This window comes from Lemur catta, chromosome 23 (assembly GCF_020740605.2).
Source record: "Lemur catta isolate mLemCat1 chromosome 23, mLemCat1.pri, whole genome shotgun sequence".
Taxonomy (NCBI): Eukaryota; Metazoa; Chordata; class Mammalia; order Primates; family Lemuridae; genus Lemur; species Lemur catta.
The window spans coordinates 4,208,693-4,350,160 of record NC_059150.1 but is presented as its reverse complement, the minus strand read 5'-3'; the positions used below and the strand labels follow the sequence as shown (position 1 = coordinate 4,350,160).

The 141,468-nt window shown below is 46.3% G+C and overlaps 3 protein-coding genes and 1 non-coding gene across 7 annotated transcripts; 2 read left to right on the top strand and 2 right to left on the bottom strand.

The window, feature by feature from the left end:
- Positions 1-3,928: 3,928 nt before the first annotated feature.
- On the top strand, positions 3,929-9,874 carry LOC123626964 (tubulin alpha-8 chain-like). The gene is made up of 4 exons (XM_045536262.1): positions 3,929-4,148; positions 5,024-5,172; positions 6,315-6,995; positions 9,540-9,874. The coding sequence occupies exons 1-4, from the start codon at positions 3,968-3,970 to the stop codon at positions 9,831-9,833; spliced, it is 1,305 nt and encodes a 434-aa protein (XP_045392218.1). The 5' UTR covers positions 3,929-3,967; the 3' UTR covers positions 9,834-9,874.
- Positions 9,875-24,136: 14,262 nt separating this feature from the next.
- On the bottom strand, positions 24,137-24,753 carry LOC123627102 (alpha-1,3-mannosyl-glycoprotein 4-beta-N-acetylglucosaminyltransferase-like protein MGAT4E). The gene is given in 2 exon segments (XM_045536514.1): positions 24,137-24,186; positions 24,189-24,753. Coding segments are annotated over 2 exon segments (615 nt in total).
- Positions 24,754-37,716: 12,963 nt separating this feature from the next.
- On the top strand, positions 37,717-102,236 carry KDM5B (lysine demethylase 5B). Of its 4 annotated transcripts, none has more exons than XM_045536258.1 (27): positions 37,717-38,230; positions 56,994-57,071; positions 58,298-58,420; positions 59,121-59,291; positions 64,784-64,918; positions 66,660-66,756; positions 68,073-68,182; positions 69,566-69,724; positions 71,676-71,795; positions 73,731-73,889; positions 74,644-74,825; positions 77,299-77,461; positions 79,853-79,972; positions 80,868-81,062; positions 84,833-85,014; positions 85,173-85,297; positions 86,259-86,409; positions 86,566-86,680; positions 87,106-87,461; positions 88,760-88,898; positions 91,436-91,615; positions 92,236-92,394; positions 94,730-95,215; positions 96,660-96,771; positions 97,586-97,740; positions 99,604-99,924; positions 100,528-102,236. In XM_045536258.1, the coding sequence occupies exons 1-27, from the start codon at positions 38,027-38,029 to the stop codon at positions 100,570-100,572; spliced, it is 4,542 nt and encodes a 1,513-aa protein (XP_045392214.1). In that variant the 5' UTR covers positions 37,717-38,026; the 3' UTR covers positions 100,573-102,236. The 4 variants fall into 4 exon arrangements, with proteins under 4 accessions (XP_045392214.1, XP_045392213.1, XP_045392215.1 ...); XM_045536257.1 differs by having other exon boundaries at positions 100,458-102,236; XM_045536259.1 differs by lacking the exon at positions 71,676-71,795 and having other exon boundaries at positions 100,458-102,236.
- Positions 102,237-125,108: 22,872 nt separating this feature from the next.
- LOC123627157 lies at positions 125,109-125,215 on the bottom strand. The gene has a single exon (XR_006731161.1). It is a non-coding gene; the product is annotated as a U6 spliceosomal RNA (small nuclear RNA).
- Between the last annotated feature and the right edge of the window lie 16,253 nt (positions 125,216-141,468).

Here is a 141,468-nt window from a genome sequence, read left to right as displayed (position 1 = left end):
CACTGTTTCAAATGTATCTATAATCCCTGGGGTGGAGTTGACTCTATTCAGTAGAGGAATAGAAGGACATTTTAAACTGGCAGGCTCTACCAGCAGGTGAAATGAATGCTTAATGAGGTAGAACATGGAACAGATGATGGTGTTGAGGTCATGATTTTTTTCTTTTTGTTTTTCTTTCTTTCTTTTTTTTTTTTTTTTTTGAGACAGGGTCTTGTTCTGTTGCCTGGGCTAGAGTGCAATGGTGTCATCGTAGCTCACTACAACCTCAAACTCCTGAGCTCAAGTGATCCTCCTACCTCAGCCTCCTGGGTAGCTGGGACTATAGGAACATACCACCAGGCCTTATTAATTTTTTCTATTTTTTGTAGAGACAGGGTCTCACTGTATTGCTCAGGCTGGTTTAGAATTCCTGGCCTCAAGCAGTCCTCCCGCCTTGGCTTCCCAAAGTGCTGGGATTACAGGTGTGAGCCACCTCGCCCAGCTGAGTTCATGATTTTTGAGTTTGTGAGTAGGTAGCTTCATTTGAATCACTGACATGCCCACCTTCAGTAGGATGCCACATTTGAGTTGTTTTGCTGGGGCAGTGACAGGCAATAAATAACCATGTCTTAGCTGTGCATATATACACAGGTTTTCAAAGCACTCACTTGAATGTTCACCCTCATGCTCTCACCTTATCCCCTGACCAGAGGCATCCACTTCAGAGCTGACAGCCTCATTTAAAAAAAAAAAAAAACAGTTCCAAGGGTTGAGACCAAAAAACACTTTTTAGAGTCTGAAGTTAACCTCTGTACCCTAGACTTAAACCTCCCTGAGTAACCTGAACAAGCATTCATTTTCAAAACATTTCAGGACAGTTTTGAATGACATGGCTAGAGTCCTGTGAACTGGCCAGTGACCATGAGGTTTTCAGAGTTCTATCAGCAGAAGGTCATTACAGCTGCAGATTTTCCTCAGGCAATGCACGTCTCCCAGCCTGACTCTGCAAAAACTGGGTGCAGTCACCTTTCCACTGGAAGTGAGGATGAATAGGATATGGCGACGCTTAGCGTTCCTCTGGAACGCGCTGCACAAATACCAAGAGTATTCACTGTGGGGTGAGGTGTCCAATCATTTGATAAAACCAAACACCAACTAACCCCCCTAAAAGGAAAAAGGCTAATTTGTTATACTTAGGTATTTCTTTCTTTTTTTCTTTACTTTTCCTTTTACCACTGCCCTTAGGTTTTTTTTTTTTTTTTTTTCTTTTGAGACAGAGTCTCACTCTGTTGCTCAGCTAGAGTGCCGTGGCGTCAGCCCAGCTCACAGCAACCTCAAACTCCCGGGCTCAAGCGATCCTCCTGCCTCAGCCTCCAGAGTAGCTGGGACTACAGGCATGCGCCACCATGCCCGGCTAATTTTTACTATACGTATTTTTAGCTGTCCATATAATTTCTTTCTATTTTTAGTAGAAACGGGTCTCACTCTTGCTCAGGCTGGTCTCAAACTCCTGACCTCGAGCGATCCTCCCGCCTCGGCCTCCCAGAGTGCTAGGATTACAGGCGTGAGCCACCCCGCCCGGCCCCCTCAGGTATTTCTTAATAAAAGTAAAACTTCATCCCAGATAGCTAATGAACAGCTTGTGGAGAGGGAAAATATGTGTACACCCTTTAGCGGGGAACAACATGAAACCAGCCCTGGAAACAACAATGCACCAGTAACATCTGTGTACTGCCCAAGATACTGTTTTGATCACATCACTCCTGTGCTCAGCAGCCCTCGGTGGTGGCCCGCAGGCCGGGCGGCTGGGTGCACACTCGTCGGCCGACCCTTCGACGCTTCCGCCTTCACCCCGCAAGTCCCCTTGCATCTGCTGCGGCCAGCCGGTGCCTCCTGCTCTCTCGGGAATCTTGAGTTACCTGAACCAGAGCAGTCGCCTCAGTCCAGGGGGAGGTAGATTTCAACTGCTGGCACCTGTCGTGCCCCTTCCCACACCTGCCTGCCCACCCAGCCGCCCTCCCTAGGAACCCCCAGCACTTGGCTCTCATCACCGCAACTTTCCTTCCCCGGTGGTTGCCGAGCGGGTCTGCACCCGCACCAGGCTCCCAGGTTTATGCACTTTTCGAACTCGGTGGCGGGGATTTCGTCGGCTGCCGGCCAGTAGCGGAGCGCGGGGCGGCCCCGGCCGGGCCCAGGCCCAGTGACAGGCGCGCGGGGGCGGCCTCTGTCCAGCCGCTGCCCAATGAGGCCCCGCCGGGGGGCCTGGCCCGCGGCTCGGGGCGGGTATATATGGCCCCGCCGGCCGGCACGTGGTGTTGCTGGAGACTCGTAGCCCGTCTGCAGTCAACGATCCCCCGCGCACTTCGCCCAGAGGGGCAGCCATGGTGAGGGGGGCCCTGGGGGCGGAGCGGCGCCGGGAGGGTCTGCGGTCCGCGCCGGCTGCGCGGGAAGGAGGGGCGCCCGGGCGGTCCGGGTGTGCGTGGGCTGCGCGGGGGTTCGCGGTGCGCCCTGCGGGAAGCCCGGGGACGCCCGAGGAGTTCAAGCGCTGCTTTTCTACGCTCCTTCCCTGCGGGGGCGAAGCGAGCTGGGAAAGTTCCGAGCGCCCCGGCGGCGATGCGGCACGGACCGGCGGGGCCGGCGCGGCGGGAACGTGGCGGGGTCGCCTGTGCGCTGCGCAAGCCCGGGAGCGCGCTCCGGAGTCTGGAGGCGACCTGGGACCCGCCCCACAGTTGCCCCGCTGCGGTCCTGGACAAAGAGGTGCCCGCCCCCTAGCTGCAGTCCCCGCCCCCCTCGAGGTGACAGTCCCGCGCAGGAGGCAGAATTTGGGATGATTAGGAAACTCCAACAGGTTTCTCCAGTTCAGAGCCTTTGTCTTGGCGCTGGCCCTGGTCAGAGGTCCACGCCCTTTGGCCCCCATACTTGATCAGGGCGTTCCGTAAGCTCTTGGTGCCTGGAAAAGAATATCCTTTACTCCACTTCTCCGCTCTTTTGGTGCCCAGAGACTTGGGGATCCCTCAGTTAAAACTGAGAACTTGGGGTGTGTACACAGAGGTCCCTGTGTCCCCCAGGAATATTTTAATTCCCACCTCTGTTCTGAGTCCCTTAAAGGCTCCGAGGCTGTCTTGGAGGATGGTTCCTAAGACTGCTAAACCGTTGCATATTGTTCTAGAAGATGCCTTCTACGTCCAGGAGGTGGTCAGCCCTTTCACACTGATCCTCCGTGGGTTGGGGGTGAAGGACCAGAAGGTGGGAGGGAGGGTCCATCCGCCACAGAAGTTACCTGAGTGAGAGGCAAGGTGAAGTGGGTCTCTGGTCTCCACTGTGTCCCTTGAGTGGTACTTGGATTAACTTTTCTGTGCTGCCGTTGTCAGGGACAGGTGTTTAGGGTAGGTGCATGTCCCCTCAAAAGCGGGGGTCGCGGGTGAACTTTCAAGAGGCTGGCTCTACCTCCAGGGCTGCTTCCTCAGTTAACCCACAGGCCTGAACTTAGTCCCCTGTCCCTTCACAGTGTGGGGGAGACAGAACCGCTGCTGTGGGAGGCCTCTCCTACGCTCCAGCGCGGGAACCTAGAAGCTCCTAGAGGGCCTGTCTTGGGATGCAGGACTCTGATCTTACCTGAGCCACCCCACCGGGGCACTAGGTGGTGAGATTTGGCTGCCTGGTTTTGGCTTTCTCTAGTTGCTGCCGCAGAAGCTAGGCCTAACCGCCGCCTTCTAGAGCCCTGAGGAATAAAGGAAAATGAGGGTCTGGAGGTGGTTTGGCTTCAAGTATGGGAAGGAAATCCTGGAACGAGAACCCAGGCTTCTGGGTTTCAGACTAGGTAATGCCAGGTTTCAGCCTTCAGGGAGGAAAGATAAGGGGTGCTCCCAGGGAAGGCTTTTCAAGCCCCCACTTCCCTCCCCACACTGCTCATGGCACGGCTCTCTGCTGTTTCCACCACTGCCAGCGAGAGTGCGTCTCCATCCACGTGGGCCAGGCGGGGGCGCAGATGGGCAATGCCTGCTGGGAGCTCTACTGCCTGGAGCACGGCATCCAGCCCAATGGCACCATGCCCAGCGACAAGGCCCTGGCGAGTGGCGATGACTCCTTCAACACCTTCTTCAGTGAGACGGGGGCTGGCAGGCGCGTGCCCCGGGCTGTCTTTGTGGACCTGGAGCCTTCTGTCATAGGTGAGTGGGCGGGGGTGTCCCCTTCCCCTAGCCCATATTTTTTGCCAGCCCGAAGTCGGTGGGTTGCTCTGCTCAGGGAGGAAACACGGAATGCAGGCCATCCCCTGCCAGGAATAACACTCAAGTCTGAAGTCTGTGGCTTTTGTCTAGACTCTGTCTTCAGGAGGGGTCCTGGGGGCTTCCTGTGCTGGGACGGAGATCAGTCGCACAGCTCTGCCCAGAAACTGCCAGATATTTGAGTCAAGGATCAGGCCGAGCATGAAGACTGCAGAGAGGAGTGGATATAAAAGCAGACATCTTAAGCTTCCTTTTCCCCCACACTCAGACTCTTGGGAGTAGCATTGCCTGGGAGTAGCAAGGACCTGGGAGCTGAGGTCCCTGCTCGGCCTGAACCGAACAGGCCCCCGAATAGGATGTGAGCCTGTGTGAACCTGGCTGTTGCTGGCCCCACGGGGGCTTTTCTGCTTCCTCCCTGCTGCATCCAGAGCTCCTCCGTTCCCTATTCACGAAAACTCTGCCCTTCCCTCATCTTCCTAAAGATATTTTTTAGATGTTAAACTGTGGCTGGGTTTTCTGCATTCGCCTATACTCTTACCCCGATCAAAAGTGAAGTGAGATTCCCCTGAACTCCCCTCGGATTCCTCACCAGGCGAAAGGAAGTGGCTGTGATCGGAAGGCAGGGACTGTAAAAGGTGCCCCCTGACCTTCCGCTCACGGGCCCGGGTGGGACCCGGTGTTAGCAGTGGGCCCGTGGAGTGCCGCGTGTGGGTCGCTGCTGTGCGGTCACACCGGGAAGCATAGCAGAGGGTCTGGTGCCTGTGTCGCCTTGGGGAATGAGAATAGTCTCTCTGAACTTTGCCCTCTTTCTTCTCAAGATTGGATAAGAACTGGCATTTACAGGCGGCTCTTCCACCCCGAGCAGCTGATCTCTGGCAAGGAGGACGCTGCCAACAACTATGCCCGTGGCCACTACAGTGTGGGGAAGGAGCTCATCGACCTGGTGCTGGAGCGAGTCCGCAAGCTGGTGAGCGGGCACCAGCGGGAGGTCCCTGTGTCCCTGGCCTGGGAGGCTGAGAATGGGTGGGAAGAAAGGAAAACTGCAGCCTGCCAGCTGCTGCCTAACACCGTTTCTCTGGCCCGTCTGTCCACTGGGCTTCCCCTAGGGGGGCCTGGGTGCTGTGTCCTGGGTGTGGATCTAGGGCTGGAAGCCTGAAATACCTGCTCTGCCCTGAGTCTGAGGACTCGGGCTTCTGTCCTGCTGCTTCCTCGCTTTGCCAGGTCCTGACTGATTGTCTGATCCCAGCCTGCTTTGATCCTTCCCTATAGCAGCTCGGCTTGCTGTTCTTAGACTCCTGTGCAGAACTTTCCCGCTGGGAGAGGCTCCTGCTTAGCCCTGGCTGCTTCTCAGTTTGCCCTTCCCCTGTCTGAGGCGCTGAGAACTGGGAGCCAGCACCCCGGCACGTTGCTCTGGGGGGGTTGTCCAGACGTACTCTCTGCGGCTCAGTAGAGACTGGCGGCCGGAGTGACCTGAGGGGGTAGGATTCTGTGCTCTCCTCACGAATGAAAAAAACGTGCCCCCTAAGGTCAGACCTTTCTTATACCCGTGTGTCTGGTATAGGTTGACGTTTTTCTGGTCCAAGGAACAGCTAGATCAGAATCACTCAGGGTGCTTTTTCAATGTGCGGGTTCCTGGGATTCAGTCTGAGGTGGGGCCTGGAAATCTAGATTTTCGACAAGATGCCACCCCCACCCCACTGTCCTGCAACCGGGTGGGAGAGCAGCAAGGCTGGGAGGGCCCGGCTCTGAGGCTGATCCGATGCCCGGGCTTAGCGTGGCACTCCACACACGCAGCATGGCCTTTCTGGTCCTCCGTCGCCCAAGAGCTCCAAGGTGTAGAGGTGAAGCAAAAGGATGTGCGGGGACTTTGAGGGTGATGGAAGTTTCTATGTCTTAACTGGTTTGGTTATGTACTTGCCAAATCATTCATTGTGCATAGAATATGCACACTTAAATATAAATTATACTTCAAAGTCTCTTAAAATACAGAAGTGAGTGCAATTATAGTTAGGTAAGAGTAGCTTTCTAGACAGGAGAGTTCTGTCAGAAGAGGGTTGGGGGCAGGTGACATGCCATCTGTATCCTTAACAGTGCTGTTTCCTACTCTAGACAGACCAGTGCACCGGGCTTCAGGGATTTCTGATCTTCCATAGCTTTGGAGGTGGCACGGGCTCAGGCTTTACCTCCCTGCTGATGGAGCGGCTCTCTGTTGACTATGGCAAGAAGTCCAAGTTGGAGTTCGCTATCTATCCAGCCCCCCGAGTGTCCACGGCGGTCGTAGAGCCCTATAACTCCATCCTGACCACCCACACCACCCTGGAACACTCAGATTGTGCCTTCATGGTAGACAATGAGGCCATCTATGATATCTGCCACCGCAACCTGGACATCGAGCGCCCTACCTACACCAGCCTCAACCGGCTCATCGGCCAGATTGTGTCCTCCATCACGGCCTCACTGCGTTTTGATGGTGCCCTCAACGTGGACCTCACGGAGTTCCAGACAAATCTTGTGCCCTACCCCCGTATCCACTTTCCGCTGGTGACCTACTCTCCCATCATCTCGGCCGAGAAGGCCTACCATGAGCAGCTCTCCGTGGCAGAGATCACCAATGCCTGCTTTGAACCTTCCAATCAGATGGTCAAGTGTGACCCTCGCCATGGCAAGTACATGGCCTGCTGCATGCTCTACCGTGGAGACGTGGTGCCCAAGGATGTGAATGCCGCCATCGCTACTATCAAGAGCAAGCGCAACATCCAGTTTGTGGACTGGTGTCCCACAGGTTTCAAGGCAAGTTGGGGGCAAAGGGAGGGATTAGCATGTGACTTATGTACCTGCTGAGAAGCGAGTTCCTGAAGGGCTGTAGCCACGAAGAACAAATGTACTAGGGATGGGGAGAGTAGAGCAAGTAACAGCTTTAGAGGCTGTCCTTATTTTTTTTATTAATGTTTAAGACAGGGTCTTGCTCTGGCTGGAGTGCAGTGGTGGTGATCATAATGCACTATAGTCTCAGATTCCTGGGCTCCAGTGATCCTCCCACCTCAGCCTCCTGAGTAGCTAGGGCTTATAGGCACACACCGGCACACCAAGCTAATTTTTTAACTTTTTGTACAGACAGGGTCTCACTATGTTGCCCAGGCTGGTCTCAAACTCCTAGTCTCAAGTGATCCTCTCAAAGTGCTGGGATTACATGCATGAGCCACTATGCCCAGCCTCAAGACTGTCTTTAACCTTGATGGATCTCAACTCGTCTAGAAGCCGAGCCTTTGGACTATAAGCCAGGGTGGATTCTACTTGAAAGATTGCCTTTATGAGAGGAAAAATATCAGTTTCGCGTTGCTTAGCCTGGCAACAGGCATTTCCTGGGCTTGCCAGTCAAGTTGGGGGGGAATGGCCTTCTTGCCCATGTGTGCTAGGGACGTAGGAGGGAGGGACTGCTTTTAGTAGCACAGAAAGGCGCATCAGATTATAGGCAGTGTGGGTCAGGAGGCGTGTGCTCTGCATCTGTGGATGCAGCCTCTTCCTCTCGCAGTAAAGAGGAAAGACTCGTTTATGCCCCACCCTGTTCTCTATCAGTTCACATTCCCAGGGTGTTGTACACATGGCCTAGTTTAAGTTTTATGGGGTTTGTTCCAGGGTAAGACTCTAGAAAGATTAAAAGCAGCAGCTGCGGCATTAGAAAATGTATACAGACTGGGTGCAGTGGCTCATGCCTGTAAATCTCAGCACTTCGGGAAGCCAAGGCAGGAGAATTGCTTGAGGCCAGGAGTTCGATTCCAGCCTGAGCAATAGCGAGATCCCTGTCTCTACAAAAATTTAAAAATTATCTGGGCATGGTGGGGCATGCCTGTAGTCCCATCTACTCAGGAGGCTAAGGCGGAAGGATCAATTGAGCCCAGGAGTTTATAGTGAGCTGTGAGTGTGCCACTGCACTCCAGCGTGGGTGACAGAATGAGAACCTTTCTCTTAAAAAAAAAAAAGAAAAAACACTACATAGCTTTCCTGCCCTATGACACTGCTGTGGATGTGACCACAGTGGAAGGGGAGGGGGAGGCAAGGCAGGGACCCCTGGTCATAAAGATAGTACCTGCTTGCTAGTGTTGAAGAGTTGTCCTGTAGCTCGGCTAGAGATGCGGGGTGGGATATCTGCGAGGCCGACTGTTTCTGCCTCCGTATTAGGAAAAGTTTTAGCTACTCAAAGGTAGAACAGGCCTTTAGGAAGCAGTCATCTTACCGTCCCTAGAGGCATTAATGGGAAGTTGCCTTTTTTTTTTTTTTTTTTTTTTTTTTTAGTGGAGGGAGAGAATACTGAATAGGAAATGTATTTATATATTCTGGAAAGATCAATGTTTAAAGTAGGTTACGTTTAGCTCTAATTGGAGATCTTTGTAAAGTTTAATATTTTTTAAACTATTTTCTAAACTAAAAAGTAAGGAAACTAGTACATTTAACACCCATATACCTACCCACTACCTGAATTTATTTATTTATTTATTTATTTATTTTATTTTATTTTTTTTTTGAGACAGAGTCTCGCTCTGTTGCCCGGGCTAGAGTGAGTGCTGTGGCGTCAGCCTAGCTCACAGCAACCTCAAACTCCTGGGCTTAAGCGATCCTCCTGCCTCAGCCTCCCGAGTAGCTGGGACTACAGGCATGCGCCACCATGCCCGGCTAATTTTTTCCATATATATTTTTAGTTGGCCAGATAATTTCTTTCTATTTTTAGTAGAGACGGGGTCTCACTCTTGCTGAGGCTGGTCTCGAACTCCTGACCTCGAGCGATCCACCCCCCTTGGCCTCCCAGAGTGCTAGGATTACAGGCGGGAGCCACCGCGCCCGGCCCTGAATTTAAAGTATAAATGTGTTTCCTTTATTTTTGCTTTGCTGACCCATTTCAACTCCCTTATATAGCTATGTAACACACAAATCCGTTTGCATACCTAACAATTAATGGTACTTCCCCCAAATAAGAATGCTTATTAGTATTCAATCTTTACCAGTTGCCACAAATGTTGTTTATAGTCAGTTTTTCAAAGTTGAGATCTAATCAAGGACAAAGTGTTAGTTAGCTTATTTGTCTCAAGTCTATTTGTATAGAACAGTCCACCATTCTTCCTGAAAGTGACTTTGAAGAGACTGGTCTCGTAGAAGTTCCCACGTTCTGGGTCTGTGTTTCCTGGCGGTGGTGACCTTCCTTTAGCTCCGTGTTTCTTACACGTTGGCAAATTCCAGACACCAGGTGACTGCCTCTTCCCCAGTTAGAGGGGTCCTTGTACAGACCCCTTCCAGGAAATGCAGAACCAGGTATTTATGCTACCTCCTGTTTCTTCCTAGGTTGGCATCAACTACCAGCCCCCCACAGTGGTGCCCGGGGGCGACCTGGCCAACGTGCAGCGGGCAGTCTGCATGCTGAGCAACACCACGGCCATCGCCGAGGCCTGGGCCCGCCTCAACCACAAGTTCGACCTGATGTACGCCAAGCGGGCGTTCGTGCACTGGTACGTGGGCGAGGGCATGGAGGAAGGGGAGTTCTCTGAGGCTCGAGAGGACCTGGCCGCCCTGGAGAGGGATTACGAAGAAGTAGGCGCGGAGTCTGTGGACGGAGAGGATGACAGTGAGGAGTTCTAGCGGGTCCTGGTACCTGCAGCGCCTGGCTCTGGCGCCCCAGTTCTGTCACTCGCCCCGCTGTTCCCCCCACGCCTACAAATACAGTCCACGTCTCAAGCAGTGTGGAACTCTGTGGTGTGGGGTTCTTCCCAGGCAGTGGGCCTTCTCGAACCTTCCTGGCATGCTTTGCTGCCTTCCAGGTTAAGAGGCAGGATGGCCTCTGCCCCTGGGGACTCCAGCCAGGGAAGTTCTAGCGGAGGCCTGGCGCTGCCATCCTTCTGTGTGAGCAGACTGGCTCAGCACCTGGGCTGGCATGCTTCGACTTCATGTGGGTCCCTCTGTGTACCCCTTGTCCCCAGCCTACCCCAAGGCAGGTAAAGCCTTCTAGCGGTCCCAGTGAAAGCCACTGAAAGTTTCTCTGCCCCTCGCATTGAGACAGACTGCTCAGTTTCCCTGCCTGCGGGGAATCGAGCATCCTCACCTGTCCTCCACCTGTGGCCGACAGAGGGCAGTAGAGGTTGAAGTCCCCGGCCAATCTGCGACGGCCATCTTAGATTTAGGGCTCTACCCTGACACCTTACAGAGGCACAGGGTCCAAGAAGCAGGATTCCAAAAAGCAGATCTTTAGTCTGGAGCTAAACTAGTTATTGTTGTTAATCTAGAAACCAGTTTCCTGCGTCTGTGAACCTTGCCTGATGGATCCCTGGGGGGAGTTTGCTGAGAGGGTGGCATCCCAGAGCCCGTGGCATTGTGCCCAGGCCCACGGACTGTGACCCTACCGTGGAGCTGCGTGGGTCTAATAAGAGCTGAGGACCTACGTGGTTGTCGGTCCCCAGGCTCTGGGTCTCGTTCTCTGTTTTCCCATCTTGCTCTGGCTTTGCGATTCTGAGTATAAAGGTCTGACGGTCTCTGCCTTGGCTTTTGCCCCCTTTCTCTCAGTCCTTCTTCCCCGAGAAGACAAGGCCCTCGGCCCATTTTATTCATTTGTCTTAAATCCCTTTCTCCCATTTTAAGCAACACAAGTCTCCCTTGCAGTAGCTGTTGACTTTCTACTTCCGAATCTTTCTCCAAAGCTGTTCCTGGTAGACTCCTAACCTCCCGTTCCTCTAGTACTCGAAGGGCTGCGGATAGGGGAAGAAGTAAGGTGTAGAAGGAAAGGAAGGAGGTTAGAAACACCTGCCTTATTAAAATGCCTGGTGATGGATCTGGATCTGTTTGTGTTCGGCGAGCGCCCCTACCCTGCTCCGCCAGTATCTTCACCCAGAAACCAGCGAGCTGACGTCTTCTTTTCTTTCCTCCTTTTCCCTGCTTTTTCCCTCACTGGACACATGAATTTGTACATATTAGCAATTCTCCCTGTGTTTGTGCAAACCAGTATGTGGAGAGACTACCCTTATCCCCACCGGTGCCCCAGGTGACGGGAAGGAGAATGTCTAATGAGGGCTGGACGCCTCACCCTGAGCACTCTCCTGAGATGAGATACTAGATAGAGTGAGTCACTTACAGGTGGGAGGAGCAAGCCAGATAATTTATTTGGATAACCCAGCAGCTGCCATACCTCCCCGTCCCCAGGTTGAATAGAATGTAAGTCATGTTCTCTTCTCCAACCTCCCATCGCTTTTTGCGTTTTTGAAATAAACAGGAAGGATTTTTGTTAAATCTGTCCCTTGCCTTAGCTCCCACCCACTTCCAAGTCCCAGATAGGGACACATTCCTGGGAGAGCCTTGCCGGGGTTCCTTTCAAACTATGGAGCCACTGGCAATGTGAGGATGGAGAAGAGAAATTCTTGCCTTAGAAGCTGAGATCTGAAACTAGAGACACTTGGAGTCTTAACAAGTACATACAGTTGTCCCTTGAACAAAACAGAGATTCATATCCCCAACCAACCACTCATGCAGTTGAAAATCCACGTATGACTTTTGGCCAGGTGAGGTGGCTCATGCCTGTAATCCTAGCACTTCAGGGGAAGCCCAGGAGGGAGGATTGTTTGAGGCCAAGAGTTTGAGACCAGCTTGAGCAACACAGACCCGCATCTCTACAAAAAATTAAAAAATTAGCCTGGCATGGTGGGGTGTAGCTGTAGTCCCAGCTACTAGGGAGGCTGAGGTGGGATGATCACTTGAGCCCAGGAGTCTGAGGTTGCAGTGAGCTATGATGATGCCACTGCACTCTAGCCTGGGCAACAGAGTAAGACCCTGTCTTGGAAAATAATAATAATAATAATCCACATATAACTTTTGACTCCCCTCAGATTTAACTACTAATAGCCTGTTGTTGACCAGAAACCTTAACCAACAACATAAAAAGTCGATTGACACATATTTCGTATATGTATTATATACCATATTCTTACAATAAGCTAGAGAAAAAATGTTAAAATCTTGAAGAGAAAATATATTCATAAGTAGAAGTGGATCATTATAAAGGTCTTCATCTTTGTCACCTTGTTGAGTAGGCTGAAGAAGGGTGGTTGGTCTTGCTGTCTCGGGCGGCAGAGGCAGGAGAGATGGAAGAGGAGGCAGGCACACGTGGTGTAACTTTATGGACAAAAATCCATGTATAAGTGGCCCCATGTAGTTCAAGCCTGTGTTGGTCAAGGTCAACTGTATTCTATTTGAAATATGAGCATAAAGTAAGCATTGCCCTTCCTGAGCTGGGATTTTCCTCACAGATATTACTAGAGTCAGCAGCAGATGAGACTCTAGCCCTGGCCATAGTCAGAGTCTAAATCTTAGACAACTTCCTGCAGGTACCATCATCTTTTTCTCTGTGGTGCAGACTTTCACTAGTTTTGCCTGATTTTCAGTTTGGTTCCTGGCCTATACCCTGAGCTGTGCCTTAGGTAACTGAGACCAGAGTCTCTCAGATTTGACTCCTCCAGGGCGTACATGTGTTTTCTGTTGGATACATTAGAGTTGTCTGCTTGAATAAGGTGAAAGACAGGATCTAGGGGGCTGCTTGTTCCTTTATGGAGATTTTTAACCAGTCTTCCTGTTCTCAGCTCTATCCTACATCCCCACCTTCATAACTTCCCAGAGCTTCCAGCTCCTCAGCCCTTTGGAGACTGTGATGTGACTCATCTGCTTGTAGGCATTCAGCGTCCTGCACTTGGCCACCCACCTGCAGTGAGAAACCTATCTGCTGTCTCTCCCTTGTCTTCCGTCTTCCTTAAAGCTCGGTGGAATTGGGGTGAGATCTATGCACGGTACCTGGAGGGCACAGGAAGCCCCAGGCCAGCCTGGGGGAGACTCTCAGGAAGATTGGCACTGGAACCAGATACTGAAGATGGGTTGAGGTACAGAGCAGGGTTCCAGGCAGAGACTGGATAGAAAAAATGGAAAATATGAGCATGTTGTATTTGGGTGAGCTTGAATAGTTTGCACCTGAAACTTGGGATGGAGGAAAGAGAAGCTAGAGAGAAAGGTACAGAGCTGAATGACCTTGGTTTTAGAACTTCTTTTCCCAAATACTTATTGAGCACCTACTATGAGCCATATGTTCTAGATGCTAAGGGAACAAACGGGAAAGTTGGAACTTTCTCCTATATAAAATCCTCGGTGGCTTTCAAGTGCCTGCATTCAGAGAAAACACGTGTTTAAGGCAGTGATTCCCCACCTGGGGTAATTTTGCCCTCCGGGGAACATGTGGCATTATTTAGACATTTTTGGTTGCTGCAACTGGGGATAGGGGTGTTCTGGCAGGTAGTGTGTAGACACCCTACAAAGCACAAGGCAGCCCCCCACAACAGAAGAATTACTCCACACAGAAATGTCAGTAGGGCTGATACAGAGAAACCTTGCCTTAAAGAATTTCTTGGCAGTTGGTAGATCTCCAGTAGAGGTGCCATAGAGGAGTAGAAGCTATTATAGTAATCAAGGTGAAAAACGATGCTTGGACCAGAGCAGTGAGATGGGGAAGAGTCAAAGGGTTGGATCACAGACCTTAGTGACCAGTTGACATGGCACATAGATGACTCTTTCTGGCTTGGATAGCATGAGTTGTTCTCCTTCCTGTATTTCCCATTTGGATTTGGAGAATTCAGATTTAGACAGTGTGTTAGTCTGCTCGGGCTGCCATAACAAATGCCACCGATTAGGTGGCTTAAACAACAGAAATGTACTTTCTCACAATTCTGGAGGCGGGAAGTCCAAAATCAAAGTATCAGCAGGGTTGCTTTCCTCTGTGGCCTCTCTCCTTGGCCTGCAGATGGCTGTCTTCTGCCAGGGTCTTCAGGTGGTCTTCTTTCTGTCCTTATCTCTTCTCATAAGAACATCAGTCACATTGGATTAGGACCTACCCTTATGACCTCATTTTACTTTAATTAACTCTTGAAAGGCCCTATCTCCAAATACTGGCACATTCTGAAGTACTAGGTGTTAGGACTTCAACATGAATTTGGGGTGGGGGATGGGAGGGACCCAATTCACAATTCAGCCCGTAAATAGGCATTTTAAGCTTAAGGTGCCTAAGGGCTCACCAGGCACATCAGGTACCTGGAGATGCTGCTCTGGAACCCAGGAAGCCAGGACCTGGATTTGAATCCAGCTCTGCTACTTAATAACTGTGTAGCCTCGGTCATGTCACTGGGCCTTGTTTCCTGATCTACGCCGTGAGACCAGAGCAAGTCCTACCTCGGGGTGGTTGTGAGGGTTGAACGTACAGTGCTTAGAACAGCACCTGCGACAGGGGGGTCACTAGTGTTCACTGGTGTCAATGCGACTGTTGCGACCACAGCCCACCACGGGGGAGGAAAGGCGGCCTTATGTGTTTAAGTGCTTTCCCTTCCATCGCTCTTCCCCATACAATAATCCTCTGTTCCTGTCCTGAGTAATCACTTCTTTGTGTTTCTCTGTAGCTCTTCATATCCCCAAAATTAAGCTCTTTTGAAGACGCTCATTCTCAATGGTTAATTATTCCAATTTCCCCTTAGCCAAGGCCTCTCACTGCTTGTATCCCTCCTCTTACCCCCTGGGGTCCCAGTGTCCTGCAGCCCACACAATCGGCTCTGTGCGCCGAGCCCTGGCCGGGAGCCCACCCGCACAAAACCCCCCTCGGTACCTCTCGGCCCTGTCCTTGCGCCAGGGCCCCAGCTTCTTGCCCGCACTGTCAGAAGCTTTTAGGTAGGTCAGAGGGTGCCATTCATTGAATACAAGCACAACTTGTCCTCATTCCCAGCCACTCAGCCAGCAATGAGACCCAAATATTTTATCTGACTGATAGGCAGGCGCTGGGCTCCGATGGAGGGTTTCCAACAGGAGGAATCAAGCGTCAATCATGAAGGCCCCGTGGTGTTCGAGGTTTGCTGCAGTTATCTCTTGCGATGTAACAAACTACCCCACAACTTAGTGGCTTAAAACAACTGCTATGTGTACACTCACGATTCTGTAACTTGGGGAGGGTTGGGTGGTGGCGGCTCACCCTCTCTATGCGGGCGTGGGGGCGACCCAAGCACCCGAGATAGCCACACTGGCACCTCTGATGCCTTAGCTGGGATGGCTGAGGGTGGCCTGGGCCCCCCTCCCTTCCTTTCTTTCTAGTCTTCTCTTCTCCAGGGCTTGAACTTCACTTGGCAGCCAGTTCCCAGAGAGTGAAAACAAGTGTGAGGCCTCTTACGACCTAGGCCTTAAAGCCCAAATTCACTGAGAGGCATTATGGGTTGAACTGTGTCCCCCTAAAATTATATGTTGGCCAGGCTTGGTGGCTCACACCTGTAATCCTAGCGCTCTGGGAGGCCGAGGCGGGAGGATTGTTTGAGCTCAGGAGTTAGAGGCCAGCCTGAGCAAGAGAGAGGCTGGTCTCTACTAAAAAAATAGAAAGAAATTAGCTGGACAACTAAAAATATATAGAAAAAATTAGCCGGGCATAGTGGCGCATGCCTGTAGTCCCAACTACTCGGGAGGCTGAGGCAGGAGGATCACTTGAGCCCAGGAGTTTGAGGTTGCTGTGAGCTAGGCTGACGCCACGGCACTCTAGCCCGGGCAAAAGAGTGAGACTCTGTCTCAGAAAAAAAAAATTATACGTTGAAGTCCCAACCCCCAGTACCTCAGAACGTGACCTTAATTGGAAATAAGGTCATTGCCGATGTTAAGATGAGGTCCTAATGGACAGAGTGGGCCCCTCCTACAATATGGCTGGCGTCCTTAGGGAGAATGCCACGTGGAGGTCGGCGGCATGCTGCCACAGCTACCAGAGCTAGCAAAGGGGCCTGGGATGGATTTTTCCCTACAGCCTTCAGAGGAAACTAGCCCTGCTGACACCTTGATCTTAGACTTCTGGCCTCAGAACAGCGAGACAAATAAATTTCTGTTGTTTTAAGCTGCCCGGCTTGTGGTACCTTTTTATAGCAGCTTTTGTAAGCTAATGCACAGGGAAAAATCAAGTCCAGCTCTTGATGGGAAGGGTGACAGGCGTGTACAGGGAGGGGGGAGGGATTGTAGCTGTCTTTGCGGGTCGTTCCCACATGGCTGCCCCAGAGTGGACAGGATGACAGGGGAGGTCTAGACGTGGGAAGGCAAAGCCCTAAATCAGTTGCTAAGCCTGACTCTGCCAAAAACATGAAAAGCTGTTTAACTGTCCCTCCTCTTCCAGAGTACTAAAGAACAGACTTAGATACGATGTCCTTTTTGATCGGTTTCCACTTTAAAAGTCAGTGCCTCTATAAGTGTTCCTTAGCCCGGCACCAGAATCCCCAGGAGGGCTTGTAAACACAGAGTACGTCCCTGCCCCTGAGTTTCTGATTCAGTGGGTCTGGAGCAAGGCCTGAGAATTTCCATTTCTAACCAGTTCCCAGGTGATGAGACCACACCGGTAATCTCTGTGAGTTGAAGGTGCATTTTAATATATTTAACCTACCAAACGTAGCTTAGCCTAGCCTACCTTAAAAGTGCTCAGACTTACATTAGCCCACAGTTGGGCAAAGTCATCTAACACAAAGCCTATTTTATAATAAAGTGTAGAATAGCTCACTTCACCATGTAATGTGTTGCATACAGTACTGAAAGTGAAAAACACTATGGCGGTATGGGTACTGGAAATATGATTTCTACAGAATGCCTATTACTTTTGCACCCTCAGAAAGTCGAAAAATTGGGTGAGGCATGGTGGCTCATGCCTGTAATCCCAGCACTCGGGGAGGCCAAGGCCGGAGGATTGCTTGAGGCTATGAGTTAGAGATAAGGCTGGGCAAGAAACCTGTCTCTAAAAAAAAAAAAAAAATTAGCTGGGCGTGGCTGTGTGCACCTGTAATCCCAGCTACTCAGGAGGCTGAGGCAGGAGGACCACTGGGGCTCCAGAACTTGAAGTTGTAGTGAGCTACAGTGACACCACTGCTCTCCAGCTGGGGCGACAGAGCAAGAATCTCAAAAAGAAAAAAAAAAAAGTTGAAAAATTTCAAGTCGAACCATTGTAAGTTGGGGATTGTACTGATGCCTGGGCTCTGCCCTGCAGCTGCTTTAGTTTGTCTGGGATAGAGTCCGAGCTGTTTTTTCAAACCTTCCTAAGCAAAGCAGATACGCAGCCGCTGTCCTAGGGGCCCCAGACATTTGGGGGTGCCAAGAGTGCAGTGAAACCGTGTTGGTGCACACTTGGAAAAAAGTTCTTCCTCAGTCTGACACTCATGGCCCAGACAAAATAAAGCTTCAAAAAAAATGAAAATTGTTCCCTAACTTCCTGAGGTTAAGGAATGTGAAATAGTTTTCCTGTACTCAACTTCCTGTCACCTCTTTTGAACACTTTGTAGTTGCTTCTTGTCCCATCATCCCTGCTACTGCTAACATAGTCACACTGGCCAGGAACGAGGTGGGAGTGCATTTCTCAAGAGGAGGGAGAAGGAAAATCCCTTAAGTTTCTTCATCCCTGTTTCAAACATTAGCAAATGGCTGCACAAGCTCTGAGTGAGCTTTGGGAGACAATCTCCCCAGCTCCCTTGCTGAATTTGAATCGTAATAACCTCAGTCTACTGAGCACCTATTCTGCCCTGACTTTAAGGGGAAAGAGCAAGCGTAGCAGTTAAGGAAAAGCATGAGCTTGAGCCCAAGCGTTTGAGGTTGCAGTGAGCTATGATGAGGGCTTTGCACTCTAGCCGGGTGACGGAGTGAGACTTAGGGGGGAAAAAAGAGCATGGGGCTCTGGAGGGAGCTTGTCTGTGCTCAAACAACTTAATGGTGTGAGCAAGCCGTGCGCCTGGCCCTCCATGCTTCCGTCACCCCGATGCCAGCCGGAGCAACTAGACCCTGCACACTGCGCTGCGCAGGTGAAGGCATGTAGAGTGCTTAGCACAGTGTCTGACACAGGTAGCAATTTGTGGACCTTATGATTTCAACCTTCTTGTGAAGTGGGATCCCTGTGTTACAGGTGAAGCAACTGGTGTAGACGTTGCTCTGTCCAAGCTCTAACAGCCAGGACAGTGCACTCAAGCCTGTGGGTCCACAGGGAGGGAGGGGACGGTCAGTCTACAGAGCAGCCCCAGACCTGAGACTAAGGTGACCTGGTGAAAACGTTGAGTTCTTTTGAGGCCATGAAAGGGAGTTGAGAGGGGAGAGGCAAGCGACTAGAGTTTTGAGCTTTGACAGGGGAGGAGTGAGGGAGAGAGACAGCTCTCCCGATTCTTCTGGAAGAGCGAGAGCAGGTGCTGAGCTGAGTGTCTGGGGTGGGGCTAGGGGAGAGTGGATGAAGAGCTTGGGGGTGGAGCTGCTTCTCATTCAGTTGCCTCTTCTTTCAACAAATGCTCACTGTGTGCCAAATACGCTGCAAGGCCTTGGGGACAGAGTGATGAACAAAATTGACATGCACGGTTCCTGTCCTCTGGAAGGCCCCATTCAGGGGGCACAGGGGGCGGGTGGTCACACAACTCTTTAGAGGTGTGCAAAGGAGAAGACAAACGTTCAAAGAGAGCAAGTCACAGGAGGCCCTGGCCTTGTGTGAGTGAGTGGTCAGGGCTCCCTGAGGAAGTTTCCCTGAAGCTGAGGAGGAGTGGAGTTAGCCAGACAGATGGCAGAGGTCGGGGAACAATGCACACGAGAGACCCAGGGCAGGCATGAGCTCAGCGCTGAAGAAAAAGTGTCAAGAACAGCATGGGTCAGGTGGTGCAGGATGAGGTTAGTGAGGTGACCGTAGGCTGGCGTTAAAAATGTTTTTACCCCAGGAGCTGTGGAGAAGCCATTGAAGGACTTTAAACTGGGTAGTGTCATAGGATGTATTTCTGCATTACAGTTCTGAGCCCTCACACACATTAATCTCATTCAATGGCTGCAGCAACCCTGCAAAGACATTATCTCACAGATAAGAATGTTTGGGAATCCCAGAGATCAGAGTTCAGGTATCTAGACCACGCCTCTGCCCCACCTTTTGCTCCTTCCTCAACCGGGTAGATGCCACCCGTGCCTGAGTGGGCAGGAGTTGGTGATGATGCCTGTGGGAGACCCAGGGAGCCTAGGTTTTCTCTCTGCCCTGCCTCTTAGCCCTCCTAGTGACAGTACTGCTCCCCGGATGCATAGGGCTCCTAAAGCAGCCCAACCAGAAAGGGGAGAATCATGCCCCGAGGCCTTTCGGTGGGAAAAATCTGTCCTCCCCACCCACCTGGGGCAGGGCTGGCAACAGGGAGAATGTCCTACCTGCCTGGGCCTGCTTAAGAAAGAAGGAAGGAACTCAGACCCAGGGTTTCTGGGCCAGCCCAGAGCCCAGAGCTGAGGGTGCAGCTATCGGGGATGTGGAGGGAGCAGCAGAGGCCCTTGGAGTAGACTGAAGCCTGCGCTTCTCCATGGGAGGGGGTGCTGGGGGCAAGGAGGGTGCCATGCTTGGCAGGCACCGAGTGCGAGGCACCTCTGTCTCCGGGAGAGAAGGGAGAGTTGAGCTGATGCCCCTGTCTACCATCTGCCTATGTGGAGAGTTTCCTCTAACCTGCCTGCCAACCCTGGGTGGCAGGTGGAATCTCTTTTTCACAGGTGGGGAAACTGGCTCAGAGAGATTAGATAACATTGTGAGATCTCTCAGCTAGTAAACGGAGCTGGGGTAAAACCCAGGGTTGAGTGACTCCAGAGCCTATGCACATACCATTGAACCTCAGGAAGCAGAGCTTGCTTATTCCCAGGGAGAGCCTCAAAGGCTTGTGTAGGAGGTGGTATTTATACCCGAGCCCCTCTTCTCAGGTGCTTAGCACCCGGTAGGAACTCAGTCGGATGAATGAAAAACCTGGAAGAAAATGGGTTGCTAGTGGGCCCTGCGGTGGGGGTGGGGGAAGGGTCCTGGGGTCTCAGCTGTGGCTCCCGTCAGCAGCGTGAGCTTCTCACCCTCCTTGCCAGTCTCCTGGGCAGCCAGAGCCCAGCCTGTCCCACCTTTCTCAGCGGGAACCAGCTACCAAGAGACACAAATGCCATTCCCCTAAAAGGCAACTCAGGAACACAAAGCAGCTGCTTCTGATAAAGGAAGGATGTGGCCGGCATAGAGGGAGGAAAAGAAGTCAGCAGGGAGGACAGCTGCGGGGCAGACCTGCGGGAGCCCAGAGGCCGTGGAGGGGCCCTGCAGAGGAGACGGCGGGGCTTGCACTCCCACTTCACTTCCCCCTCGCCCCACCGGGGCCCCGCTATTCAAACTGGCCAAGGCCAAATTGCTGGTCACTAAGAAAGGAAGACACCCCTGTCCCCCACATCAGCCTGAGACCACAGCAGCCTTTCCCCTGGGTGAGGGAAAGCCGCATCCCCAGAGGAGCCAGTCTGGGAACAGGCTGGGTGAGAGGGTCGAGTGTTTGGATGTCTTGGATTCATTGGGATCAGAGGGCCAGGGGAAGGGCTGGGCCCTTGGTAGCCTCCCCCTGGGAGCTTGGTGGTGACCGGTGAGGTTTCTCAGAAGCCACCTCCCTGGGCTGGTAGCTCCCCCAGATGCCCACCTTTGGCTGCACAAGGTAACCCAGGAGCTGAGCCTCAGGCAGGATCTAGGTTGCAGCAACCCTCGACCCTCACAGACTCCAGGTAACCTGTGTCTCTCATTTATATTCTTTTAGTCCGTAAAACAGGGATCTCCCCTGCAGTGTGCTTCTGAAGATTAAATCAGATAATGTATTCCTACGAACTTTATGAACTGGAGTGACATACAAAAGCAAGGGATTATTCACTAATTCAACAAACATCCACTGAGCCTCAGCCATGGATTTGGAGGTAACACAGGAACTCACTGTCCAGACAAATCCAACTCAAGGTGCCCTGGGTGCTCAGGGGAGGGGCCAGACCTTGCAGAAGGAGCAGGGATTAGCAATGCAGGAAAGGAGTGAGGAGGCTCCCGGCAGGGTGGGGAGGAGGTGGGTGTCAGGGAGCCACAGCACACTGGATGGGAATGACATCATCTCTTCTCCTTTTTTCTTTCGGTGATACTAGCGATGGCTAACATGTTTCAGGACTGGGTACCACAGCGTTCTAAGTGCTCACTGTCCTTCCCACCTCTTAATTCTCACAGCGATCCTGTGTTATTATCCTCATTTTGCCTGATGAGAAAATTGGGGTCCAGAGGTTAAAGTACCTTCTGAAAGTTGCTCAGCTGATAAATGACAGCAGAACTTTGAGCCCTATCAGTCTGACCCTGAACCCTGTCAGCCATGGTTTTAACCTCGTTTTTAAAAAGCCCCCTTGTATTTAACCTGCCAAAAACCCTCTTGAAGCAATATTTCCTTTCCTTGAGAACATTACCCCTCATCTTTCTCTAAAGCAAGCTCCCAGTTTCTTTAGCTTTTTGTAAGAGGGTGTCTGGCTTGTGAGAGGCCAGAATAAGGTCAGCAGAGCCTGGAAAGGTTTGGAAAGGACGAGGGCCTAGGGTGAACCAGAAAGGCCCCTTACCTCAGCATCTCACTGACCCCAAAAAGTCCAGGAAAGAGTTGGAGAAGGGCAAGAACAGAATCATTGCTCAGAGAAGCATCTTGCTTTCTGGTAGCCAAGGCTGATCTCCTTTGACAGTTCACTCCCCCACGGAATGTTAAGGCATGTTTTGTCACACTGCCTGTCTTGTCTCCCCTGCCCTAACCCTCACCTGGAAGAGAGACAGGGCATCCACATTAGGGGTCAAAGGATGTCCCAGAGAAGGCAGTTGTGGGAAGCCAAGTGTGCCCCCATCCTGCCCCTTGCCTGGGGGTCATCTTTAAGGAAAGGAGGTCTGAGGAAGGGTGGCATTCTCGGTAGTCATCACCAGCGTCCCTGGAACTATTCTTCGGTGACTTGGGTCACTTTTTTTCCTAACTGTGTTTCTTCTGCCAACCCCATAACCACTTACCTCGTTGTCTACCTTCACCATTCGGCATCTTCAAGATGAGACACCCTGATCCAGCACGTGGGAAGGAGGCCTCTTTTGGGGACACGGCACGGCCACTTGGTTGTGTGTCACTCCCATGGCCCTCCTCAGCGAGGCGTGCAGAGTCACAGGCAGCACCTGGCCTGAGTGCCGCTCTAAACTGTAGCAAACTCTTCCAGGCCACTCAACCTTTGGTGCCACAGCCCAGTCCACAGTGATAGGACTGTCCTTTGAATTACAACGTTCATTGTCAATCCTTTGATGGCTCATCCCAAACAAAGAATGGTAAGCCCCAAATAGGGTGGGTGGGTCACTACCAGGAAAATGCCAGTCTCTGAAAGAGGAGCTAATAGAATCACAACAGATCGATGCAGCCATCCGCAGAGTAATCCATGCTCAGAGGTGGCTGGTGTCACTGCTAGAGATGAAGGTATGTCTCAGAAATCCTGTCGGGCTGACCGGTGCTTCTGAAGCTAAAAACGATTGCGGAGCGTATCCGAGGGGGTTGTAACCTGAGATAAAGCTATTAACCTGGGGAAGCCTCCCCAGAGCAGAGGGGTAGTATGGTGTCTCAAAACCTTGTTTTGAGAGCATTTTGAATTAGTTGCCAGCATTGGAGAAACTGGGAGGTCTAACATAAAAATTGGGATCTCCGGCTTCTCCTGGAAGATGGGCAGATGTGGCGGTGCCGGGCCCCTGCCCATGTGCGTCTGTCTGGCAAAGCTGAGCAGCAGCTCCGCGCTCCAGGCACGGCGTCCAGACCCACGTCCGCCACAGGCCCCCCGCTCTCCCCGCGTCCCAGACGCAGAGGCTGAGGATCAGTTGCCAGTTATGATGACACTTCTGCCACTGGGTTCTTATGCCAGGCCTGCTTTGCCCATCTGTGTCATCTCACAGCCCCTGTAGACACGTGAACAAGGCCTCAGCCACTGTCTAAGGCAGAGGGTGCCCTGATATGATCTCAGTCCCCGAGGAAAAGGGAAGTGGGAAGTTTATTGTCTATTATATGCCAGGTACTGAGATAGAACCTTGTATGTATTATTTAATTCTTTTTTTTATTTTTATTTTTATTTTTTATTTTGTTTGAGACAGAGTCTCACTCTGTTGCCCAGGCCAGAGTGCCGTGGCATCAGCCTAGCTCACAGCAACCTCAAACTCCTGGGCTCCAGTGATCTTTCTGCCTCAGCCTCCCGAGTAGCTGGGACTACGGGCACACGCCACCATGCCCGGCTAATTTTTTCTGCATATTTTTAGTTGTCCAGCTAATTTCTTTCTATTTTTAGTAGAGACGGGGTCTCTCTCTTGCTCAGGCTGGTCTCGAACTCCTGACCTCAAGCAATCCTCCCTCCTCGGCCTCCCAGAGTGCTAGGATTACATGCATGAGCCACTGCACCTGGCCAGAGAGTTTGACTTCTACAAGAGTCCCTTTCTTGTCTTCTTCTTATGTCAACTCCAGGGATCCCCATGATTTTCCCACTTGCCCTCCTTATACCTCACCCCCACCTTTAACTCCATGTGAACATATAAGTATACGTACACACACACACAAACACCTTGTATTTAGGCTGATTCCAGCACCCAAGGAATCTAAAATTCTGGGAGTGACCAAGGCCTTTCCCTCAATTAGGCTAAGATATGTCTCCCCCAGCAAAAGATACCCCACGAGAGTTGCTTGTTCGGGTACAAAAAGGAAGGAACAAGTCTCCTAACATCATGGTGGCACTAAAAGAATGGTAGAGTCTTCTCTCTCTGCCCCTCCTTCCCTTGAATCTCCCATGTCATTCATATAGGCTAGAATGAAATGGCTTTAAGATTTTAATTTTTCATACCCCTACTGATTTATCATCAACTTTGATCACCTTCCTCCCACTTGGCATTTTCCTCCCAGAGGTAGATATGCCTGATCATGAGACCACCAGCCTGCCTAGCTTTCACCACCAGCCTCACACAGCTCACGTCATACCCCATGTGCTTCAGAGTTATCTTCTGGTCCATCTGTCCTTCCACGAGCCGGCCCAGCAAGACGAAGCTGGTGCAGGACTGAGGCACCTCCTCAGGGTAGTAGCCCAGCTCCACTTGCCCCTTCTGCAGGGCGTACCTTCCGTCCACGATGGAACCTGTCAGCACTTGCACTCTGCTCAGGTTTGCTGGCTGGTTCAGAATCACCGTCAGGTGTTTCCCTTCACTAACATTGTGTGTCCAAAAGAACGACTCGTCCAGAGTGTAGGCCTCCCAGGGGTAATGAACATCGAAAACCTCCATATCTGTGAAAACAGCTCCAGGTGGGTTGTCGGGACCAGAGGGTTTCTTGTTCTGAAATGCCGCAGCCTTCTGCTTGTCATCGGTGGCGCCATAGGGGAACCTGTGGTAGAAGAGGAAGGGTCTGCAGATGATTGGCTTTTCCTGGACCAGGAGAGTACGGAAATGAGAGATCAGCCTGTCGAGGGGTTTCTCCTTGTGGAAGAGGAGAAGCAAATGGGCCAGGAGTGGGAGATCCTTGCTGTGGAAGAGTTTGCCAAGGAAGCCCCTGTTGGAGAACTCCAGTAGCACCCAGGGGTTGGACTTCATGGTGGTCACCTTCGAACGAATGTGGGTGACAAAGTTGGGGGCAAAAAAGATATTGTCCTCTAGTAACAAGAAGTAATCAGAGAGCTTTGTGGCAAAGCTCATGAGGAAGGCGTGATCTACGTTCTGCTTGGAGTAGAATTCCGTGTGGTAGGCCTTATCCCTGATGCCATCCGCAGTGGGGTAGGCATCAGATGGAGCATGGATGAGCAGCAACTGCCCTGCCAAGATCTGTGGGCTAAAGAGGCTTGAAATATGGGCAACAGTATTTCTGAGCCAGGTGAGATCAGAATCTGCCAGGTGGACCAGGACGGTGAGACGTTTCCGCTCAGCCTTAGAAGAAACACGGAACAGGGAGACCAATGTGGTCAAGAGTCTGCTTCCATTTCCTCGTGACTCTGAGGAGATCCCCACTGTCAGCCATGCTAAAGAGAGGCAAAACAGGGACAACTGTCGGTGTGCAGTAGTGGTGAGGGCTGTCAAAAGGGTTAGGGGTTGGGATGCTATTTGGGACCTCCTTTTCCTTTCTTCCCTCTTTTGTCTCCTTGCTACCCAAAGTGTGGTCCTGAGTCCAGGAATGTCAGCCTCCATTGCGAGCTTATTAGAAACACAGAATCTCAACCCCTACCTCAGATCTAGTTAATCAGAATCTGCATTTTGACAACATCACTGGGTAACTCATATGTACGTTAAAGTATGAAAAGGACTGAGTCAGGTGATGTCGAGTCCCTGTGGGTCCCTCTGAGTCTTCCTTGAGCCTAGAACTTTGTAGCACATGGTTTAAGTGCTCAATAAATATTAGCTATTATTATAGTTATTATAATTCTTTTTGTTTTTACTCATCTTCCCAAAGCTCTCCTTTGCAGAAAGCATATTTGAAAAAGGACTTCCTCTAGAAGTCAGGAGCCCAAGGTTCTTGTCCGAGTTCTGCCACAGACTGTGTGCTCTGGAGCAAGTCCCTTTAGCCCTGAGTTTTTAGTTCCTAATCCACATAACCAAGGGAGTTGGACTATGTGATCCTAAAACCTCTTCTAATCCAAATGTTCTCTAATCCAATGACTCCACCTTCTTTACTTCTTTCTTTGAGATAGAGTCTCACTCTGTCGCCCTAGGCTAGAGTGCAGTGACATCATCCTAGCTCACAGCAACCTCAAACTCCTGGGCTCAAGCAATCCTCCTGCCTCAGCCTCCCAAGTAGCTGAGACTATAGGTGTGTGCCACCACCATGCCTGGCTAATTTTTTCTATTTTTAGTAGAGACGGGGTCTCACTCTTACTCAAGTTGATCTTGAACTCCTGAGCTCAGTCTTCCTGCCTCGGCCTCCCAGAGTGCTGGGATTATAGGTGTGAGCCACTCCACCCAGCTGATTCCACCTTCTTATAACTAACTTTATCTTTTCCCTTCTTCTTCCTCGTATCCCTGATATAGAAATGTCGTGGAGAAGGGAAAGAGAATTGTCCGCCAGATTCAAATATTCCTGGGCACAGTTTTGCCTTTTCTCCTCCCCCTTTCTTCTTTCCTTCCTAGCCACCTCTCTTGCTGTCCCCACTTTCTCCTGGGACACTCAAACCCTCCCTCTCCTTGGCGCTCACTCTTTCTTTGCCTCTGGATTTTTTCCATATATTTGAAGGTGATATTCTGCCAGTCTTCTAGTTGTCTCAGGCCCTTCCTGCTGCCATACTTGGCCTGCTGGGACATTGACAAAGGTAAAACATTTACATCCTTTTAGAAAAAGAACAGGGTTCATCCCCCACTGGCTTCCCATAAGCTTTTCTAGGAAAAGAGGTAGAGTGGACCGTTCTTCCTAGAGTGAGCCCAGCACATTCTCAGGATGCCTGGCCATTGGCAGAAATATCCAGGGCTCAAGGAGTATTTGCTGTCTTCTTTATCTTAACACATATGAAAAATAATTGCAGCTTCTTTAGGGACTAATGGGTCCAGGTTCATACCCCAATTCCCTGTGGAGCTTCCTGCTCCAGTTAAAAGGTACAGGAAGCAGGAAAGCCCAGGTGCTTTTGAGAATCTGCCTGTGCACACCATTTCCACCCTAGGTCCCCAATCCCCAAGCTTAGCAAGAGCTGCTACTTGGCCTTTGATAGTCATCACATTTTGGTCTTCTTCAGTTTCCTTGGGGACTTGCAAGGTGATGAAGAGCCACAGGAGTATGACGCTCACTGAGGTTATCAAGCATCTCCTGATGGAACACCGCATAATGTCTGCCTCAGGATATGGTTCCTACAGCAAGAAGTCAACGTGTGTGTACAACTGGAAGACTCTCCCTCCCATCCATGCTTAGAACTTCCCTTCTGTCCCCATTTCTATCCTTCCTCATCATCATTAACTTATTTCCAAGTGCACCCTTTTATCTGACCTAGGAACCTGGTGCAATGGAGCCTTATTCCCTGCCTAAAGAAGGAAGGTCACATGTCCTGTGATGACAGTTGCTAAGTTTGTCTGGAGATTCAACTTTCCCAAAGTCTCCCCTTCTCAAAATGATGAGGGTTGGCTGGGGCTTTAGTGTTATGGCCAGTTTATCTGAGAAAACAGGGGGTCCTTGTACCTCCACTTTTTTTTTTTTAGAGATGGGGTCTTGTTATGTTGCCCAGCCTGGTCTCCAACTCCTGGCATCAAGCAATCCTCTCATGTTGCTGAGATTACAGATCCAGCTGCTTTTTTTTTTTTTTTTTTTTTTTTTGAGACAGAGTCTCTCTGTGTTGCCCAGGCTAGACTACAGTGGTGTCATCATCGCTCACTACAACGTACAGCCTCAAACTCCTGAGCACAAGCAATCCTCCTGCCTCAGCCTCCAAAGTAGCTGGGGCTACAGGCAAGCACCACCATGCCCAGCTAATGTGTCTTATTTTTGGTTGAGATGGGGTCTTGCTAAATTGCTCAGGCTGGTCTTGACTTCCTGGCCTCAAGCAGTCATCTCACCTTGGCCTCCCAGAGTGCTAGGACTACAGGTGTCAGCCAGCACGCCTGGGCCTGGCTGCTTTTTAAAACAAAAATGAAACTATTACAGTGACTGAACTGGAGGCCAGGAGCAGTGGCTTACACTTGTAATTCTATCACTCTGGGAGGCCGAGGTGGTAGGATCACTTGAGGTCAGGAGTTCAAGACCATCCTGACTAAGAGTGAGACCCTGTCTCTACTAAAATCGAAAAAATTAGCCAGGTGAGGTGGTACCTGTAGTCCCTGTTACTCGGGAGGCTGAGGCAGGAGGATCTCTTGAGCCCAGGAGTTTGAGGTTGCAGTGAGCTCTGATGATGCCACTGCAGTCTAGCCCAGATCATACAGTGAGACTCTGTCTCAAAAAAGAAAAATAAATAAATAAAATAACTGAACTTGAAATGTTGCTAAGTGTTACATCATGTTGACATGTCTTTTTTTTTTATAAAGGATATTCTTAATTTATTCTAATCTTTAATCTTATCCATAGACCTTGATTAGAATATGATTCTGTTAACAAAGTTAAAGAAAATCCTTTCATGAGTGTTGGGTTATCGGAATTCAGCTGGCTCAGCCTCAAAAGTGCTTGTACGCTGCTTTCTTCCTCTGTTAGTGTCTTTTCTCTAGTGAGAACGTGTCTCTGATTGCTTCTAGATTATCAGAGAAAGAGCTTTAATATACCTTGTTACCTGCTCTTGATTCTTTCCTTGCATGCTCAGTACACAAAAGAAAAGACATTGTAATCAATAATTTCTGTGCTCCCGAGGCCATATTAGTCTCCCCCATTTTCAGGGATGCCTTCCAGTTTAGTATTTTAGTAGAGGTTAACATGTTTCTCTCCCTTAGCCAATAACAGTTATCAAAATAATACTTATATATGGTAGTGAGGCTTTACAGATTAAACTTTTCTTTACCTGGTTTCTTTAAGCAAAGACTTTTCGTTGCCTAGGTGATTCAAATAGAAACCTCTTTATGTAAAAGAAGTAGACTTCTCTTTTCTAGACCATAAACACGTGGATATACACTGAATGAAAAGGCTTTAGGACTGCGGTTAAAGGATGTCACACTGCAGGCACAGCTTTTCCCCTCTGTACCTCCTGTGTAGTTCACCAGTCACCTGGCGAGGACTGCTCCCATTCAGCCTGCTGAGTTCGACAAGCTTCTGGAAGAGGCAGAAGAGAAAATAAGAGGAGCTGGGGGGTTTATGAGGCTTAGTCACTCTAGGAACAATGAACAGAGGGTGAGGCCAGGCACAGCAAGCTGAAGTCTCCCCAGTTTTCTACCCTTGAGCTAAGCTCCCTCTGTGATGTTACTCCTGTGTCCTACCCACCTGCTCCCCCATCATCAGCGGTGCGCATGCACAGGACTTGCATGTGATATGTGCGTGACTCATAATTGACAGCTGGTAATTAGCATGCATCCTAAAGACCAGCACCAGTATCTTTTAACAGAGATACCAAATACCAAGAACTATCACCCCCTGTCTCTGCCACATCCTCCACTTCCTTGCATCTCTGCTACATTCTCTCCACTCCGGTTGGTTCCACTGACTCCTACTTCTCACCTTCTCAAGTTCGTTCTTCACCCCTGTGATTATCCTCTTTATTACCTCCCAGTGGAAACAAAGGCAGAAAGCAAAATGCTTGCCTGAATTCATGTTCTGTGCCATTTCTCTCCAGCTCTATACTGTAAAACTCCTTGAAAGTGGTGTCTTTATTAATTAGCCCACTTCATTTCACATTTTTTCTCCTCATCTTACTCAACCTTTCTGTAATTTTGACCTGGTTGACCACTGCCGCCGCCTCCAAACACTCTCTGCTCTGACATCACTCTTGTCACATGGAACATTGATTCTCAGTTTCCTTTCCTGGCTCTTCCCAACCTGTAAATGCAGGAGTGTCATAAGGCTCTGTCCTTGGCCTCTTCCCTTCCTATACACTTCCCCCGGGTGATTTTACCCCAGTAGCAGGACAATGAATTAATCAATAAATAAATAACTTATGTATGTATATGTGTGTGTATGAAATTGTGGGTATCAGATAACTCCCACATCTCCAGCCCTGACTTCTATCTTGGCATCTATCCTGAGCTCAAGATTATGTGACTATTCAACATCTCCATTTGGATGAATAAGAGGTGTGTCAACTTTAACCAAGCCAAAATATCAATAGAACTATAGGTTCTTCCTACCTCCCGAATCATTTCCTCCCCAAGTTTTCCCCATCTCAGTAAATAGCACCACCATTCACCCAGTTACACAGAGAAAAGAAATCAGGAGTTATCCTTGATGCCTCTCTCTCCTTAACACTCCACATTCAACTTACTTAGTTCTGTTACATTTTCCTCCAGAATTTACCCAGAATGTGACCACTTTTCAACATCATCTACTGCAATCAGCTTCTCATTGGTCTCTCACCTCCACCCTTGTTCTCCTGCAGCCTATTTGCCACATGGCAGTCAGAGAGACCTTTTAAAATTGTAAATCAAATGGTATCCCTTCCCTGCCTACAGTTTTCCAACGGCTTCCCACTGCAAGTAAGATGAAATCCAAACTCCCAGCCGGTCTGCAGGGTCCCACCTGATCTCTGCCTGCCTCTTTCACTGCATCTCCCTCTCCACTCCCTCTCCAGCTTCAGGGGCTTTGCTTTTCTTTGGTAAGGTGCGAGGGAGGTTCCCTTGGACATGTTAAACTGTTTCTTGACCCAGTGTCTTTGCATATGCTATTTCTCTTCTTGGAACTCTCTGCTATAGCTTTTCCAATAGCTGCCTCCTTCCCAACAACCACGTCTGAGCTCAGATGTTGTCTTTGCTGCCTAAGATCACTGTGGCTAATGTAGCCCCTCCCCACCTCTGTCATTCCACCCTCCCAGTACTCTAGCATGTATTCTATTTTCTTTTTCTCGGCATTTATTGCTACCATAAACTACCTTCCTCTTTGTGTGTTTGTTGTCTATCTCTGTCCACTAGACTAGAGCATAAGCCCGTGAAGGGCAGGGGCTTTATTTTATTCAATGCTGTATCTATAGCACTTCGCATGGTACCTGGCTGGGAGAACATGCTCAACAAGTATTTATTAACTCACTAATTATCAGGGCCTGTGTGATGGTGGTGAGTGGTCACCTACTTCTTCAACAAACACTATGTTAGGTGCTGGGGGCACAGCAGTGCTGGGAGGACTGGGCAGTCTGTGGGTGATGGTCAAGAGCTCAGATTCTGAATGCAGATGGCTGGGGCTGGAATCATGAAACACTTGTCCACATGACCTTGGCCAAATGATTCAGCCTCTCTGTAACCCAGTTCCTTATCTATAAAATGGAAATAAAAATGATGGCTATTCTCAAGAGTTCTTACGATTAAAAGAGACCATCCACACAAAAATACCTGGCATATAGCAAGCATTCAATAAATGTTAGCTCTTTTACAGAAGGAATAACTGTTAATACCATTTTCAACCACAGAAACAAGCACTGCCTTCCTTTCCCTCATATTTGGGAGGTCCATCTCCCCTCCTTCCTAAATCCTCACCCAGGTTTTTACTTTTGGATTCTCACACAGGTGCACAGCACTCTGAGAACCTTTCTGGATCTGCCATTCTTCTTTCCCACTTTAGCGGTGGCAAAAAATAGAGGGAGGGAGGAGAATAAATATCACAAAGCCCTGACACCTTCCCCGCCAGGTTCCTCATCAATATTGCACCTGTTGCCACTGTGTGTTCTGGGTGTGGGCTCTGGACTTTGCTGGAAGTCAAAGTTCTCCCTTCAGCCTAAGGAAATGATGAGACCCACAGAACAGGGATGGGGCAGGAGCTCATCTCCATGCCAGCATTTCTCCCTGAGCGCCTCAGCTCATGCTCCCTTGGTAACCATTGTGCTTTCTGAAGTGCAGCAAGCTCATCACCCACTAGCCTTTCCTGGCAGGTGGAGAAGGAAGATGGCCATGGAATGTTTTATTGGCCCACACACTGCTTTTTAAAAATTTAAAGATTGAACATTTAAAAATTGGGATAACTTACATGAAAGCCTAAAACATTGGCTTCTCTTGAAAAATTGGAACTTGCCGCAACCCTGGTCTGAGTAGTGACAGCCCCCAGGAGCTGGATGTGCCTCCTCACTTCTCTATAAACTTCATCTCGCTGACTTCACTCATTTACTTGTCTTGACCCTGTAGGCATTTGAGTTTTTAACCCCTGCTCTAAGTCAGGTCTTGGGAGACTGCAAGACTCTGTGCTAGCTCCTGATCTTATGCTTAGCACTGGTTTGGCATGAGGTGCTACAAAGATTGGGCACAAACTGATCCCTGGGGCTGAAGGGCTGTGGGCAGAAGTAGGAGGAAAATGACTAGAATAATGCAGACAAATGAAAAATAAACCGAATAGATAAGATATAATTATTGAGTTTGTATATGACGTAGGCAATGTTCTGGGGGAATTATTACAGAGGACATGGAAATAGGGGCAGTGGCTGAAATTCAAGATGAGATGGGTATGGGTGTGGAGGACTCATCATTAGATTGCATGAATCAGGGTCCTACAGAGAAACAGAACCAATAGGATGTGTATGTGTATATACACATATGGTGAGAGATCGAATGATTGACTTTAAGGAATTGGCTTTACCAACAGAAATTTATTTTCTCACAATTCTGGAGGCTAGAAGTTCAAGATCAAGTTGGCAGGATTGTTTTTTTCTGAGGGCCTCTCTCCTTGGCTTGCAGATGGCCATCTTCTTTTAATGTCTTCACATGGTCTTCCCTCCGTGTCATCGGTCTGTGTATATCTTCTTGAAAGCTGCCCAAACAGCAGGAAAAACTAACCACGAAGCAGTACTTTTTTCAAACTGAGGGTCACAGTTCATTATCGGTTACAAAATCAACTTAGTAGTGTTTCAACCAGCATATGTAAGTACATCACTGTGTAGAGGTAAATATTGTTTTGTGAAACTTTCGTTGCTGTTGCTATGTAAACAAAAACACTGGAAATTACAGTCATAATTTGAAGACACTGTAACCTAGAGTGGAGAGAATGTGTCAATGTTGACAGATTAAGGATTAAGGGTCCATGGGGCTAGGTGGCTCACACCTGTAATCCTAGCACTCTGGGAGGCCAAGGTGGGAGGATCGCTCGAGGTCAGGAGTTCAAGATCAGCCTGAGCAAGAGTGAGACCCCATCTCTACTAAATATAGAAAGAAATTAGCTGGACAACTAAATATATATAGAAAATTTAGCCAGGCATGGTGGCGCATGCCTGTAGTCCCAGCTACTCAGGAGGCTGAGGCAGAAGGATCGCTTGAGCCCTGGAGTTTGAAGTTGCTGTGAGCTAGGCTGACACCAGGGCACTCTAGCCCAGGCAACAGAGCAAGACTCTGTCTCCAAAAAAAAAAAAAAAAAAAAGGATTAAGGGGCAGCTGGTGAGAACTGAGATGAGGGTTCTGTGTCCTCTTTCCTCAGCTTTAGAGAGTCAGTTCAGTGTTTTCGGAAGATCAAAGGCAGGCACTAGGATGACCATTCTAGTCCTGGCACTGCTATTACTATATCTATGGTTTTGGCTAATTAATCTTTCTGAGTCTCAGTTTCTCCATCTGAAAAATGGTAACAATAATACCACCAACTTCACAGGGTTGATGTGTCGAATAGACTGTGAATTATTAATACTTCCAGCCTGTGGCCCTATCTTATTCATACTAGTACAGTATTTCTAGTTTTTCACATATCGTGCCTTCCTTCCAGGGAAGAGAAAAAAGGAAATTAGTATGCAGCATTTAGTGTGTCAGACCCTGTGCTGGACACTCAGCATAATTTGGTTGAACACGGAATTTCAAACGGACATGGTAAATGCGGGGGTGCTCTATAAAGTTCCGACGTCGCGTTGCGGCACAGCCCTTTTCATCCAGTTGGAAGACTTTCATCCCAGACACAGGGAATTCCAAACATTCCAGCTATCCAAGGCCACAGAGCATGCCGTGAGGGGCCCCTCAGCCCCAGACCTGCGTAGGGGTGCTGGAGGTGCAGCTGCGGGATGAACGGGCAACATGGGTTTCCCTCTCAGCTTCTCAGCAGCGCACGGGATTGCTCCGTGGGAGTGTAGGGCTTCGAAAGCGGCCGAACCGGAATGGGAAGATACACACCCTGAAGCCCTGGTGGGGGTAACTCTGCCCCTCCCAGCGCCTATGGGCAGGGTTGGCAGCACCGTGGGAACATCCCATTTGCCAGTGCCTGACCCAGACAAGGGTCTAGCCCTTTGAGCCTCACACCCAGGTAAACCAAAGCCCAGGACTGAGGGTGCAGTAACCCTAGATCTCAGTTGGGCTGAGTCAGCAGAGAAGAGATGCCAGGACCGGAGAGGAAGAGGAGATGGGAGGAGGAGAAGAGTTACCAGGTGCCTCCCTAGGACCCCGAACGAGCTTCCCAAGGACAGAAACCCAAAGATGAGCCCCTTGTCATGGTGTGAGCTGATCTCCAAGGGCTCCCCCACAGCTAGGGGCCGGGCAGAGCAGGGACCACGGAAGTCCCACGTAGGAGACCAGTCCAGCAGAAGATGATAGCATATAGGAGGAGGGACTGCTGGTGCCGGGGAATTAAGCCAAGGCAGGGAATGGAGGAGGACAGGGTTATCTCAGTTGTGACGCCCACCCATCGTGGGGGCTCCACCAGCACCCCACCCCCGATCTGCTGTGAGATTCCTTCCTGCTTCATGTGGGCAACCAGACTCTTCTTGTCCAGCCCAAAGCTCCATCCTCAGCCAATCGGAGCCAAAGAAACTCAAGGCCATTTCCCCTCCCCTGCCCTTCAACAAATACTTGCAAAGTGTCCACCACGCGCCTGATGCCAGGCATAGGGAGGCATGACTTCTTCCCCTTAGGGGCTTACAGTCCGGGGGGAGAGGCTCGTGTAGGGGTAGCGCAGGGAGCACGCCAGCGGGAAAAACCAGATACTGAGCTGTAAGTGCAGCGATAGCAGGCAGTAACGAGGCGCTGTGGAAACACACCAAGCACATAAAACAGGGCGGCTAAATCCCAAGGGGTTGCGGGTTTCCACAGGGGACATCTCCCCCAAACATTCCAGGATAAGAGAGGTGGTTAGAGAGACGATGGCATTGAACTGGAGCGACGAGGCGCTGAGAGGGACTGTGAAGAGGCCGAGGGAAAGCCCGTGCACCTGGGGGCTGGAGGAACGAAGAGGGGGATCAGCAGGGCTGGGGAGGGAAGGGTGGTACCAGAAAGCACGCCGCGCGAGGCGGGCGCAGAGAGCCGAGGTCGGGACGGAGGGAGGCGCGGGCGACAGCGGGAGCCCTGGAAAGTCGTCAGAGGCGGCGCGGAGGGGGCGGGGAGCGGACCTACACGTGCGCTACGTGCTGCGCCGGCCACCGCCCCCTCCCCGGCAGCTGGGTAGCCGGGCCTGCCTCCGTCGTCCCGGGGCCCGTCCCAGGGCAGCTGCACGGGGGACGAGGGGCGGTGAGGGAGGGAGAAAGTCGCGCCTCCCCACCCCCACTTTGGAACCCAGGAGCGCAGTCTTCCCTTGGCAGCGACCGGAAGGAGCGCGAGGAGCGCCTCATCACCAGGCGGGTGGATCTGGGGGCGCAGGCTGCAGATCTGGGGGCGCAGGCTGGCGGGTGGGATCTGGGGGCCGAACGGGCCCGGTTGAGGATGGAGACACCTAGGAATGTGTCCAGCGGCTCTAGGGCTGCACAAACGGAGGTGGCTTGGGGGACTGAGGCCCGGGCGGGGGCGGAGTGTGGTCCAAGAGTAAGGTGGGGGTTCCTGGAGACGTGGCACCGAGAGCGGGGCTTGGTTCCGCTCCGGCCGCCGGGCTGCAGCCCCGCTTTCCCCCGGGAACCTGAACCTGACCCCGCCCAGGCTTCGCTCCCAGCCCTCCAGGAGCTCCGGCCCCGGCCCCTGCAGGCCGGGCTTGCCCAGGTCCGGCCTCTGGGGCGTCCAGCCGGCCCCAGACGAGACAATGCGGCCCGGGCCCCGCCCCCGGAGGCTGACGCGGCCCGGGCGGCGGCCAATCCCCGCCTGTGGCTAGGCTCTTTAAAAAAAGAAGAGCCGGCCGCGGTGTGGCTGTCAGCTGGAGAGGGATCCCTCCGCCCATGTAAACACACATCATAAAGGGCAAGGGGAAGCGTCTCCTGCGAGGCGGGGGAGCTGGTGCCTTCCCGGAGAGTCCTCTCTGTCCCCAGGTCCCCCTCACTAGCCTGGCAACCACCCCCTCCCTGAACGGCACGTCGGGCCCACCGGCAGCCAAACAGCTGCTGCCTGCTCTGGGAGCAGTAGAATCCCATCACTTAGGGTCACCACCGGAAATGGAGGAAGGGAGACCTTGAGAGTTGAGAGCGAGAGGGAGTCCTAGGACACGGCTGAGAACTGGGAAATATTTTCTTAGGCTACTTATTGTGCACCTCAGTGAGATATTAGTCACGATTCATATGTGTCTAGAATTTTTTCTCAAAGTTATACTCACCTGGTTTATAAGATGCCAACGTTAATGGTGAAAATAGTCTTAACGCTCTCCCAAGAGAGACCACATCACAAAAATCATCTCCAGCAAGACGCTCAAAAGCACGAAATGCCCACTGCAAAGAGCGACAGTGATGATTTTTCCTCTCCATTTTATTATGAATTTTCAAATAGTCAGCAAAGTTAAAGGAATTTTGCAGCAAATCCATCTATTTAGATTCTACCATTAGCATTGTATTATGACTTGCATTATCACATATCTATCTTGCACTGATGACTTCTCAAATGGGATGCTAGCTTGGCTTGATTTTCCATTGCGGTGGGGAGAAGGACAAGGCCGATCCATGTCCCAAAATCCTACAGAGCTAAGAAATTGACTATCTTCTCCAAGGACCACTGTGAACTCTTGGGGCCAGGTACCCCTGGAAAGAGTTTATTGAAGAGGTGGCCGTTTTTCTTTCCTTTTTTTTTTTAAATTGAAGACTCCTTAAGGATAAGAGACTTCCTTCCACTAGGTGAATCTGAAAGCAGGGCTAAGGTTCCATTGACCCCTCCCTAAGGAGGTCCTGGCTAGCAGTCCTTGCATGAATTTGACTGCTTTCTAGATGAAAGAGGTCACTTCAGTGTTGAAGTTCTACTTTTTTGAGCTTCCTCTCTTCCCTTTTCTGAGACTGGACATATCTCCCCACCCCCCCCAAAAAGAAAAAAGTGCCTCAAAAGTGTTCATATCTCTTTAAATTACTTAACCTCTCAGTGCCTCCATTGCCTGCTTTGCAAAATGGAGGTAACAGCAGGATCTTTCCAATAGGATTGTTGTGATGACTCAGTGAGCTAATATATGCAAAGCATTTAGAACAGTGCTTTACAAACAGTAGCATTAGATAAATAATGGCTATCACCCATATGTAAATAACTCCGAGATTTATATCTCCAATGCAGATCTCCCCCCTTCAGATTTATACCCTTGTGTTGGATATCTCTAGCTGTATGTACCAGAGAATCTTAATACCTCATTGTTGCTTCCCAAACTATTACTATGTCCTAATTTTATTTCCTACCTTTTTACCCCTTCCTCCTAATGAATAGCACCACTGCCTTAACTTAGGCCCCATCATTTCTTGTCTGGATTATTTGGGAAGTCTTGATTCTCGAAAATTCCACCTTGTCATATTGTTTCTGCCTGAATCTTCCCCACAATATCCCCACTTCCCAACAAATAGTCTCCGTCACTTACTAGCCAGGTGAATTTGGGCAAATTGCTTAGTCTACCTATGCCTCACTTTCCTTATTAGTAAGATGAAAATAAGAGTACCTACCTTATACGGTTGCTGTGTAAATGATTAATCACCAAAGAACAGTGCCTAGGATATGCACGTGTTCAAAAGCATTATATTATTATCATTCTTACTACCTTCTCCTGAACATGCTGTTCTTACATTCAATCTTTTCTCTCTACCTGGAAAATCCTTCTCGATTTCCAATACTTTCTGCCCCTTCCGGGTTTTACTAAGTGTATACTTCTGTCATGGCACCAACCACAGTGTACTGACATGATTGAATGAGTGGCTTAGGGATCTGATCCTCTCCAACAGACTATGAACTTCTTGAGGGCAGAAACTCTGCTACATAGCAAATGTCAATAAACGTTGGCCCAACTGAACCTTAAGGATAAACTCCAACCCCGAGCGGAAGGCCCCGGCCCCGCCCGATTCGGGGCGGGGCAGGGAGCTAGGAACGAGGGGTGGGTGGGGGTGGGGGTGGGACTCTTTTTCCTCGCCGTGGCGGCGGAGGCGCACGGCGTGAGTTAGCGGCAAGACGTCGTCGGAGGAAGACTGAAAAAGCCGTAGGTGCTGCCGTTGCTTGTACAAGTCGGTCTCGCTGTCGCCGGAGCCGCGTCTGCGCTGGTCTGGGACCGAGCGGAGCTCGCACCGGCGGTCCCGGAGCCCACCGTGTCCTCGCCCCTGCCCGGCCTGCGGTGATGGAGCCGGCCACCGCGCTGCCCCCGGGTCCGCGCCAGGCGCTGCCCCTCGGGGGTCCGGGCCCGCTGGGCGAGTTCCTGCCTCCTCCCGAGTGCCCGGTCTTCGAGCCCAGCTGGGAAGAGTTCGCGGACCCCTTCGCTTTCATCCACAAGATCCGGCCCATAGCCGAGCAGACCGGGATCTGTAAGGTGCGGCCGCCGCCGGTGAGTCACGCCAGCACCCCGGAGCCCGCTCGCGGCTGGGGGAGGGAGCGGGGACCCGCGGGGCCGGGAGGCCCGAGGCGCGGGGCCGGGAACAGGTCGCCCTGCGGGCGCCTTCAAGTTTGGGGCTGCCCGGAGGGTGGGAGTTGAGGCAGCGGGAGGAGGACCGGAGCTGCTCCGGGGGGAGACCAGGAGCGTGGGAGAGCGGGGAGCTCCGGCGGTGCCCCAGGGGGGCCGGGTTGCCGCGGGGCTCGGACGGACGGTGCGCGGCCCCGCCGGGGGTTCGGGTTCGGTGCCGGGTGGTGGTGGCAGGAGCCGGGGGTGGTCGCGGGCAGTTTCCTCCTGGAGCCCAGCGGAGGCGCGGGCGTGGAGGGAGGGCTCTGGGCTCGGCGAGGCTCCGCAGGCTGGTCCTCGCCTCCTCTCCCGGGGTGCGGGGGTGTGTGACGGGGTGGGGGTGGGGGACTTGCGAGTTGTCGTGCGAGGAGGAAAGTTTTCAATATGGCGGCGGGAGCCCCTGGTCCTTTGTGTGGTGGCGGCGTCGGCCCGGAGCGGCCCTCACCTGGGCGCCCCACGCTCCAGACCAGGGCACCCCACCCTCCCCTGGCCCCCCGGCCTCCAGGTGTGCCCCGGGCCGGGGTCACGGAGGGGGCGGCCGGCGCCGCCGGGGGGCGAGGAGCAGTCGCGGGTCCGGCCCCGGAGCGGATGTGCTGTGGGGGGCGTAAGTGTCTGGGGGGCACTTTGGGGGCGCTGGGGGGCAGGAGCGGCGGCGGTGGGCGCCGATGCCCGCCCGCGCTCCCGAGCGCGCACACGCACCCGGCTCCGGCCGCGCCACTCCGCTCTCCCGCGAGGCCTGGGCTGTGTTGGTGGGGATGGGGTGGGGGCGAGGCCGTGTTTGCAGGGGGAGATGTCAGGCAAGGGGACCTCGGAGGTTTCCAGCTCGTTCCTCCGGCTCCCAGCCTCCGGAAGCTGAGATGCAGTCGCCCTCCGCAGCCCTCTAAGCCCTGTCTAAAGCGCCTCGGGCCTGGGGCCTGGGAGTGGGGTGGGGTGATCTGAACCGTCCCTAACGGCTCCAACGGCCGCTGAGGGAGCCCCTTGCACACCCCCGCCCCCCACAGCCGGAACTGAGTGCGCTCCTGCACCCCCATTCTTTGGCCCACCTTTCGGGATGGTCTGAGTCCGAGTTGGCCTAAAGGACGGTTGGATGGGCTGGGACGGTTGGGAAGGTGGTTTAACTGCCTTTCCTACTGTTTAAGAATGTTGTCCCTACTCTCCTCCTCTGCCCGCCTCCCCTAATTGGAGGAAGACCCCCCCACCCCTACCCCTTTCTCCCTTAAGCTTGTTCTTTGTAATGACATTCTGAGTTTCGGGGATTCTGTGTGTTATCATTCTGTTTTGGAAAGCCGTTTTGAGGGAGACCCCTGAGTAAGTCGTCTTCATCCCAGCCTCCTCCTCCACCCCAAATTAAAACAGGGGTATCATACGTAGTTTCTCTTAAACAAGTTTGAACATGGAGATGAAACATATGCCTCAGAAAATAACTGGCCGGCTAATAGGGGAGAAACGTTTGAAAATAGATCCATTTCTCTCAGTGTAGTGGACAAGGTTGATTCTTGTTGCTTAAGGGAAGTACATTTCTTTTAGAGTGTAAGGCCTGCAGAAGTTATAATGGGGCTGGTGAGAGCCAAGGTTTTAATTCTTGAATAATAGGTCATGTTTCAAGCATTTAGCAGTTTAGCTTTATGTCACATACTAGGAAGGGTGAGTATGAATATTGTACATTTGCATTAATGGGGTTTTATTCAGAAATTAGGTAACTTGAATAAGTTCTTGGTAACCAAAATGTGAGGAGTCAGGTTCCTGGGAGTTGTCCTCCATGTTGGTATTGTGGTATACTAGGGCTGGGGTAAATCCTTTATCTTGCTTTCTTATTCTTTGCCTTTTAGAGTACCCTTTTCCCAAAAGGAGAGTGTTGCTATGGTAAGGTTTGGCTACCCATTTCTTCATCTTGGCTAATAAATTAATGGCAATCTTGCAAAATTTGTGATCGTATTGCCTTTTCCCACTGAGAATGTCAGAGAGACATGATGGCCACCATTTTGTATTGAGAGTACTACATGCTACAGCCTGAGGAAGAGGGTTAAGGAGGCACAAATAATCTACAAACATAACCAGTGCTCTATTTTGGAGACCTCCTTTGTGTGAAGGGGGCTTGCATCCTCCTTTGTTTAACAAACTCCTATGACAAATGGAAAGAGTTTGGGAGTATTTGTTGTTGATATAATCACAAAAAGAGAAATCTTTCCAGAAGTTGTAGCTCTTGAATAGGGGTCTTGTTGAGACAAAGGCTTCTTAAGAGATGTAAACAGTCTTTGTTTTAGAAACTGTTTTGTTTTAGGAAAGCTAACTGTGAACAAGTGGTTTCATATAGTTGAAATATAGCAACAAAAAAAGATATGAAATATTTTCCATGGGAATAGCTATGTAATGCCTGTGTTTCCAGATGATTTTTGTTGACTTGAGTTTTTAGAACACAAATGGCTATATATATTAAAAGGGAAATTGGGGCTGTTGATAATTTTACTTGTTAGGAGGTAAGGGGGAGAATTATAAAGCATTTCTATTTCCTTTTGTTCTTACCTTTATATCTTTAATTAATGGTACTTATGTAGCTTCAGTTTATAGCCTACTTAGAGGCTCCTAAGCTGCTTGGCTTTTGCAAACTTAGGTGTTTACATTATTTTGTCTATGGCACCTAGAGGTTGTCAGAAATTTGTGAAAATATAGTAAGATAAATGTGATAAAAGTTAATTAAGAAGACTACTCAAATCTTGATTTTAAAGTTTAAAGAGATAAACAAACCTTTGTTTGAAATTATATGAAGTATAGGGGATAACCAGGTTTGTTTTCTGGGCTGAGACCTTTTCAAATTACAATTAATCTGGTTTTGTAACCTTAAAAATGCCAATTTTAATTTCTTTCTTTATATTGTACTTAGATATCTGTTTAAGGATGAATGATATTTTTCATATCACTTTGTGGTATTTGGAGATAATTTTAGGGCATAATAACTATTAGGCAAAAAATAGTTGACTGCACAGTCATTACTTTTCTGAATCTCCCAAGTTTGATAGGACTATATTTGATGGTTTTCATAACTTATTTTCTTGCCTTCGAACATCTGACATTTGGCCACAGATAGGCAGATTCCACACATTTCTTCTTTAGCAGTGTCCAAAAATCAGAGATTTAAATCAAACCCCAGATGGCACAGTGGACACATTTTTTTCCCCCGGCTTTAACTTATGTGGTCACTAGTTTGATTTCTTCATCCTTTTAGCCAGCATACAAATTTGCCAGTTTTTTTTTTTTTTTTTTTTTTTTTTGAGACAGAGCCTCCCTCTGTTGCCCAGACTAGAGTGCTGTGGCCTCAGTCTAGCTCATAGCAACCTCAAACTCCTGGGCTCAAGCAATCCTCCTGCCTCAGCCTCCCGAGTATCTGGGACCACACCCAGCTAATTTTTTCTATATATTTTTAGTTGTCCAGCTAATTTCTTTCTCTTTTTAGTAGAGACGAGGTCTCGCTCTTGCTCAGGCTGGTCTCAAACTCCTGCCCTCAAGGGATCCTCCCGCCTTGACCTCCCAGAGTGCTAGGGTTACAGGTGTGAGCCACCAGGCCCCACCCAAATTTGCCCTTAAGCGTTTTGAAGTAGCATCTTTGAGTGAGCCTATTGATCCTACTCTAAGAGAACAGGGAGGAACTTAAATATACATTTCTTTGTATGGTGGAAGTGTTAATGATATGGAGCTTATTTACTCTCATTCCAGCCTATCATTCTCCCTAATTTTGGATTTGATTGATTTTGGCCCTCTCTCTGTTTTCCCAATTTCTCTGGTGTCATGGAATCTTTCCCTAGTTGTAGAAATTCTTTGGCTGCTTTAAATCTTTAACATTTGAAGAAAAGACTTATCAGTAGAAACATCCTTGAGGAAGAATTTATAACCACTTTTCAAAAATAATTACTTTTGGCCCTTTGTGGTGGCTCACACCTGTAATCCCAGCACTTGGGTGAGGTGGGAGGATCACTTTGCTTGAGGGCTGGGAGTTTAAGACCAGCCTGAACAACAGTGAGACCCTGTCTCTACAAAAAAATAGAAAAATAAGCTTGGTATGGTGGTGCCTGTAGTCCCAGCTACTCAAGAGGGCTGAGGCAGGAGGATCCCTTAAGCCCAGGAGTTTGAGGTTGCAGTGGCTATGATGATGCCACTGCATTCTAGCCCAGGCAACAAAGTGAGACCCTGTCTCAAAAAAAAAAAAAAAAAAAAAAAAAACCCAAACAAAAAGTTTGCTTTATTGAGATATAATTCATATACCATACACTTCTTCACTTTATAGTCTGCCATTCAGTGGTTTTTAGTAGTTTCACAGAGTTGTACATCTGTCACCACAATCAACTTTAGAATATTTTCATCTCTCCCAAAAGAAACCCTATACTCACTTGTAACTACTTTTTAATACAAATTTAGGACTATACTGCCCAGGAGAAAAACTTGGTAGGAGGTTGGATTAAGCCCTACAGTTCTAGGTCACAGGTGTCTGCCTTAAACAAAGCAAAAACAAACTTCATTTGTTGTAGTCTTTAAATGGATGTTTAGCTAAATTTGACTTTGCCAGTGGCAAATTGGCACACTAGGAGCCACAAACACCCGTCTAGTTGTAACTGTTAGCTAATCAACAAAATTAATAGACTTTTAAAGTGGAATGTGAGTGACACTGCAAATATATGTCAGCTAAAGATTTGAGTTCCTACCCCCACTGGAAAAACTTCTTATCCTTCCTATGATCATAAGATATGGTTTTAAACATGCAGTGTAAACTTTCTTAAAGAGCAGAATGAATAGAGAATTGTTTTTGAAAAGCGTTAATAAATATTCTCTATTAAAGCCAGAGTTTGAATTCTTTTATTAAGACAGTGATAAGAGAAATTAAAGGAAATTAGTAACTCTTAATTTTATTCTTTGTCTCTAATATACTTAATTTTCTTTATGATCTGTTGGCCTAGATTTAAGAGTATTTCTGGTTGATAGATTAGTGATAAACTTGTTTATTTGTTTAATTGGAGGGGATGGGAACAAAGTTTAGAATGTTTGGATACTTGAATATAGGCAATTAGAAATCTGCCAGTGAGGGAATTTTCTCTTAGAAAGGTAAAAAAATATCATGGTAAACTATTCGATTAAAAAAAAATTGAACTCAGTGTAAGTACTGTAATGGGGTCTTTTTGTAGACTTTTGTAACCTCATTGTTGCCTTAATTGGACGCCATTAAGGTTGGCTTATAGAAAAGGATTAGGGAAAACCCATGTCCCAAAATGAAAATGCTAATTAGGTACCTAGTTAGTTTTCGTGAAGCCTACTCATGTGCTTCTTTCCAAATGCCATCTGGGTTTGCAAAACTAACCTAGGAGGACCTTGCTTTCATTCTTGCATGGTCCTTTCAGCTTGGTTTGTGTTGAAGTGGTTGTATGTCTTTTCTTTTTCTAAGAATTAGGTGATTCTCTTAGAAAATCTGGAGATTATGCTGATATACTTGGTATAAGTGTAGAAGATCATTGCCAACCTCAAAAAAAAAATTAAAATTAGGTGGGATAAATGTTGGAAACTGGAGGGCTACACATTCTGAAATTTTTTAAGTTTGGGTACCTTGAAAAGGAATCACCAGAAGTGTACTGATGCTTTGGGGTGAGTAGGTGGGTGGGGCAACACCTTGGGAAAGTCATGTTCCTGGGCTACCACCGTTAACTTTTGATTATTTAAAGTTTGACAAACTCAGGCTGGGCATGGTGGCTTAGGCCTGTAATCCTAGCACTCTGGGAGGCTGAGGTGGGGAGGATTGCTTGAGCCTCAGGAGTCTGAGGTTGCTATGAGCTAGGCTGACGCCAGGGCACTCAAGTCTATCCCCGGCAACAAAGTGAAACTCAGTCTCAAAAAAAATAAAATAAAATAAAGTTTGACAAACTAATAAAGTTTGGGTTTTTAAAATCTAAGTTGTGAGAAACTTGTTTTAGCATGACAATTATAGGCAATTCCCCTAACAGGGTTTTCTTAAGTATTACATGCTTGCTGTGTCCTAGCATGGGATTAAAGAGAAAAATTAAATGAGATGACCTTTGTCCTCCTCAAAAAATTCTTCCAAAAATGTTCCTTTTTCTGTCATTAACTATTAGATGTATTCTGTGGTGAATTTGCTTTTTACGACCAAGTTTATGAACCAGACTAATGAAGAAAAGCTGTCTCTAGGACAGTGAGGCATTTTAGTTCTATAATTGGAGGATATTTGTAACAAAGATGTAGAATTTGACCAAATGCATTCTTTTAAGTCCTTTTTTTCCCCCTCCACCATGACTTAAACATTCAAATCTTTAATTGTAGACCATTCTCCTTAAAATACAGTTTCCATATACCTTTATATACGACCTTAGAGTCATCCCATCTGGTGTTTTTTTTTTTTTTCCCCATTTTTTCATTTAAGCGTTCTTTCTGGATATGAAGACTAATTACTTTGTTCTGCCAAACTTATCACTTCCAGGGTGTAAATTAAAATTTCTTTATTATGAAAAATGTCAAGCATGTAAAAAAGTATAAAGAATAGTCCCTTTAGCTGTTTCCTTGAACATAAGAGCAGAAAGCGGAGTAGCAGCATTGGGGTTGAGAGAAAACTAGTGACCTTCAGTTGTAGTGAACAGCTTGGCTTAGCCTTTGTCCTATTCAGGTTATGAGTGACATTTGGGCAGTTAGGAATGAGCACCTTTAGTGAGTGATAGTCACTTTGCCCAATTAGGTTGGGGATTATATTTCCTCGTTTTAGTCTGTGGTTTTATTGCTTTATTACACATTTGTTGGAACCTGTGAAGTAACTTGACCATCTTCAGGCCAGTTCTTGGCACATAGAGATGTGGGGGTGGGTGGTGGGTGGGGACATTCTCTGCCAACATCATTCCATTCTCTGCTATCCATTTTGTATTGGCCAGAATTTATTTCAACTTTCCTCTCTTAGGAAGGGGACTTGTGGTCAGAGTGGGTATTTAGCCTGACAAAACAAAGCTGGAAGTCAGGAGTAACCAAGAAATAGAATGAAGTCTCTTTCTGGAAAAGGAGTTTTAGGGAAATGAAAATTAGATGAGTCTAATGAGTTGGTTAGATTGTTAGGTTCACTTTTCTCTGAAGAATCATACTTTAATTTTCAGCATTGATGTTACAGTTTCTGTTTGAGCAGAATTTCTGCATTAACATATGGTATCAAATATTTTCTTCAAAATGGGCGATTTAAAAATTAGGTCATTGAAAAATGTTTTCTATTAATCTCTTAAAATCTAAGGATTTTCCCCTCCCTTTCTGAAATAATCACTTTCCTTATCAGATGGGAGATGCTAGTAGGCAGATCACATTATGAACTTAGAATTTGTTGATTCCATCTCACTTGGTAGTTTCTTGTAAAATTCTATGAAATTTAACAAATATTTTGCAGGGATAAAAATGAGGTTTATCAAGGGAGTGTGTGTATGTATATTTTTATTTATTGCTTTTTAAAAGCCAGGCCCTCTATTATGTAAAAGAGGGACAGCAGGAGGTGTTATTTCTAGATTTTAAAAAATGGTTAGGTAGAATCTTGAATCTAATTCCATCATGACCTTGGGCAAAGTCATGTTACCCCAACGTATGCCTTTTCTTCTGCTATAAGGGGATCTGACACTGACCTAGGGCTGTTGTCCAGATTAATTAATTGATGGGTTGCAAGGAGCTTAAATCCCAAAGCTTTATTTGCTCATTGCTAAGAAGAGTCTGGGGGCAGATTCAGTGACACAAGGGTTAGTGCCAAATACATATCCCTCATTTCCCTTACAGTGAAGAGATTTTTTTTTTTTTTTTTTTTTTTTTAGTGAAGAGATTTTTAAAAAGTGAAACTTGGAAAGGCAAGAGCCCCCACATCGAAACTAGAGTATATAGAATATAATCCTTCTATTGGTTTAGATGAAGCTTTTCTGTACTTGAATCTTTTTAAAAAATTAGATTAAAAATTGTTACACACTATTTCAGAAAATTTGCTGATGCATATGTGTGTCTTGTGGGGTGTATTATAAACACAGGAATTTGTATTTGGTAAGATTTGTCTAAGAAGGATTTACAGTTATTTTAATTTTCCCCAGTATGGGATGACTGAATTTGTGAAAGTCATGTACATGAAAGGACATTATACTTATCTAACATAATAATTTAAATAATCCCAACTCTTGTCTGACAGGAGGGTCAGGATATGGAGTCTAATATTTTTGCAGTTATCCTACTTGTAAAGTGGGGAGAAAAAAGTAGAAGAGGTGGCAGGAAAAATGTTTACTTGACTTTTTTTTTTTTTTTTTTTGAGACACAGTCTCACTCTGTTGCCCGGACTAGAGTCTGGGCCGTTAGCCTCGCTCACAGCAACCTCAAACTCCTGGGCTCAAGTGATCCTTCTGCCTCAGCCTCCCGAGTAGCTGGGACTACAGGCATGTGCCACCGTGCTTGGCTAATTTTTTCTATATATTTTTAGTTGGCCTGCTAATTTCTTTCTATTTTTAGTAGAGATGGGGTCTCGATCTTGCTCAGGCTGGTACCGAACTCCTGACCTCGAGTGATACACCCGCCTCGGCCTCCCAGAGTGCTAGGATTACAGGCGTGAGCCACCACGCCCGGCCTTGACATCTTTTTTAAAAAGAAAAAATAAAAAAACCACTTAAGGACAAGAGCCAGATTTTTTTTTTTTTTTTGGAGGCAGGATCTTTGTGTTGCCCAGGCTGGAGTGCAGTGGCCCAGTCATAGCTCACTGTAATCTCCAACTACCGGCCCTGCCTTAGCCTCCCAAGTAGCTGGAACTAAGAGGCACATGCCACTATGCCTGGCTGATTTTTTTTGTTTTGTTTTGTTTTGTGGGAACAGGGTCTTGGCTATGTTGCCCAGGCCGATCTTCAACTCTTGGCCTCAAATGATCTTCCTGCCTCGGCCTCCCAAAGTGCTGGGATTACAGGCTTGAGCTACTGTGCCTGGCTTGTATTTTATCCTTTACTAACAATTAGACAAAAATTTTTCAAAAAATTTAAAGCTAATTAGAATCCCTATATAGTCATCTCTGTGTGCTAGGCTATGCTATAAGAAAAAAGAATCCCTATGTAGTCATACAAACTTGGATTTACCAAATTTTTGTTCCAATACGTCTTCTGTTATTGGACTTTGTAATATTGCCTCTTAGATGGACCCATGTGTAATAGTCCCCCTTATCTGTGGAAAACAAAATCATGGGTAAGGTTTCAGTCATATGCAGTCTGAAAATAGGTGAGTACAGTACAGTAAGGTATTTTGAGAGAGTGCCCACATTCACATAGCTTTTATTACAGTATATTCTTTTAATTTTCTATTTTATTATTGTTAATCTCTTACAGTACCTAATTTATAAATGAAATTTTACCATAGGTATGTATGTATAGGAAAAAACATAGTGTATATAGGGTTCAGTACTATCCACAGTTTCAGGCATCCACTGGAGGTCTTAGAACATACTCCCCAAAGATAAAGGAAAACTACTGTATACTGTACTTCTACTGTGACTTTAATGTGGCTTTATTGGTCTTTTTTTTTTTGAGACCAGAGTCTCACTCTGTCACCAGGCCTAGAGTGCCATGGAGTCAGCCTAGCTCACAGCAACCTCAAACTCCCGGGCTCAAGCGATCCTCCTGCGTCAGCCTCCCGAGTAGCTGGCATTACAGGTGTGCGCCATCACATCTGGCTAATTTTTCTGTTTTTAGTGGAGATGGGGCCTCACTTTTGCTCAGGCTGGTCTCAAACTCCTGACCTCAAGTGATCCTCTCGCCTCGGCCTCCCAGAGTGCTAGGATTACAGGCATGAGCCACTGCGCCTGGCTGGCTTTTTCAGTCTTGAATCAAGCAATTTACTTAGTAATACTGCTTTCTAGATGTATTAAAACACTCCTTGATGTATATACCAAGTTTTAAATCTTCAAATGTTAGGTATTTTAGTTGGAAGCACACAGCTAAGATTTCACATCCCAGCTATGCTCTTTGTGTGGCCCTAGGCAGACTTTTGTGCATTCTTGAATTAATCCTTGCCATCTTACCAGTTTGACCAAATTGTAACATTCAGAGAACTAAAGTCTAAAGTTCCTGTGTTTTGAGCACTTGGTTGGCGCTTCTTACTAAACATGTATTCCTATGAGGCACACATACTATAGGCTATAGATACTGAAACATCACCTTATTACTCTAATCACATAACTCCAGAAACAAAGAACAAATCCCTATCGAACCCACATAATTACAAGGTCTTTAAGGCAAGATCCTCCCAATTTTCTGTGTGGTTATACCAACTCATTTGGTGATATTTAAACCAGATGGTTCATATTTGCCAGGTTTTAACTTGAAGGGAAGAGACAGGAGGTAGGAGCTATTAGGATTTGTGTTCTGGTATCTTTTTGTGTGCGTGACACGGGGGTAAGGGGGTGGAGATGAGAGAGGTCTATACTGAGAGAATTTTTGGAGTATAACCTGTACTTTGTAAAATTCTAGGTATTTAAACTTTTCCCTCTCTGAGAGGCTCTCGTTCAATATGATGCATTTTGGACAAATTGAGAACAGCCACCAGATTTTCCAGCAGGAGCCTGGCTTCAAGGATTTGTGTGGGCTGTGGGTTTGGAGTTTTTAAAAATGGTACTTGGTGGCAGCCCATTCTTCTGCTTCTTCCATAACTTTTTTTCAATGTTAATCTTGTGGCTTTTCTCATCATCCATTTGTAAAATATTTCTTTGACTTATGGATAATTGCTTATCAAGATTTTTTTGAAGGGAATAGGGTTTAGAATTTGATTTAGGATTCTAAGATAATTTTGCTCTGAGGGGTGATATTAGCCAACTAGGAAATGAAAACTAAGAGAATAAAGATTTTGTGGAAAGAATACTGGAGTGAATCAAAACATTGGGATTCTGACATGTGTTATGTGTTATCCTTGAGCTCCTAGTCTTAAAAGAACATCCTGACTCTTTTCAGAGCTTTATTCTGTTAACCTGCCTACAAAATGGGTAGGTTAAAACACCAGTCTTCTTTACATAGTGAGGCCTGCAGATGTAAGGACACTTAGCCCAGGATCACCCGGCTAGTCAGTTAGTAGAGCCAGGATTTGATCCTAGGCAGTACAGGTCCTAAGTTAGTGTTCAGAACCACTATTTATATTACCTCTTACATAACCACAGTAATGATACAATTGTGATTACATGAGATGGTTGGTGGGAAATTATGAATCTTATAATTTTTGGTTATATACTTTCTGTCCTTTAGAACGTATATAAGTTACCCTTTTTTCTATAGGTTCAGCAAAAAACATTTTTGTTACTTCTTGCTGCTAAGGTAGATACATTTTATAGGTAAGGAATAAATAACTTCTCTCTGAGCCTGAGAGAAGTTAAGTGGCTTGTTTAACGTGACAGCTTTTGAAGGGCAGACAGATTGGGTGTTTCAAACCATGGCTTTTTATTCCCAAGTTCAGTGTTCGTCCTTCTAATTAAAATACAGTGGTTCCCTTCATAGATCCCAGAAAGATCCCTGCTTCTCTCTTTCATCTCCCTTCACAGGCTTGTTGAGTGTGGTCTTCCCTCTTTTCCTTTTGGCCACCCAAACATAACTGTAGGGAAATCAATAAAAATAGTAAGCTGCACATATACAACATTAAAGAACCATTTAGATTTGTGTGTTTTTATCAGTTTTAGTTTATCAATATTTGTGAGCTTAGCCCTTTCATGTCCTGTTGGTTGGCTCACTTATATGGAAACTCCTGGCTCATCAGCTTCAGTGACCACTCAGCTTTCACATTGGAAGAGTATTTTGGACTCAGGGGCCCCATTAAATGTACCTCTGCCTCCCATCAAAGTCATTCAGGGATCTATCCCAGAAGAACTGAATTAGAATCTCATGTGGGCCTAAGTGTTTGAATTTTAAAAAGTTCTTCAGGTCATTCTAAAGCTCAGCTGGAATTAGGTGGTTTAGAATAATTCCCTGACAGGCTTAGTTTAGGCAGCTGTTAATATAAGGAATTCTCTTACTTGTTGACTTCACATTAATCAGAAAGTCTCAGTTCTACAGAAAACTGGGGAATTTTTTTTATCAACTGTGTTGAGTGAAGAAATGAATTGGGTCCTTGGGTTGGTTGTGGTTTCAATTCATTACAACTATTGATAATGTCAATAAGTGCCAGGTATTTTGTTAAGGTGTTAGGGTTTCAGAAATAAATTAAACAGCTTGACTTAAAAGAACTCATAATCTACTAGTGAGAAAGATCTACAAATAGTTTATAAACTATCATTTGTGCAAGGAATAGAAGTTGTATATTAGAGTGGTTAAAGGAGGTAGATGGAGTGTGGAGAGAGGGCTGCCTGGGATGTCTGGGAAAATCTTTGCTTCACCTATTAGGGTGGGGTTGGGGGAGGAACTAGGGGTGTAGAATGAGAATGAGGGTCATGAGGACCCCTTGGAGGCACCAGGTAATGTGGTGCTGTGAAGCTAAGGAGAAAAAAGCAGGTTTGTTGATAGTATCTTAGACTTACGTGAGTTCATGGTGATAATTTCTTATGTCTCAGCTCTAGACACAGCTGTAAACCCCTGTATTTAAAACCTGGAAAAGTAGATAATTGCAGTTTGTATAGAGTGTATCCCATTAATACCAGGCAGCCATTCAAATGAAGATCAGTTTTATCAGTCTGCAATGTCCTCATATTTTAGGCTAAAGTGGGTTGTCTTTTAAATCAGATTTATTTTGGAATATGGCAATAAATGTGAAAGAAATAAAGGAGTTGATAGTGCTGACTCTACTACAATAACATACAGCATGGTCTGAAATATAGGATAAATTTCTTCTGTGGTCTTTGGAGAAAAAGACCTATTTATCTACCATCCTGAATTGAGTATACCTGTGTATTAGTACATCCTTATCTGTTTCAAGCAGTCTATCTAGCCTTGAAGCTTGGTCAGTGTCGTAGTCCATTCGTGCTACTCTAACAAAATATCTGAGAGACTGGGTCATTTATAAGTAATAGAAATTTGTTTTTCACAGTTGTGGAGTCTGGGTTTGAAGTCTGGTGGCAGCCTGGTCTCTGCTTCCAAAACGGTGCCTTGAATGCTGTGTCTTTACTATGGGAAGGGCAAGAGGGGCCTAACTAGGTCCCTCTAGCCCTTTTATAAGGTCACTAATTCCACTCATGAGGGTCCTGCCCTTATGATTAAACTATCTCCTAAAGGGCCACCATCATATTGTGATTAAGTTTCAATATATGAATTTTGGGAAGGGCACATTCAAGTGATGGCAGTCAGTTAAAATAAGTATATTGCATAGATTGGCAGGTTGACCTTGTATAAATATTAAACTATCAGTGGAGTAAACTGAGCAGTTTCCTAGCCAATTCTAGTTCAGGTTCAAGTTGTCAAATATGGCTATTAGGGATGATAATGCATGTTCTAAAATCATTTCCACTTCAGTGGTAGGCTTATAGTTAATGTATCTTAATTGCAGCAGGGCTAAATAGCTGTTAAATATTTGCCTGTAGTGAAATATGTGAATTACTTAATTTACCTTTCTTTTATAAGACAATTGCAGATGTGTCTTCTTAAGATGGAACATGACACAACAAAGATTTTGCAGTCTTTAGTAAGGCTCAGGCTGATTTTTAGTTTCACTACTGTCCCTTTCCTGACCCTGATTTTGAATCTCTAGGATTGACCAGCTTATAAAGGACTAAAGATAGAGAATGTGTTTACAGATCTAATGAGGCCTTAAAGTAAGGGTGTGGGATGTTTGACTTGCCATTGGTGCCTGGGTAAGTTTGGGTGTTGCTTAGGAAAGGCTGAGGGAGCAGAGTCCAACCTCTTTCCTAAACCCCTTCACCCTGACAAACAAATCATTTTTGGAATCTTTCTGAAGTATGTAGTATTTTCTTAACCTTGACAACCTCAGTTTTCTGCCAGAAATTGTTTTTTCCTCACTGGGATCCTAGGTATGGAAAAAACCAAAATCAAAGCTACTTACTTGGGAAAAACGGTGGCATTACAGTTACTTGATCACAACATGGCTTGGTGCAGGCATACTAAGGTACTATGTGCACCAGTTATACTTGCTGTAGAGGAGAAGGATCTGAAATTTCTTCTGGTCCCATTCGGTTGACTTAAGTATCATAAGATGTCTAAAAAAGACATAAAAAAATAATGCTTTCTGGTTAACTTGTCATGATTAGCCCACATCATGATGTCGGCCCATTTGAGTGGAAGGTGATTTGTTCTAGGGATTTAGCTAGCTTTCTTAGGATCTTTCTTGGTGAATTTTAAAAGGAGGGTTCCATTACAGGCCCTGTAAGTCTTTAGGGATTTGCCAAAATTTTTATGAATCACTCTATTAGGTAACACAGGTAGACTTCTGTTGGGGAAATTTTGGGAGAGTAAGGAGATCTCCATGTGCTTCAGTTAGCTCCCTGACTCTGTTGTTTATAAACAACATGGTACTTCCCGCGTCCTGTGAAGTGGCCTGCCGGAAACTTTATTTCTTTGAGGTTTGGGAAGCAAAATCCATGAGAGGGCCATTTTATATTTTCTCCTGTTTTTGACAGTAATAAATTTAAGGCATTTCAAGGACTTGCAAATGCAGATTACTATTGCCAAATACTATTAAAAGCGATGAAAGACTGAGTCCCTCCCTATCCGTTTAAAACAACAACAAAAAAAAGTGGTGAAAGAGGAACTGAAAGGGTGAAAGGGAATAATGCTTAAAAAGTAAATACCATGGCATGTCCCTTTATTATCACTGTATTTTTATTTACTAATAGATAGTCCATAGAAACAATACTTTGCCTTGCCAAGTATAATACTCAGAAACTAAAATAATCTTCGAAACAAATTCTTTAAAAGTGATAGCTTTTACCAGGACCTATCTGTAAGAGTTATAATTTTAACAAAGGTTGTTATCCCTTGGTACTTACTGTTTTTGTTAATGACTATTAAAAATCCACAAATGATTGTGTTGGTATTTTCAGGATCTTTTTGGTGGCAGGAATTTAGGGAAGAGACTGGGTTGACCCAGGTATACCTTATGGGCATTGTACAAATAGGTCATCATTTTGTACAGTGTACACAATAAATCGTTATTAGTGAATGGAGAACATACTTGAAGGGGATGCTTTTTTAAAAATTTTTTTAGGGGCTGCTTTTAAATCTGGACAGAGAAAATTCTATAGAGGGACAGATTGGGTGTGATGATCTGCAGGGCATCCAGTAGAGCAGTTGTTTCCAAGTTGTGGGTTGAGGACCTTGGAGGGTTCCCAAGACCCTTTCAGTGAGTGAGGAGAATTTCTCCTTTTCAACTAAATATTTTTGTGAAGCCAGATTTTCTTCATACACTTTTAGTCAAAACAATATATTGAAATTGCAGAAGAAATTAAAATCTAGTTTATTTCTATTAAACTAGACATGTAAAGAGATTTACAAAATATTTGCAATATAAAACAATGCATTAAGAATTAAAGAGATTAATTCATTTTCAAAATGTCTCAGTTTTAATTTCTAATGTGATAAACATCGGTAGATAAACAATCCACATAAAGTGACGCTCTTTAAGGTCCTCAATTTTTAGCTTTAAAAGTGTCCTAAGACCAAAACTTTGGCCGGGCTCGATGGCTCACACCTGTAATCCTAGCACTCTGGGAGGCTGAGGCGGGTGGATCGCTTGAGGTCAGGAGTTCGAGACCAGCCTGAGCAAGAGCGAGACCCTGTCTCTACTAAAAATAGAAATTATCTGGCCAACTAAAAATATATATAGAAAAAATTAGCGGGGCATGGTGGCGCATGCCTGTAGTCCCAGCTACTTGGGAGGCTGAGGCAGGAGGATCGCTTAAGCCCACAAGTTTGAGGTTGCTGTGAGCTAGGCTGACGCCACGGCACTCTAGCCTGGGCAATAGAGCGAGACTCTGTCTCAAAAAAAAAAAAAAAAAAAAAAAGACCAAAACTTTGAGAGTTGTAGCAGTAAAAAGGGAAATCTGCTTTGCAAAGACTTGACTCAGTAGAAATAAATGTAGGATCTTATGAGTAAGTGGTTTCTGTTTGTGCTCATCACTTTGAAGAGATTATTATAAAATGACTAGGTGGCTGAGTAAAAACTTTATCTACCTGTTGGATGCTTCTATGAAATAAAAATTTAGAAGTATTTTCTAAAGGGGAAACAATATCTCCATATAATCAATAACTGAAATATTAAAGTGGGCCCTTTTGGTCTCATTTTGTGATTTTACTTGTTTAAAAAAATTTATAATAAACAAATATGTTTGCCTTTTGCTTTTTTTTTGAGACAGAGTCTTGCTCTGTTGCCCAGGCTAGAGTGCCATGCATGGTGTCAGCCTAGCTCACAGCAACCTCAAACTCCCGGGCTCAAGCGATCCTCCTGCCTCAGCCTCCCAAGTAGCTGGGACTATAGGCATGTGCCACCATGCCCAGCTAATTTTTTCTACTTTTGGTAGAGATGGGGGGCGTCTCACTCTTGCTCAGGGTGGTCTTGAACTCCTGAGCTCAAGCTTGAGCTCAAGCGATCCTCCTGCCTCAGCCTCCCACAGTGCTAGGATTACAGGCAGGAGCAATGGAGCCCGGCTGAGGGTGGTTTATTTTTAAGGTTACAGACCTTTTTAAGACCCTGTTGAAAGCTCTGGACCCTCCCAGAAAAATCCACAGTCACTCAGTGCTATATACAATTTAAGAACCTCTAATTTAAGATATAAAGTGGTTCTATAGTCTAAAAAGAAAGTCTTCTAAGTAAAGTGTTTTTGTTTTTACTAAAGGGCTCAGTAAAGATGGGAGGTCTTAAACAGCCTTTGAACAAATGAGGGGCTAATTGAAGATGGTTGGTGCCAACCCTACCCTGAGGGAAAAGGGAGGAGTAAGCAGCATTATCTAACACATTTTATTTCTATTTGGAAAGCATTGATACAGATCTGTGTATTACAAAGCTTTCCTGATAGACACCTATCAGTGGGTGGCGATTGGATTCCATCAAAGGTTCATAAACTCTGGTTTCCTCTGTAAGAGGAATTTATAATGGTTGTGATATACCTGGTTCTACCTTTTGCATTTGTGCAGGTGTTTTAAGGGCATATTACTGACCTTAAACCATTAACTTGATGAGAAAGTGGTCTTCTAAATTGTGTTTCATATATGTTACCCAAATCTTTATTAAGGTCAAGTATTGTCATCTTTGAAAGGTTTGCTAACTTGCCTTAAAATAGTAAGATAAATTTGTTTGGATCCTTAAAATTTTACACTGAAGTTTTGTATTAATGTTGATAACCTTGAAACTGTAAAAATGTGGACATAGAAAACTGCTGGCATTGGATTGAAATACTATGAGTGCATTTATTCCATCATGACTGGGTTTATCTTAGAACATACGCAATTTTAAAAATGTTTTAGTCGTTAGTTAATGTTATTCTTTGTGAACTAACAAGAACATGCTTTTGACACTGATTTCTAATTGGTTTTGTCTGCAGGGAGTCAGAACCAACTTATGTAGCCTCTGTAGAGAGTATACTTTTCCATTTTGCTAATTATCAGATCTCAAAATGACAGCCTCTTTATAATTAGAAAGATTAAAACATTTTAATATGTTAAATATGTGGATACTAATAGTGCGTCATCTACAGAGTGAATTTTCATGGCATTCTTGGGAAAATCTTCAGCATCCTTTTAAAGTTTATTCTCACACTGGTCAGTTTTATCTTTGGAACATTTCTCTCAGTAAGTGTGCTGTAAGTTGTTGCTAAGTTAGTGCTGAGACTAAGGAAAATATTTACCTGATGTTTCTCAGGCCTCTAAGGACTTTGAATCTTCACCTGTCTACTTAATTGCCTTCCCAAGGAATACATTTTTGAGTGCTAAGGAAAATAAATGAACTTTTTAATAATATAGTTCTTGTATGTACTTTATTTTGAAATAAAATAAAAGTATTATTTTTTCATGATACTAGTCTTTCCATGATAGGATTCTCTGAAGAACAACATATGAATAGACATTAAGGCAATTTTTTTTTCAGACAGGTTCTTGCACTGTTGCCCGGGGCTAGAGTGCAGTGGATCATAGCTCACTGCTACCTCAAACTCCACCTTTCAAGTGATCCTCCCACCTTGGCCTCTCAAAGTGTTAGAATTACAGGAGTGAGCCACTACCCCTGGCCAAGAACAATTTTTAAAATTGTATTTGGATGTCAGTTTTTTCCCCCCACCCTCACTGAAGAACTTATTCTCAGTTTTTATTATGAAAGTTAATCTGACTAGAAGATTAAGAATTTTGTAGATAATATGGCTGTTTTATAAAAAGGTAGATGCTTCTATAGTAGTAGAGGATTCACAGTCTCTTTCACTGAAATCAATGGTTTTTCAACAGAGATTGAGACTCAGTGACATTGCTCGGTGGGAAGGATGTGGGGAGAGGTCTGTGTGGGCTGTATAATTTAATTGGGAAAGGGTGTTCATATTCTGCTCTTGTGGTGGGAAGGAGGTTGAGAAACTATTAGCCTATGTTCTGTTTTGTTTAACTTGTTAGAGTGACCTATTAGAGACAGGTTTACTTAATTTGGGTTTTAATTTTAAAACAATTTTTTAAATGTCAAAGAATTATAAAATCTTGTAATAAGAGCCTTTGCTTTCTTCTAGGATTGGCAGCCACCATTTGCATGTGATGTTGATAAACTTCATTTTACCCCACGTATCCAGAGGCTGAATGAATTAGAGGTAATGTCCTCACTAGTGTTGTTGTTGCCTGTGTTCCAGATGGACCCTCTTTGAAAGTATTAGGGCATATTAAAATTGTTATAAATCATTGGGTGTTGAATCAAAAAAAAAAAAGAAAATTATTATAGAATCACCACTGTAAATCTGCTTTTAGATTTTTATTTTTTTTTCTTTCAGAGGATCTTGCTTGCTTTTAAATTTGTATTTGAGCAATAAAGAAAATTTCTTCTTGTGGAGAACAGGCCTTTAAAATATCCAATGGTAGGCCGGGCATCGTGGCTCATGCCTGTAATCCTAGGACTCTGGGAGGCTAAGGCGGGAAGATCCCTTGAGCTCAGGAGTTCAAGACCAGCCTGAGCAAGAGCCAGACCCCATCTTTACTAAAAATAGGAAAATTAGCTGGGTGTGATGGCGCACATCTGTAATGCCAGCTACTTGGGAGGCTGAGGCAGGAGGATTGCTTGAGCCCAGGAGTTTGAGGTGGCTATGAGTTAGGCTGACACCATGGCACTCTACTCAGGGCAACAGAGTGAGACTCTGTCTCCAAAAAAATCCAGTTGTAAAAAGACCAAGTTAGGCATATGAAAGCTTACTTGTCATAAAATTTTCAACGATAACATGAAATTATAGCTGGATGAGGTGGCTCATACCTGTAATCCCTGCACTTTGGGAGGCCAAGGTGGGAGGATTGCTTTAGGCCAGGAATTTGAGAACAGCCTAAGCAACATAGTGAGGCCCCCATCTCTACAAAAAATGAAATTAGCTGGGTGTGGTGGTGTGCTCCTGTAGTCCTGGCTTCTTGGGAGGCTAAGGCACCACTGCACTCCAGCTGGGTGATGGAGTGAAACCTTGTCTCTAAAAAAAAGTTTAAAAAGACCCCAAAACAAACAAAAACCAAAAAAGGAACCCCATGACATTGTGCTTATAGTACTTCTTAAGTGAAGTACCTTTCAGAGTGCCTACTTATGTTATGAGAGGGTTTACTGAGTATTTAACTTCTTGCCCACTACATGGTAGGGGCTGAATGAAATTTTTGTTGAGTTAATGTTTGTTTATTATACTTAACCAGCTTTATTTTGTATATTTTTTGACTAATTCTCTGTTGAATTCAGAAAGTGGTTATTACACTTAAATATTCCAAGAATGAAAATATCACATGGGCAGGTAATAGGCAGGAGCTTTAAAATAACCTAGGTGAGGTTAAAATTCAATTCTTTGTCATTTAGGCTCAAACTCGTGTAAAATTGAATTTCTTGGACCAGATTGCAAAGTACTGGGAGTTACAGGGGAGTACTCTGAAAATTCCACATGTGGAGAGGAAGATCTTGGACTTGTTTCAGCTTAATAAGGTAAAGGGCTAATGACCATCCTATTCATCTGACAGAATGAATTTGATCTTTGTCTAAAAAGAAACTCATTGTTTAAAATATGTAAAGTGAGTGATGAGTATCAGGCTCTACTTCTTAGGTCTGGCAGCCTTATCTTGTGGAATATTTTGCTGCCACTTGTTTTTGTCATTTTCAGGCTTTACAAAAATCCTGCAATCTATTCCTTTCTGTTGTTACAGATAAGGACACTGAGGCTCAGTGTGATAAAGAAAATTGACCAAGCTAAAAAGGCTGACATAATTCATTACCACTTTGCCTTGATTCTAAAGCCTGCATTCTTTCCATCAAACATGCTGCCATACTTCCTACTCCTTAATTTATGGAGATTTTAAGAGTCACAGAATAGGACCAGTACTAGAGCCCTTTCTTTAGCAGAGATTTAATTGTTAACCTAATTCTTCTTCCCAGATGACTGCTTTGGGGAAGTGAAAAGTAGCTTTGGGGGGACAAAACGTTCATGGACCATGCTGTCAAAAGGGATGTTTCATTTTTGTAGCTTAAAATGAATAGTGCATGTATTTTTTCCTTTTTACATGGGAAATGTATTTTTAAAAAATAACTACAGCCAAGAACATTTTGCTCTCGGAGTCATACCTAGGCATGAGGGAATTAGGAGTTATTTCCATATAGGTGTTTCTAATTTCTTTTGTTATTTTAACAGTTAGTTGCAGAAGAAGGTGGATTTGCAGTTGTTTGCAAGGATAGAAAATGGACCAAAATTGCCACCAGGATGGGGTTTGCTCCTGGCAAAGCTGTGGGCTCACATATCAGAGGGCATTACGAACGAATCCTCAACCCCTACAACTTATTCCTGTCTGGAGACAGTTTGAGGGTGAGTTTTGGGGCTAGCCTTCACCTGTTTTATTTCACTACATTGTCTTTTAGGGGGAATGAAAAGACCTTGATTGTGTTTGGAAGACATTGTTTGAAAGATCTTGTTTTGTGATTTTTCGTCCAGTGTTTTTGTTCTGTTTTGAGAGCAGTCATACTTAGAAGTTTGTTTTTAGAATGAACAAGATTATGGAGGAAATGTTTTTTTACTGTCAAAAGCTGCAATCTGTATTAACTTTCCTACAGGTGTTTTTTTTCTTACAACGAGTTGATTATTATCTACTTGTTATGGTTTATGCTTTTGCCTTCACTTGCTATTTAAAGTATTCTTGGTTGTCACAGGAAGGTACAACCTGTGAAATAACTTGACCACCTATTCTTTTTTGCCAGCTGAGATCTCCAAGGAGTTTGTCAGATGGAATATTGATATTGGTAAAGGATAGGTGACTTTATAATGCTGAATAGCTAATGGGTTCCTCTTATAGTAGTTCCCACGTAGCCTACAAAAATGGTATTTGTGAAATTATTCACCTAACAACTTTCATCCTAATTAAAGTAACAGTATTATAAAAACTTTCCACTGATTTCAAGGTCTTGGTAGAAAAGGAGTGTCATAATCTATTCATACCCTTTGACTTATTCAGTGACTAGAGCAGTGAGCCCTATAATTTTAAGAATTGTTTTTGTGCTATAGAGAGGTAGGAAGATAATAACATAGTTTTTGAGGGTAAATCACTAATCAAAACACTCCTTATATAGACACATACCATCTAAAATGCTTAAATCCTAGGCCAGGCACGGTGGCTCACGCCTGTAATCCTAGCACTCTGGGAGGCCAAGGCGGGAGGATCGCTCAAGGTCAGGAGTTCGAGACCAGCCTGAGCAAGAGACCCTGTCTCTACTAAAAAATAGAAAGAAATTATCTGGACAGCTAAAAATATATATGGAAAAAAAAAATTAGCCAGGCATGGTGGCACATGCCTGTAGTCCCAGCTACTAGGGAGGCTGAGGCAGAAAGATTGCTTGAGCCCAGGAGTTTGAGGTTGCTGTGAGCTAGGCTGACGCCACGGCACTCTAGCCCGGGCAACAGAGTGAGACAATGCCTCAAAAAATAAATAAATAAATAAAGCAACAACAATAATAATAAAATGAAATAAAATGCTTAAATCCTAAAGATTTTCTTAGCATTTTTTCTTCCCTCTCTCCTTTCTTGATTCCAGGTGAATTTTCTTTTTAGCCTAGAACAAAGTAGCCAATATGATATTCAGAAAGCCTTCTTTTTTTAAATGTACATTGTATGACAGTTTAGTGAGCTCATGGATGAAATTGTTTACAACATTGAATATGGAATGTTTATGCCTCGATTTTATAGTCAGATCTAGATACAGTTGCCCATAATAGACTAATTTTCTCTTTTTGAACTCTTTTTAAATATGGAGGTTACAATGAATAAGGGGAGAGAGAAAGTCCATCCGCTTTTATGGGTTGCAACATTTTAGAAACGTGTCATCTATATACTTAAAGAGGCAGTGCAGTTTCATAGTTAAAAAGCATTTAAGCCAGCCTGGGCAAAATAGTGAGACCCTATCTATACAAGAAACAATAGTTAAAAAAAAATATATTAGCCACGAGTGGTTGGTGCTAGCCTGTATAGGCCCAGCTACTGATTGGGCCACTGCACTCCAGCCTGGGTGACAGAGTGAGACCCCATCTCTGTTTTGTTTTTGTTTAATTTTTTATTTCAATGTATTAAAGGGGTACATATGTTTCTGGTTACATGGATTGATTTTGTAATGCTTGAGTCATGGCTGTAAGTGTGCCCATGTCCCAAATAGTGTTCATTGTACCCATTAGGTAGGTTTTTGTCTCTCCTCTCCTCCCCCTTCCCCCCTGCTTGATTTCCACGGAGTTTTACTTTCCTTTGTGCAAACGAGTGGTCATTGGTTCATTCCAGTTTAATAGCAAGCACATGTGGTATTTGTTTTTCCGTTCTTGGGATACGTCACTTAGGATAATGGTCTCCAGTTCCATCCAAATTGTTGCAAAAGGCATTAATTCTTCCTTTTTATGACTGAGCCGTACTCCATTGTATACATATACCACATTTTATTAATCCACTCATGAATTGATGGGCACTTGGGTTGATTTTCCACATCTTTCCAGTTGTGAATTGTGCTGCAAAAAACATTTGAGTGCAGGTGTCTTGTTGATAAAATGACTTCTTTTGGGTAGATACCCAGTAAGTGGGATTGGTGGATTGAATAGTGGGTCTACTTTTATAGTTCTTTGAGGAATATCCATACTGTTTTCCATAGAAGTTATACTAATTTGCAGCCTCACCAACAGTGTATAAGCATTTCTTTCTCTCTCCATCCACACCGACATCTGTTTTTAGACTTTTCAATAAAAGCTATTCTAACCGGGGTAAGGTGATATCTCATTGTGAGACCCCCATCTCTTAAAAAAAAAAAAAGCACTTAAGCATTTGTACAAATAGTCTGAAAGGAATAGGTATTTAAAGATACCCTTTTACAAACATTGCATTTACTTACTATGTGCCAAGTATATAGGCGTTGACACATATTCATTGTAGAAAGTTTTAAAACACAGGAAAGTATTCATCATGGATTTTGGATCTTGTTGGAAAAAACAAAACAAAACAGGAGAGTATGGCAAAAATAAAATCATTCCTAACCCTCCCACCTGTTATTTTTCTTAAGACTATTTTTATGCATATATAAATAAATTGGCAGTGTACTCTTAATATGCAGTGGTGTTTCCTGGTTTTTTCTACTTAACATCATGACCATTTGACATGTCATTGAATGTGTTTGAGGATTTGGTTTCTAATGCCTGTGGCAATCCATTTTTATAGCCAGACCTTGATTTGATTTTTCCTATTGAATGTTTAGGTTGGTTCCAATTTTTTATTACAATACTGTGATGGGATATTCTTTGTATGTAAATTTTTATCCCTGTTTCTGAATTTTGACATAGTTCTTGGGGGAAAGGAGAATTGAAGAACATACAGTTTAAAAAAAAACCAGGGGTGTACAATGAAGGAATTGTTGCCAAAGGGTAAACTAGAGCCTAAGTTAAGTTTTGGGAAACTTGAAAAAAGTTGATGTACTATACAATGGAACAAAGGCCTCAATCTTGCATCATCATGTTTTCTAAATGTCTTAAGGGATTGCTTTGTCTCTGTGGGATGATTTGATTATGGTGTGATGATATTAATCATCTCTAAATCCCAATTTCTCAAGTAAAGGTTAAAATTAGTCTGTATGTGATGGCATTACATTCAAAACCAATATACCATGTGTGCATTTTGAATTGTGGTTTGTAACAAAATAATAAAGCTCTTCATGTATATTTTAAAAAGATACTGGCTTGATATTGCCTTAGGTCTCCAAAGTTCTTGCGGAACCAAGCTGACCATAGATGATGGAACCATTGAGACTATCTTGGGACATAGGGAACACATTTATAGTATCTGAATTTCTAACCATCCACTTAATACAATTTATATGATTCAGCTCAATTAGTATTTCCCTAATCACACGTACTTTTGTGTCTCAAATAGAAAGTTCGTAGAGTACATAAAGGGGGTTAATTTAGATGATGGACAGGTTTTATTCCCCTCTGCATGCTTTCATGAAACATACTCTAAATGCTTAATTGAGGACATGTTACAGAATGAAGGGTAATATTCTATGCTAAGTAAAAAAATAATATATTTCTCTCAGTTATTATTGATATGTATTTTGTCTCCCAGCCTTTTCTAGAATGTGAATGTTTAACTATTAGGAATATAGTAGTTGACTTTTCCAGATAAATCAATGGATAGGTTTTATTAGAATAAGCAGAATATTTAATATTTATAAGGTGTTGTGCCAGTGGTAGATTTGTTAGTTGTTATCACGTTAACTGAATCAGTACTTCTTATAGTATATCATCTTTATTAAATTGATTTTTTCAGTTTGTTGCTTTGTGCTTTCTTTTGTCCTTCCCCCAGTCTCTGTATTCTTTCTGAAAATGTAAGGAGGGAGGGGGTCAATCTCCTTAGCGAGACTATATGGTATTGATATTAATAGTGTTCGTAGTGCCAGTAATTCTGGAAGGTTATTATTTCAGTGTATCGCATTCTAAGGATAGATGGTATAACACACTCCAAATGGTTGCATTTTAGAACCTGATTTTTTCTTTTTTTTGAGACAGAGTCTCACTCTGTTACCCAGGCTAGCCTGCTGTGGCATGTGGCATCCAGCCTAGCCCACAGCAATGTCAAACTCCTGGGCTCAAGCAATCCTCCTGCCTCAGCCTCCTGAGTAGCTGGGACTATGGGTGCAAGCCACCATGCCCAGATAATTTTTTTTTTTTCCTATTTTTAGTAGAGATGGGGTCTCGCTTTTGCTCAGGCTGGTCTTGAACTCCTGAGCTCAAGTGATCCTCCTGCCTTGGCTTCCCAGAGTGCTAGGATTACAGGTGTAAGCCACCCACTTGGCCTGGAACCTGATTTTTGAAAGGCTTCTCTTGATGTTTGTGGGTTCTCTTATGAAAGAGTAACTTGAAGTTCATATTATCTTTAGTGGTGATATTTTATTGTGTTAATATTGAGAGGAAAAAAAAATTGTTTTTGGAGACAGGGTCTCAGTCTGTTGCCCAGGGTGGAGTGCAGTGACATCATTATAGCTTACTGCAACCTCGGACTCCTGGGCTTGTGTTACTGTCATATTGGCATTAAATACTCTTTCAGCCAGCTAACTAAAAAGAAGAACCAAAGCAAGAAGAGATGATTGTCTGCCCAAAGTTATTACTCTGGGCTACCAGTTAATCTTTGTCTGTGGCTTAGACTTTGTAGGGATATGTTAAAGTAGATGGAAACCCATGAGGAAGAGTACTTTAGTTAAAAAACCTGTTTTATTAATTCAGATGATATCTTTGATGATAATATTGCTAGTTTTGTCTGAAACTACAGGATTATAAAATCTAGAAAATCTCATTGAATTCTCTATTTTTATTATTCCAAACACTTTCTTAAAATGAGATATTCTTAATATGGAAAATCATTTTGGGAACTTGCAAGGGGCCTTTCTAACCATTTGGATCTTCAATTAATTGACAGTTCCAAGCATGAATAATTGTGAGTAGATCATTAGGTGTGCCTTGAGGCTGCTGTGGCCTGTTGTAACCTGATGACATCAGCACCGAAATAAATCAAAGTAACACCATTTAGCTGTTAAACATTTTTTAAAGCTGTTATATACACACACACACACACACATATTTATGTGTGTGTGTGTGTGTGTGTGTATGTATGTGATTGGTTACTGCAGACTGATGTTTGTGTTTATTTAGATTTTTTAAATTACAGACCTTTTGTGTTATTTTCTTCATAAATAATTATAAAACGAACGTTATAAAAATCCAATGAAATGCTTTAAGATTTAAAAAGAAGGGAAATTCTTCAGTACAATTGTGTTTTATTTCTAGTGTTTGCAGAAGCCAAACCTGACCACAGACACAAAGGACAAGGAGTACAAACCCCATGATATTCCTCAGAGGCAATCTGTGCCGCCCTCGGAAACGTGCCCCCCGGCCCGTCGAGCAAAACGCATGAGAGCAGAGGTGAGATTCTTGTGGGGTTGTTGAGAAAGGATTCTCCATCCCCAGTACTGATGACTGTCTGACACTGCGTTTTTCTCGTGCATATGATCTTCACGGTTTTGAACCTTGTTAATTTTACAAAGGGATGCAGTTGTGGGAATTGTACCGTCAAAAGAACGAGGAATCGAGGAACTCTTTCTAGGTTTATGCTGCCTGGACAGACAGCTGCTTAATTGTTACTAGGCAAAGCTTTAGGAAGAATTGGTGTTGATGTGCTTTTACGCGGATTACCCATTACCCTTATAAAGCTGGAGGATAATTATTGGAGATTAAGGCTAAAAGATGTGACGATAGGGAGTTGTTTTTTTTTTTAAGATTTCCTGAAAAAGGAGTATGGAATCAATGGCATGTATTTATGCTAAGACAGAAAAATTGGGCAGCATGAGGGGGCACTGGATAAATAAAGTGAAATAGAAGTGACACATGAGGGAAAATTAGGAGTGAAACACTGATAAGATTATTTGCTTTAGGATTTTTCTGCTCTGAGAATTTTCCCTGGGAAAGGAGAAGAGTATTCCTAGTTATCTTCTTCCCATACATAAGTGTGAAGGTTTTGGATTCCTGCCTATCCTGATTGACATGTGAGTTTTAGGATTCAGGGATGATATATAGGGAACTGTAGAGCTGGGAAGCTTCATATTGCATTAATTATGCTTCTAAATCATTCTCTGGCTATTTAATAATTATTAACAAAGAGAAAAAAAATTAGCCGTTTTGTTTTCTGAAGAAATGGATAAATAAGACAATTGTATTTAACTTAGGTAAATTGGAGATAGGAAAAAATTTAGTGACTGCATTTTTCTCAGTGAAGGAGACATCCCAGAATAGGAAAAGCCCATGGCATGCTTAAAGTTCATTGATCTATGAATTAGTTCTTTTTTGAGCATATTCTTGATCTTTAAGTGTATATGTAAGACATGCCCTACTGTTTGTTGTGGATACCAAGCTCTGCCTCAATGATATGTAATGGTAATGATATTATCCATGGAAGAAATTATTTTAGCAGTGGATATGCACAATGTGTATGAACGAACATGGGCAAAATGAAGTAGAGTTCCACATATATTTCATGTTATAGACCAAAATGTTTTTATTTGCTTTACCAATTAGTATCAGCACTTCAAGAAACAACAAAAACTGAAATTGGCTTATATACCCTCAGTGAGAAGGGAGTCATTAACAGTTTCATGATGTTAGAAGTGTAGTGTATAATAATGGTTTATTTAAAGAATTTATAGAAAGTGATTGTGGAAGCTGAATTTTTCATAAATACTGGCAGACCTTGGAAGAGGTCAGCAAGCTCTTAGAAGCTAATGAAATTATGATATTTATTTAAATGCTTAGAGTTTGGCTTGGTGTGATGATTGAATAAAGCATAAAGTGAATAGATAAGAACCGAGAAACTTCTAGGAAAATAAGAGTTGTTCCCAATTTTGGTAATAACATTTGTCATAATTTGTTTTTCATTCTTTGACCTATGATAGTGGAGAATACCTTTGTAACTTCTAAAATTCCTCATGCACATCTTACTAGTAGTTTCAAAGGTGAAATCTCTGCCCTAGGGAGAGAGAGAAGTATGTTTTGAATGCCTAATTAATAAAGGCAGTTTGTAAGATTATAGTCACTTTGACTCCAGATTTTTAAGGAAGATTTCTTCCTTTTTAAAGGAAATGTTCATGTATGTGACAATTTTTTTTTTTAGGCCATGAATATTAAAATAGAACCAGAAGAGACAACAGAAGCCAGAACTCATAATCTGAGACGTCGAATGGGTTGTCCAACTCCAAAATGTGAAAATGGTAAGAAAGTTTATTCATAGAGTAAATAAAATTATTTATTAATTTAGTAAACATTACAGCAACTATTACATACTAGTCCCTGGGTTGGGCTTTGAGAAATAAAATCTTTTTTTTTTTGAGACATCTCACTCTGTCGCCCAGGGTGGAGTGCACTGGCCTCATAGCTCATTGCAACCTTGAACTTCTGGACTCAAGCAATCCTCTTGCCCCAGCCACCTGAGTAGCTAGGACTACAGGCGCATGCCACCACGCTCGGCCAAGAAATAAAATCTTAATATATCAATGTCCTTATTCTCACAATTAAATGAACAGTGGGAGAGAGAAACATTTAATATATGCATATTAGGAATGTGGCTAAGTTTCTCAACTGTGGCAAGTTGCTGCTTTGAAATTTGGTTTAACATGTTCCTTAAAAAGAAGTGATTTGTGAAAAGCATAGATGCCTTTGACTAAATATCTAATAGATTTATTTCAGGCAACGCAGACAGACATGCTTCCTAATCTGAATTTTAGTTGATAATCGCTTACCTGGTTGTCACTTGATATAAGTCACTGAGAGGTAGATTTAGGATTCTCTTAAGAGAAATCTCCTATCCTGTATAGGAGGCACATACAAATGAAGAAGTTAATAAAATTGGCTCCTCTTAGGGATTAGTGAGTTAGTGGAAAACAGCACAGTAGTACACATATGAATCTAAATCCTGGCTCAAGCACCTTAGAGATATTTCTTGACTTCCTTTAACATCAGTTTTCTCATCTTTGAAATGGGTTTTTTGTGAAGAATTAAATAATTTATGGAAAGCATTTAGCACAATGCCTACCAACTGACACTTCAATAATTGATAGCCAGTGTTTTAGCCAAAATTCTGTCTGTGGAACCAGGAAGATGACCAGGACGTCATCTTAGACCATGGAGAGAGAATGTGTGAGGTGGAGGAGGCACAGGTGGTGCATTGTCAGTCTCTCATGTTCGTGACCAAGAGGAACTTGATTTCATCAATATGTTATGTCTTGGTCTTAAGAAAACCATATCTTAGCTCCTATTCTGAAAGCATACAAACCTGAGCAACATCTCCAGAAGAACCCACATCTTGAAATTTAAATGGTATGAAAGTTTGCATTTTATCATAAAATATTAATAATCAGCATTGAGCCCTTGAATGTAGTAACACTGGGTACCATTGCTACTGAAAGGAAAATAAACATGAAATTATGTTTTGTGTACAGTGTATGCTTTTGGAGGGAGGTGATGAGGTGAGGGAGGAAGCAGAGAAAAGATAGTACAGAAAGAACTAATTTTGAATTGCCTCCTACAGAGAAAGAAATGAAGAGTAACATTAAGCAAGAACCCCTTGAGAAGAAAGATTATATTGTAGAAAATGAGAAGGAAAAGCCCAAGAGCCGATCTAAAAAAACCACCAATGCTGTGAGTTGACATCTCCCTTTTTCCTTTTCCTCATTTCTTCCTTCTCTTCCTTTCCTTAAACCCCTTTACTTCCAATTGTAAGGTTTTGTGCTGTACTTAAGATTGCTTAACTTTGTGTCTGACAATGAAAATATCTTTCCAAGTCAGTTTATAAATGAGGAAATACATGATTGTATTATGAAGATGGTAGTAACATCTGGGAGGCATTGACAGCCATTTTTCTGGGGGACATTCAGTTTAGCACTGAGTAATAAAGAGCTAGATCATACATAGAATTGTTCGTAAATCACTAGCTCACCTCAACATGAGCTGAAGGGTAGATCAAAAATCAAATCAGTGTCTTCCGGCTTTCCAGCTAGGAAGGAAAGAATGAAAAGGAGAAGGGAAGAAGGAAGAGAGGAAGTAAGGGAAGTGAAATGGGAGAATAGAAGGGAGAAGGAAGGAAAAGAAAAGGAAAAAGGAAATGAGTTAGTGGTTGTGGGGGGTAGGCATGGCAGAGTTAGAGGGCTAGAGAGCTGTTTCCTCATGGAAAACTTTTATTAAAAGTAAAGCTGGATAGCATTAGAAAGGATCTGGTTGCTTTTCTTCCCTGCCCTCTTCTGACAGCCTGACAGCAGTGCTTTTCTATCTTGGAACTAGAACTTACTCCAATAGAATATTCTCTCCATAAATAACATCCCCCCCCCCCAAAAAAAAACCAGTTTTTATTTACTGCAATAAGTAGACTGAAAAAGTTAAGACACCCTGTTTGGTTGACTTCTCAGCTTTCCAGTGTGGAGTAGTATGTTACTTTGCTAGGGGTGCCTTAGCATAGTGCCACAGACAGTCGCATTCTGAAGGACTGAGGGTCAGGACTTGAACATGTGAGTTTTTGGAGAGTGCAGTTCAACCCATAATAGGTAATAACTATGCTTTATCACTGGGCATTTGGGAAACTTCTTAACCATGATTCCCTAAGTGGAATTTAAAGTGGTTAGTTTAATGTGGTTAATTAACCTTAAAGCAGTAAATATGGCAAAATTAACTTTTTCCCTTCATAAGTTCTACTTTTGGTTAGGCTGTTAATTTATTACCTAACATCTAATTTTTATAGAACAGTATCTTTATGCTATTGAAAACTAGACATTTAAATAGCAGACTTTAAACATACAACAATTGGGAAAGCTAGGAGATTATACCTTAGAATTGCCGATGCATGAGGTATTGTGAAATATCCCTTGTAGAAAGTGAAGCATTTTTATTCAAAATATCCTTATAGAAGTTGAAACATTTGAAGCAGGATGGAGAGACTAGATTATGCCTCAGATTCGTTTCATTCTTAGAATTTTACAAAATCAAATAAGCTCGTGTTCCTTTGTTCTGTACCCATTTTTACTGCTGCAGGTGGACCTCTACGTCTGCCTCTTATGTGGCAGTGGCAACGATGAGGACAGGCTCCTCTTGTGTGATGGCTGTGATGACAGTTATCATACCTTTTGCTTGATCCCACCTCTCCATGATGTTCCTAAGGGAGACTGGAGGTGTCCTAAGTGTTTGGCTCAGGTAAGAATTACTGGCACAGATGGCATTAGAAAATTTCCTTTAGAGTATTTTTCTTTGCCTTTGAATTTTAGATTTGGCAACAAACAATAATGAGCCCCAGGAAGAAAACTGGGCCGGACCTGAATAGGAAAGAGGCCTTAGAAGTGAGTTCCACAGTGTATACAGGTGCTACCTATGCTCTTCCAGTAGCTTAGAGGCAGAAAATAATTTTCAATAACCACCACTATTTTTTTTTAAACTTCATTGTAAAAAATATTACATGTTCTTTGCAAAAATTCCTAAACACTGAACAACTTAAAAAACAGAGGTATGGGCTGGGTGAGGTGGCTCACACCTATAATCCCAGCACTTTGGGAGGCTGAAGCAGGAGGATAACTTGAAGCCCAGGAGTTCGAGATCAGCCTGGGCAACATAGAAAGATCCCGTCTATACAAAAAATTTTTTTTAAATTAGCCAGGAACAGTGGCTTATGGTAGCTACTTGCGAGGCTGAGGCGGAAGGCTCAATGGAAAAATAAATAAACACATGAATGAATAGCTGGGCCTGATGGTGTGCGCTTGTAGTCCCAGCTCCTTGGGGGTCTGAAACAGGAGGATCCCTTGGTCCTAGGAATTCGAGGCTACAGTGACCTATGATCAGGCCACTGCATTCCAACTATAGCTTGGATGACGGAGCGAGACCCTGTCTCTTAAAAAAGAAATAGAGATGATTTCACAATTTGGAAATCACCACTGGTAGTATCTTGGTATATATTCATTCAGACTTTTTCTATTTTTTTTTTTGGAGACAGAGTCTCATTCTTTTGCCCTGGCTAGAGTGCCGTGGCGTCAGCCTAGCTCACAGCAACCTCAAACTCCTGGGCTCGAGTGACCCTTCTGCCTCAGCCTCCGGAGTAGCTGGGACTACGGGCATGTGCCACCATGCCCAGCTAATTTTTTCTATATATTTTTAGTTGTCCATATAATTTCTTTCTATTTTTTTTTTTTTAGTAGAGATGGGGTCTCGCTCTTGCTCAGGGTGGTCTCGCACTCCTGACCTCTCAGAATCCTCCCGCCTCGGCCTCCCAGAGTGCTAGGATTATAGGCGTGAGCCACCATGCCTGGCCGAATTTTTCTATTTTTAACAAATGAAATTACATAAGTAAGTTTTGTAATTCTAAACAGGATTTGCCTTCACCTTTGTGAGGATAATTTTATATTATGAAGTGGTCAGTTAATGTATTACCTATGTGTTAGGGTGGGATTATAAGATAATAGTAAGAAGGTTTATTTTAAGTGCAGCTCGGAGATAAAGGTTTTAGTGCTTTTCCGTGTAGCCATGTTATGACGTAAGGGTGTCCTCATCAAGGGAAGGTTGTTAGGCATGGGACAAGGCAGGGGCCATAGGTGTTGGATGAATTAAGTATATAATACCTCATAATAGGGATGACCAAATCCATTGGCTCACCAAGATCTGGGGCAGCTTATACTGCCCCTTTTACCTCTCAGTGTTTTGTTTCTGGTGGCATTATTATGTTATCAAACATTGCTGGTCTGAGAGATACTCTATTTCTATCAAGTGATTTCTATCTATTTTGATGTATTATATGTTGATTTTATAGTTTTAACTCTCAAGAGGACATTATTTCTCCCATTTGCAGTATTGAAAACATTATTTGATCCTGAGGGAAGTCAAATCTTGTTAGGTTGCCTCTTTATAAATATTTAAATTACCCCAAGTTGTGGTTGTTAAAACAGACATTTTCTTTGCTCATTAGCAAATAAATAACATATATTTCATTTGCTCACTGGAAAAGCCCATTCTTCAGGCAGATTAACTTTTTTAATGTAGACCTAACGTAGAAGTAAAATAAATAAATTAAAACCTTGTTTTTATCTGCCAGTTTGATGATTGACCAAATATATTTGGCATTTTCAAATGTCACCTGGAACATAATTTTCTTTATTTTTAGGAATGTAGTAAGCCACAAGAAGCATTTGGCTTTGAACAAGCAGCCAGGGACTATACCCTCCGTACTTTTGGAGAAATGGCAGATGCATTCAAATCTGATTACTTCAACATGCCAGTTCATGTATGTACATGCTTTGATTCGTGATTTTAATAACTTTTGGGGGACAGATCTGAGATGGCGCCTTACTCTGATAGACATTATCATGCAGAATGAAACCTTTAATTTGTTTAGTGGTATTAAAATTCCATAGTACTTTAAAATGCATTCCAATTTTTTCTTTAAGGATGTCTCTAAAGATACGTCTCCCACACAAATTGTACAATAACCAGTCTAGTAAAGAAAAGCAACAGCAATCCTTTCAGCCCAACAAATGTAATTTAAAGAAAACTTCAAAAATGCATTGAATGACTGCTGTGTGCCAAGCAGTGTGCTAGCATTGGGAACACATTTGTTATATATTGTTATGTAATCATAAGTTAGTATTGGAAACTTTAGGATAAGAGTTCATTTTTCCCCTTTTTTTCCCCGTAGGTCAGGAAAGAGTCTATTTTTAATTTTCGCTTTCACTAAGAAGCATAAAATAAAGTATGTTTCATTCAGCATTTAATATTCTGTCAAATGAATATATCAGAATTAAATGGTTTACTACAACAATTCTGGATATTTAAGCTGTGTTTTTTCTCACTGCTAACAGTAGTACTAACAAAGTACTACAGCAAATACTTCATGCATGTAGGAGTCTTTAGTTGGATTATTTTCTTGGGGTGACTACTGAGGTCAGACAAGAGTATCCCTCATTCTACTCCAATAGCTGTAGCAACTTATGGGACACCAGCAGTATATGAGCGAACCTTTTTTTCCCTAACATCAAATGTTTGCTTATTTAATGGGCTTAAATCTATACTCCATTTAATTTTCAGTTCTTTTGACTCCTCATGCATTATAATATTTTCCTATATGTTTCCTTAACCAGTCCTGCTGATGTGCATATGACCTTTTCTATTACTATTTGTGGTTGACTTTTTATTTTGATGGACTATTAAAAGTTGGGGACATGGAAGGATAGACATTTAAGTTACCTGCCTCTGAACTTAACAGATTAACAACAGATCCTTGCTACTTAGTCTGGTGACTCTTATTCTAGGGCACGCTGCTGCAAAATCATTCCTCTCTTTGTCATGTACTATGCCCGTTCTTTGTCATTTTGGTTGCCTGCCTGCAGTTACTCTAGTTAGGTCTTGTGACAAAAATGAAAGGATGGACTCAGGTAATATATTTGAAAGCATTTCAAAGTACAAAGCTTCATTCAAACACAATAAACTGTTATTACTGTACAGTTGTGAATTATAGAGTACTGTACATCATTCTCACACAACTAACCATTATTACTGTGCAGTTTGTATTACATTTCTTGAAACACAAAAACATCTCCGGTTCCTAAATGTCAGCATTTTACTTGCTTTGGCTCCCTTTTATAATTGTGGTCAGGTTGGTGATAGAGGGACATGAATTATTTTTATTTATTTATTTTTGAAACAGAGTCTCACTCTGTTGCCCAGGCTAGAGTGCCGTGGCACCAGCCTAGCTCACAGCAACCTCAAACTCCTGGGCTCAAGCGATCCTCCTGCCTCAGCCCCCCCGAGTAGCTGGGACTACAGGCATGCGCCACCATGCCCGGCTAATTTTTTTCTATATACATATTTAGCTGTCCAGATAATTTCTTTCTCTTTTTAGTAGAGACGGGGTCTCGCTCTTGCTCAGGCTGGTCTCGAACTCCTGACCTCGAGCGATCCTCCCACCTTGGCCTCCCAGAGTGCTAGGATTACAGGCGTGAGCCACCTCGCCTGGCCATGAATTCTTAATTTTTATGTTTCTTATAAAATTCCTTTTAGAAAATAGAGGTTTCCTGAATTGCCTGGGATCAATTACCAAACGTTATAAACCCAGTTTTTCCTTAGCGTGCTATTCTGTGATTCTTGTCACTAAATTTAAAAGTTAGATTGGTCACAGTTTGTGAGGAAACTCATTTTTTTCTATTCCTCATTGTATTTCCAGATGGTTCCCACAGAGCTGGTGGAGAAAGAGTTTTGGAGACTGGTAAGCACTATTGAAGAGGATGTTACAGTGGAATATGGAGCTGATATCGCCTCAAAGGAATTTGGCAGTGGCTTTCCTGTCCGAGATGGAAAAATCAAGCTTTCACCTGAGGAAGAGGTAGGCTCAAGCTGTGAGGCACTTTTAGCTTGAGGAGGAGCTCTGCATTGAAAGCTCTAGTTCAGCATACTGTTGATCTAAAGGACATGATACTGGATTAATAGCAGCCTTACTGTTAAATTGGGACAAGATGTGTTTATCGTTGAAGTTTAATGTTTGTGAGTCTGTTATTTTCTACACTAGCAAACTCCTAGGAAGATTTCTATTTCTATCCTGATAGGAAAGTAAGATTTTTTTTTTGTAAATTTTTTTGAAATCTAACTTAAGCTCAGAAAAGTACATAATCAGATGTGCACAGCTTGATGAATTTTTACAAACTGAACATATCCACATAACCAGCACTAACTAGAACAAGAAATAAGACATTCCCAACACCCTGGAAACTGCCCTTCTACTCTCTCTCCTTCACTAGTTTTCCTCTTTCAGGATAACCACTATCCCCTCAGGATAATCACTATCCTAACTTGTAACACCATATATTAGTTTCCCTATTTTTGAACTTTTTATAAGTGGGCACATACAGCTTATGCTCGTCTATATGAAAAAAAAGAGGCACAACTGTGTGAATCCATTTGTATAAAGCTGAAAACTGATCTCTGGGTATCCCAGAAGTCAACATAGTGGCCTGTCCTTTTCTATACACTCCCTTTTTATTTCGAAGGAGTCTCTTTTTAGCTAGCTTTTTGAAACAGAGTTCTAAAATGTTAGCATGATATAGCTAAACCTTTATCCTCTTTTGTCTTCTTATTTTTAGGAGTATCTTGATAGTGGCTGGAATTTGAACAATATGCCAGTGATGGAGCAGTCTGTCCTTGCTCACATTACTGCTGATATATGTGGCATGAAGCTTCCTTGGTTGTATGTGGGAATGTGCTTTTCTTCATTCTGTTGGCATATTGAAGACCACTGGAGCTATTCAATTAACTACCTGCACTGGTGAGACGTTCCAAATAGAACCTATGCATAGTATGCAAGCTGGGTAGGAAGACTTTTCCTTTTCAACTAAGATGTGTCTTAACTGTGTCTTCAGAGTAATAAGCTGCTTTTTTTCCTTAAGATTTTTTCACTACCATTACAACAGGCATCCTAACAAGTTAAGACCGTGGTTCTTAAAGATTCCTAGAGTGTCCTTGAATTCCCTGAAATTGCACACACAGTGTTTTGCAAGTATAACATATTCTTGGGGGAGAGGGTAGATTTTATCTGAAGTAAAGAAGTCTTTACTCATAGAAAGGTTAAAAAGCACTGAGCTTTGCTTTTACTGAGTTTTTCACAGGGCACATACCTGCTCTGGCCCTACACTCAACTTTTTGTTTTCTTCGGCACTTTGGAGGTTGGCTCCTGGGTCAAAACAAATTTTTTTCTTCCCCATTTCCCCCATACATCCAAATGGAGCCCCATAGTAAACCCTTCACATGGAGGCTCAGTAGGCCTTCAGGGTATGGGTCACCCCCTGCTTCTCTCTGCATCCCCATATTGCTCTTGGCCCACACTGTCTCCTTTCACAGTGCAGAAGCAAGAGCTCTGCTATCTCCAATCCTGAGGTGAGGGCATGCGTGAACCCCCTTTGCCATTATTAATACCAATCCTCACTTTCCCACGTTAATGGATGTCAGCCATGATACTGATAATCTGCAACCATGGTTAGCAAGAACTCATTTTTATGTGATTTTATAAGGCCCCACACATAGACCCACTTGGGGGCATATGGACACTCTGCATTTCATGGATACACAGACCCTGGGTGGTTGCCACGGGGGTGGGGTGGGGGGGTGGGGTGGGGGAGGAAGATCCGTGGGGATCTGGAGGGTGAGTGTATGCTAGCCTGACCCCACCCTAGTCCCCAAGAAAGCCAGGCAGGACCATCTACCTGGAGAGAAATGTGAGAGTAGACTGAATTCAGGTGTCTTCCCTTTTCCAGGGATGAGGATAAAAACATAACAGAAGCAAATATGTCCCAGAAACCACACTTCCAGCAGAGTCTAGTTTGAAATAACATCCAGTGACTGCCACCTGCTGGGTTAGAAAGAATATGAATAGAGCCCTGAGCCCCTACTGTTTATGGAGGAAATCTCATATGCTGTTTGGTTTTAAAGAACTGACTATTCCCATCCCCTTCCTCCCTCCCATACTTTTCCAACTTCATGGGGAATTTAAAAAAAAAATCCCATTTGGTGCAGAGGTAGCCCAGATGCCCCTTTGGGAGAAGAGTGGAGTGTAGTAACATAGTATCCTCCAGGTCCTTGTGACTACCAGCTTCTCCTATGCTGAGTTCTGGCATCACTACACATAGTAGAGTGAGCTTCATCCTTGTGTGTGTAGCCGGGGGACGTGGTTGCAGATATCTGGACTTCTTTACTATTTACTACTCTTGTATCAGGGCTGGGTACGGTGGCTCACGCCTGTGATCCTAGCACTCTGGGAGGCTGAGGCTGGAGGATTGCTTGCGGTTAGGAGTTTGAGACCAGCCTGAGCAAGAGCGAGACCCCGTCTCCACTAAAAATAGAAAAAATTAGCTGGGCATCATGGCACACGCCTGTAGTCCCAGCTACTCGGGAGGCCGAGGCAGGAGGATCGCTTGAGCTCAGGAGTTTGAGGTTGCTGTGAGCTAGGCTGATGCCATGGCACTCTAGCCCGGGTGACAGAGCAAGGCCCTGTCTCAAATAGGGGGAAAAAAATAAATAAACAAACCTCTTCAATCAAAGCCATTTCTTCACATCTGTTTTTTCTCTTCTATTCCTCTTGCTTCTAAGTACAAAAATATTTGAAGATCTGTAGCTCACTCAAATCTCCACACAAGGAATTTAAGGATGTACCACAAGAAAGAAGTTGTTGGCATATATATATATATAGCTTCAGTTCTGCTTCCCTAAGCAATTGCTCCCAGCTGTAAAATGAAGATTACATTTACCATACCTCACAGGGATGTTACAGATTAATTAGTTGACAATTTAAAATGCTTTGAAGAACAAGAGCTCTTTAGAAATGCTAATTGCCTTATTAGTGTTTTATTTAACCTCTTCTGCCACAATGGGCAAGGGAAAAGGAAGATGGAGTGTTGCCATCCTTTGTCAGTTCCTCTAGGAAGTTGTGATAACCCGCACATTCTGTAGCTAGTATGATAGCTTATGTTCTTAGAAATTCTATCTATATGTGCATTTTCTAAAGGGGTCAGATAAAAATGGGAGGGGGGAGAGGGACCTCAGATGGAAAGTCTTATGTTTAAACATTATACTTGAAGGAGGAAAATGCATTACATATGTTCAGATTACATTTCTAACGATACTTCTTTGATTTGAACATTCCTTTGTAGCTTAGTTTCACAAAGCAGTTTGAAAATTATGAACTGGTTAACCATTGTGCTTGTGTTGATGTTGCAGATTGATTTATTTTTATAAACTATTTGCAGGGGTGAGCCAAAAACCTGGTATGGAGTTCCAGGGTATGCTGCCGAGCAGCTAGAAAATGTCATGAAGAAACTGGCTCCAGAGCTCTTCGTGTCCCAGCCGGATCTGCTCCATCAGCTTGTGACCATCATGAACCCCAACACACTGATGACTCATGAAGTGCCTGTATGTTCTGGGTTAATCCTCCCGCCATTCAGCCTTAATTAACTTTTCCCATTACTCACCTGTTTATGAAATTCATTTGGTTATGTATTTTCCATAGCATAACTTGATAGCGGAAATAGCTGTTTTGGTTCAATTTGGTACTATATAGCATTAATCCAGTGGGACAGGATTCTCAGATGCCATAAAAACTAATTTGTTGCAGCTAATAATCAGATTGCTAAACAGCCTTGCTTTGCCAGTAATATGTATCATCCTTTTTTTTTTCCACATAAAATTTGGTGGTTTCAGAATATGCACAGGTTGTGAGCCGTCACCACTAATGCTTTCTAAGCTGTAATTTTTGTTTATAACTTCAGTTCTTCAATCAACAAAAGTTAAAAAATATCTGTCAGAATAAATTAGTTTACTGTGAAAATGGCTAGATTTTGTTACAATTAGATGTAAACTCTGATGTCAGAATTCTTCGTGCTGTGTCCCTACTATAAAAAATAATTTTATTGAACCTACATAATCTTAACTTTGAATAATGATCTGAAATGACATGCTTGGTAGATCTTAGTTATATTATACCCTCAACCCCAATTAAGCTTATTTTAAGTGAAAATTTATTTCAAGGCCTTCAGTCTGGCTTGTAGGGTTCCCAGTCTAGACTGAAAGGTGCTGTTGGTGATATTTTCTCTGAGGTTGCTATACTAAGCGACACTGTACAGTCGTTGGTCGCTTAACCATGGGGCTACATGCTGAGAAATGCACCATTGGGGGATTTCATCACTGTGCGAATACCATGGAGTGTACTTAACACAAACCTAGATGCGTAGTCCACTATTCACCTAGGCTGTATGGTATAGCCCATTGCTTATAGGCTACATTCGTGTACAGCATGGTGCTCTACTGAATACTGCAGGCATTTGTAACACAATGTTAAGTATTTGTGTATTTAAATGCATCTAAACATAGGAAAAGAATAGTAAAAATAGCATACGTCAATAAAAACGTTATGTGGTATATGACTGTACTGGCTTCCTTTTGGAAAATCCTCAGATGATATTTTGGGAGGCCACATTGAAATGTATGAAGTTGAAGAGCCCATCTTAGCTAAGTAAAATGCAAATGATACATTTACAGTGTTAAATTGAATTCTTGATCTTGCTGTGACCTAAATTTTATGCTTTTGGGTTCACAGGCTAGTCAGTGGGAACAAACAGAAAGGATTTTTCTTTGAGGGTTCATAAGTTATGCGTGGACCATAGCTTAGAAAATAATCACCAATAAGTATCATAATACTATTCATCTACACAATCTTCTCATTATTGGTATTTTCCTTATTGGTTTTGTTTTCCTTCCTTACGTTGATTGGTCTTCCCAATTTGTTAAGAGTAGCTTGTTCTGAGACCTGGCCCTGGTTCTTTAACTGAGCAAACCATTTGCGGCTAAATTCTGGACTTGCAGATAGATGAATGAATGAACTTGTACATTTAGGGACTCACAATTTAAGGTAAAACCTATTTATACAGATTTTGCATGATTTGATAGTGGTGTCAACTATGAGCCTGGCTCTGCTGAGAATCAGAAAGGGCTCCTAGGTGAGATGACATCTGAAATAGGAGCTGGAGCTCTGATAAATCATTGAGTATGTTTCACAAAGAATAGAGGAGGGAGGAGGTAGTCCAGGTAGAAAGGGTGGTGCTCCTGTGATAGCCTGCATCAGAACCCTGAAGGCGATACTACCCCACAGATGGCTGTTCTCCACCCTCACAGTTTCTGATTCTCTTGGTTTGGGTGGGGCCTGAGAATTTGCATTTGCATTAAGTTCCCAGTGCTTAGGATTATGCTACTGTCCTGGGGACCTCACATGGAGAAGCACTGGTAGAAAGATACAATCAGGCATGACAAGGCCTCTGATATTATATAGCACAGTGTAAGGATCTGTGTGCCTAGAGCAGTACAGATGCTTTTGGGGTGCGGTTGGTGGTAGCAAGAGGGGAATGATGGGTAGGTGAGTTTGAGCTGCAAATCAGGAGCGCTCTGTATGTTAGGTGATTCTGAGAGCAGAGTTTCTTTAATTGGTGGCAGAAGATCCTACTTTGGGGTAATAATATTACAGTAGGATATTCTTAATTGTAACTATATTTAGAAAGGTATATTTTGAACCTCAGTGTGGCCAAATTTTTGTAATACAAGCCATGGTTCCTGTTCAGAGACTAATCAACTTTAGTAGTCTGTGGTACTGCTCCCTCTTGTGGCAGAAATTAGTATTTCTGAGTGATATTCTATCACAGTAATAAAAAGTTGCCTTTTCTGGACAATCATCTAATAGTCTGTATCCACATTGTCTTTAAGTGAAAATGTCACTATTTAAGAATCTCAAATCTCCAATTTCTGTCTCTTTAGGTTTACCGAACTAATCAGTGTGCTGGGGAGTTTGTGATTACATTTCCAAGAGCCTACCACAGTGGTTTTAACCAAGGTTTTAATTTCGCTGAGGCTGTTAACTTCTGCACTGTTGATTGGGTATGTAGTTATGATTTAGTGAGCCTTCTCCTGGGGAAATGGCATATAATTCTTTAAAAAGTGTCATCTGAAGAGTTGCTTCAACCTATTGCTGCTCAACTGGCCAGTCTGAAATTGTTTACCCGTCCACAATGAGATAAGGCACTTGGACCACTTTGTAAATCAAGCATGTATTAAGCACATTGCTTAGTTCAGTTGACAGTTTTTTCTTTCGTAGCAAGACGGAGTCTGTTCATTTACATTTTGGCTGAAGCTTAGTATCTCATTGCAAGCTGGCAACAAGTAAATAATTCTGGTCTGAAGACTACACTTTGTACAACACTAGCTTAAATTATCCACAATAGAGTAATTTAATGATGTGCTTGGTTTAAAGTTGAGTTTTTTTTATCAGTAAGAATACTTTCATTTACCTAAAAAGAATTATCTAGATTAAATATGTGTGGTGTTAAATCTAATGAATCATAATTTTGTTACAGTGCTTTTCTGACTATGGTACTTGCTGGGTCTACACTTATTTTCCATTGTGTACTTTTGGAGTATAATTATTCTCCAAGGTAGGCTAAGCATACCAGTTCAGTACAGTTTTTCAGGAAATGTGTAAATTCATATTTCCAGTTAGATTCTACAGTGTAACATTAATACATCGTTAATATGTTGGTTTTTTTAAAGCACTTTTTAATTAAGGTACATAACATCCCAGATCTTTGGGAAGCAAAGATAAATAAGGCCTAGGGCCTAGCTTAGGAATCTTAGAGTCTGGTTTTAGGGTTGATGGATAAATGATATGTATTATGACCCAGAATGTGATATTTGGTAATATGATAATATAGGTCAGAGATCTTTGGAAACAGAAGAAAGATGAACGTTACATATTTTCTTCTGGCTTTTGACATAGCTACCATTAGGCCGACAGTGCGTGGAGCATTATCGCTTGCTTCATCGTTACTGTGTGTTTTCCCACGATGAGATGATTTGCAAGATGGCTTCCAAGGCTGATGTGCTAGATGTTGTAGTGGCTTCAACTGTTCAGAAGGACATGGCCATTATGATCGAGGATGAGAAAGCTTTAAGAGAAACTGTCCGTAAATTGGTAAGTTTTCTGGATATCTAGTTGCATGCCATTGGGTATTACTTAGTAAAGTCCTTATGTACTTTAATATCATTTTAAGAAGTTTTTATGTCTTTTATTTCCTTTAAGGCCATTCTAATATATGTATAGCAATATCTCATGGTGTTTTTAATTTGTATTGAGTATCTTATGTATTTGCCACCTATATCTCTATTTGGTGAAGCTTCTGTTCAACTGTTTTGCCCTTTTATTTTTAATTAAAAAAAAATTTTTTTTTGAGACAGTCTCACTCTATTGCTTGGGCTAGAGTGGCGTGGCATCAGCCTAGCTCACAGCAACCTCAGACTCCTGGGCTCAAGCGACCCTCCTGCCTCAGCCTCCCGAGTAGCTGGAAATACAGGCATGTGCCACCATGCCCTGCTAATTTTTTCTATTTTTAGTTGCTGGCTAATTTTTTTTACTATTTTGTTTAGTAGAGACAGGGTTTCGTTCTTGGCTGAAGCTGGTCTTGAACTCCTGACCTCAAGCAATCCTCCCGCCTCAGGCTTCGAGAGTGCTGGGCTTACAGGCGTGAGCCACCATGCCCGGCCCTGTTTTACCCTTTTAATTTATTTGTCTTTTTAAAATGGGATTGTTGTAAGAATTCTTATATTCCAGATGCCAGTTTTTTATCAGATAAATGTTCTACTAATATTTTCTCCTAGCCTGTGGCTTGTCTTTGATTCTTCTAGTGGTGTTTTCCAAAGAGCAGAAGCTTTTCATTTTGAGTGAGTCCAGTTTATTGGGTTTTTTTTTTGTGTGTGTGTGTGTATCTTGTTTTTTTCTGTCCCATTTAAGAAATCTTTGCCTAATCTAAAGTCTCAAAGATTTTCTCCCAAGTACTCATCTAGAATTTCATAGTTTTATTTGGTTTAGGTCTTTGATGCATTTCAAATGATTTTCTTTATTGAGGTTAGTTTTTTTTTTTTTTTTTGCATATGGATATCTAATTGTTCTAGTATCATTTCTTGAAAAGACTGTCTTTTCTCCATTGGGTTGCTTTGGCACATTTGTTGGAAATCAGTTTACCACATAGGTCTGGGTCTGTTTCTGGACTGTGTTCTATTCTGTTGATCTGTCCATCTGTTCTCTCGCTAATACCAAATGGTATTGATTATTGTAGCTTTCTAAGAAGTCTTAAAATCAGGTAGTGTGAGTCCTCCAACTTTGTTCTTGTTAAAAATTGTTTTGTCTCTTTTAGTTTCTTTGGTTTTTCCATATAAATTTTAGAATCAGCTTTCTGATTTCTGCCAAATCAATTCCTGTTGGGGTTTTGATTGGGACTGCATTAAACCTATGGATAGTTTGGGGGAGAATTGATAATAATATTGAGTCTTCCAATCCACAGACATGATATAATTATGTATTTCATGTTTTTTAGACAGGTTGTTTTTTTTTTGTTTGTTTGAGACAGAGTCTCACTCTATTGCCTGGGCTAGAGTGCCGTGGCGTCAGCCTAGCTCACAGCAACCTCAAACTTCTGGGCTCAAGTGATCCTTCTGCCTCAGCCTCCCAAGTAGCTGGGACAACAGGCATGCGCCACCATGCCCAGCTAATTTTTTCTATATATTTTTAGTTGGGCTGCTGTTGTCTATTTTTAGTGGAGACGGGTCACCCTCTTGCTCAGGCTGGTCTCAAACTCCTGACCTCAAGTGATCCACCCGCCTCGGCCTCTCAGAGTGCTAGGATTACAGGCATGAGCCATCGCGCCTGGCCTTTTGACACTGTTATAAATGGTCTTTTTTAAAAGTTTCAATTTCTAATTGTTTATTGCCTATTTAGAGATAAAATTGACTTTTGTATCCTGTGACCTTGATAAAAATTACTTAATTTTTAGTAGCTTTTTAATGAATTCTTTTAGGACAATCACATCTGCAAATAGAGTAACATCAGTATTTTTAAAGTGTGCCTCTTTGGGTAGAATCCTAAAGTATTGTCTCTTTGGAGCCCATTATGGATTAATAGCAGGTTATCCACCTTCTCCTTATGTATGTATGTTTGTTTTTGAGACAGAATCTCACACTGTTGCTGGGCTACAGTGCCATGGTGTCAGCCTAGCTCACAGCAACCCCAAAGTCCTGGGCTCAAGCGATCTTCTTGCCTCAGCCTCCTGAGTTGCTGGGACTATAGGCATGTGCCAACATGCCTGGCTAATTTTTTCTATTTTAGTAGAGATGGGTTTCGCTCTTGCTCAGGCTGGTCTCGAACTCCAGCAGTCCTCCCTGTTCAGCCTCCCAGAGTGCTAGGATTACAGGCATGAGCCACTGTGCCCAGCCCTCTTATGTTTTACAGTTGGGAAAACAGCGCCCAGAAGGTTTAAGTGACTTACCAAGGTCTTGCATCAATAATGGTAGCTCATTTTTGGAACTTTAAGAACTATAATTTTTTTTCAAGATGTGGAATTTATAAATTAAAATCGAGTATGAATTACAGGATTCATCCTCAAGTAAAATCCATAGAGTTTGGTCCTTAATCTCATTTTAATACATTAACTGCCATGTGAGTTGTATTTAACTCATGCTATTAATAGTTTTGAGCCCAGGGCCTCGTGAAGCATATGTAATTCACACATCTCTTCACCTTGGGAGCCATGAGAACTATTTTTCAAGTTGCATATAATTTACACACAGAAAACAATAAAAAATAACAAATCTTTCGTTAAATTAGAAAGTATCATTTTGTTTTTGAAGTTCTTATTCTATTTTTATAATAATTTTTTTTTCCTAGTGTGGCAGTCAATGTGTTAAACAAAAATTTTTACTGTTCCCATCCCACCACATCCTCTTTAATGATCATTTCCAGATTAAAACCAGAATCCATTCATTAGCATTTTTCTTACTTTCCTTGTCTTTGGTTCATATAATTGGTGAATATGAAACAGTCAAAAGGTTAAAATATAGGATAAAAGAGTAAAACAAAGGAGCCTGATGGTTTATAAACTGAATTAATCAGGATTGGTGTTCTCAAGGGTGGATTTGGATCTGGTTCCAGATAGGAGAAAAGGAGATAGCAGTTTGGTCTTTGAGTGATAAATGGTCTATCCCAGGAGGGTTCCTGGATGTTAGATGGTACAGACTAGGTTGAAATTTACTGGTTCAAGTCTTTATTTTTCTTGAAAGTCCTTTAGTTAGGAAATGAAAATGCTTTATTATGATTTTAGTATTCTGGTTGTGCAAATTTTCTAACTTATTTAGATAATAATATCCCTTCAGATAACTTTTCATATAAAAGGCCAAGAAACCAGTCAGCATTTTCCCAGACTCAATAATTTCTGTATGATAGTCTCTTCCACTTGTCCCATCTTTCCTTTTATTTTTGTCCTTTTTATAGATTCTCCAGCAGTATCACTCCGAAGGCCTGTAGTATTTCATCAGAAGTAGGAAGCGTGTACCTTTTCCTTTGCTCTTATCTATACGCAAAATACGGACAAGGCCAGGTTGGAGTAGAAAAGACAGCTGTCCACAGTAGTTTTAGAGTCCTGTTAGTAACTTTTCATGCTCAGATAAAAATGGCCAAACATAAGGACCTGCCTTGTCCATAAAATGTTTTTCTTAGACAAATGAACCTGCCCATATTTGCTGGGTCATTGTTACTTTGTATTCCACACATTTTTACTCATGCATCCCTGTTTTGGTAAGGCTTTTTTTGGTTTGGTTGGGTTTTTTTGGAAACTTCAACTACCACTGCATGCTTTTCTTGGGATGGTAGATTACATTATCCTTTGGAGGTCTCTAAAGTATGCTTTATTCTAGGGAGTAATTGATTCAGAAAGAATGGATTTTGAGTTGTTGCCAGATGATGAACGTCAGTGTATAAAATGCAAAACTACCTGCTTCATGTCTGCCATCTCCTGTTCTTGCAAACCTGGCCTGCTTGTTTGCCTGCATCATGTAAAAGAATTGTGTTCCTGTCCTCCTTATAAATATAAATTGCGGTGAGTAGGAAAATCATTTTTTTTTCTATGGAAAACACTGAATCATTGCTAAAAGCTCAGTGAAATCCCACTTCCAGGGCTGAAATGTTAAGTATAAAACATCCAGTTTTCTCCAGAGCTACATAATGTCAAAGCTAAGTCTGGTATTCTGTTTCCAGGTATCGATACACTCTGGATGATCTCTACCCTATGATGAATGCGTTGAAGCTTCGAGCAGAGTCTTACAATGAATGGGCCTTGAATGTGAATGAAGCTTTGGAGGCAAAGATTAACAAGAAGAAAAGTACGTGGTGCAGGAAGCGACTTGGTGATTGGCAGACTGGGGCTGATTGATGTAGCCGACGTAAAGTCATCAACAGAACATTAATTAAAACAACCTTACCTCATCCTCAGTATCCCCTCTGTACAGCCACATTTACAGAGCTTTAGCAGAGAAGTGTTAAAATCAAGAGTGGATGAGATGTTCTAACATCAAAGTCTTGATATGTGAATTGTGGAACATAGTTTATTTTCAAAAATAACCAGATTGCTAGGAAACCTTTATACCTCTTTGTCTCAGAACCAAAAAGTTCACATTTCATACAGAATTGTAGAAAAACTTTTTTTTTTTTAAAACAGATCTTGTGACAAAGGCAGCCTAACCTTAAATTAGGAATCTCTGAAATGCTAGTTTATTACTTTTTAGTTCTAATCAAAATTGAGGTCCCTGGCAGTTGTCATTACCTTTGAAAGCCACTGCTTCCCTTCATTTCTCTTTAAAGGTATTTTTACTTGCTTTCCTTTCTGTAGCCCAATAGGTAACTCTGCTCCCTTTCATTTAGGGGGAGGGAGCAGTATCACTACCTCGAATGACCAGTGTGCTCTAGTGACCGAGCGTGCGAGCTACTTGCCAACTGCAGACTAAAGTGCAGGAAGAAGTGGCTGAAGTCACAATAAGATCTGTATTTGCTTTGCTCTCACAAGTCAATTGCTTTCCATGTCTTTGTATATCTAAAAACATGTCAGGTCTTATTAACATTTCCATATTGAAGCCCAACTCTAGGCAATAGTTTAAAACACTCCATGCTCAGCTACCTCCCCCCCAAATTAAATAAACGAGTTTATTAATGATCTAAAATGTTGTAAGAATTTTAAGTTAAATTTCTAGATATAAGAACTGACAAAAGCAATCTCCCCATCTGAATTTCATACCATTAATAATAAACATAATGATCACAGAAACGATGACTTTTTTTTATTCCTAGGCCTTGTCAGCTTTAAAGCTTTAATTGAAGAATCTGAAATGAAGAAATTCCCAGACAATGATCTTTTGAGACATCTACGATTAGTCACGCAGGATGCAGAGAAGTGTGCCTCTGTAGCACAGCAGTTGCTTAATGGCAAAAGGCAAACTAGGTATGTACTTCTGACTCCTTGAGTTTGGACTCTCTGGCACCTGAACTTGGAAACCTATTGTGACTGGCTCTTCCTTCTGTCTTGGATTCTTAAGACATTGGAACCTGGTGGACATTTATGTTCTCATATGGCTTCCTTGGGCCTTTGTCTTTATAGGTATCGATCTGGTGGAGGGAAATCCCAAAATCAATTGACAGTGAATGAGCTCCGACAGTTCGTGACACAGTTGTATGCTCTTCCATGTGTCCTCAGTCAAACACCATTGCTAAAGGTAACCATAGAGGGATGTGGGGGAGAGTACTTTGATAATCCTGTATTCTGTAAATTCAGTTAACAATACTAAGTAGTTGTCCATGGTGGCTAATTTGTACATTTATTTGCAAATGTTATTAATAACACATTGTGTGATATGTGTATATAAAGAGATTATAATAGGCCCACAGAGGAGAGATAAAGTTGGACATTTTTACTTTGAAAGTGACCATCAGCTGGTTTTTGCAATTGGTGTAAGGTCTGTGTTAAAGTCTCTTATTTTAGCTGTCAGTTGGCTTGTGTATTATTTTGTTTGCCCGTATTATTACTAAAATCCAGTGGGATGGCAAAAGATCGCACTGAATATGAATTTGAGATTCTAATTTAAAAGAAGCCAATTACTGACATTACTGTTTTGATGCAACAACCTTGTGTATTTTTTAGGACCTGTTGAATCGTGTAGAAGATTTCCAACAGCATAGCCAGAAGCTACTTTCTGAGGAAATGCCTAGGGCTGCAGAGCTGCAGGACTTGCTAGATGTCAGCTTTGAATTCGATGTTGAACTTCCACAGCTTGCTGAGATGCGTATCCGTCTGGAGCAGGCCCGTTGGCTAGAAGAGGTGCAGCAAGCTTGCCTAGACCCCAGCTCCCTTACTTTAGATGATATGAGACGTCTCATAGACCTAGGAGTGGGGCTAGCCCCATATTCAGCAGTGGAGAAGGCTATGGCCCGGCTGCAAGAACTGCTCACAGTGTCAGAGCACTGGGATGACAAAGCCAAGAGTCTCCTCAAGGCCAGGTAAAAAAGCAAACTCACATCTTTCCCTTGGGGAAGCCCAGGCAATATATGCATCTTAGAGCATAGAGCACAGTGACTGGCATATGGCACATATTCGGTAGCTGTAGTGATATATGTAGAACACATGTAGAAATTGTTGAGATATTTGGGGTTGCTTTGGGACATGGGTATAAAAGATTATTTTTTCTTACATTACTGCTTATGAAATGAATGATTCAAAGGGATGTGCCCTTTCCAAAGTTGGTTGAATGAAATTTTCCTGGAACCCCCCCTCCACTTTTTTTCTTCTTTGAGACAGTCTCGCTCTGTCACCCAGGTTGGAATACAGTGGCGTCATCACAGCTCAATGCAGCCTCAAACTCCTGAGCTCAAGCAGTCCTCCCACCTCAGCCTCTTGAGTAGCTGGGACTACAGGCATGCACCATGCCCAGCTAATTTTTTCTGTTTTTTAGAAAGGGTCTTGCTCAGGCTGGTCTTGAACTCCTGACCTCAAGCAATCCTCCCAGAATGCTGGGATTACTGGCATGAGCCACCATGCCCAGCCCCTGGACCCCATTAATACTGTCTTTGAGAGAAGAAAACATTTACAAATAGGTAGAACTGTTTAAACCCACAGTTAACTGTAAAATGACAGTAGTGCAGATAATTTTGAACAGGAACACGACTACATTTGTGCAGTTGCTTAGTAATTCAAGACACCTTATCTGTATTTGAGAGATGTGATTGAACTCAGGCTAGCCATTTGAGGAGGAGAAAAGAATGAAGTCCCTCCCCAGTCTTGCTTTCTGTCAGACAGATCTTTATTGGCCCAGATGACAACATAAAGCATAAGAAAAACTAAGTTATAGACCTTTTTTTGTAATCCTAAAATAGTCATTGAATAGAGAGGGAGTAAAATTTTTTGGTATTGTGCTTTTTAAGTATGTTACTATCTTAAAGAACTTTAATTTTCTTAGTGAAACTGTAAGTATTGATAGTGTATCTAGTTTAACATAGAGGAAATTATCAGCAAGTTTACCTTCTGTAAATGGAAGTTTGTGGTAAATATTGTAAAATCAGGAGTAGGTAGAATTTAAGTGCTTCACTGAGTCATTTGCTTTTTTACATTAGACGCTATTAAATCTTAAAGCCATTTAAAACTAGTTAACTTGGTATCTAGTAGTCAGTACCATTAAAAAAAAAATCTATTTGCCATACTGAATTTCCGTTGAAATGATTTCTCTAGTCTCTTTGGTAACTATTAGAAAAATGAACCATCATATAAAATGCTAAGAGGTCTTTGTGTTTAAATTTTGTAGGCCGAGACACTCACTGACTAGCCTTGCTACTGCGGTAAAGGAGATCGAGGAGATCCCTGCCTATCTGCCCAGTGGTGCGGCTCTGAAAGACTCAGTGCAGAGAGCCAGAGACTGGCTCCGGGATGTAGAGGCCCTGCAGGTTGGTTTTAAGAAAAATATATCCTAAATGTGTAAGTGCATCTATAGAGAGTAATAATTAAAAAGTAGTAAAGGATAATACGTTGAATCTCACTGCACAGATTCAGTATTTGGGGAGTTGACCAAAAAGCTAATTCTATTCATAATTATTTAGATGTACTTACCAGCTATTATCCTGAGCACTTGGCTCAAATATTTAAAGCTTAGACAATTTAACCAACTTTTTCTGGGACCTGAGGAGTCTTTCATAACAAACTTGAGCACTTGATTGCAGATTGAAGGAAAAGAACTAAAAATGAAGTTGTGAGAGAAAGGGTAGTTTTTACTCTTTGATAAATATGGTTACTTCTTGTTGGTTTATGTAATTTTATGTGGTGCTAATTGGCCAATTGCTAACAAGAAATACCAAACAGGGCAATTTTAGACAAATGTTTGCAACAAAACATCTGGGCATCTGTTCTAGTTAATAGGGAAAAGAAGATATACTGTTTGAGGAGATTATGTAATTAAAGTGTGACCCCGGAAAGCTAAAGAAAAAACAAGGAAAGTATTTACTATGCACGAAAACTTCCTTAACGGCAGTTTTAGGTACAGGCTCTTGTCAATGATTGTTGGTAATACAGTAATTAGTTTTGGTCATAGTCCCACATTTCACTCAATGATTGGTAGCAGCCAGAAGGTGAGATCATTGCAGTAAGGAGAGGCTGGTGGGTAAAATCGGAAAGCAAGCTGTAATTCTAGCACTTAGGGAGGCCGGGGCGGGAGGATTGCTTGAGTCTAGGACATCGAGAGCAGCCTGAGCAAGAATGAGACCTCATGTCTCCAAAAAGTAGAAAAATTAGCCTGACATGGTGGTGCAGGCCTATAGTCCCAGCTACTTGGGAGGCTGAGGCAGGAGGATCACTTGAGCTCAGGAGTTTGAGGTTGCAGTGAGTGGTGATGAGGACATTGTGCTTCTAGCCCAGGTGACCGAGTGAGACCCTGTCTCAAAAAAACAAAACAAAAAAAAACCCAAAAAAAACCAAAACCAGAAAGCAAGAACATGTTTCTGGACAGGCTAATTTCCTTCGTATTTTATATGTGCTGCTTACTATGTTTCAGTGTCCTTAAGAGCAAAACAAGTTTTGCCTCATTCCTGAAAAAATAGCCTAACCTTTTTTGGGCATCATATATTTAAAGATAAGAGACACGACTAATAACAAAGAACCATTTCATATTTAGTGGATTATTTATTTTAAAATGTTATCTAGTATTTTCCTTTATATGTGGGAAGCACTCCATGTATTTCTAAGTTGAGTGTCATAGGAATAGCATGTAATTTATGAGTCACCTTTTTATTTTGTGTCCATCAGAACATAATGCCCTAATAGTTTGAATCCTGTAAGAAAAAGCATCAAGGGCAATGAAATGTCAATTTACCCAGTCTTCCCTAGTTGTTCTGAAAATGTCCCTCATGATTGTTTGTCTAACCCAGGACCACACATTGTACCTAATTGGTATCTCTTTAAGTTTCTCTTAATCTTGTAGAATTCTCCTCCCTATCCCGCTTTTTCTAGTGTCATTATCCAGACAGTTATCGTTTGGTCTGTTCTACCTCCTGGATTTGTCTGGTTGTTTCTTTGTAGTGTGTTCTATCCTCTATGTTTCCTATAAATTGGAAGTTAGTTTCAAAACCTTAATGGATTCAAGTTATTTTGACTAGAATACATCAAAATGTCAAGTGATACCATATACTTTGTATAGCATCACCTCAGGAGGCACATCTGGATGACCTACCATTCGTGTTGCTAAGGTTTACATTGCATTTGAGCAACACTGACGCACTTCATCCTCCGTGATGCTTTCGTTCTTCTTCCGATTTGGCTGTCTCATTCTCAAATGATAGTTCCCAGACTAGCAGCCTCACCTGGGAACTAGTTAGAAATGTAAATTCATGGGTCCTTCTCTGACCTACTGAATTACAGTATCTGGGGATGGGACCCAGGAAACTGTATTTGAACAAGCCTTCCAGATGATTCTTATGCATCCTAAAGTTTAAGAAACTCTGAGCTGTCTCAACTCATGTTTTAGTTTCCTGGATAATTTATAATGAGTTACTTTAAGTTATCATTCATGAGTAGATTAGAGTAAGATATTATTTTGTTGCTTTTTATTTATGTGATTTAGTATGAAAGTCTTGAGTTACTATAAATTTTCATTTCTATTGGATTTTTTCAAACTATTCATAGGGACCAATGTGATGAGGGTATAAACAGTCAGAACAAAAGGACCACAGAGTATGCATATCATGTTCAGATTTGTATCCTCAGGCAAAACTAGGTTTCCCAGGAATTAGGTGAAAGGACAAATGTCACTCTTACCTCCACCTTCATCAAGGTCAACTGGCAGCTCCATCAACAGCTTTGAATTTAACAAGTTGAAGTCAAGGAGTAATCTGACTTGCCTCATTGATCATGGACTAATCTGAACTGTGCTTTTCCCATTTTACATAGAAATATTCTTTTTTCTAAACTGCTATAATTTTTCTTGACTTCTTAGGTTGGAGGACGTGTGCCAGTATTAGACACACTCATAGAACTTGTTACACGAGGCCGATCTATTCCAGTACATCTGAATTCTTTGCCAAGACTGGAATCATTAGTAGCTGAGGTTCAGGCTTGGAAAGAATGTGCTGCTAATACATTCTTGACTGAGAATTCTCCATATTCTCTTTTAGAGGTAAGTTTGCAGCCAGCTTATCTGAAGACCTTAGATCTAGCTTGGTAAAACATGCAGTCCATCACACATGAAGGTGATACTGCTGATTGATCTATGTTCTGTGAGTTGTTTTCCAGTAGAGCCAGGCAATCTTCTGGTGAAACAACTGTTAAATGTTTTCTGGATACATTTAGATAGCATTTAGTGACTAAAGAAGAACATTTTTCCTATTGGGTGAAGTTACTCTATCTGTGTTGAAACTGGACTTCTAAACGTAGCCATGCTTCACCACTTGAATTTAGTAAGTCTGATAAGTGATCTCACCCACCTTTTATAAAAGTGCTTTTAGCTGCACCTTTTGTATTTTGGTAGTGTTTGTCAGATTTTTACTTGTTATTTAATTGAATCTGGAATCAAAATTAATCTTTTGTGAGCCTGCCTCCCTCCCCCCTTCCCTCCATTCCTCCTTCCTCCTTTTGTAAAGGAGAGTATTCTGGTCTCAGGGCTGCGTGTTCCAGAGAAAATGTTCAATACTAAGAAATGGACATCCTTTCCGCTGCTTAGGCTTTTATTTTGGGAATTCTAATGCTTTATCTGACTGAAATCCATTTTACCAGTGGTTGTGCTTTGTCCCACCTTAGGTGCTGTGTCCTCGATGTGATATTGGCCTTTTGGGATTAAAAAGGAAGCAGAGAAAGTTAAAGGAGCCCTTGCCAGGTGGGAAGAAAAAAAGCACCAAATTAGAGAGTCTGAGTGACCTGGAGAGAGCTTTAACTGAAAGCAAGGAGACTGCTTCAGCTGTATGTATTTTTCCTTTTCCTTTCTTTCTTGCTGGGGAGGACAATTTCTGTCCCTTTCTGGTTTACAGGAATATTGGGAAGGCAAGTAGAATAATTTGAAAATGCTCATTTTTTACTGAGAAGGACTTTTTGAAAATTGTCAAGTATAAAAGTTTTGAATGGAAGATAGAGGTACAGAAGGTCCAGGGTGGGCCTCCCAGTCTGTCTGCAGCCGCAGAACTAGTCCTGTTAATGCCCATGGGTTGATCCAGAAATGCTGACCAAGGATGTCCAGGCTAACGGGCATGTGAGACTACACTGCCAACTTACTGATTTACAGTAGGAAATATACCTCAAAGTGTACTAGATTCTTATTTGATTCTGACCTGCATTTAGTAAATACTGTTGATTCAGAGATGAAGTAATGTTTAGCTAATGTGTAGTGAGGACAGTATCAGGATAAAGAAGATAGCTCTGTGATTTGGATGTTTTTAAGGACGTGAAGCATTGCCTAGTCTTCCGTAGCAATATATGCCTGCTACTAGCTCTAGACTGAATGGGTTCATCCTTGGGTCATGGTACCTTTCCCCCTATTTCTTTTTTCTTTTCTTTCTTTCTGTTTTTTTAATTATTATTTTCCCTGTTTCTCTGGGGACATCTGCCTGACGTCACTCTTGTCATGACGGATATAGAATTACCTTGATTTATTTATGTATTTTGATAGACTTTCTTTGGTGTCTATTTGTACGTTCAGTCAGGTTCTGGATAGGTTTCTGCCATCTAAGCACCATGTTGGTTGTTTTTAAGGCAGTTACTCTGGTCCACTGTTACATCTGTAGTTCATTTTTATAAAGACTAACCGAAAAGTATAGTCCCTCTCCCCTGGAATGTTTATATGTCTGTCTGAAACTTTACATACAGTATCCTTAATAGGTTTTGGTCTGTGTCCATCTAATCTGTGGACCCCTGGTTTAGGAACTCCTCGTATATATTATCTATTGATTTATGGTAGAATTCTGGAAGGTCAGTTGTTTGCTTGCCATTTCTAAGCTATGGGAAGGTACTGTGTTATCACATAACCCACATATATTGCCTGTACGTTGTATTTATCTATGAAAATAAGTGGTTTTTTTTTTTTTTTGTACCAAAGCTTCATTACCTGATTTGCTTTTAAGTCCTTTTTTTCTTTTATAATCCCTCAGTCTTACATTTTCTTCCCCAATCCAAAAAGAGATAATGGAGAGTTTATCTGGCCTTGTGTCTGTGTTATGTCATTTGGTGAATCATGATGGATATGAAGGCAGATGAATGTGATCATTGGGAATCGTTCTTTAACTATGACAAATGAGCATTTTAAGGACTTGGGAGTAGAATTAGGAAAATAGAATAGATCCCACAGCCTATAGCTCTTGTTTCTAGAGAGAAAGCTCAGTTTTAAAAATCTGTGCTTATCCTTTATGTATCAGTCTTTTCTCTGTCAGTGACATACTAGAGGAGGACTTTAATGGTCCAGCTTTTTGTTGGAACCTGGCCAATGAAACGAGACATCAAGTTTGAGGTGTTGGTGACCAACTCTGACATAGCTACTGATTTGAATTTGTCACCTTTAGACTCACACATTTAAGACCTTAATGTTAGGCCAGGTGGAATTGCTCACACCTGTAATCCTAGCACTTTGGAAGGCCCAGGTGGGAGGATTGCTTGAAGCTAGGAGTTCAGGACCAGCCTGAGCAAGAGTGAGACCTCTACAAAAAATAGAAAATCGATCTGGGCGTGGAGGTGGGTCCCTGTAGTCCCAGGTACTTGGGAGATAGAGGCAAGAGGATTGCTTGAGCCCAGGACTTTGAGGTTGCAATGAACTGTGATGAGGCCACTGCGCTCTAGCCCGCTAGACAGAGTGAGACCCTGTCTCAAAAAAAAGACCTTAGGCCGGAGTGCGGCAGCTCATGCCTGTAATCCTAGCACTCTGGGAGGCCGAGGCGGATGGATCGTTTGAGCTCGGGAATTCGAGACCAGCCTGAACAAGAGCGAGACCCCATCTCTACTAAAAATGGAAAAATTAGCTGGGCCTAGTGGTGTGTGTGTGCCTGTAGTCCCAGCCACCTGGGAGGCTGAGGCAGGAGGATCACTTGAGCCCAGGAGTTTGAGGTTGCTGTGAGCTGTGATGATGCCACTGCACTCTAGCTGAGGCTACAGAGCAAGACCCTATCTCAAAGAAAGAAAAAAAAGGGAAGCTTAGTGTGAGGCAGAGTCAGGATTTGAATGCAGATAATCTACTCACAGGCTCTTAACTGCTAGGACCTTGAATTTTATGGAAAGGCAAACTCATTATCCTTGATTATTAATTCCTTTTCAGATGGCAACTCTTGGGGAAGCTCGCCTAAGGGAAATGGAAGCCTTGCAGGCTCTCAGACTCGCCAACGAAGGGAAATTGCTGTCGCCTATCCAAGATGTAGAGATGAAAGTCTGCCTATGTCAGAAGGCCCCAGCTGCTCCTATGATCCAATGTGAACTCTGCAGGGATGCTTTCCACACCAGCTGTGTGGCAGTACCCAGTATTTCGCAAGGTCCCCGAATCTGGCTTTGTCCCCATTGTCGGAGGTCAGAGAAACCTCCATTAGAGAAAATTCTGCCCCTCCTGGCTTCCCTGCAACGTATCCGAGTTCGCCTTCCTGAGGGAGATGCACTTCGATACATGATCGAAAGAACCGTGAACTGGCAGCACAGAGCCCAGCAACTGCTTTCGTCAGGGAATCTAAAATTTGTGCAAGATGGAGCGGGCTCAGGACTGTTGTATAGCAGATGGCAGGCTTCAGCAGGACAGGTGCCAGAGACAAACAAGGTGAATCTGGACTTTTTGGATTATTGGAATTTCCAAAGCTCATTACCTTTCTCCTGAACCCATAGCCCTGGCGTTGCTATTCCCCTGGTGATGGCTTTACTGTTACCAGCACTTGCTGGACTGTAGCTTCCTACTTCAAAGGTCGTGCGTATCTACTGTGTTCTGCTAGTGTCCTCTGCTCCTGAGAGTCGGGAGTTGCTTCTGAGGCACTGTTTCTGTAGACCACATGTTTACCTTTTCATATATACAAACAGATTTTCCTTTTATATGTGTGTTCACCCACATATATATATATTTAGCATATACATATATAAGTATTTTTAAATTTTTGCTTGACTAAAAATTTTTCCCCTGCTTCACCTCACGTAAGTCACCTAGGAGAAAGGAAAAGTGCTTCCTGCCTTGTGTCTCTTTTTGCCTTTCTAGGAAGAAAAGTTTTTGAAAGTGTTTGAGCCTGTGTTGCTTCAGAGGAAAGGCTATGGGTTTCGTACCATTTGGGATCTTTCTGCCACAAGGCAGATCCTTCTCACCATCTCTGGGGTGGGTAGAGTTTTCTGTCTTTTTCCATAGGTGGCTGCAGGAAAGGAATGTGAAGACATCAGACAATGCAATCAAGAGGGCAGCATTGAGGTTTTTTATAAGGTTAATCTGATAACTTTCAAATTTAGTACATATTTCTCTATCAGAGATACCACAACTCTCTTGTGCCATATGAACACAAACATATGAACTATATGAGTCAAATTATTGATAAGATCAGAGCTAAAGACCAAAAAATGGTCTCTGTCCTATTTGTTTCCTTGGTTTTTGATCTCTTTCCTGGTTTCTGAAATACAGTGCCTGGCACGTGGCAGATGATCAATTAAGTATTTGTTGCATAGATGAGTTGTGGCTACTTGGGCAGCCCACAGTGGAGTCATTTGTATTCTTTACCCAGGATGTGCTAGTTTACCTTTATTAATAAAGGGAAAGGACACAGCTACTATTTACTAATTTGTGGTCAAAGGCATGTTTCCCCTAGCTCCTTTAATAAGGAAGGTAGGGAGGTGGTTGTGAATGATTTCCAACAAGTCCTGCTTTGATTACTCAAAGGGGTCCATTTCTGTGTTCATCACATTATATTCTTTAATAAGGAAAATTACGTAAGGATTAAAAGGCTATATGGTCTGTTCTCACACAGAGAAGATAAAATGGCTTATTTCCCAATGGTCTTCTACATCTCTGAAATCAGTCCAAGCAAAACTGCAAAGATTAAAAGCTTGGTCTTCAGGAGGCCATGAGTTGATTTGGCCGATCCTAAAATGCCAAGAGACTCTTTTCAGTTTGGGAAAATCAAGTCTTTTTTCTGGTTGCCTGCCTTATAACTCTTGCTACTTTCATTGGACCGATGGGAGTATTTTTAATCATAAAAAAGCCTTATTATACAATGTTTTCCCTCCTTTAGGTGTCTCAGCCTCCTGGCACAACATCCTTTTCCTTGCCTGATGACTGGGACAATAGAACCTCATATTTGCACTCTCCTTTCTCTACTGGACGGAGTTGTATTCCCCTCCATGGTTTGTATTTTGTTGTTATTATTATTATTTTGAGGGCTGGATAGTGACGGGTGATCTTGTACTAGGTTTTTGTTACAGATGATCAGATATCATTAAAAAGGACTTTATTCATAAATGTAGGATATAGGTTACTATGGATGTGCGAGATGGGGAAGGATCATATTTCAAGGTTTGTAAATGCAAAGGAAACAGGAAGGCTTTATATCCATTGCTTTCAGGGTTGGAAGGGATTATCCCATGCCAATCGATAATTAAATACCAATCATTTAGGTCAGATGCTAAGTCATGAGCTCCCTGTTGCTTCATTACTTAGGAGAATTGTAGGGGTCTTAGAGATAATCCGTTTGAAAACTGCCTCCTTTTTTCCTGTCTACCCCATGAGTTCTGCCTAAAACTGCAGGTGGAGTCCCGATCCGCAGTCACACCATCTCCCGTGTACGTCTAGTGATGCCGTCAGAGACCCTCAGATTATTCATGTCCTCAGCCATCAGTTTGTTTCTGTACTTTCTATTAAAAGCCATCAAGGCAGAGCTATAATTTCTTCTTCGTTAGCAATACGTTAAGTAAGAAGAGGGTTTGGTGTGGCAGTAATACTTCCTTGGTAATCAGAAGACTTAGGAAACCTAGTTTGGGCTCTGTTATGGCGTGGCCTTAGGCACATCAAGTAAACCTAACTTCAACTGAATGTAACTTAAGGAGGAGACAGAGGGTGATACGGTTTGAGGGACAGTCCTTCCACTCACCTCACAGGTCCAAATGTGAATATGAAACACTCTTTGTTGGCATCATTTTGACTTGGTCTGGTCTTTAACAGGCGTTAGTCCAGAAGTGAACGAACTGTTGATGGAAGCCCAGTTGCTCCAGGTATCCCTTCCTGAAATTCAGGAACTTTACCAGACTTTACTTGCAAAGCCAAGCCCAGCTCAGCAAACTGACCGAAGCTCACCAGTTAGATCCAGTGGTGAGAAGGTAAGTGTCTCAAAGGCTGCTGAGGAGGACAGGGGTGGGTTAGGCTTTTTAGTGTCATTGCATCTAAATAGTTTGGTGAATGAGATGGTATCTTGGATCCAGAAAAGGATGTAAACTGCCTCACAATTCTGTTCCTAAGGCTGTCAGTGAGAAGATAGGTGCTGGGCATCTGCTACAGTTTGGGCTCTCACAGTCTGGATTTTGGTCCTGTTTTAAGTCACTATGCGAAATTATTTTTTTTTAGCAGGTTGCTCCTCATCATTCTCATGTGATAATGGTGTGAAGCAAGATTATTTTTCCCCATCAGAGAAATGCTATATAGATGACAATGTGAATATCATAGCTGGGAAGGCCTTTTGGAATAGAGGTTTCAAAAATCAAAGATATTCCTAGAGTTAACATTTTAATAAATGCTTTCATTTACTCCTGCAAACCGAACAAGACAGCTGGTATGGGAACTGGCTGATGAGACGGAGGATGCCCATTTTGAATGCTGACTTACTTGAAGGCTACACCATAATATCCCGTTTCTTAACATAGCTAAAGATACTGCTGCTACTTCTTTTTTTTTTTTTTTTTTTTTTTTGAGACAGAGTCTCACTTTGTTGCCCGGGCTAGAGTGAGTGCCGTGGCATCAGCCTAGCTCACAGCAACCTCAGACTCCTGGGCTTAAGCGATCCTACTGCCTCAGCCTCCCGAGTAGCTGGGACTACAGGCATGAGCCACCATGCCCGGCTAATTTTTTTGTATATATATTTTTAGTTGGCCAGATAATTTCTTTCTATTTTTAGTAGAGACGGGGTCTCACTCTTGCTCAGGCTGGTCTCGAACTCCTGACCTCGAGCGATCCACCCGCCTCGGCCTCCCAGAGCTAGGATTACAGGCGTGAGCCACCGCGCCCGGCCCCTACTTCTGATAAACTGAGTTTTCACATTTAAGGCCCCTGAGGATATAGTTAGGATAGAAACCTGCTAGGAAGACTGAAGCCAAATTAGAGAAGAACCTCAGTAAAGACAGCATGAGGGCTGATACTGGCATTTAGTGTTTTGTTTTTTATTATACCAAATAGTTTAGCACCATCATTGATTGTGCTCAGTTAATGCACCTTACTTCTATAAAGGATGGGAGTGTGTGTCCTTAAAGAAGGAAGATACTAGTGTGGCTCCTTAGGTGCCCTCAGGTCAAAGGACAGACAAATACCTAGATGGAGCCAGGCACAGTGGCTCATGCCTGTAATCCTAGCTCTTTGGGAGGCTGAGGTAGGAGGATTGCTTGAGCTCAGGAGTTCAAGACCATCCTGGGCAATAGTGAGACTCGATCTCTGCAAAAAATAAAAATCAATTGGGCGTGGTGGCGTACACCTGGAGTCCCAGCTAGTTGGAGCCTGAAGCAGGAGGGATCACTTGAGCCCCAGGAGTTTGAGGTTGTAGTGAGCTATGATGGCACCACCACACTCTAGCCCAGGTGACAGTGCAAGACCCTGTCTAAAAACAAAAACAAAACCTAGATAGAAACTATATAGTGGTCATTCACTCATGGATTTGTCTAAAGGAAGGCTCTTTGTAGTCATCTCTGCATCTTCTGGTGTTGGCTGGCTAATTTGAGGGCCAGTCACATCTTTAATGTTTCCTTTCTCCAGTGTTCCTTTGGTAGCACTAATAGTGAGGGGGGGAAGGAAGTTAAACTCAAAACTGGTTGTCCTGTAGCACTTGGGGGAGGAGGTGGTAGTGGTAGTTGGGATGCAGTATTTTTCAGTGTGGATCGGGGGACCGGATTTCTAATTGTCACGTTCTCTTTAGCTTCACTAGTTTTAGTAGTAGGCAAACTGTAGGCTAAGGTTGAATTTGCCTATCTTCTACCCAGAATGACTGTTGCCGAGGAAAGCGAGATGGAGTTAACAGTCTTGAGAGAAAACTGAAGAGACGCCTGGAAAGAGAGAGCCTCTCCAGTGAGCGGTGGGATCGAGTTAAAAAAATGCGGAGCCCCAAAAAGAAGAAAATCAAACTGAGCCACTCCAAGGACATGAACAATTTCAAGTTAGAGAAAGAGCGTAGCTTTGAGTTAGTCCGTTCCGCCGAAACTCATTCCCTGCCCTCAGACACATCCTATTCCGAGCAGGAGGACTCTGAGGATGAAGATGCCATCTGCCCAGCTGTGAGCTGCCTGCAGCCAGAAGGAGATGAGGTCAGTGAAGTTTGGGCCATAGAGGACGTGCTTTCCCTTAACTCAGAAACCCTGTAAGCTAGACCTCATCTCGCTGGGTCTTTCTCTTCTGCTTATCTGCTTTGAGCTGATCTGAATGGATTGCTCAGCCCTCCCCCACTGATATCTCTGCTCTCACCATCGTTCCTGGGTCTCCTCCCTTTTCTTGAAGAAACTCTTGTTCTTCCCTTTTTCCTTTTCTTGCTCCTCCAGCTTTCACCGTCCTGGCACTAAGAAGGTGGGAGGGATGCTGACGTGGTGCCCTTTGGCTTACTTACCACAGGGCGGCGCTGTCTAACCCCCAAAGCACACATGACTTGAAGAATGACTTTGACTCGGTTGCTTTGGCTGGGGGGCCGGCTGCACTCATCTGGCTTAGCTGTTGTGCCAGAGGTCCCAGTGGTGGGACGGTGGCCGTTAGTGGCAAACGGCCTGAATATCTTGAGGCTGGCCTGCCCAACTTTGAATCCATTTTTTTCCTCTGAAAACCCCATCTTCCTGCTCTTTGTAACCAGGTGGACTGGGTCCAGTGTGATGGCAGCTGCAATCAGTGGTTCCATCAGGTCTGTGTTGGTGTCTCCCCAGAGACGGCAGAGAAGGAAGACTACATCTGTGTGCGCTGTGCTGTGAAGGACGCACCAAGCCGAAAGTAAAAACACAAACACAGACACCACCTCCCCAATTAATGTAATTCAGGACTCCAACCAAGAGGATTTCTTCAAATCTCAGCAAAGCCACAGGACTGGTGTTCAAGCCAGCCTGTAAACGGTGCTATTTCTATTCCTTATGGGATCATTTTTCCAGGACTCTTTGAAAAAAAGAAAAAACAACTAAAAAAATTTTTGACACTTTTTGTATTTTTTCCTTAAGAGCTGTTTGTGGTTGTTGAGGTTTAAAAGCTGACTGTTTTTTGCAGGGGTTTCCACCAATTTGGAAGGCATTGAAGCTTGCACCTTTTCATGTACAGCATTAAAATTTTACCTCTGTCTGGGATTTACCGGCTTAGGAGTCCAGCTCCCTTTCAGTGCCCAGAAGGGCACCAGAAATTCCAGTAAATCCTCATTTGAGGAAGCGCTCCCTTGTTTACTCTGTTACCACCACGTTGGGGAACTTTTTAAGTTTTTCACTTTTGGGGTTTTTGTTTGTTTCGCTTTTTCTTTATCCACTTTTCTTTTTCCTGGTAGACTAGGTTTATTTATCTGAGCAATAACTTCTATGTTGGTTTCAGTGGCTGGAATTAAAACAAAACAAAACAAACTTCTGAACAGTGTGTTGGTGCTTTAGCATTCGGTTGATGTGCAGAACACAAATGTCTAGTTTCTAGTGTCACTGATGAACTGGTGATGTAGAAAAGAGACTGCTCTGTAAGTAATTGCCACAGCTGTACTTTGGCTTTCTCCCTGCCCCTCCTTACTCTCCCCTATTTTTCGGTAGCTTGTATCAAATGTCACAGTTTATGTTGTGGAATAAACCCTTGGTCCTAATATAACACTAAATGCTGGTTATTTAGAGCCATTAGGCTACAGCTTCTTCTGCCCTTCTACCTTGTGGGCTTGCAGAGCTAGAAGGGGTTGCTTGCTTTTGCTTCTGCCCAGCCAGGCTGCAATAGCAGTGGATGTTAGCCTGTAAACAACGTTAGGGGACTCTTCTTTTGTGCCCTGCTCTGTTTGGTGGGCCATATGCCTCCGGCCCCCGATAATAAAGAACCCCCCGTCTTCAAGGACTAAAACTTGTCTTTAAAGCCATGCTCTTTTTTAATAACCTTTCTCAATGTTGGCAAATCACTTCAGTCCTCAAATCAGTCCTACTTGTGGAAATGATGCCTTTATTATATTTGAATTGACAGGGAAATTTGGTTTAGGGTTAAGATTGGAAGGAAATCTAAGGAAGATTCATCCTCAGAAGTCTGGGTTTAGTATATGGGTTGAGGGAAAACTTGTGAATACCCAGGCTCTGCTTCCCTGGTTTCCTTTCCTGTCTCTTTCTAACTCTAGCTGTCGTCGTTGGTTGTGGATAGCCCAAAGCTGTTTTCCCTCCTTTTTTCTTAAAGGGCTCTGTTCTACAGTACAGAAGGCATTCTGGTGAACAAAACAGAGTTTTGCTTAATTTTTCTTATTCTGTTGCTAATACTTGTTTTCCCCACATTCTATAGCCATAAACCTAAACATGGGTAAAACTGGTGGGTCTTTAACAAAATAAAACAACAGCAAAACAACAGCAGTTTGTGATGTAGCAGAGATTTAAATGTACTATCCCCTTTTATGCAATTCAAATAATTAAATCTCTTTACGAATAACTTCTAGTTGTCTGCAGTTTTCCTGCAGTTGTGATGTTTCTCCTTGTCCGGTGGGGGTTCTGGGGCCAACAGAGAAGAATAGTCTCCAGAGTACAATCTGGAATAAGAGCGGTTTGGCCTTTTTAGTGTCCATATTCTTAGAACCTCCTGACATTGGGACAGGATGCCAACTGTCCCAGTCCTCACCTTCCATTGAGAAAGTGAGTTTAAAAGGAGACACTGCTGCTAGAATAAAGCCTTTGCCTCTAGAGAGCTTCTGCCCGTGTGGTGAGCGCACCACCCCCAGGCCCCGGCCCCAGTGGTTTTTCTTCTTCACATGTAGGTTGTGCACAATCCCTTCCCTGACAACAGTGTCCTTGCTGAGGTGGAATCTGTGTATCTCTGAGTAAGGGGGAGAGATGGGCATGTGTATGTTTGAGCCATCCCCTCTCACTAGGTGAGAACCACTCATCTTTGTACATGCGATGATGCCGAAGGTAGAGTGTCAGTTGCCCATAATTATGCTGCTGGTAAATAACAATGCCTGGGTTTTGTCTTCCAGTATTCCTCATACCTTGTACATTATCAAACCCTAAAAGTGAATGCAGAGGTCCATTTACCTTCCAATTTATGCCTTTTGTGTACCCAAAATGACTACAGACTGATGTTATTATTATATAAAAACCATGTTTCATTATGTGTTAGCTGTGAAGCTGGCCTGTACCCTAGAGAAACCTCTGAACTCTTGGGGAAAGAAGATAAAATACACACAAAATGACACTTGAGTTTCCATCTCAGTAGTCCTGCCACTACGTGAGGTGGGGGAGGGGAAGGACTCTGTTAGCTTAGAGCCTGAGCCAGGAGGAGCGTCAGAGGGCCAGTGGGTACGGAGAGAACCTAGTGAACTCAGCGCCTTACCCCCATGACCACTGTTTGTTTTTTGTTTTTCCTTCCAGATCAGACCTGGGGGGATTTTTTAAATACAGAATAAAGGGTTTGCTTTCTGTAGCCTCTAACCTGGAGAAAGGTTGTGTAATTTGGACTAGCTGCAAAGGAGGTTCATTTCTTACAGCTTTATTTCAGCATTCTGGGAGGTGTGGCTCATTTGTCTATCTCAAGGTTAAGCTAAAGCAGAGATGTCACTTGGGGAGTTTGGTAAAAACCTGAATTTCGGCCAGGCGCAGTGGCTCACACCTGTAATCCTAGCACTCTGGGAGGCTGAGGTGGGAACACTGCTTGAGCTCAAAGAGTGTGAGAGCAGCCTGAGCAAGAGTGAGACGCCGTCTGTACAAAAATAGAAAAAATTAGCTGGATGTGGTGGTGTGTGCCTGTAGTCCCAGCTACTGCAAGAGGCTGAGGCAGGAGGATCAGTTGAGCCCAGGACATTGCTGTGAGCTATGATGATACCATCATACTCTAGCCGGCAACAGAGGAAGACTATGTCTCAAAAAAACAAACCAAGAAAAAAAAAAAACAAAAAAATAACCCCAAATCTCAAAAGATCCTGAATTTCCCTGCTTCCTTCTGCCATGCAGAACTTAAGAAAATGAAACACAAAAATCTGGAGGCTTTGGATTTTATATTTTGGCAGACGTGTCTGAGACGCACCTAATTTGCCATTATACCCACCATAAAAAGCAACATGGCCCTCTGGGTGTTAGTGCAGGATAAGCTGAGAACAGGGTGGATGCCTGTCTGGGAGGGGGTTACACGTGGCTTTTTTCCCACCTACCAGGGCTGTGCTCCAAAGGCCGTTTTGTAATGCATTTCTGCCCTTTTTTCCACTCAAAATGACAATGGGTGTCTGGCAGTTCATTAAGACCTGCTTCTGGCTTGGCGCAGGCATTGATTGGTATTGAGTGCCCATGAGTGTTTTTCTGGGCTCAATCCTAAGTTTCTTGTCATATAACAGACTGGAATGGTTTATAGATGCCACATACCTGTAACAGGAGATAGAATTAGTAGGTATTTAAGAGTCTTGCCCGTCGCCAGGCATTAAGCCAGAGCTGGTTATGCATCAACAGGCTGACTGTGTTGTTAGTCTGTGCAAGGTGTCGGCCCGCTTTAACATGGTCTTTCCTTGCTGTGATGCTGCAGAAAACAAAAGTCCCTTCTGATGAAGGCTTGCCGGTTGGGAAGAAGAGCTGAGGAAGGCAATGAAGCGAAGATCACAGTGTCGGCCTTTACTGAGCTCCATGTGAGGGTCGGGGTCCTTCCTCAACTCCCAGTGACTAGGAAGCACCAGAGTGATGGCTTCACCCCCTTTGCCCCTGTCACCAGTCCCCTGCATGTGGCTCTTTTCAGCTTCTCAACTTTCTCTGGAGAGGTTTCACACATGTAACTTGTAATAGAAATGTTACTGAAAATCTGCGTAAACAAAAAATTGTATAAAGTAGGAACCTGTATAAAGGGATACTGTTGTAAATCCATTTTCAAGGTATAAAGAATCAATTTGAAATGTGTATATTTCACTTCTCCCTCCAAATTTATGTAAGCAAATTTTCATGTTTCAGTATTGCTTACGTTGGAGTGCACCTTACATTTTTATCAGTGTAATTGGAACACCTAAGCCAGTCAGCAGCAGAACCAGATAATCCAGCTCCCTGTTTTGGTTCTGGGTTAATTAATTGTACAGGGACTAAGGGCTGGAATATGGTGAGTTTGGGTATGATTTTTATTTTCAGGATAATCTGCTACATATAGAAGAATGGAATGGTGAAGTCATCTATCCGTTCCAGGTGAGTGGAGGCCAAAGAATTCTTTCTGCTTCCCCTTAGATGGGAAAATAGAGAAGAAGTTGCCTTTCTGAGGAAACAAAAGTTATTTGCTCTATTTAAACTAAATGTCCAAAGACCCCCCCACACCCCCCACACATACATACACACACCCCAGCAATTTTAGCTCCTGGCAAACTTCACTAGAAGTTGGAGAGGAGTGCGGGTGGCAGCATGGCCTCCTCCCCCGCCCAGACCTTCCCACTGCCCGTGATTCCCGTGTGAACACGCACAGGGAGCCCCTTTGCATATGATCGGGACAGGTGGTTTGACAGTCAAAAAGTTAAAGGATAGAAAGATTTGATTTTAACCTAAATCATAGATATGCATATTCACATAATAAACTCTAAAACTGAGAGAAGTTGCAGTTTGGGGATGAAGGCCTTCATTTATAATAGCCATAATGTATTATTTATGGTTTTCAACTTGGGCTTTTTTTTGAGACAGAGTCTCACTCTGTTGCCCAGGCTAGAGTGCCGTGGCATCAGCCAATCTCACAGCAACCTCAAACTCCTGACCTCAAGCGATCCTCCTGCCTCAGCCTCCCGAGCAGCTGGGACTACAGGCATGTGCCACCATGCCCGGCTAATTTTTCTTATATATATTTTTAGCTGTCCGTATAATTTCTATTTTTAGTATAGACGGGGTCCCGCTCTTGCTCAGGCTGGTTTCGAACTCCTGAGCTCAACGATCCGCCCTCCTTGGCCTCCCAGAGTGCTAGGATTACAGGCGTGAGCCACCGCGCCTGGCCTTCAGCTTGGGCTTTAAAATGGATAAAGAATTTAGACAACATGAAGGAATTGGATTTTAGGATTCTAGATTTTTACTCATTTTCTCCAATCTTCTCTAGGAATTTCACCCATACCTAAACTGACAGCAAGTTTGACAAGTAGCTCAATCTGATTTCATACATACAGCAACTCTTCACACTCATTTCATTGGCTTATGTAGTAGTCAATTAAAATACAGTTACTATAACAAGCTGGCTAGTATGTGATTAGGAACAAATTCACTCAACTGGTGAGAGCAGAAGAGGACATGCTCCTACGAGGACATGCCACAGGAGGCTGTAGAAGTAGAGCGTAGGCTATTTCAAGTTTGTTAAGAGGGTGTCTGCCGCCTTTAAATCACTTGGTCCAGCTCTTGCAAGACTTTCTAAGCTCCTAGGAGATGGCTGCTGTTAAAGATGCTCCATAATTCGCTGACCAGTTATGACGCCTGGAATTTTCTTTTCATACAGAATGATCACCTGTCATGGTCACTGTTCCTTAGAATGACCGTGCAAGGTGTAAGAGCTTACCTCGCCCACGCCAGTCCTAGGAGATAGACTCTGGAATCAGATAAGACTGATCTAGGCCTTATTGTAAGGAAGAGCTACTCCTCTGATTGTTACTTTGCTGGTTCTTTGTCCAGAGGTGTTTTTGGTTTTTGTTTTGTTTTTGTTTTTTTTGAGACAGGGTTTTACTCTGTCATCCAAGGTGGAGTGCAGTGCTGTGATTGTAGCTCACCGTGGCCTCCATCCTGGGCTCAAGTGATCCTCTCAGCTCAGCCTCCCTAGTAGCTGGGACTACAGGCATGCACTACCATGTCCAGCTAATTTTTTGATTTTCTGTAGAGTCAGGGTCTCACCATGTTGCTCAGGCTGGTCTCGAACTCCTGGGCTGAATGATCCTCCTGCCTCAGTCTCCCAGAGTGCTGGAATTACAGGCGTGAGCCCTTTTTCTGAGGCTTTCCATAGGTCTCAAAGAACTGAGAATATTGGTCCTGGAGTTGGAGAACCTGCTTCATATCTCTGTCCCTGTCCCTACTTCCCCAAATTTGGCTGCAAGGGAATAGAGCAGGCAAATGTGACCTAGGGTTTAACCTTCAGTCACTGATCTTTTTTTCTTATTTTTGTGGCCCTGGTTGTGAGGTGCGTTTGGTTTCTAGAGATGTCTCAAAATCTGACAGCCATGTACTAGCCTTGAGATGGCCACCCTCAAACGGGCCGAATGCCTCAACGATCAGCTTGCTTTTCCCTACTGAGACTGAGCACACACGTCAGTGACATGGTGTGTTCCACAGACGCATGTCCTCAGTTGCAGTTTCACAAGAGGAGGCAGACCCTGGGCACAGGCTCCTGGACTTTGTCATGCCTTGGAAGATAGACAGAGGCCATGGTGGACGCGGCTGCCACACCTTGTTTCCTACCACTCCACTCCCTCCGTTGCCACACCCGGAGAAACTCTTCAAGGAGCTGAGTCAACTGAAGTAGATCTTAATTGGATCAAGGGGAAGAATGTCCAGAAAGCAGAGCAGAGGAGAGTTTGAAGAAGCGGATGATATGCCTGGGTGTGTGAGCTCTGGGCTCAGCGCCTTTGCTTCCCACTGACCATTCCGCACATGTTCTTAGAGCCACTGCTGGGCTGGAGGCACCTCTGGCTGCCACTCTAGGCTTGGCCACCAGGTAGCACCTTTCGGTTTCCATAAGTGCCATGCATCCTTGTGCCATCATGGTGCAGGTTTGTCCTGTTTAGGTGTTAGGCTGGCCAGAAGGAGGGAAGCAAGTCACAGTAAGCTCAGGCAATCTTCAGTAAGATTTCTGTGAGTTATTCACGTAAGGGTCCAGCCCTTTCTAGGAGAGAAGACTTGGGGTCTTTGCCCACCTCCTTCCCCCAGCTTTTTGGTCTTTGAATAGGTTTATGTACAGATTCAGGGGGAAATGGGAAGGCTAGAGGTCCCTGTGGTGCAGTCAGCACAATTTAACCGCTGACCACAGGGAAAGGCGGGCCCTGGTCGGGGGCTGAGGTGTGCCAGGTGGAAACCTCCTTCCCCCAGAGCCACGGTCATTGGATAAGAGCTGAGGACAGAATTAGCACGTATTACTGAGGGCTTTCTGTGAGTCCAGATGACTAGGTCCTTAGGGAAGCAGCTCCCTTTCTTGCTTCTAGTATTCATGCCCAATACAATGAAGCCACAGGGCCACGTGGGGTGAGTGGACTGGGGTATTAGAGAAGCGGGTGTCCCAGGTTCCTCAGGATGAGCCAGCAGGAGCCCCTCCTAATCCGCGGCAGCAGGGGGCAGCAGAGGGCCGGGATTTGGCTGCTTCGCGCTCCCGGTTCCCAGAGCGGGGCCCAGGGAGGGGCGCAGCGGTAGAGACCTAGATACCCAGGGCCATTCTCCATTCCTTAGCCCCTCTGTGACCGCCCTAAAGGTAGAACTCAGGATCTATCTTCTGCAATGTCATACCCCCCACAAGATTCTGCAGTTCCTTGTCTAACTTGCTGTTTGAGAGACTGGGGTGTGGACCTGAGGCCCAAGGCCAGGCTTTGTGTTCTCGTCCTACCCGAGGCAGCCAAGTCCCAGGCTGGCGCTGCTCCGCCCTGCGCCGGGGTCGTAGACTCGGTGTGCGGGGCAGGGACAGGACACTGTTCCCAAGGAGTCTGGCGGTTGGTGCGGAAGGGAGCGGCGTGAGCCCATCTTTCCGGGGTCCTGCTCTAGTGAGCATGCGCATGCGAGGGCGCTAGGGGAGAAGGGGCAAGTCCTTAGAAACGGGAAATTTTGAGTTGACATTTGTACTAAGGTTATTGCCAAACTGGCCATGTGGCCTTGCTGAGGATGGGGCCTGGCACGTTTAAAATAAATCCCCAGGGGCACTTTGTCCTTCCGTGTCCTTCCCCCCATAAGCTGGACCGCAGCTCCCCAGAGCGAAGTCAGGCGCGTCGACTACAAACCGCTCCAGTAAAGGTGGCTCTGCCCAGGGACGGGCCTGGCTCGGTGGCAACCTTGGATACTGAAGCTGGCTGCAAGCTCTGGCTGTGTGAGCGGAGAAGAACCGGTGAAACGGTCCCCGGGGTCTGTGCCCAGTACCTTTAGGGACCTCCGGGGCCAGAACAAGGTGCACTTGTAGGGCAAGCTGAGGAGGAAGGCACTGCAGATGGCACATACAACGGTGAAACGTAATAACTGCTAACGCAACACTTAATCATACGCCAGGCATTGTTCTGGATGCTTTGCATATGTTAACTCATTTAATCTTCACAGCACCCCAGTGAGGTCAGTACTATCATACCCATTTTATAAATAAGGAAATTGGGCTTCAGAGAGGTTAAGACTGAAGGCCTTTGTCATAGAGGAGCCAGGACTCAAACCCAGGCAGTCTGGTTTGAGTCTGAGCCGTTATAAACAAGACAGAAGGCCTCTGAGTACCCTTGGGCCTAACCTCAGAGATATGTGATTCCCCGAAGCAACAAACCATTCCTAAGAACTCCCCAACATAGCTGCTGATGCCCTTAAAGGTTATAGTTTTTCTCCCTCCCACCACCAGTTGGGTGAGGCTTATAAAACCTTATTTTGGAGAACTAAGTGAACATTCTTTTTTCCTAAACTGGTTTGGGTGATTCCATCAAGTTGGAAATGCATTTCAGCTACCTCTTTAAGGCCCTGGTATCTGCTTCCTCCAGGGGTGGGCACACAGGTCCTATGCAGGGACCCCACCCGCAGGGGCCTGCTGGGGGGTGGCTGGCAGCTCCGGGATCCTCAGCTCCCACCATGCACCTGTACCTGCCATTAGCACAGTCATCTCAGCTGGGGCTGAGGCCAGGCACAGTCACTGTGTTCCTAGTAGCAAGAGCAAGTCAGTACAAGAAAACCAAGAAGACCCTTAGTGACGGGAATTGCATAAGCGTATGTGTGGAAATCCTCGCGGGGACTGGCCTGACTGGGAAAGGAAACCACAGCACCAGGCAGGCCTGGCCCGATGTAAGCTGCTCTTGGGATAGCGGAACTTTTTCTGGGCAGAAGCTCCTAGTCAGTGCTCCAAAACCCAGATGACAGGTGCAACGGGCATGTGGTGCTTGTGTGTCTTAGCAGCGCACACACAGCTATCTTGTTTCTGGAATGGAGGCCAGGCATAATGCCAGACCCAAGGAAGGGTAGGATCTAGCTCAGGGCGTTCAATCCTCCCTTTTAAACCTTCCCCCAGCTGCACCATAGACAGTATGAGAAGGTAGGCAGCCATCCTATGCCTTCTAAACTCACTGGGTTTCTTTGGGAAAGTCACGCAACCTCTCTGAAGCGAATGACATGGAGAATCATTAGACTTGCTGGTCTCCTGGAACTAGACACAGTGACAGTCACTGTAACACTCCACACTTACTGAGCATTCCCTGAGTGCCAGGTATGTGCTGGGCACTTAGATGGCCTCAGCTGACCCTCGCCACTTTCCTACGAAGCACATTGACTCCTGGCCTGCAGGAGGGCAGCCCGGCTCCGAACCCCAACTGGTGAGCTCTGCACTCCACAGCCCCCTTTGAGCAGCAGAGGCAAGGGCCGTACAAGCCCCCAATCCAACTCCAGCTGGGAGTGATTTTTCTAAAACATCCAATTGACCAAGTTGCTCCTGTACTTGGATTCCTTCAGCGGTTTCCATTACCTTCTGAAGAAAATCTCCAGAATGTTGCACTACTCCCCAGACCCACCCTACACTCTAGCCCCACTGTGCTGTTTCCATTTCCCAAGCCTAATAATGGCAGCTCCCTCTTTTGTTAAGGCCCTGCTCAGTGTTTATAAACATTATATTATTGAATCTGCACAATTCCCCTGGGGAGGTGGTTCATTCAACAAACAAGGAAACTGAGGCTCTGGGGAGGTCACACAGGTTTCTGACTCCAGTGCTGAGGCTCTTCGGCGAGTTCACTGCACGCTTTTATCCTGCTACTATTGTCTCTGCCTGGAACGCCTTTCTCTCTGTGGCCTACCTGGAGAACTGGTCCTTCCTCTGGAGGCAGCTGGAAGGCTGTTTCATCAGGGGAAGCCTGATTGAGCCACTTGCTCTTTACAGTCCAGGAGGTGAGGCGAGCACCTCCCCGCACATGGCACTTCTTCCTCACTGATGGCTTCACAGAAGAGCGTAAGGGGGCGTGGCTGCTGACCTTGGGCAGAATAATCCAGAAGAACCCTCTCTTCCATTAGGGGGTGAAAACTAAGGCTCAGGGTAACTTACCTGGGACATAAAACTGTGTGTGGCCAGTGCTTCCCTGAGGAAGGAGGAACGCTCTGATGTTCTAGGCTATTCTCTTTGAATGGAAGGATGAAAAAAAAAATCATTTTTGCTTTCAGACAAGTTAGGGGATTGAAGAATGTGAAAAGATGAAGTCCTCATGATAGTCTCTAGTCCCTGGGATTCGATAACATTTTGTGCTTACTATTTGTGACTGGGTGAATTTCTTCTACATGCCAGACGTGGTCCTGAAAACTTTAAAATGCTTCTCTAGGAGCACAATGTTGTAGATAGGTCATCGTTTGCCTTCCCCATTCTGTTGTATTTAAGAGCTTTATTTGAGCTCAGTGCTATTTGGTTTTATTGTTTTGTCCATTGCATGGAGAAGAAATAATTATAGTCCACTTAATCAGCTCCTAAAGAGGTGGCCTTCGATGCCTGTTAGGAGACCAGGATTTTTCTTTTTAATTAAAACCTAAGATGTGTGGATAGTATGATATTTAACTTTATTTTATCCATGTTTGAATTCTTCCCCCCATCTGATGAGTTGATGTTTTCTATATTAAAAGCATTTTGTGGGATATCTAAGTCAAGTGGACTTTCATATGACATATATTAATTTAAATAAAATTTAAAATACATTGAAGCATAGTATGTCCACAAAATCAGATTAGAAGAAGAAAACCAGGACCCTTAGTATTAATAACAGGAATTGCATGGAAGTTTTTAAAAACCATTCACTCAATTATAATCAGCAAAGCAGGTGTGTTTCAGATGAGAGTTCAGTTGTAGTTTGCTTAGGTGTCAAGAACAATACACACTGTTCAGGACCAGCAGTGTGGATGGGTGTAGAGCGGGGGAGGCTGGAACTACAGCTTTCTGAACGAGTGTTTGTGTTCCTGCGTGTGTCAAGAGAAAGCGGGAAATGACAGCTGGCTGGGGCTGTGCTGATGAAGGCAGGTTCTCCTACCTCACTCTTCCTTTACTCTAAGGATAATAGTGACAACAGCGGGGCTTTGAAAGCTTTGTGAGGACAAAGACCTCTCTAGAACAGACGGGGAAGAATTCCAAGTGTTAATTAGTTTAAGTGCTAGTAGACTTGTGATCAAGGATGGGCACAAATGGAATTTTGTAAGAAGACAGGTGGCAGGCAGGGGAGGGGCGCAGAGGCTTTCAGTCCCCAGGGAGAGCTGTGACAGGGAAGATGCTGTAGTTTTGCTCTCCTCTCCTCTCCCTAGGAAGAAACAGAAAATGAAACCACCAGGAAGCATTATTTAATAGAAAGTGGTGAAACAATGTAATCGAGGGAGTTGTAGATTTTCTCCCCGGATAACCTTCGGTATTACATAGGCAGCCTTCCCCCCTCCTTCATGGGTTCATGATGATCTTGCATGGAGGCAGAGGGACTGCCCTGATGGCCCCTAGATGGGCATGCAATTTAGTGACGATGTTCTAAGATTACTGGGGGCTCATTTTTTAAAAATGATGAACAGTTGAAAAGCAAAATATGTAATAATAGGCTGGGCATGGACGGGGTGGATGTCTTTTCCATTCTTTCCTCTTCCAGCCTCGGAAGCATGGGGGAATAAGCAAGAGGGACGCTGGGCTCCAGATTAGGTTTATAACCCAGTCACTACTGGTCCTGATGAATTAAAAGAACATTAAGGCCGTAGCCAGGGACACCACATTTTTCATTTAACCAAATTGATTGCAGCATTGACTCTCCTAATAGTCTGGGAAGGCAGGCTGTCTGACGTGCTTGTCCCTGCCGTGCTTAGGAGAAGCTAGGGCACCAGATCGACACAAGGCTTTGATCAGAGTGGTGGGCAGCTGGGCCGGCTGCCATAGAAGAGTTGAAGCGTGTCAGGCGGGTTAGCTTGGCACGGCTCTGTGCGAGGAGGCTGCAGCCCTCTCTCTGGCTGGAGTCCCGTAGACACACACTGTCAGTGTGGGGTGTAAGAAGGTGCAAACAAGCTGAGTAGAGCCCACTCCTCTGATGAAGCAACAAGTCCTCAACACACCTGGCCGAGGGTGGGGCTGGGCACCCTCTTTGAGTGTGAAGGGCAGCATGGTGACTGTCATCAGTCTAGTCTCATTCCTCAAAGATTCAAACTTGACTCCTCACTTCCTCCACTGCTACTTCTTCTGGCTGCTCTACAGGCAAGCAGGGAGGGCCTCCGTGCCTTAGGGGCTGTGGGCACGGCTTTGATCTCATTCAGGACTCCCCAGAGGTCACCATCACCTCCTTCAGGACATCCACTGAGGTGGCAGCCACTTGGCCCCTTGAGCTGACTGGGGATGGCCTCTGAGTTCTGTCTGGTATTACCAGCAAAGTGATCTGAAAGCCCCCTCCACAGCTTCCTCTCTCCCTCCAACCCTGAAATCCCACTTGCTCCCGCACCCCCTCATTTGCATTCATTCCCTCTCTCAATCAGCAAATAGGTATTGAAGACTGACCCGGGCCATGTACTGTTGGTACCTGGGAGAGAGGCAGGATGTTACAGTCCTGTTATAAAAGTGGACTCCAAAAAGTTGAAGTGGGTATTCAAATTGTGCTGTAAGGAATTCCTGATGCTCTGCACTCTTTCCCCTGCTACTGCCCTGGCAGCGCCTGGGTAGGGGTAGGAAGGACTCCACTCTGCACTTGCAACCCTGCTCTTCTCCCCGGGCTCCTGCACGATGCCACTACTTACTGTCTGTGGCTCCTTGGCCGGAGGTACCACTGGGGGACTGTTTCCCCATCTGCAAACTGCCCATCATACCGACCTTAAAGGGATGTCTTGTGCATTAAGCAAACTAACATGTGTGAAGAACCCTGTCTTTAATAACTAGTAATTTCCTCTTTTCCTTTCCACCTCCTTCCAGCCCCTCCTTCCTTGCCAACTGGTAGATCTTCCTCTTCCCCCACCTACCTCTATTTTCACAGGCCCCGGGCACCTTTATTTTCTCCCAAGCACCCTCCTCTTCCTCACCAATCTGTAGGCTCAGAGGCCCCCAGCATCGACTTGACCACCATAGGTAGAGGGGGAAGGAGGGAGAAGAGGGGCTCAGGGACCCCAAAATGGCTATGGACGGCTCCTGAGCCCAATAATTTAGCCCTGCGCTGCAGTGGGGCCGCGAGACGGGGAGAAGGAGCTGGCTCAAAAGAGACACCCCTCTTTAGTGGGAGTATGGGGTCCCCTTCCCGTCCGACTCTTCCTGCCCGGGGAGCAGCCGCCTTGACCTTGAGCAGCAGGCGGGGGCGCCGAGCCGGGAGGGGTGGCTGCGCAGAGGGTTCCCGGTCCCGCAGGGCAGGTCCGCCCCGCACCTCCTCCTCCTCCTCCCCCCGCGTCCCCGCCCGGTCTCCTCCCCTCACTGCAGCGCGCGCCGCGCTCGCCCATCGATCAGGCCCCCTCCCGCCGCCGCCTCGCGCAGCCTGCCGAGCTCAGCAAGTCTTGCGGCAAAGGCACTTCGGAGCGAGTTGGGGCCGGGGCGGAGCGGGGACTCCGAGCCCCGGGGCAGCGGACGCCCCTGCTGAACCGGCGCCGGCGCCGCGTCCTTGCAGCCCGGCGCTCCCTCACATCGGGTACCCGGGACCTCTCTGGCCCCTTTCGGGTCGCTCTCGGGTAAGTCCTCACCCCGCCCGCGGCTGGCGCCGACCTCCCTCTCCAAAGTTTCTCCCGCTGCGGAGCCGAGGGGCCGCGAGGTGGGGGTGGCTCCCGGGAGACCAGCGGTGTCGGGGAAGTTTGAGGCCAAGGGGGCCGTGCGCCCGCACCGTCCTGCGGGGGAGTTTGGATGCGTCCAGATGGAAGGTTCGTTTGGGGGAGCCCGGGCAGGGGGGCGAGGAGCCGGCTCCCCCGCGGGGTTGGGGCGGAGCGGGGTGCAGGTCTCCCCGCGGTCTCCCAGCGCCCAGCTGCAGTGGAGAGGGACTGGCCTCGCCCCCCGCGCCCGCGGTTCTGCGCCCGCGCCCCTCTCTCCTGTCCTCGGGACGCGACCCCTTCCCCACCCTCCCCGCCGCTCGCGCCTTGCCCGCCCCTCGCCCGCCCGAGCGGTCCCCAGTGAAGGTTCTTTTGCCCCCGCCTCCAGCCGTGGGGACCCTTGGCCCTGACGTCGTGGGAGGGGAGGGGAGCGTCCTCCGCAAGCTCTGGGGGCCAGAGACCCTGGATGGGGAGAGGCTGGGAGACAGGCTCCAGGGAGTGCCTGGAAGTGAGGGTCAGGAGGAGCGGGGACAGGGACGCGAGAGAGGGGTGGAGGCGCCCCTCGCCTGTCTCCAAATCTCATGACTCAGCAGAGCTAGGACGCCGGGTCCCTGCGGCAGCCCTGGTCGGCGCTGGCTTCCCAGCCGTCCAGCGCGGCAGCCCCACTCCCCTTTCTGGACATTGACCTTCAATTTTGGGATCTCCTCTCCCCCTGCTCCCGTCCTCTCCCCCAGGGCACAGGATTTTCATTTTTTAGCTAAAATGAGGAGTTTTACCCTTTCCCCATCCCGCTAACCCAGGTCCCCCATCCCCCTTTCTCTCCCCTTTTTCATTGCCACGTTCCACAGGTGCCTGCGGGACAGCCCCAGCCCTCGGGGCGTGGGTCTCTGCCCGTGCCGCATCCTCCCCCCACTCCCTGCGGAGCTGGAGAAGCAGGTGCTGGCGAGGATGGGGAGGCAGGGCCCCGCAGGGAAGGGCAGAGGCTCGTGGTGATGGGTGGGTGGGCCCAGGCTGGAATGGGGTGGGCAGGAGGAAAAGGAAGTCCTTAGGGTCTAGGGGTGCCCAGGAAGCTGGGAAGGTGGCCTGGGGTCTGACCTGGGGAGCAGGAGGGGGCCTTTCCCCCTCCCTGACTGCCGCTGCCCTGAGAGGCGTCCCCCACGGGCAGCAGAGCGCCCTCCATCCAGTCTATCCAGTCCTTGTCAGAGTGCGTGGCATGAGGAGCAGGGCTGCCCTTAATCCTTCCAGCCCTCTCTTCCCACTTAGGTCCAAGGCCAGCTTTTGGGCTGCTAGAAACATCTCTGCACCCAGAAGAGGTGCTAAAAAAAAATAGCCTTTCCCGAAGCCTCTAAGGCCAGGCCAGAGGGGCAGGTGGGTGGGGGCAGGGCAGTTCTGATGCAGTGGGACGTGCCTGGCGTCCTGGTCCTGTCAGCGGTGGCCTGGCAGGCACTGTCAGCTGCAGCTTGTGTCAGGGCCCCAGGGGTGAGTCAGCGTCAGGGGTCCACGCCAGGCACACTGCAGCCTGGCCCAGGAAGTCCAGCCCCGACCCTTCTCCTCCCCACGGCCCTGGGGAACGTCCAGTGCCAGCTAAACCCCCACTGCCGGGCTCCCCCACTCAGGGTGGCGTGCCTCTGTCCTTCTTGGCTCCCAGACAGGTCCCTGGCTTCATCCTCTAGGACCCCCCCAGAGGCCTGGCTTTTTGGGGGAACCCCTTAGGCTTGACCCTCACCCTGTCCCCTCCCCACCTTGCCCAAGGAGGAGTGAGGGGGGCTCCAGGAAAGCCGAGGAGGGAGGCGGAGGTGAGTGTTCCAATTATAGCCTCACATGGCCTGGCCGCCATCCCCTGGGGGAGGAGAGACCAGACCACTCTGTTGTGAGCCGGCTCTGTGCAGCAGTCTAGGAGCTTTTTCCAGGCAACTTGGGAGTTTTGGGGGAGTGGGCGAGTGTATGCACACACATTTCTTCTTTCAGTTTTGGGGCCTGACACCCACGGAACAGGACCAGGGGAAGAGAAAGGTGTTGGTTTTTGTAAACATTGTCCTTTCCCTACAGAGGAGCTTGCAACCAACCGGCTTCGGCTTCTGACTGGAGTTGGTTTTGTTTCTGGGCAAAGCGAGTACCTTGCTGAGGAGCTGGTAGGACGAGGCAGCCCCTTTCTAGAGCTGAGTCTGGGCTCTCCTGACCTCACTCTGCAGCTGTGCAGCTTCCGGGCAGGTGTGGTAGAGCTGTCCCTGCCACTGCAGAGACCTGGGGGTGTGTGGGCTTTGAGGATGGCTGGCGGAGCCTCTTCTCTGCCTAAGTCCCGGGGGCCAGGCCACCCCAGTATTCCCCAGCCCTTAGGCAAGCCTGACCGCCTGTGGCCCCTTCTGCCTCTACCTGGACTTTGTCCTATCTTAGCCGGGTCTCCTCTTTCTTCCCCACCAAGCCTGTGCAGCCCTCTCAGGGCAGAGTGGGGGGAGGGGCAGCGAGTGGGCTGCAAGAGGGATAAGGAAGGACAGTGAGGATGGAGGGGGAGGAGCTGGGGCTCAGTGAGCTGGAAGAATGGCTCCTCATTCCCTTCCCTGGACAGAAGTGGCCTGGTGTTTGACCAAAGGCTGCGGATGAGCAGAAATGCTGCTGCACTCGGCTGTGGGATTTGCTGTGTGGACTGTAGTGGTCTAGGCAGGCTCTAAGTGAAGCTGGATTTGCTTTCCCCGAGCCAGTCACGGAAGGTTCAGGGCGGTGGGGATGCTCTTTAAGAACTAGCATGGCAGGCCCGGGGAGCAACACGGGGTACTGACCCAGCGGGTAAAATAGGGAGCACCAAAGCACACAGGCCAGAAGCTAGACAGGCCTGGGTTCAAATCCCAGGGCCACTAATTACAAAGCGTGTGACTTTATTCACAGTAAATATTTTATGGGTGAGCGCCTACTATGTGCCACTGTTCTAGGAGAGTGTACACAGCAGACAAAAATCCCTGCCATTGTGGATTTTGCTTTCTCGTGAGCCCAGGCAGGTTACTTAGGCACACTGAGCCTCAGTTTCCACATTCACTCAACTGTGACTGTTTGAGAGTCTGCCATGTATGTGCCAGAGCTCTGCAAGGCGATGGAGATTCAGGTAGGAACAAAACACCACTGCCTGCTCACCAGGTCTGAATCAGAAAGAGACCAAAAACTAGACCTGGGTCCTGCCCTCATGGCACTTAGGATCTAGTGAATGCCACGCAATTCAATAAATAATTACATAAAGAGCACATCACAAGTGAGACAAGTGTTAGAAGGTATACAGGATGCTTCGAGAGCGTATAACTGGCATGGTCTGCAAGGAGTTTTCTCTGTAAAACAAAGGTATCAATACTCACCTCACAGGGTCGTATTGTATAAATGATAACTATTCATATTGTCTAAAAAATAGCCCCTGGCCCGCTCCCCAGATGCAACTGTAAATTCTCCACATGAATAGTCCATCCACGGGCATCACGCTGATTATTCCTCCTCCACCGGCTCAGAGAAGCCAGGGCAGAGGAGTGGGGGTTCAGTCCTGGACCTCATGGGGTCAGGAAGCCCATGGGGAATGATACAGTGTCACTGGAGTAATGTCAAGCCGTGGAGATTTTTTCTAAGAGACAGTGTAGTAACTACAGCCAGATTGCCTGGGTCCCTCCTACTCCGGCCACTTGCTTTTACTTTGGGCAAGTTAATCATGCCTTGTTTCTCAGTCTTTCCATCTGTAGAATGGAGCTAAAATCATATCTATGACATGGGCTGTTTTCGGCACGGATTAAACAAATTACTCCGTGGAGTGTTTAGAACAGTGCCTGGCATGTGGGCAGTGCCACGTAAGAGATTCCCATCATGAGGTGGCCTCTGGGCTCCTCACAGCCCTTTTCCTACCCACCAGCAGGACTCTTTCTTGGGTTCTCCAGCTACAGGGTGCATTTCCCACCTGTTTTGTTCGTAAAAACTCAGGGCAAGGAGCTGCTGTATCTTCCGTGGTGGTCATTCCGGCACTTCATCCCTCTGACTCTCAGACAGTTCTTTATGCCTAATGAGTCATTTCTTGACAAAGCGTGATTTCTGGGAAGGATTTGTCCCAGCAGTCCTTCATTTTCATCCCTGGCACTGACAGTTCAAGGAAGTAGTGCGAGTGATGGCTAAATCTGGATCCAGGCCTAGAGGGACCCGACCAGTCACGGTGAGTGGGGACCACAGGGAGCACCCCACTGCCGGCCCCCTCACCTAATGAGACCGGGTCTAAATTAGCCCTCAGGAAGGACTCCCCAAGTCCCTGGTAAGCAAGAGATGTTACAAAAGCTGCCTCCCTGGATAATTTCCAGACACAGGGTCCCCACCTGACTGAATGCCAGGGATGAAGGGGTTGGACTCTGGAGGCCCCGTCCAGAGCTTGCCACCTGGGAAAGTGGGACATGAGCGGCCATACCAAATGGCCAGTGGACCTCAGAGTATTTGGTGCTACCAAACCATCCCCAAATCTTGGGGTCTGGGGCAAGAAAGAAGGGGGAGTTGCTCTGCTGTTGTAAAGTCAGGGGAGGCCCTTCTTCTACCACGTCATCTGGGGACCTGGGGCTTCAACTCTTGCTGTCAGCACTGCTCCCATCAAGCATGAGCAGAGGCCATCGCCAGTGTGGGTGGCTCATGGCCGGGAGCATGGCGGGGGGCACGGGGACTCTCCTGCCACCCCACCCACCCGCTCCCCGATAAAGCGGTTCAGACAGGCCTTTCACCTCACTCCTCACTGCGGCCCTCAGTGCCACCTTGGGGTCCCGTGACAGCCATCACTTCCCCATTTTACAAGGACGAGGCAAAGGCCTAGAGAAGTTACCTGACTTGTTCAGAATCTCCAGATGTAGGCACTTTGGGGGCCTCCCAGGCCACTGGAGCTGATTGGCCAGAGCTTTTCCTCTCCTCTCTCCAGGCCCCTGCCCGCCAGCTCCACCTGCACGTGGTGGGGGGTGGGGTCCGCGGGGATGAGGTCATTAGCACATTGAGTATGAGCAGGAGACTGGGTGATTGAAATCAGGCAGCAGATCTCTAAAAAATTAGGCAGTGATCGCTTGGCGAAATTGCATCAGCTCCCCCTCCCTGGTGCTGGGTTTCCTTGGGCCTCTCCTTGGGGCTCTGGCATCTTCTTGGGGAGCACCTGCTCTGAAGGGGGTAGGGAGGAGCCACAAGGGCAGACTAGAGTCAGTGGTGGGGCGGCTGTTGAACCCGAACCTGCCCCCGGCCTCAGCAGTCCTGCCTGCAAATGGAATGCTGATGTCATCAGCACCCAAAGCTTCTGCAGGCTCCCAATTTGGTAATTAAGTGGCTCCTCTGAAGCCCAGCAGCAGTGTGTGTGCATGTGTGTGTGTGTGTGTGTGTGTGTGTGTGTGTGTGTGTATTGGGAGTCCGGGGGGCGCCAAGGAGGCGGACTCCTCGCAAAGGCAGGGGAAATGGGAGGCAGCTGGTGTCTGACTGCTTCTCTCCCTCGGAGTCCCATGGGACCCACAGCCCAAAAGGCAACCCTCACAGGCAGGGGCAGCTGGAGTCCAGCGGGGTCTGAGCCAAAGCACCCTGTTCCTTCCTGATTTCCTTCTCCGCCTTCCACTCAGAGGACTAAACGCCTACTCTGTGCAAGGCACCAGGGATGCGAAGGGAGGCTCAGAATAACCACGTCTGCTCCATCAGCCTGGGAGCTCCCCAAGGGCAAGGGGGGCGGGTTCCTCCTCTCCTGGGTCTCTGCAACACCCTGAGAGCTCTGCAGTGGGAAGGAGCGTTTGTGCGGCTGGTGCAGGCCCACAGGGTCCTAGATGCCCTCCAGCGCCAGGACAGCTGCCCGCCGGGTCCGAGTTTCCCTCAGTGCATGGAGCCTGCTTCACTTCCTCCCTCCCCCCTGCAGAGAAACTGAGAAACCCAAGGGCCTCATCAATGGACAGTCGGGGACCTGGGTGGGACAGTGGCTGGGCACGAAGTCAGGGAAGACCCCTGAGGCATTTGTGAGGACGAGGTGCCTCTGAGCAGGGCAGGGGGTCCTCAGGCCGTGGAGAACCCTGGCAAGGCCCTCTGTAATTGGGTTGGTGCGGTGTCTCTGGCATCTGGCAATTAGGGAATATTGCAATCAGGGGCGGATTCACCCTCCACCATTCCACGCTGCTTAGCATCAGGTGTAAGTGGTTCCCACTGTGCGCTGGGCACCAGGGAGGTGGGAAACAAGGGAATGGAGGAACGGGACAGGGTGGGGCGCTGGGAGGAGCTTAACCCTTTGCATGCCCAGGTAAACTGAGAGGATGACCTGGAGGTGACGCAGGGCTGGGATGGGGCCCTGCAACCCATCGCATCTGCAAGAGGTGACGAAGGCAAATCACTGAGGCTCACCCCGGCCTCCTGCTCCTTCTTTAGCTCAGGTGGGATCAGACGCAGGTTGCATGGCAGGGGTGGGGGCAGAGGCTGCAGGGAGAAGGGCTCTTCTCCCACTTTCCTGCTCAGCTGCGGAGAAACAAAGAGAAGAGAGTGATAACCAGCCGCAGTGTTGAACACGTGTGTGCAGGTGAGACAGGGAGGGAACACCTTGTACCTCCATCTCCCCCCTCCCCTGTTTTCTCTTTTCTTCCTTCTTTTTACTCCCCCTCCTCACTCCCACGCTCAGGTTCAATTCCTTCTGCAGTCAAATGAGGCAGGTGTGTCAGTGCAGGGCCAAGCCGGGTGGGGATGCGTGTGTGTGTGTGTGTGTGTGTGTGTAGGGGGAGATCAGTGGGCCCAGGAGTGGTGCTTGTTTGTCCCCTTCCAGAGCAGAAGGGGCTTCCCCCAATGTCGGCCTGTGCTCTGAGCTCCCAGAGAACCCGTGCTGCTTAAGGGCTGGACGGCTGCGGAGAAATAGCTTCTCCCCATTGACTCCAGTCTGAACTAATGGTCCAGATGTGCTGGGCACGTCCTTCCAGTTCTGAAAAGTGACCAGGGAAGCAGCTTTTATGCCATTTATGGAAAGGAAGTCCTTTCTGGCATGTAACCTCCCCTTCTCCTGCTGCACCTTAGCTCCCGAGAGAGGAGGCGGCAGCAGGGAAGGGCCCTGGAGAGGGGTTGGGCAAAGGGAGGCGGAGGTCTCTGAGAGCCCCCATGTCTCCCCCTTCCTGTGTGTATTTGGAGAAAAGCGTGTGTCACAGACACACAGTCCTTCATCGCCAGCCTCCCCGGGGCTGCCCGCTCCTCACTGTCACCGTCTGCCACGGAGCCCTTGGCGTGCCAGCTCAGATGGACTGACCTCAGGGCCCCGTGGTGGGGTCTGCGATCAGGTGCCAGGAGGGAGGGACGGAGACCGAGACTGCAAGCGGGAGAGGAAAGGGATTGTCCACCCCACGGCCCAGAGTGCAGGGAGGATGGACAAGAACCTATTGGTTAAGCGCTCTGTGATGCTGGGGGGAGCAGACCTGGGACTGAAAGCCATTCTTGCCACCAGTAGCCAAGAAAAGCTAGCAGTGACCCGGGAAGCTCCCGGGTGGTGTTAGCAGGAAGCATGGAGTTAACTGGGGTGGGAGGGCTTCCTCTCCCAGCTGACTCTCCCGCAAGGAGGAAAAGGCTTCACTCTAATCAGGCTGCCCTGGTTCCACATCAATCCTGGCGTTGCAGGAGGTGAGGGGGAAGCATGGTGAGAAATTGGATTAGCCCTTTGATGCTGGGAACTGTCCTGGCTGCCGCTGGGGCGGGAGATAGGGAAGAAGCAGGGCTTGAGGACTAAGCCTGCCGGTGGCAGCCCAGCCCCAGGATCTGAGACGCCGCAGGGAGCCCTGGTCCCCAGCCCCATCGGGTCTCCTTCTGGTGGAGGGGCAGCAGGGGTACCTGGGGGCAGATGGTGACGGAAGCCAAGGTCCTCACCACTGCAAGGCGGGGAGGCGTCGCAGGTTTCCCCTGGGGTAGATGGTGAGCCCCAAAGACCCCAGGAGAAGAGGAGACCCCCAACACCCCTAAAGTCCCTGCCCCACTGCTACATGTTCTATAGGGTGCAACTGAGACAGCGTGCATGGGAATCAAGGGTCTAAACCAAGACTGCCGCTTCCTGCCTGTGTATCCCTGGGTAAGTTACTTGAACTCTCTGAGCTCCAGGATCCTCATCTGAAAATGCAGATAGCAGCACGCAGGGAACATGCCCTTATGATGATTACATGACAGCAATTCTCAAGGTGTAGTCCGCGGGTCCCTGGGAGTCCCTGAGAGTTTTGGAGGGAGTCCATAAAGTCAGAACGGTTTTCATAATAAGACTAAAGTTATTCACTGTGTTCACATTTGACATTGATGATACGAAAGCAGTGGTGAGTGAAACTGCTGGTATCTAGCACGAATCGAGGCCGTGGCACCAAACTAGACTAGTCACTGTATTCCTTTGCACCACACGCCTGCTAAACGAAGAAGGCGGTAAATAAATGCCAGTTTCACTTACGAATGTCTTTTGATGAAGCAGCAAAGCTTATCATTTCATTAAATCATGACTCTGGGGTGCACATCTTTTATATTCTCTGTGATGAAATGAGAAGTCCACAGAAAGCACTTAGCTGCATGCTGCAATACAATAACTTCTCAAACAAACAGTACCAAACACCTGTGCATCTGTGTGAGTTGCAGACTGAACTAGCCACTTTTGTCACAGACACCATTTTTACTTGAAAGAACAACTGACAAACTACAGTTATTCAGACTTGGCTGTTAAGCAGGCAGTTTTGCAAAAATGAATGAAGTGAGCTTGTCACTTCAAGAAAAACAACTGACAGTATTTGTTGCCAGTGATAAAATTCAAGCTTTCAAACAAAACTTAGAATTTTGGAACACACACCTGTTACCACAAAAGGGACTTTTGTGCTAAGATCAGCGGAAATATTTATGGATATGATTTGTTAATATTGCTAAGTGAAATTTGTCAATCTTTGGAAGATCTGCACAACTCAGCACACCAATGTCTTCCAGATGACAAATGCGTAGTGTCACAAAATCCTGCACAGAGGTGAGAGACCCATTCTAAGTGTGAGGTTTCACATTCCCCATTGCAACTAACCTTGAAGAAACCACCACTTGTTGCTGTCACCTCAAAGAAAAATATCCACAATGATCTGAAAAGTCTTTATTAAAGTCTCTCCTTTCCAACTACCTATGTGAGTGAGGCTGGATTTTCCTTCATATGTCAATCAGAGTAACATTGCAGACAGATGAGCACAGAGGCTGATAGGAGAATCCAGCTACCTTCTAGTAAATCAGACATTAAAGAGATTGCAAAGATGTTAAACAAGGCCTTCTTACTTCTTTCTGGATACTCTTTTTTTTTTTTTTTTTTGAGACAGAGTCTCACTCTGTTGCCTGGGCTAGAGTGCCGTGGCATCAGCCCGGCTCACAGGAACCTCACACTCCTGGGCTCAAGCGATCCTCCTGCCTCAGCCTCCAGAGTAGCTGGGACTACAAGCTTGAGCCACCACGCCTGGCTAATTTTTTCTATATGTATATTTTTAGTTGTCCATATAATTTCTTTCTATTTTTTTTTAGTAGAAACAGGGTCTCGCTCTTGCTCAGGCTGGTCTTGAACTCCTGAGCTCAAACAATCCACCCGCTTCGGCCTCCCAGAGTGCTAGGATTACAGGTGTGAGCCACCGTGCCCGGCCATTTTGGGACTTTTTGATAAAGGCCATTCTCACTGGGGGTAAGTGATATCTCATTGTGGTTTTGATTTGCATTTTCCTGATGATTAGAGATGTTGAGCATTTTTTCATATGTCTGTTAGTCATTATTCTGTCTTCTTTTGAAAAGTTTCTGTTCATGTCCTTTGCCCACTTTTTGATAGGGTTGTTTAATTTTTTCTTGCTGATTTTCCTGAGTTCTATATAGATTCTAGTTATCCCTTTACCGGATGTGCAACATGCTAATATTTTCTCCCATTCTGTAGGTTGTCTGTTTGCTCTCATGATAGTTTCCTTGGCTGTGCAGAAGCTTTTTAATTTGATTAGGTCCCATTTGTTTATTTTTGTTGTTGCTATGATTGCCTTTGGGTTATTCTTCATAAATTCTTTGCCTAGGCCAATGTCTTTAAGAGTTTTTCCAACATTTTCTTCTAGAATTCTCATAGTTTCACACCTTAGGTTTAAGTCTGTTATACACCGTGAGTTGATTTTTGTGAGAGGTGAAAGGTACGGATCCTGTTTCAGTCTTTTACATGTGGCTATCCAGTTTTCCCAGCACCATTTATTGAATAAGGATTCTTTCCCCCAGTGTACATTTTTGTCTGCTTTGTCAAAGATCAGATGGCTATATGAGGATGGCTTTATATCTAGTTTCTCAGTTCTGTTCCATTGGTATATGTCTCTGTTCTCGTGCCAGTAACATGCTGTTTTAGTTACTATAGCCTGGTAGTATAGCTTGAACTCTGGTAAATTGATGGCTCCTGATTTGTTCTTTTTGTTTAAGATGGCTTTTGCTATATGGGGTCTTCTCTGGTTCTATACGAAGCGTAAAATATGGAACAGTTCATGAATTTGCGTGTCATCCTTGCACAGGGGCCATGCTAATCTTCTCTGTATTGTTCCAATTTTAGTATATGTGCTGCCGAAGCAAGCACTGTTGTTGTTTTTTAAACTAACAATTTGGAAAAGTCTCAGCTTTCATTGTGAACACGGTAAATATTGATAGATGTAACCCAAATAAGCAAACGCTTTTGGAGGGTCCTCTCTAAGTGGATTTTGAGAACCGCTGTTCTAGGTAAAGCCCAGCCTGGAGCTGGGTGTGGTAAGTGCTGAGGAAGGACCACTCACTCCCCAGAGTGCCAGGGTTCCCAGGATTTGGTGTCACTGGGCAGAACCTGGGGGCATTTCTGGGTCTCGGATGTCCAGGGTCGGCCTGGCAGCCCTGCTGGGGAGCCTGCCCAGAGCAAACCAGCCCAGAGAGGTGCAGCCAGGGTTGAGGGCACCTCAGGGAGCACTTGGCCCCTGGCTTCCAGGCTTCTGGGGCTGCCTGGGGCTGGGAGAGAGGGGTATCCAGGGGGAGACCCCTCAGCTGCCCCAACCCCCGCTGTCACCAGGGCGCTTTTCCTTTATCTGTCTTGTATACCGGGTTGTTAATATTAGAGTTTACTTAAGCTTCCATTTAAAGAAAGGGGTTTGAGGCTTTAAAAAGATTTAAAAACTTTGGAGTCCAGGCCTTTATTTTAAAGACAAGGGTCAGAGAGGGAAGTGACTTCTCAAAGAATATATGGCAAGCACTCAGGTCAGCAGTGAGCAAGGCCAAACCAACACTCGAGACCATGCTATAGCACGTCTCAGCCTCCCCAGCCCAGGGTCTGTGCGGTGAGAACTCAGGCCGTATTCATAAAGTGGAGCAAAATGCTTCCTTGAATATTATTTCATTGCATCTTTATAATGAGCCTGTGCTTTATTGGGTATAATTTATAGATCATAATTTTCACCTGTTTTAGCTGTGCAATTCAGCGGTTTTTAGTAAACTCACAGCATTGTACAACTATCACTGCAATCCAGTTTTAGAGTACGTGGTATTTTACCCATTTACAGAGGAAAACAGTCTCAGGAAGGTAAAGTAAGTGCCCCTAAGGTCACACTGCTATTAGGTGACAGAATCAACATCCAGATTCAAGTTTGTCTGCCCCCAGTGCCACCCTCCCCCCATGCTGCACACTGCAGAGAAGGGGATCAGGTGGTCCCTTGCTTGGGGACCATGGACAAATACCCTGGCACAGCCTGGCACCCTCAGCACTCTGTAGAGCTGGGTGTGCCAGTCTCTGGGCACTGGTCTATCCACACAGCTCTGTGCATGCAGAGGACACCTGTCTCCCAGTCCTCCTTGGAAGTAAAATCCCCCACATATGAGGGACCCGAGGGCTTCCTCTTCCCTGTCTTACCGAGCAAGCCCTCTGAGGGGCATGTGCTGGGAAGTACAGTCTCCGGGAAGTAAAATCAGTCCCTAACACTCATAACCACAAATGATGAGGAAGTTCCCCTTCATGTCTAGCCACATTCCTCCTGCTGTACCGAGTACCCATTTCCTCTTGCTATACGCCTTTCCTGTCCTCCTGCCTGCTGGCTCTGGGGGTCAGTGGACATAGTTCAGTGGCCGCAGAGAGAAGCTGAGAGCCCGAGGCAGAGTTGAGGACCGCGTCTCCCTGGACAACTGCCTGTTGCAGTTAAGGTTTAACACCCGATCTCCCAGGAAATGCTTGCTTTCCCCACAGGAAGACCAGGCAGTTGTCATGTCTCTTCGGTGGCTTTCGTGGCTCTGGCACTGAGAGGGTGGTCAGTTCACCCTGGGAGGACAGGTGGAGGGACGGGCAGGGAGGCTCTGGAGGGCAGGGGAAGAGCCTCCTTCACGAGGCCAGGTGTCTGCGCAGCACACCTGGCCTAACAGGGAGCAGGCAGCGCTCGTCTCTTGGCTCCTTGAGGCTTTGTGCGGGGCGGGGTGGCCGATGGCCCTGGCACACGGCTCCTTCCCTGGCGTGGCCGTCCTCGGCGGGGCACCGCTCTGCAGGGGCTGCTTCTAGCGCTGTTTAGAGTAGGAGAGGGGAGAGGCCCAGGCATAGTAAAAGATGGGGGTACACCTGGATGAGGGGGGCACTTGAGCAGGTTGAGCTTTCCTCGGTGGAGGGATGAGACCCTGGACGCTGTCCCGTGGAGGTCTTCAGCTAACGCGGGAATCAGGAATGGGGTCCCAGATCCTTCACCTCCCCGGCACCGCAGTGCGCTTCCTCTCCCTCCGGCTCTTCCGCTCAGTGCCGGGGGTGGGGGGCTGTACTGCAGAGAGACCCCGGCCTGGCAGCCGTCGGGCAAGGGAGCAATGGAGAGTGAATTTGGAAGTGCTCAGAGGCAGGGAGGAGAAGCCTCCCTAGGGCAGGGTTTTCCTTTCTTTTCTTTCTTTTTAAGTTTTATGTTTTCCAGCTTTATTGAGGTTTAATTGATGAATAAAAATGTATAAATTCAAGATGTACAACATAATGATTTGATATATGTATACGCTGTATAATGATTAGCACAATCAAATTAACCAGCACATCCATCACCAGTTACCCTGTGCGTGCGTGTGCGTGTGTCACTGGTGGGGACACCTGTGGCTGTTCAGTACCCCCAGGACTCTCAGTTCTGGGGCACAGGGTGCTGGCCCTGTCTCTGTCCAAAATAGACGAGACAGATTCCCAAAACAGCCCCTCCCGGTGGGTCTCACCCGCTGCCCTATATTCAGGGAGCATTTCCGTCTCCACTGAGCTACCTAGCACCTCAGGGCATTTGGCTCAGAGACGAGGGAAGAGCCACAACTTCACACACACACACACACACACACACACACACACACACACACACACACACACACACACACACACACACACACAGCTCCTGGCAGGTTGCCAGTCGGGGTGGGCAGTGGGTGCCTCCCTCTCACATTCCAGGAAATTGAGGATGTAATTGAACCTGAGGCTTCCCTAGTCCACATGCCACTTGCCAGCTGGGCTCGGGACGCCCTGGGTGGGGTCCCAGGCTGGGTTCTGGCTCGGTGCTTGGCAGTCGGGTGGTCTGCTTGCCCCCGGACCACCGCTGCCTTCCCGGCCTCCGTGGCAGCTGCCGTATGCCATTAGGAGCTAACGCTCTCAGTGACGCTCGCTTGGCTGCAGCTCTTAACACAGCGCTTTCTGGAGGCAGCATTGATCGGGGCTGTGGTCCTCAGAAACGGGGGCGGGGTGGGAAGTGAATGAGACAGTGGATCTGGGACCAAGGCTTGGGGCTCCAGATGCTGCCCTAGGGACAGACGTGGTGGAGGAGAGGACGGTGGGGAAGAAGGGTGTGCAGGAAAGCATGCAGACGTTAAATCCTTGCACCAACATGAAGGGCTCATCGGATCCCCCTGCTTCAAATATACCCCACGGTGCTAAGATGCTGCGTCCAAAATTCTCTAGAAAAGAAAATTCATGACACTATCTGTTCTCCCTTCTGAGTGTTGGAGCCAGGCCTAGAAGGTGGGACCTGGCCTTGCAGCCTCTCCCCTGTGTGACTCAGGGCCACCCTCCCACAGGCCCCCCTCTTCATTCACTCATTCTTCCATCCAGGCAGCAAACCCTCGTGAGCAGCACTCTGTGCAGAGCACAGAGGTGACGGAGACAGAGCAGACAGTCCCGCCCTGGTGGCCCTCCCAGGCTGAGGGAAGCAAGGCATTAAACAAAAGAATCACTATCTAATTACAATTGTGATAATTGGCATGAAGTAAAAAGTGCTTGATGCTCCAGGGGTTTGTAATGGGGGCCCAGCAGGGTGGGGAATGGTGGGCACATGGCCACCAGGATGCATGGGCTGTGGGGTGTCAGGTCCACTCTGACACGCCAGGGCTGTGTGCCTGGTACATACGTGTAACACACACCTGGCAGGGCAGGGACCATGGGAAGAGTTCTGAGCCCAGAGGCAGGATTTGGGTTGCAAACAGGACTGGATTTCTGGCTGTGCCTCTAGTTCCCCAGCTAACCTTGAGCTTGTCGCTTCCCCTCTTTGTTCCTTCCTCTGTAAAATCAGGAGATTCAACTAGAAAATCTCTGAAGTCCCTTCACAGAGGCCCAGAAAAGCATCGGAGGTTTCCCAAGGCCAAACTGTAGATTTTCCCCTGGAAAGTGAGAAAGGAATTTAGGAACAGGCTGATAAAGCCCTTGGCCACTCACTCCGGAGAGCAGGGGTGGGGAGGGTGAGGAACAAACCCAGAGTCAGGGGCCCATGGCCCTCTGATACCACAAATGGGGGAGTGGGCACGGCAGGTGCATCCTGGAGTGGCTGGAATCAGGGCTGGAGACACGACAGGCGGCGGCTGCTGTCATTGCACGAGGGCAGGGCTAGAGCCATGGTTGACAACTGCAGCAAGCGGAGTTAAGACTAGACATTAGGCAGCACTTTCTTGCTTGTAGCCCTGAGACATCTGGCAGTGGATCAAAGCGGTGTAAGGAAGTGTCACATAGATGTTCCAGAAAAGCAGAGAGAGCCTTTCAGAGGGAGGTGTTTTGCACGGAGTCAGGGGCGATGGGTGACCTTACAAGGTCTCTTCCTCAGACGAGTCTATGAATCTCTCACGTTGCCGCTGATGTCAGCGCCGTCTGGACGTCTGCGAGGGAAGACGTCAGGTCCCTTGGAAATGAGTTTTGGGGCATAAACTATCCCCCGCTCACATCTCTCGATGACACATGTGGCTAACGGTGCGGTTGTCACACTCAGTCAAATCGAGTCCAATTACACCTTTGCTCCTTGCCCTGCTCTAACATAAATACGGCTTCTGAGAAGTGTATTAGCGGCTGGCAACATGGGAGCTGGAGGCTGCTTTGAGGGCTAGGAGAGGCCAGGGGGGTTCATGTTTCAGACCCAGAAACAAGGGCTGGAGGTGGGCTCCGTGAGGGTGTGGGGTTAGGCACCCCGTGAAGCCTTCTCAGTGGCCCTGAGGCAGTTACATCTCTAGGTCAAGGGGAGGGGTCAGATGCCCTCCCAAGGGTCCTTTATGTCCTTGGGCTTTTTGTTATTGCTACTGTGGTCACAGGTTCTCCCTGTGTGTGCAGGTGGAGGGTGTGTCACTCTTATGCGGATGACAAAAGGTCTGGTGACACCCTGCTTCCTACTTCTACTGAGGAAGATGCTCTGCACCTTTAAAAATGATTTGTTCTGTCAGAAAGACAATGGGATTAGCCTATAGCATGAATGCTTTCAGGTAGATACAAGGAGCATTTCCAAACACTCAGCATGGTTAGACATCGTAGCAGAAGACCAAGCAGGTGGTGAGACCTCCCTCAAGGAGAAAGAGGTCTGGGGTGGGATAGGCATGGGGAAAGGATAAATCGACCATCAGGATCCCTCTGGTTTATATGAGTGTGGGTGTAGACGTGCAAGGAGAGCTGAATGTGTGCACGGTTGTCAACCAACCGACTGGTATTCCGTTTGTCAGGGGAGAAGAGGAGGAGGAGGAGAGGAAATGGGAAGAAGAGGAAGAGGAGGAGGGAAAGAAGAGGAAAAATAGGGAGAAAAAGAAGGGAAAGGAGAAGGAGGAGGGGATGGGGAGGAGGAGGAGGAGGTGGAAAACAGTGCTGGACGTAACAGGGCTTAGCAGGGTGGAGCCCCCTCCTTTATCAGTGCCATGAAGCTATCGCTGAGGAAGGCTGGTGTGTGGCCGTGTGTGTGTGAATTCGGCATCAGAAGACTTCAGTTACTAGAGTCAAACCTGCAGTAGGACATGCAGGTGCCCCCCGCCGTGCGGACAGGGCTGCCCATTTAAATTCAGGTCGCTGGGCATCTCCTGCTAAAACAGCTCCTTTGTATGTGGTCTACAGACAGATATTGGGCACTTTCTCTGCCAATGAGCCACAGTCATTCACCCTGAATATTGAAGGGAGTGTAAAGAGTCCAGGACCCTATGAAGAATAGGGCTTCTAGATGCTTTCAGTATGAACTCCAGACTGGGCTCAGGATGGACTCAGCTCCTTATTCTTTTTTTATTATTATTTTTAAATTATTATTATTTAGAGACAGTGTCTCACTTTGTTGCCCAGGCTGGAGTGCAGTGGCACAATCAGAGCTCACTGCAACTTCAAACTCCCAAGGGCTCAAGTGATCCTCCCATCTCAGCCTCCTGAGTAGCTGGGACTACAGGTACGCACCACCACTCTCAGCTATTTTTTTTTTTTTGGTAGAGACAAGATCTCACTATGTTGCCCAGGCTTGACTCAAGCAATCCTCCTGCCTCAGCCTCCCAATGTGCTGAGATTATAGGCTTGAGTCACTGCACCCAGCATAGCTTCTTTTCTAACACAACTCTGATATCATTCCAAATGTTTCCAGGAGTATTTTAAGGTTTATACTAGAAAATGCATAAACCTCAAATGAGGTTACTTTGCCACCAACAGAGGAAGAATGGACAGTGCATTTATTTTTTTGACACTCTCCCAAACTTCACTCCAAGGACCCACAGGAGGGTCGTAGTCATGATCCTGGACTTTGGAGGTGTGACCTTGAGAGATCCTGATCCTAAACCTCCAGCCTCTCGGCAGGACTTTCTAAACCAGCCCACATTCTGTTACCTTCATATCCTCCAAACTTCTCTTCTTCCCTTCTAGTGGCTTCCTTCTTAGAAAATTTCCTCTTCGGCTAACGAGTGTTAGTCATGTTTTCTCACCTTCAGCTTCTCCGAAAGACTTTGTATCTCAGTATCTCAGGGTTAGGTGGCTGTGCCCAGTTCAAAGTGATGAGAAGAGGTGAGGGGTTGGGGATGTGCCCTGTACCCTTTTCCATGGTCTTGGACATCTCCCTTGCAATTAGTCTCCGCCTGCTTCGTGTAAAGGGTCTCTTGGGTTGTAGCATCAACTTTCCCTTGAATCCTACACAGCGCCCTTGCGATGCCGAAAGCCCCAGCAGTGCTGGGAAATGCAAACCCTGGCTGCTTGGGTTGGGTGGTTCAGTACCGTGGACAGAGCTCAGCGCTGCCCTCCTTTGCAGACGGGAGGGTCACAAGCCGAGTCCTAACTTTCCAATTTTGCAGGTAGAGGCTGAGTGAAGGGAAAACCAGTGTTGTATAATGTTGTTTCTACCCTTTACTGTGAGACCTCGGCCAAGCCATCTCCTTTCCCCGGGCTCCACTTTCCCATCTATAAAACGTGGCAGATGAACTCCAGGTTCAACTGTACTATGAGCCTGAGCATCTATGATTGTCTTTCCCTGAAGGTCTTTAAAAGCAGGCTTGACCTGCAAGGCCTGGATTAGGGTAGGGCCAGTATAGCTGTAGGTGACAGGAATGCATGACCTTGAGTCCTGCCATCTAGCTGTGGTCTCTCAGAGTAAGTGACTTGCATCTTTCTCCAGCTTGCTGAAATGTTTAGAGCAGGAGCATCTTCCCTGTAATATTCATTATTCCAGAAACTTCATTGCCCACTCTACCCATAAGCAAAATCTGGCCTGAGTTGGTGGGCAGGTTGGGTTTTTGTGGTGGAGGGTGGGCGCGAGAGCTTAACTGGGGACAGAGCCTCCAGAGGAGGCTGGAGCTAAGTAGGCACGCCTGGAGGGGAGGGGGCTACATGGGGATTAGACAGGAGAATCCAGGCTTCTCCATGGTGCAAATCAGAGGACACCGGAGCCGGGCCCATCCCTCACCCACTCTGTTGCAGTGACACTGCCCCAGTGGGAGCAGCCTGCAGTGGCAGGAGAGGCCTGGCTGATCAGAATGACACGAAACCAGATGTGAGGGGAGGGCTGGGCAGAGCCTGGCAGCTCTCCAGGGCTCTGAGGCCTGGGGGCGCCTGGTGGTGGGAGAGAGAACAGAGTGCCAGACGGTGGCTGTGTCCTTGTGTGCTGGTTACAGGGCTGCGCCGTGTTTCTGGCCTGTTGATTCATCTGAACAGGGTCATTCCTCTGCTTCCAGGGAGGAAGAAGCTCTTCTTCTCTATCCTAGCTTTTTCTCTTCTTATCCTCTCCCATGTACATCTCTTCCTTGTCCAGGGCACTTAGCCTGGGGCAAAAGGTGTAAGTAATCGTCATCCCTGGAGTGATGAGAAAGGCGGCCCAGGCTCCACGCTCTGAGTGGTAGGGTCACCCGGAACCCTCCACAACCTACAAAACACAAGGGAAATTCCAGGCAATATTTAGGTTACCTCTTATCACCCCTTTTGGTGCTCCTGTGCTTAAACTCCCCTCAGAGATCCCAAGCAACCCCCTGCTGTCCTCTAATGCCCAGCCTTTTGCATCTTCCTCCCCCAGCCCTGAGAGCAGTCCTGGTGTGTCCTACTCTGCAGCCCCAGGCTCGGATTCGCTGGCCCCTTTGCTGAACACGGCGCTTCTCCCAGCGAAAAGGGCATCTGGTGTTGACTAGGCAGCGATGCCTCCCCAGAAAAGCTGGGTAAATAGTGCTGGGAATGCAGGCGTGGTGCGGGCTGTCGGTGAGCGTGTTTTAGGCGTGCTTCCCGGTGCCATTTATAACGCGAGGTAGTTCGCCGTCTGCCTCGCCAGTGGGCAACACCAGTTCTTGGTGGGGGGTGGGCGGCAGACTCTTGCTTGGCAGAGGACTCTGTGTGTGCACGTGTGGGTACAGTATCCTTGAGGGAGAGAACCAGGGGCTTCCACCTCTAATGCCAGGAGTACCCATTGCTCAGGGCCAGGCCTGAAAACCACTGTCCAGGGCACAAGGCCAGCCTAGGGCAGCAAGCTGGGTGCCACAGCCTTGCCACAGTGAGCCCAAGGCTTTGGGTCTTAGAGTCGGCCCTACGTCTTACCTTCTCCTGGGCCTGAGGAGCACAAGCTACATGGAGACTCATTTTGATCCACCCTTAGGAAGAGGATCCTAACAGAGCAAGAACTTACTCCGTGTCAGTTGTAAATCCAGCTGGGCACTGGGGAGATGCTCAGTAAATAGTTGTCGGATGAATGTGGAGGAATCAGCACTGCCCAGAGACTCCGCGGCCTGCCTCCAGAGACGCGAGCTCCTTGTCCTTGGGCGTATCTCCGCAGAGGCCAGGTGACCATTCAGCCGCTGCGTGTTGGAGGGACTCATGCAGCACTGACGGCTGGGCCTTCGGCTCTGAGAATCCCTGATTCCGCAGCCTCTTTTGAAGAAAGGAGATCTCTGGAATGGGCTGGAGCGGGGCTGGCAGGGAGCGGCTCACTCAGGGATACGCGGCCAAGTACCTTTTGCCCAACCACCTCTGCTACATCACCCCGCTGCCAAGCATGCTTGTCAGCCTCGGTAACGAGAGCGTGTCTGGGTTTCTTTTCTTGGAAATCCTTGTCGTGTGGCTCCTATGTCCCGTCCTGGGCTGGGCCTGTGACTTGCTGGCCATCTGTCCAGTGGGGTGATACCCATCTGACTGCTGTGTACACTTTCCGGAGGTGGGTGTGCAGTAGGACCCCGGCGGGGAGGGCCGGGGAGAGACTGTTGGCTGTCCTCAGGGGCAGTGGAGGTAGAGCGGGTGTGGGTCTCAGCTCCGGCTGCTCCCGTGCTGTGTCCCTGGCGCTGGCCCTGATGGGGATGAATAATTGATGGTGACTAATGGATCATTGCTCCTGTATGAAATATTCAGCAGGGATCGTGGCAGGTTTGTGTAATCAGATGTTGCATGCTGCCCTCCTGGTAGGTGTGGGTCCCCCGGGTCTCCCCGACTCTCAGAGCCTTGGGGTGGCAGGGGCACTTCCCTAGAGAGAGGTGGGTTCTGTGCAGGGGGCCGTGGGGCAGCCTTCTCGGGATGTACTTTACAAGGCAGGGGCAAGGCCCATAGTCCTAGATTCTGGGGACTGGGCTTGCCTACTTCGTGGCGGTGTCTACACTGCCCCACATTCAGAATGTTGGGGAACTACCCGTGGGGCTCACCAGCAGTAAACAGAGGAGCAAACGCAGCCTGGATGTCTCAGTAGGGTGCTGACGGTGGACAGAGTGTGGGGAAACCGCCGCTCTCCCACTGTGCTCCCTGCCCCCGGGTACTTAGCAACCCCGTAGAACTGCCTTATTATGCAGAGGAGGGGGGTGCTCAGTTGGATGACATGATTCGCCTAAGGTCACTCAGCCAGCGAGCTGCGGAGCTGGGCCCCTCCCACAGTGCCTCTCTGCAGAGCTGTGTCTGCAGCCGCAGCCCCTTGGTCTCTTCTCCCCACCCCCCACCTTGTCCCCTCCTCCTCTTCCCTACTGTCTGTGGGAATGATGTTATTGGGATCCCAGGATAGAATTACAGCCACAAGCAGCCATATGCTTGGGAGGGCTGGCTGGTCCCTGATGGGGGATGGGATTATGGGCATGTGTGTGCTCGTGTGTGTGTGTGTGTGTGTGTGTGTGTGTGTGTGTGTGTGTTTTGAGGGAGGGTCTGCTGGCTTGTCCTTGCACATGTGACGTGGTGTGCTTGGGGCTGTGAGTTTCCCTTCCGTAGGGAGTAGAAGGGCCAGAGTGTTCCTGCCATACCTGCCCCTGCCCCTCCTGAGCAGCCCAGCAGGGAGGAGAGTGAGCCCCCCCACCCTGCCTCCACCTCCCCAGCACCGACCAAACCCAGGGACTCAGGGAGAAGACCAGGCCAGGATGTGCCGCTGGGGCGCTGGCTCCACTGGGTTGCAGGCAGCATCTTCCCGTGCTGGGCTTGGCCCCTCGAGCCTCTCCGTGAGTGTTTGTCCTTCCACGGAGTCCCAGGGTGCACTAGAACACCCCATCCTGACTCCCTGCTGGGATCGTCCCTCTGCCGCACTGTCACCACTTCTCCCATCGCCATCGGAGCTTGGGTGAGGAGGCTACCCGAGGACGTCCCTGCTTTAGACATGAGCAACTTAACTCAGCCCCCTCCCACCACTTCTGAAAGACCCCAAGGAAGCGCCAGTGCCCTCAACCACCCTCCCACATCTCACAGGCTCCTTCCGCCCTCGGGAAGTTCTTCCTGCTGTCGAGTCTGCGGCCCTCCTGCTGCAGCCACATATGTCCTCTGGTTCCTTGGGCTGCAGATCTCTCCCTTCAAGGTCTCATGTAACGCCGCAGGCAGGCGTGGGAGACAGATGAGTAATGCTTGCTTAACAGGGAGGAAAATGCAATTCAGGATTTTGGGTTTAGAGCCAAATCCCTCTGTAGCTATCTCTCATCTCCGACTTGACACATTTCTCCGCTTGATATCTGAGCACTGTCCAGGGGGCCGAATCAGCGCATCCTTGCAGTGGGGACCTGCTGGCTGCCCCTTGCTGCATGTGGCCCCAACCTGTGCCAGACCCTGGGCTGTGCCGTCCCGCTGGGATGGGCCAGAGCGTTAAAATGACAGGCCATCCCTGCGAGGAATGAGTAACCTTAATGAGCTTCCCTCGCATCCTCTCACTTCACCCTTCTGACGGTAGGGCTGGAAGAGGAGGGCCGAGGGAGCCATGGGAGGACACATTAGCCCATTTTACAGAGGGGGAAACTGAGACTCAGAGAGTGAAGTGGGGCTCCAGAGTTCACATTGCAGGGTGGAGTGTGAAGGCACATTTTTGGTCCTGCTCTGAAAGGCAGCCCCTGGGTACAGGGAGCAGCAGTGACCTGAAAGCCAGGCTCTTGTCTCTGCCACAGGACAGGCTGTGGCCCACCGGGTGGGCTGCCGTGTGGAGCAGGCCCAGGCTGCCATCCAGGGCCCTGTCTCTACCCATTCGTGTGTCCTGGAGTTGTGATGGCCGAAAAGACCTTTTTTTTTTGCTTATTTCAGCTTCGGTTTAATGTTAGGTACAAAGAACTTGGCAGATAGGAAGAGACAGGGTGAGAAAAAGGGTGGCTTTTATGTCTCAGGTTCCCAAAGGGAAAAATTAATAGTATGGGAGGGTCCATTCCAAAAACAGCAAAGAAACAAAACCAAGGCTGTTGCTAACATAACCCTTCCGATCTCCCCTCACCCGAGCCACAGCTGCCTCTGGCTGCACCGTCCATGGGGGTCTTTCTCGCCAGCATCTGGCCGGGGGGAGCCCCCCATTCAGAGAGCTGCTCCTTTGCCCGCCACCACCCAGCTGCCACCCACCCTGCCCAGGGCTGGGCTTTGTGGGGAGAGAAGAGGGAGCCCCCGCGGAGTGGAGGCTCCTCTCTGCCTTCGAGCAAGGTAGACCCTGAGAGCAGCTCACGTGGAGATGAAGGAAGTGACAGGAGACGGCAACACACACCTGTCACAGGGGTGGGACACTTAGAGCCAGGTGGGGGGAGGCTTACCCAAGATGTGCTTTTGGAGTTTGAGGATGGTCAGAACGAGGACCAGGAGGTACAAAGCCCCTTTTTGGGCTTTGGAGGGCGGGAGAGGAAAGCGCAGGCTTTGGCGAAGGGGCAGTGAGAACGGAGCAAGGGGACGATGTGCATTTGGCCGGGCGTGGAGGTGCCTTAGAGGGTGGCAGTAGGAGCAGAGAGCCAGAGTCAGAGGCCTCTTTGGGACAACGGCCAGAGGAGGTGACGGATGGCAGGAACTGGTTGGAGCAGAGATGGTTCTCTGTCCCCCAGGCCCAGCAGTGTGTAGGGAATGGGCTTCCGGGTGACTTGTCCTTGGCCCTATGGGGGACTACGAGTGCGAAGCCCCCACGTGCCCCCATCGTGCCACTTCTTTCCCAGGCCAGTGGGGGCAGAGGGCGGCAGGACTCCACCTTCAAGAAGGAAGAGAGAGGCCGTGAGCTCAGTGTTTTCCTTGAGACCTGTCTGTCTGTCTGCAGTTAGGGGTGGCAAGAAGACAGGCTGCGGCAAGAAGGTGACAGGGAGGCCCCATGGACCAAAGAGCTAATGGGGCCACGTCCTCCTGGGCTGACCCTCTCTCTGGTGGACGTGCCAGGCCCTGCCCCGGGGGCTCCCTGGCTGCACCCGCCCACCCCCACGCCCGGGACCCTGTGAGACCGTTTCCTGGCGACCATTCCTGTCCCCTCACCTTGCTTGCAGGGAACATGCCTTCGAGCAATGTGAGCCTGTTTCCCTAGTTAATGGGGCTGGGGAACCGTGCGTTCATTTTTCCCCCCGAGCTGTGACAGGCAATAGGAAATTTGTCCTGAAATATGCTTCAGTGCGGACTGAAATAAAACACCCGGTGTGGTTTGCAACAAAGCATTAAAAAGGAATAACTCGGGCATCTCATCTCAGCCAGACACCAGCTTCCAAGGGTGGCATCTCCCCAGACTTTCTTCTCTCCTGCCCCTAGCATCCCTTCCCGTGATGAGGTTGGGTGACACGGTGAAATGGCTGGGAGAGGAGCCACAGTCACGCAAGGGCTGATGCCACTGTGCTCACGGGCCAGGGATGCCAGGAGACCTGAGACCTTTTGTCTCTGGAATAATGTGGCTTCAGAAATCTGGAAGAAGGAATGGGGGACGTGTTTAAAGCCCCTGATGCCTGAATAATGAAACTCCACTGATTCTCCGCATTGCCGATGGCGTGCTGTTGTTGTGAGCAATGGTGGTGTTAGGACAGCATGGGGCCTGGAATGGGGGGGGGCACCAGTGCGGCTCTGCTTCCTCTAAGCACCCCCTTGTATTTCCCAAAACCTATGAACGGATCCGCCCGGGAGAGGGCTGACTTCCCAGAGCCCAGCCCGCTGCTGCGTTAATATTCCCAGGGTACCTGTGAGCAGCCCCTCTCCTCCCCAGCTGCTGCCAACCGGAGGTGTCGGGGTGCCGGAGCGGCGTGCTGGGTCTCAGTGCCAGGAGCTGGGGAGCAAGTTAGGGATGGGTGCGTCGGGATGAGGAGTTTGGTCAGAACGTCACAGCCTGGGGACAGAAGGTGGGCTCAGTAACGTGCCGACCTGTTGCCGACGTGGTAAGTCAGGACGGAGGACCAAAGGAAGTAATTCTCTCACCAACTGAGGCCAAGTACACCCGCGGTGAGGGGTGAGGGCAAGGGGGAGCAGGGCACACCCAGATGCAAATCCCTGGGACAAGGCTCTCGTGTGTACCCTTCCTGGCCAGTGGAGACGTTGCACCCTGTGTTCACTGCAGCTTTACTCACGGTGGCCAAGATGCGGCCACAACCGAAGTGTCCCCTGGGGGCTGAGTGGGGGCAGGGAACTCGGCGTGGGCACATGGGAACGGCGTGCAGCCTTTCAGAAAAAAGGGCAATGCGGCCATTAGTGACAACATGGGTGAACCTGGGGGACATTATTTTCAGAGAAATGAACCACTCACAGAAAGACAGATACTGTGTGATCTCACTTAGATGTGGAATCTTGAAAAAAAAAAAAGTCAAATACATAGAAACAGAGAGTAGATCAGCGGTTACCAGGGCGCAAACTTGCAGTCCTGTGGGATGGATAAGTCCGAGAGCTGATGCACACCAGGAGGATGCAGCTAACAACCCTGAATTGTGTACTGCAAGTTTGCAGAGAGAGGAGACCTCACACGTGTGCACACACACACACACACACAGGTAGCCATAGAGGGTGATGGACAGGTTAATTTGCTTATCTGTAGTAATCATTTTATTATGTATATGTATATCAAAACATCACGTAGTGTACTTTATTTTTTTATTTTTAGAGACAAGATCTTGCTTTGTTGACCAGGCTATAGTGCAGTGGCGTCATCAGAGCTCACTGCAACCTCAGACTCCTGGGCTCCAGTGATCTTCCTGCCTTAGTCTCCCAAGTAGCTGAGACTACAGGCTCAAGCCATCACCCCTAGCTTATTTTTTAAAGAAATTTTTATAGAGATGGGGTCTCGGTATGTTGCCCCGGCTGGCCTTGAACTCCTGGCCTCAAGCAATCCTCCCACCTTGGCCTCCCAAAGTGCTGGGATTACAGGTGTGAGCCACTCCACACAGCTGTGTACTTTAAATATTTACAATAAAATTTTTTTAAAAAAATTATTATGACTGAAATATATATATATACACAGAAAAGTGTACAAATCATAAGTGTACGGTTGGGTGAATATGCATAGACTGAAGGCACTTTTGTATCCTGCAGGCAGACCAAGCAATAGAACATTCCCATCACCCCGGCAGGTGGGAGTGATCCTGGGTGAGTGGGAAATGCCTCAGTTTCGCCAACCGTGGCTTCTAGCTCTACAGACCAGTTCTACCTGTTGTTGAACTGGAGAATACAGCACACACTCGCCTGTGACTGGCTTCTTTCTCAACATTCTGTTTGTGACATCACCCTCTTGTCGCATGTAGTTGTAGCTTATTTATTTTTATCAATATGTCATGTTGCATTGTGTCCGTGTGTCCATTCCACTGTTGATGGCATCTATGTTGTTTCCAGTTTGGGGCTATTGTGAATGGTGCTGCTGTGAACTTACTTGTCATGCCTTTTGGTAAACACATCTCTCTTGCTGGGTCGTGGGTGTGTATATATTTCATTTTGCCGTTGTGGGGTGTGCATTTTCCAAAGTGCTTTTGCCGACGCTCCCTGGTGGTCTAGCGGTTAGGGTCAGTGCCCTCACCAGGCTGCTTCTGCCACCTCGCCCTCCCACCAGCAGTGACAGAGAATCCCCGCTGCACCATGTTCTTGCCAACACTTGGTATTTTCTGTCTTGTCTTTTTTTTTTTAGCTATTCCAGTGGATGTGTGTGGTATTTCCTTCTGATTTCAACATGCCTTTCCTTGATGACAAAAAAAAAAAAAAATCAAGCTGCTTTCCATATGCTCGTGGCCATTTGGATGTCTGTGTTGAAGTCACTGTTTGGGTCTTCTGCTCCTTTTTCTACTGGGCTGTCTGTTTCTTATTGATCGGGGGCCCGACTGCTACCTCTGTGGCAGGCCCAGGCTCTGACCGTTCACTTGGGCTGTTCATCCTGCAGCAGAGGAGCGGGCACTGGTCCTGGAAACTGGGATCTGCCTGGTTAGTGTGATGCTCCCTGGTTCCCGTCGTCACCCACCTATTGGATCAAGTTCACTGCGTGTCCGGTGTGTGGGCCGGTCCGTGTTTAGCCCCACGTGAGCTCTCCGGCCCCATCTCTCGGTCCTCCGGCCCTCAGGAAGCCCCTGCCTCGGTCGGATTAGGTCACCCGGACCCCAGTTCCGCTCTACGCTGTGCCACCCCCACGCCTTCTCTCAGGTGCGCTCCTTACCTGGAACTCCGTTCTAGGAGCCCTTTTGCTTATTCAAGTCCACTCCTTCCCATTTAAGATTCAGATTAATCTCACCCCTTAGACTCTTTCTCCCTGACCCCCAGCCCTTCTTGTCTGTCTCCTTTAGCGAGGAACTACATCCTGCCTTGTGACACCTCTTCTGTTGTCGGCTTATCTTATGTAACTTTTCATGTGTTACGTCCAAGTAGAGAGCAGCTGTGTTTCCCACTGTGGGTGCCTGTTTGAGCCAGGAAGGGGAGGGGACAGCCGGAAGTCACGTCACAGGCCAGTCTCATCTTGCTCTGCCATCCACCACCGGGGTCGGAGGGCGCTCATCAGCCAGCAGGGTCCCTGC

Excerpts from the sequence above, each read along its gene's own strand:
- LOC123626964 (XM_045536262.1), top strand. The coding sequence starts at position 3,968 with ATGGGCAATGCCTGCTGGGAGCTCTACTGCCTGGAGCACGGCATCCAG. Across the intron at positions 5,173-6,314 it reads TGGAGCGAGTCCGCAAGCTG|ACAGACCAGTGCACCGGGCT; the intron begins GTGAGCGGGCAC and ends TTCCTACTCTAG. Across the intron at positions 6,996-9,539 it reads GGTGTCCCACAGGTTTCAAG|GTTGGCATCAACTACCAGCC; the intron begins GCAAGTTGGGGG and ends GTTTCTTCCTAG.
- KDM5B (XM_045536257.1), top strand. The coding sequence starts at position 38,027 with ATGGAGCCGGCCACCGCGCTGCCCCCGGGTCCGCGCCAGGCGCTGCCC. Across the intron at positions 86,681-87,105 it reads GTCAAACACCATTGCTAAAG|GACCTGTTGAATCGTGTAGA; the intron begins GTAACCATAGAG and ends TGTATTTTTTAG. Across the intron at positions 95,216-96,659 it reads AGGTGCCAGAGACAAACAAG|GTGTCTCAGCCTCCTGGCAC; the intron begins GTGAATCTGGAC and ends TCCCTCCTTTAG.